The sequence below is a fragment of the Saccopteryx leptura genome, chromosome 1 (assembly GCF_036850995.1).
Source record: "Saccopteryx leptura isolate mSacLep1 chromosome 1, mSacLep1_pri_phased_curated, whole genome shotgun sequence".
NCBI lineage: Eukaryota > Metazoa > Chordata > Mammalia > Chiroptera > Emballonuridae > Saccopteryx > Saccopteryx leptura.
Window position 1 is genome coordinate 237010561 of NC_089503.1, and position 144179 is coordinate 237154739.

The 144179-nt window shown below is 41.8% G+C and overlaps 1 protein-coding gene, 3 long non-coding RNA genes and 1 other non-coding gene across 7 annotated transcripts; 4 read left to right on the forward strand and 1 right to left on the reverse strand.

Annotated features, from left to right (window-relative positions):
* Positions 1-24966: 24966 nt before the first annotated feature.
* Positions 24967-37277, reverse strand: HAND2 (heart and neural crest derivatives expressed 2). Of its 2 annotated transcripts, XM_066387905.1 has the most exons (3): positions 36635-37277; positions 35194-35320; positions 24967-24979 (listed from the first exon to the last, which is right to left on the reverse strand). In XM_066387905.1, exons 1-2 carry the CDS (start codon positions 37187-37189, stop codon positions 35222-35224), a joined length of 654 nt encoding a protein of 217 aa, XP_066244002.1. In that variant the 5' UTR covers positions 37190-37277; the 3' UTR covers positions 24967-24979; positions 35194-35221. The 2 variants fall into 2 exon arrangements, with proteins under 2 accessions (XP_066244002.1, XP_066244001.1); XM_066387904.1 differs by lacking the exon at positions 24967-24979 and having other exon boundaries at positions 33721-35320.
* On the forward strand, positions 26577-28861 carry LOC136407605 (uncharacterized). Its single transcript, XR_010751976.1, has 2 exons — positions 26577-27440; positions 27937-28861. It is a non-coding gene; the product is annotated as an uncharacterized lncRNA (long non-coding RNA).
* A 973-nt stretch (positions 37278-38250) lies between the features above and the next one.
* Positions 38251-45842, forward strand: LOC136389164 (uncharacterized). Of its 2 annotated transcripts, none has more exons than XR_010748278.1 (5): positions 38251-38409; positions 38805-38919; positions 44685-44844; positions 45169-45362; positions 45459-45841. It is a non-coding gene; the product is annotated as an uncharacterized lncRNA (long non-coding RNA). The 2 variants fall into 2 exon arrangements; XR_010748279.1 differs by lacking the exon at positions 38251-38409 and adding an exon at positions 38625-38703 and having other exon boundaries at positions 45459-45842.
* A 7192-nt stretch (positions 45843-53034) lies between these two features.
* LOC136389165 (uncharacterized) lies at positions 53035-99478 on the forward strand. The gene is made up of 4 exons (XR_010748280.1): positions 53035-53097; positions 98557-98653; positions 99181-99231; positions 99372-99478. It is a non-coding gene; the product is annotated as an uncharacterized lncRNA (long non-coding RNA).
* A 6358-nt stretch (positions 99479-105836) lies between these two features.
* On the forward strand, positions 105837-105943 carry LOC136390247 (U6 spliceosomal RNA). Its single transcript, XR_010748676.1, has one exon. It is a non-coding gene; the product is annotated as a U6 spliceosomal RNA (small nuclear RNA).
* The last annotated feature ends 38236 nt before the right edge of the window (positions 105944-144179 follow it).

Genomic DNA, 144179 nt, shown 5'->3' on the forward strand with positions numbered 1-144179 from the left:
AGAACCAGTATTCTCTCAAAATGGAGAGTCCCAAAACTGACCACTGAGAGCCAACCCATGATCGAAATACCCTCCTCCGGGTCTGATACCCTAGATTCTAGGGCCTAGAAGCCTGTCAGGGGATTGGCTTAGAGGGGAGCACAGGTTCATGAAGTTAAGATAATAGTAAAGCTAAGAACTCAAAAATGCTTTCATCTTGCCCTGCCAGTCACTTTCCTACTCTATACCTTTCTCAAGATTTTAGGAGCAATGGTTCTCAAGGTCTGGTCCCCAGCCAGCAGCATCTGCCTCACTTGGAAACCTGTTAAAAATGCAGATTCTCCAGCCCCATCCCAGGCCTGGTGAGTAACAAAGGAGGGGTGGAGGCCAGCAGTCTGTTTTATCAAGCCCTTCAGGTGATTCTGGTGCACCCTACCACTCCAGAACAACTTTGGCAGTGACTAGAAATTTCTGGAACAATAGAAAATAGGCAGTGACGCCCACTTGATTCCTGGGGGCAAAACAGAATAAGCCTCAGTGCAGCGCTCTAGTCAGGCTAAGATGGAGCCTGCAGCTAAGTCCATCTCCCCCAAGTCCAAATCTGTATTTTGTTTTCCTCTAGCTGACCTCATGATACAGGAAACCAAAGCCGTGTCAGGTGAAGAGAAGGAAGGCCACACCCAAGTTGGGTTTTGGCTCAGCTAACCAATCCTAATATCTGGGGTGAAAAAAAGAGAAGGTTGCATTCCTGGGGGCAGGCTCTAGCAGGTTCACTGACCAGGAAATAGAGAGCTATTGTCTTTTAACACAAAATGACCTGCCCTCTAGTAAATATGGCTTAATCAGTGTCCTGAAACTTGAACAATAAAAGTAAGTGGTATCTGCTTTCCTCCTCCTCCTCCTCCTCCTCCTCCTTCTCTTCCCCCTTCTCCTCTTCTTCTTCTTCTTCTTCTTCTTCTTCTTCTTCTTCTTCTTCTTCTTCTTCTTCTTCTTCTTCTTCAGAGAGAGAGAGAGAGAGAGGACAGACAGGAAGGAAGAGAGATGAGAAGGATCAACTCGTGGTTACAGCACTTTAGTTGTTGACTGCTTTCTCATACGTGCCTTGAATGGGAGGCTGCAGCTGAGCCAGTGACCTCTTGCTCAAACCAGTGACATTTGGCACAAGCCAGTGACCTTGGGCTTCAAGTCAGTGACCTTTGGGCTTAAGCCAGTGACCATGGGGTCATGTCTATGATCCACACTCAAACTGGTGAGCCCAAGCTCAAGCCAGAGACCTTAGGGTTTCAAACCTGGATCCTCAGTGTCCCAGATCGACAGTCTATCCATTGTGCCACTGCCTAGTCAGGCCAGACTCATTATCGGAATGAGGAAAAGTTAGCATAGTCTTGAACCATGGGAAGTAATTGAGGAGCTCAGTGATTGATGTTGGGGGTGAGGAATGCTTCTGTCTCTCCTCTACCACTCTAAGAGCAGATACTTGCCTGAACAGGTGGTGGTACACTGGATAGAGCATTGACCTGGGACACTGAGGACCCAGGTTTGAAACCCCAAGGTTGCTGGCTTGAGCAAGGGGTCACTGACTCAGCTGGAGCCCCTCCAGTCAAGGCACATATGAGAAAGCAATCAATGAACAACTAAAGTGCCTCAACCACGAGTTGATGTTTCTCATTTCTTTTATTTCCTGTCTTTCCCTCTCTATTTCTCTCTCACATTAAAAAAACAATGAGTCTGTTTCCAAAATTTCTGACTCCAATCAATCTCTCCCCACCCCTTATTCCCAGCTTGCTTAAGCAGGCTTCTGTGTTGGTCTTTGCTCTGGAGTTCTTATTCTCTTTCTCCTACTGCCTGCCACCAGTCTTCTCTGAGGCCTGGGCCTTTATGCCATTGTTTATTCCCAGTCCTCTCCCTGAAGCCTGACATAATCTCTTATCCTCTATGACAGGGGTCCCCAAACTACAGCCCGCGGGCCACATGCGGCCCCCTGAGGCCATTTATCCGGCCCCCACTGCACTTCTGGAAGGGGCACCTCTTTCATTGGTGGTCAGTGAGAGGAGCATAGTTCCCATTGAAATATTGGTCAGTTTGTTGATTTAAATTTACTTGTTCTTTATTTTAAATATTGTATTTGTTCCCGTTTTGTTTTTTTACTTTAAAATAAGATATGTGCAGTGTGCGTAGGAATTTGTTCATAGTTTTTTTTATAGTCCGGCCCTCCAACAGTCTGAGGGACAGTGAACTGGCCCCCTGTGTAAAAAGTTTGGGGACTCCTGCTCTATGACTTCCATACCAGGAAAGAACCCACTGTGTTGAGATTTTAACAACTGAATACCTGCTTCCGAATCTTATTTTCACTGAGGGTCATTTTCAATGTTGAATCTGCAATACTCATTGTAGCTCGGTGTAGTGTATCAGGGGTCAGCAGAGGCCTCAGCCTTGAACCCCAAACCCAAAAAGCCTAACTCCAACAGGAACTTTGTGAGAGAAACATGCATTTTCTCAAAACCACAACTTCTTTTTAATGTAATTCATGATAAGAAATACATTTTACACTGTGACCCAGTACATGCGTAATATGTATATAGGTATACATATGAAAAAAGATTTGTGAAATAATATACCTATTAACCTTCTGACATTTTCTGTTCTTTTCTGTTTCATTTTAAAAATGCTAGTGACATCCCACATTCTTGATTTCATGAGTTACTAATGGCTGATAACCTGCAATATGAAAAACTTTGCTCTGAATGCACCCTGTAATAAACACATTGCTGTCACCAAACAAACGAGAACATTAATAGCACACTGTCATTCATCATCACTAATGTTGATGAGTGTTCTATGCACTCATCTGTATGTTACTGTCATTTCAATTAAAATCTTCAAATTGCTGTAGGCTGTGACAGCAACTTCAATACCCCAGTGAATTCTTTTTTTAAAAAAAAGTTACTATTTTTAAATTCAACTTCAAGTTTGGTGATGATTTCCAACAGCAGCACATGTGGATGGCTGAATTTTCATGACCGTATTAGCAGTTATTTTCTCAGTTTCAACAAATACTTTTGTTCAATAAAGGTTGGTTTAAATCAAGTAAATCAATATAATCGATGTAAACTGCATAACGGAGTCTCTCCCTTCTCCATATGAAATAACAGTAGTTCAAAGACTGCTAACATTTCTGCGATAAAAAATGAGGTTTGAAAACTGGAACGTGTGCCTTCCTAATAGATTCAGACCGTCAGCTGTCATAGGAGGAGAGCCGTCATTTCAGAGCTGGGAGGATTCTGCCTCTTTATAACCGTGCACCTACTCTGTCACTTAGAATAGGTAGGCCACTACACATGGCACGCGGAGACCTGATCCAGTCCCTGTAGCTGTGCGCACACCCAGGCGTGCGCGTGCCCTCCCGGCCCTACACGTCATCTGCGGCACAGACACATGCAGGATGCTGGCAGATTGGAACCGGCCTTCACCTCTCCTCGCTCTCCTTCACCAAATCAAAACCCACCGTAAGCATCGCGAAGAGCCAGGAAACCTCATGGCTTTAATTATTTCAATTCCCTAAGCTCCATGTGGCACACAGGACACCTCATTTCCCTTTAGGCTGGCCGTCTTCCTGCCGGTGCTGTGGAAGAAGAAAGCTCAACTCCATTTCCAAAGGGCGGAGGGCGCCGAGGGAGCGCCAGCTAGGGGCAGTGCTAGGTCTTCCACCCTCCGCTGCTCCGCTCCGCCCTGCGTCCGTCCGCAGGGACCTGCTCCCGCTCCAGCAGGACAGGAGTGTTGGATCGACTTGGATTCTTAAAGAAGAACCAAAGGCTGGAAGTAGATGAGGTTGAAAAGGGGCCCCCGGTCTCCTTTTTTCACCGCGGACATCAGCCGGGAAGAAAAACCGGGTGTGCCTTCCACTTCAAAGTCCCCAGGACAGTTGGGCAGCCAGGCAGCTGGCAACAGTGTGCTGCCGGAGAAGAAGAGGCAATTACCCTCCCGAGAATCGAAAACACCAGGACCTTCCCTCTCTACTGATGTCAGAATAGCGGCTTCCCCATTTAAAGCAGGTCCGAAGTGCAGAAGTAACGGTGGCAACTCCTCAAAGCACTATAAATAAACACTGGTCAATTTACGCATTGATCAACTCTGGTTCCTTCGTATCAATCGCCTATTCTGCGCGAACTTCTTACACAGACCTGTGGGAAAAGAAAGAAAACAGGAGAAAAGGCAACCGAAGAATCTGACCTCCACTTCGTTGCAACATTGGAAAGGAAGCAGGTTGTGAAACGTATCCCCTATGCCTCGGTTTGTTCACTTGCACAATGGGGAAAATATCGCCTTCAATAGATGCTCCAGGTGACTGACATGAAAATAAAATTAAAGTGCTTTCAATGTTACCGGTTTACTAGGAAGACAGAGTAATAGTCGTAGCAAAAAAAAAAAAAAAAAAAAGTAACGGCCTATAATTACTTCCTCAGTGTTCTATAAATTTGTACTAAGTTTATATTTGTGTGTATGGAAGTAATGAATCCACAGAATGACTGTTAATTAGAGGACACTTCTACAAACTGTTTTAAGAACCTGGACAAGTTATCAAAAGTAATTATTTATCCACCTGTCTCAGCATGCCTTTTAAAGGCTGGCATCTAGAGCAAGTACCAGTATGTTTGAAAACTGCTTCTCCAGGTAACCATGCAGGTGCACAAGCAGACACATAGGTGCATAGAATACAAATACCTTAAGTGCATTATGAAAATATAAACATGCATGGGCAATGTGGGTTGCATTGATTATCATAATGACTCATGTACAGTGCTATGCAGTTTATGGAATACTTTTGCATTAACTTTTCACTTAATCTTCACAATATCTGGGCACTGTTACTCCCTATTTTATAGATTAAAAAAACTGAGACTCAAAAATAACTTTCCCAAAATCTTGATGATAGGAGGAAGCTGTAGAACCAAAGCCATCTATTCTAAATCTGGACCATTTTCATCTTCAGCAAGCATGTGAGGCACACCTACTGTGTGCCAGCAATCAAAATAGTGTGGCCACAATTATTAAAGACTTACTTCACTGCCATCAAGAACTCACACCTAGTGGAAAAGAGACAGAAATTACAATCCTGTAGGATATAAATTCTGCATCCATCTGGGGCTTAGTGAAGGCTTCCAATAAAAGGACCCAGTCAGGCTAAATCTTGCAGGACAAGTAGAATGAAGTCCAATGGAGATGGAGAGAAGTGGACACCAGGCAGAAAGAGCACATGCAAAGACATGAAGGCAAAAGAAACTAGGCTGTTCAACTTAGTTCAGCAGAGACAGGGCTTAGTGTGTGTGCAAGGAATGGCAAGAAGAGACTGCAGAGAGCATTATGCTCAGCATTTGGGTTTTCCTAGTCTATGGAAAGTAAATGAAAGATTTAAAATAGAGAAATGGCATGATCAAACTGCATGTATAAAGATCACTTTGGCTGCTCTGAAGACAAACTGGAGAATATCGCACTGGTGGTGGAAGAAATGATGGTATGTTGCAGGCCAAACTCAGTATCTGTCATGACTAATGCAGAAGATGGGGTGGGGAGAAGTGAGAGTGGGTTTAAAAGATATTTAGGAGGATCTGGTGACAGTTGCCAGGTTGACCTGAGTGCTTGATGGGTGGTGGTGTCATTCACAGAAACTAGGAGAACAGACCATAAGTGTGCAACAAGGACTTAAAAAAAACTCTGTTTTGAGCATGGTGAATTTTTAAAATCTTCTCGGGAAATGTCCTTCAGTAAGGAGTTGGATATTCAGATGTAGTGTTCCAAGAAACACTGAATTGTAAAGAAATATGTCATCGACATCAACTGAAACCACAGAATGGTTAATAACAATAATAATAAAAATAATTGTTAACATACATTGAGTACTCACTATATATCTGGCACTGTGCAAATCACTCTTAGGAGGTTATCTCAATCCTCACTACCTCAGGAGGTATTATGCTTAAGAATTGCTAGAGAAAAGGTTTTCATATAAGAAGAAAAAAGGTCCAAAACAGGATCCTGACAATTAAGAGGAATGGTAGGAGAGCTCTTTTGACTATATTGCACAGCTATAGTTGCAAAGAACAATTTACATACTCATCCAGCCTTAAACACAAAAGGTAATGTATACATCCAGTTGGTTGAATTCTCAGCTCCATTCTTACTCTATTCATTACTAGGAAGACATTCTAGAGGGGCTCTCTGGGCTGCTGGGCCCATTCCTACATGCCTAAGGTCCCTGCTGAAGGACACTCCCTCAGAGCTGGTGCTATGTGAGGTTTTTTTTAGCTTCCAAGTCATCAAGGTCCCCCAGCCTGAAGGTGACAGAGGAAAAAAACTGCTTCTGGGCAAAAGAGCTGCCTGTTCCACTACACACCCAGGGCAAACATATCATGATTGTTCTTCTGAAGCACTCTGGATTCCACCCAGACAGCGTCAGTCAGGCTAGTTGAGGTCAGCCAGGGCCAGGCAGGCGAGAGGCAGAAAATGCCATAGAGTTAATTCACAACATGGAACAGTGCCCCAGTCATTTTTTCCCATCAAAACGGTGTTTCCCCAAAGCAAGAACAGTTTTACTATCCTATTTTGAATGGTGGATAATTCCTTAGTTAACTCCTCCACCTGCCCCCAACAATGATAATTTGTGTGTTTGTTGTGTGAGGGGGAAAAGATCAGTTCAATATTATTCTGAACATCGACTTTACCTTTTTCATTAATTATTATCTTGCCTCTTTATTAAGTGTGACTAAGGATTTTTGTCTCTCTTACATTAAATTCAAGACTCTAAAAAACAAGTAAGACTTGCTGTTGTATTTCTCATTAGAAGAACCATCCCCTTGTCCCAGGGATCCTTGAGGGTCTCACACAGTAGAGCTGGTATGTTTACAAAAGCACCGCCAAAGTGAACTGGTACTGACTGTGTTTTGCTTTAAATACCTACTCCAAGTCAATTATATGCTGGCCCAGCTATTCCTGATATGAATGAGAAAGTAGGATAGTTGGTGTGGTAGAAAGAGATACTTTAAAGACTTAATCCATATTCGCCTAAACCTGTCACAGAGACTGGTAGGTCCCATCTTTGCAAGAACTTTCTCGGAGGAGAGTGGCATTTAGCAGGAAGCCCACTTGGGCTCTCCAGCTGTGTGAGTTGGGAAATCAGCTCTCCGGGTCGAGTGTGTTCATCGGTAGAACAAGGGGCTGAAGCACCTTTAAAACAGTTTACAAGGTTATCATTCTCTGAGCACTTAATACAAGAATAAGCAGAGTTCTAATGTTGGCTCTGCTGCTTCTCCATCTGGTATAAGTAAGGTGTTCATTGTATGTTAATATATATGATGGCATCAGAAAACAACAGCAATTAGATTTATGAATCAACAGATGACCTAGATTTACTTATATTATATTATATTTTAATATATTGTTCTAGATATGGGATAGTGATCTAGATAATAAATATATATAGGAGAGAAAGGGAGAGGGAGAGAGAAAGAGAAAGAGATCTTGACTGGTCAAGAGATGCAGTGGGTTGATGGCAAAGCCAGGTCTAAAATCCAGACTTTCTAACTACTTGTCAGGTAATTTGCCCAGTGGTATCTGTGTATAAATCATGTAAGTCACTAGAACACTGGAAAATTTGATAAGATTGGTGTTTAATCAGCTCCATATGTGTTGTGCTTTCTTCCCCAATCATCGATATGGCATTAGAAAAAGCTGCAGGTTCTGGAGACAGCATGAATCTTCTTTTAAATAGGAGCCCCAGGAATTTACCCTTGCCTTTAATACTAATCCAACATGTAAATTTACGGAAGGCGAACATCCTGAGATCATTTTTCAGAGGTGATGAAAGAAGCCCGTTTAATGGAAGAAACTAGAAGAAAGGAAATTATCCAGCTTGTCCTTCTACTGAGGGCACGGTGGGGTAGTGAGCCAAGCAGGCAGTAGGAATGGGAAAGAGGGCACTTCCCCAGCTTCATGGAGCTGTGTGCCCTGGACAAGTAACTTGACCGTTTTGGATCTTAGTTCATCAGCAGGTAAGTTCATAAGTTGAACTAGGTCACTTTAATGACTGAATATTCTGAAATTTCATCTTGAGGAATTTCTAAGGCAAATTGCCTGAACTTTTAGCCTACAGTCTGTCCCCTGTGTTTCTCTGTTGGGTAATTTTAAAAACTGGGACCATGATCTAGATCAGGGGTAGTCAACCTTTTTATACCTACCACCCACTTTTGTATCTCTGTTAGTAGTAGAATTTTCTAACCACCCACCGGTTCCACAGTAATGGTGATTTATAAAGTAGGGAAGTAACTTTACTTTATAAAATTTATAAAGCAGAGTTACAGCAAGTTAAAGCATATAATAATTACTTACCAAGTACTGTATGTCAGATTTTCACTAAGTTTGGCAGAATAAATCTTTATGAAACAACTTACTATAGTTAAATCTATCTTTTTATTTATACTTTGGTTGCTCCGCTACCACCCACCATGAAAGCTGGAACGCCCCCTAGTGGGCAGTAGGGACCAGGTTGACTACCACTGATCTAGATAATAATAATAATAATAATAATAATAATAATAATAATAAAATAGCAGTTAATAAGGAAGAGGAACTTTGCAACTGAATCTTGCTTAGACAGAAGTGAAAAGGTGTTTTGCAGGCTACTGCCTTCACTTAGTTTGTTCAATATTCATTCATTAAAGACTGAAGTGCCCCCTATACACTGAGCAATAAGCTAAAGCCTGGGGATACAGTCAGTATATCTTGACCACATGAAGCACTTAACAACAGAAAAATGCGCTTTTGCAGGTATAATGCCAAAAGCGAATCAGGGTCTCTGAATCTGATGCGCCTTGACTCTGCCACAGCTGGCTCTGGTGTCTGGGCAAGTCCGGCCTCAGGCCTGGCCCTGCGGCCTGCGCATCTTCCAAGTCCCTTCCCGGACTACATTCAGGTCCTGAAAGGCCTCACTGAGCGCCTCCGCCCAGCCGCCAACTGCCTCACGAAGCAGGACGCCCAAGGTAACCAGACCCTGGGCTCCCTCCCATTTGGGGAGAAAAAAGTGGAGGGGAGGGGGCAGGGATCGAAAATTTAAAAAAATTAAAAAAAAAAAAGGAGAAAAATACTGAGAAACATGTTTTGGCAGGCAAGACCTTCGGAGACTACCATATGTGCTCCATATTGCGCAGCCTCTGGTCTTTGATGTTCTTTCTGAAACTAAAGACATTATTCTTTCTCAAACTGGGCCTAAGTACTACAGACGTTAAAACAATGAGGCCAGAACGCGAGGACCAGGCTCTAAGTGTTTAATTCGTCCTTCGCCCAAGTGCACGCCGCTGGTTACCTCCCTGGAAGGCACCCTGGCCGCAGGGCTGCCAGCCCGCCCGGCCCCATCCCCCTTTGCAGGCCGGGTTTGTCTGGATCCTAGGACGCCTTTAGCGCCAAGTTCGGAAGTGCTTTCCCAAACGCCCTGCGGAAAAGGCCCCCAGATGTTTCCGGATCTGGAGCACTCTCACGACGGCGGGTCACGGATCCCGCCCGACGCCGCGAGCCCGGCTCCCCGGAGAGGAGAGCGGCGGGGTGCGCCAGGGCCTCCCGCATTCCCCGGGTTCGCGCCTGCCCAGCTTGCGGGGCAGAAGCCAGCACAGCGGGACACGAACGCGGGCGGAGGTGGTGCTTTTATTATGTGTGTAATTTTGAATCGCAACTGACGAGCCCTAGTACATTTACACTCTAATCCTGGGGGAGTTTATAAACTAGTCACTCCTGCGCCGAGTGTCAATTCTTCCATCTCTTTGCCTTCAAGTTGGGTTGACCCAACGGCCACCCGAGCGAGGAACCTCCACCCGCTCGGGGGCCAGCGAGGTCCTGGCCGGTGGCAAGGGAAGCACCTGAAGCGGGAAATTCCCCCCGCCCGGGCAGGAGGGTGGCGTGCACGCAGGACCGGCTCTCGCGCCACGCCAGGCTTCGCGAGCGGGGACCCCTCCAGACTGGGCGGAACGGGCACCCCCGGAAGAGCGCGTCCCCGCTCCCGCTGCTTCCGGGTCTCCGCAAGAGCTTCCGGGGTGCGCGCCACGCGGCTGTTCCGCGCCTGCTGATAGTGACAGCCGGCTGAGCGGAGGGTCGGTGCCGGAGGAGAACCGCGATGGCCGCGGCGGATAATAACGTCAGGGTGGGGGCACCAGGGCCCCTGGAGGGCACGGGCACGCCTGCTCTCTGCCGGCTCAGAGAAAGGGAGTACCTGCTGGAGCTCGGAACGGAGCGGGGTCCGCGAAGCGGCGGACAGGGCACTGGCGCTGCCCCGGCCTCCTGGCCCCACCCGCGGTCGCAGGTGCGCGGGCCCCGCCCAGCGGCTCCGTTACCCAGAATAAACCCACTGGGCACACGAGCTCCGGCCTTTCTGCCCTCCTGGAGCCCTCTAGTGAGAGCGGACTCAGACGAGTGGACTCGCCTCCCTCTGAACCTCGAGGCTCGGGGAAGGAGCCCTGTCAGGCCGAGGCCTCAGCGGCGCCTCGACTGCGCTAAGTGGGTCAGCTGGAGCGGCTCCTCGACGCCGCGGCGCGTGTTGTCCAGCAGGAGTCGGCACCGGGCTGAAAGTAGAAGCAGATTTTCCTGAAATAATCGCGCTGTGGGCCTGATGTTAACTGATTAGGCACAGAACGCACACCCGCCCGCTTTGCCGTACACCGCTCGCACACAAGTGCCCCCTTTCTTCCCGAGCGCCGTTCTCTCAACCAGGACCTGCTGTCTCAGCGCCAGCTGTGTGCTCGGAACTTCGGCGGGTCGTTTAGGTGTGGAAGGCCAGAGAACGAGGTCCCTGCCTGTGAACATGGGTCAGCCCTGGGAAAGAGTGCGTTAGTGGAAGAAAGGGAGGGCGCCCATTAAAATTATTTCCTGTGCTACATTTTTTTTTTCTTCAACGAATCAAAGGCACCCAGAGAAGAATATAATATTGTAGGCCTGGACTTGGGGGGCTCGGCTTCCTTTTTCTGACCCTTTCTCAACCTGGCTTCTCCCCTCAGGAGATTCCCCTTATGGAGGGTGGGTGGGGAAACAAGCAGCCCAGGTAAGTATGGGAGCCACATGGTTTCACGAATGGAAAAAAAGGAAATCATCTCCAAATGCAACCAGGCAGGTGGGGGTAGATCGAAGCTGAAAGGGAATAAGAAATCTATCAACCCCCAAGACTTCAGACTCCGTATGGATGGTGAGGTGTGAGAAACAGTCAACATTTGGAGTACTGGAGTCAGAAGATTTTTGGCAGCTGTTAAGATAACTTCCTGGTCTGCAATAAAGTTCACGTGACCAAGAGGATATTTCCGTAATTCCGTTGCCTAGCTACCTTCCTCTCCAAGTCTACAGGTTTAAGAGATTGTACTGGGTCCTAGTTGAATGGTGGTGCTGGCCTAATATGGACCCTGGAAAAAGTCCTGGCGACAGGGGATTGCTCACGTCGGAAAGAGGCGATCCTGATCTCACTGACTTGTCTCCCCAGCTCTCACCTGCAAGGTGACAGGTCCCCGTTTTCGGAATAGGGAATCCAGGACCCCCTCTTTCCAGCCAACAACCTGTCTGTCCCGGAGCCTCCGCAAACGGTCCTAACTAAACTTTTTTTCTCCCATCTATGCAAATCTCCAAGCGCCTTCCGAGGCCGGTTCCCTCCTACCAAAAAAAAAAAAGCCCTGCTTCTGGAACTCGATTTTCCATAATTAGGACCTAACACTATGGAATATGTGCAAGATGTTTACTTTTCTTTGTGGAAAAAAATTAAAAGGATCCTGTCTCATACTGCGGGGCTCTCTGGGAAGCATTGAAAAGGTGCCCAGTACCTGCTGACCTTGAACCCTTCTCCAGCTGGAAGAGGGTTAGAGATGGGTGGAGGAGCTCAGGCCCACATGGCTCTCTGAGGTCAAATCTCAGGGTTCGTTCTGGCCCAGGATATGGCAACAGTGCCGGTGTTGCCTCTCGGTCCCTGTGGCCAGCTGGTCCTGGCGTCCTTCCAACTCCCAGGCCCCCTAGTCACGCACGTGCGTACTGGCCCGCTCTGTAGATATGCAGGACAAGGTTGTGCTCCATTGTCATCACAGGTCCGAGATTTTTGCATCGGTTCCCACTTGCTTCGAGGGACCATCCTCTCTGGTGATTGAACCTGGGCTTCTCCAACGTGTAGCAGGAGGATAATAGAGTCCACTCAGGAGCAAACGCAAAAACAGGATCAGACCTGGACTACAGGGTTGGGCGATGTAAACGTGGGCAAGTTCGAAAACGTGCCTGTGACTTGAAATTTGGAGTGTGGCGGGTCACTGCGGGGAGGGAGGTGCTCAGCCAAGGACAGCACAGCTTGCCGAGGGAAGGGAAGATGGCAGGACCATTACATTTTCCGCATTTTTAGGAAGAAAATGCAGTGATTTTCCCGAAAATGAATATAAGCACTGAAATGAGGCTCACCAACGCTAGGAGCGGCTCTGTCAAACTCCTCCTTGGGCAAACATTCTCGTTTTGCAATCGCAAAAACAAATTCAGTGAAACAAAGATGCTGGCCATAGATCATAGAGTCAGTAAGTCCAGAAGCCAGGACCTAGGGTTGGCTCCTAAATGCAGTCAGCACTTGTCACTCAGTCTCTGACAAGCAGCTCAAGCGGGATCTTCATTACGAACCTAATTCTACAAGAGTTGCTGCTCGGTCCAAAATCCTGGAGGCTTTTGAAGGCGGTGTCATCTTTAGCAAAGGAGACACATACCCTAAACCTGCTGCTGGGGAGGAAGTGGAGTAGGAGGTTGTAAGTCTTCTTAAGTACGCCCAAAGTGTCTTCTATGCTACGCTGACCCTAAGCGTTGTATAATCTAATTATTCACCTAACTGCCTTCCAGCCCATCACAGCTACCGACCCCGGAGCTCAGAGTCCACCTGCAAGAGCCACTTCACCCGCGGAGTGGCTGCGGAGAAGCAGCTTGGGATGTTGTCAACCAGAGCGGTTCCCCAATTGCAGCCATCACGGAGCCCACGCTGCACTGGTTTTCTCATTTGGATCCATTTCTTTTGGTCTTGGATTAAGGAATCATTCTGGGCACTAATAACTGTAATAAGCTCACTCTGGCCCTAGTCGCCTGGGATGGCGAAGAGCCCAGAGGCTCCCCTGGGGCGGCCGGCAAGGCACGCCCCTTTGGTAGCCTGTGGCAAAGGGTCTCTACCTGTTTCCCTGCAACTCCCAGGGCTTTTCCCACCCCCATTACCTGTCCTCCCTTCCAGCTTTCCCTACCACCGCATGTGGGGAGCCCTCAGGAGACCAGATCCACTTTTTGCCAGTGCGCCCTTCCCAAGCAAAGAAACCCCCGAGATACTGAAAGAGGGGATGCACTCTAGAAACCACGTGGAGAAACCCAATGAAGTGGAGACAAACACGCTTTAGCTTCAGGTCTTGAAAACTCAGGCAGAAATACAAATGCCCTTAGAATTTTGTGCACATTTCCCTTTTCCTTTTCCTAGTTTCTGTGTTCCTTTTATTTTTTCCTTTTGAATTGCTTGATTTTTAGAGTTTTCAGACCACCAGTGTCCCTGATAAAAAAGGACATGGCACTGCCAAGTCATCACCATCTTGGTGAGAGTAAGACCAAGTATAATTCAAATTGGCAACCTAATTTCAGTGCCGTGGTCGCCTGGGTTTCTCTGGTGAGCCTCTTCCACTTGGTGTTCTTACACTGTGTGTGGTGCCCCCAGCCACAAGTAGCAGCAAAAAACAATGGCAAAGTAGGATAGAGAAGAAATACACAAATGCAGTGCTGCTTTCTTTACGTGGTTTTTGTCTGTCAATGTTGTCACCACTGAGTAAGGTAATAAATACCTATAAGAAAAAACTTGTGGAGGGCATAAAGGGCTTTCTAGTTGGCTTTTAGGAAATTACCATAGTCCCTTCCTCTCCCATGCAATGACTGTAAAATGAATTAATATACCCTGGGAAGGTTAAAAATCTGATTAAATGACCACTCATTTAGCTACCTCCAGGTTTGGAATAGTGCTCCAGGGGCAAATAGGGTCCAGAAGACTTAGATTAACCAGAGCTTCAGAAAATGCACCGGATGCCCCCAGAAACCCCCTCCATGACCGAAGAGAAGGAAAGTGCTCAACAGGGATGACTGTGGCTTCAGGGACTCTTTAATATAATTTGTCCTTGATGCTCACCTACAGCGAATACTCTGGGCAGCTGACTGCCCCGCAAAAGAAGGCTATGGAGGACCCACTCCCTAATTCTTCTTGTTCAGGCTGAACATCAGAATGAAGAAAAGGGGAAAGAGGAGAGTAGAAAAGGGGAAGGAGTACAACAGACAGGCTCTGGGCTGGGAGTGTACTTTTGTAGGAGAGAAAACAGAAAGAGTTTCCCCAAGCAACTCCCAAAGCACAATGGCCTTCCCTCAAGGATTGCACACTGCCCTTACTTGATTTCTGGCTTTGCCAGTCCTGTCTCACCTCTCCTACCTTCTGCAAATGTCAAGCAGTCACCAGACAGCCTCTCTGTAGATGAGAAGGAAGTTCATGATACCAAAAAGCAACTAGTGAGGGCCAGTAAGATGGATGTGACAGTAGCAATGTTTGCTGGGTGGAATTTCTAGGGTTTCATTCCAAAAGTGGACACAGGGATTTTCTGAGCCCCTCACTTCATCTTCCCCAGCTTAGGGGTGGGTGGCCCCTTTTGTTCAGGGGACAAACTCTGGCCTTGATGAGCAGAAAAATGCTGAGGTGGCTCTAGGAAGTTAGGAACCAAGTTAATCCCCATCTAGGCCTTCAGGCTTCTAAGCCCCAGGCTTGGAAGGGGGGATCTTTGGGCTCAATTTACATGTTAGTAGTATGAAGAGAAACTCAAATTCAGTGAATCTGAGCTTAAATCTTCTCAACCCTATTTTGTTGGGGGCAAGAAAAGTGACACTGAAGGATGCTTGTGTGATACTGCTCTGGGCTCCTCTGGTTAAGAGAGTCCTGGTAACTCTGACTTTCATGGAATTTTTGGAAGAATAAGTGTAAAGGCTTTAGAGCTTAAAATGGTGCCTAAGCTACAAGTTCTTGGGCCTAATTCCCACACCTAAATCACCTGCTAGGAGTATATGTTAGAGGCTCATGGAAGGCAGCTCATCTCCTTCAAGTTTACCAGGAGACCTGGCCCCAGCTGAAGGACCCCCTCAGTGTGCCATCAACTCTCTGAGTGGTTGCTAAAGCACAGAATGGTAGGAGGAGGCCTGCAGTTGGTATGCCCTTCTCTCTGCACCTCAGTTTCCTTTCAGGCACACAGGGTTTAGAAATACCCTCCTTACAGTTTGTGAAGATTAAACAATATGCAGCCTGTAAAATGCTTGACACTTAATAGGCTCTCATTAAAAGTTAGTTCCTTCCTCCATGTCCTGGAGGTAGGGGGCAGGGAGGTTTTATTACTCCTCTTTTCTTGATGAACTGAGGTGGGGTCTTGGGGGAGCTGCAGAAGACCACCCTTAACTTCCCCTGGCTTCTCAGATTGAAGCCCCAGGGCCGCCAGCCTCAGTTCTGCTAAGGTGGCTCATGGCTCTCTATCCCTGCAGTGTGGTCTAGGAGCCTGGGACCCTGTCTGGTATCAAGTGCACCAATCCCAGCCCAGTTCACCAATCCTGGACTCCGAGAATTCTGAGACTCCACTTGGCCTTAGGTCTTGCCTGCCATGGTGTGGGGAGTGAGTGATTTCACTGGGGAGCCAAAGAACAAGGGACTCTTGGTTCAGAGAGTGGTGGCTTCCCTGAGCCAGACTTGGCTCCTTTTTCTCTGCTCTGAAGCATTCATTATGCCTTCCTTGTTGCTGGGCTTTAACTCCCACCCACCCCTAGGTTTACAGAGCAACCTTGGATTCTTAGAACAGATGAATGTGGCCCAGAGGAAGTACAGGGCGGTGCGGGGGTGGCATTGTACTCTGCTGCCTCAGAACCTCTTAGTGCCCAAATGCTACCTGTTGGGCCTAGTGCTCCTGAAGGGAAGGTCAAAGGTGGTGCTAATTATGTAGGCCAGGCCCGACTTCTTGCTCAAGGCCTAGAGCAAGGCCTTGTTCTTTTAAAAATTGACAATCTAGCCTCACAGTTACTAAACATCAAACAGTCCCTAAGCCTTCTTTCCCCCTCATAACTAACCCCTCCACCCTCTTGAAGGGCCAGAGCTAAGACCTCCTCCTTATCTGAGCACACCCCCCTCCCCAGCAGCCACAACCTGTACCACCTTACTAGGGTCTGGAGGTGGGTCCCAGGGGAGAAGAGAAGGAAGCCAGCAACCCTGCAGGATAAGGAGCAGCCTCATTCCTATCACCAGGAAAAGGCAGATGATCTGGAGCAGTCACAAAAGGGCTGGCTTGGTGCATGGAAGTATTTAGCAGGTTCAATGCTATTATTGCCTAACAGGGTGTGAAAAGTAATACGAATGTGAAATACTGTGGGAAAATGGAGAGTTTCCAAAGCAGGCAGCGAGGCTTCTCTGATGCTTGGCCTGGAAGACCCAGAGTCCCTGCTGCCCACTGAGTGGAGCACCAGGAGGTACTGCTCCTGGCCTGGCACCATAGGAACCGTGGAGGGGAGGGAGGTCATTAGGGACCAGTAGGTGGGGGCGATGCGGGCAGAGATGACAAAAGGGGTAGGTGGGAATCAAGCTGGCAATGCAGAGAAACCTCGGTAATGTCCTATTGGCTCCTCCCCCCTGAGTACGGAGGTTGACACCAGGCAGCTTCGTAGAACTGCACCTCTTCCTCCCTCAAACGTACAGAGAAAGACTTAGAGGAAAAAAAAAATAGATAATATTATGTTAGATTGAAAACAAGACTTTACTAACTTTATGAAAAAAGCTATCAATACACTGGGTAAAGATGACAGGAGGAATGCGAACACTTTCTGCAGGAGATGGAACTGGAGGTGAGATGACAAGGTCCCAGTTAATGAAAATGTTGGATCGAGAACGCACAAACTCGACAACCATTCCCACGTCGCTCTGTGCAGAAAAGAAGCCCTCCTCTTGGTCTAACAATAATCCCCACCCCTGACACACAAAGGGATTCGACTTTTCCACCTCTGGGGTCTCAGCAATCCCTAGTTGCCAAACCACAGGCCGGCAACAGGGGGAGCCAGACCACCGGCAGCGCCCCCCGCGCTAGGTTGGTGCCCAGGGAACTGCTCCAAGGAGGGCAGAACCCTCTAGAAAGGCACTAGAAAAGGCTTGGAGCCGAGGTCTTCCGGGTATATCGTAGCACTACCCTTCAACCTCCATCCCACTCAGGCCAGAGCCGAGTTATGGATCTTCGCCAGCTCTTCCAGATGCGAATGAGCTTTGCGACCGCCAAGAGCCGACTGCGCACTCAGGGCCAGTCTGGTTGGAGCAGCACTCGTGGCCCAGGAGGCCGAGGTGCGAATGCCTAGCTTTGGGATAGGTGCCACTGTATTTGTGCAGAGTGGCGTCAGTTTGGAAACGCTTGTACCCACGCTCTCACATTTCTCTGCTTCTAGGGCCTCCCGCAGGGCGAGAGAGCTGGCCTCCCTCTTTAGAACATGCCACCACACCAGAGCAGCCGGCTAATGGTGCAGTGGGTTGCAGATAGTATCAGGTTTGCAAACAGACCCCGCAGCCTGTCACGTTTTCTGATTCACAAGTACTAAGGAGTATTCTAGAATGGTAACCTGTCACCCTGCCATATTGACACTTAATAGGCTTTCCCTGGTTTTCTCATGCTAATAACGCTCTAATGATAAACCAAAGCTCCAAGGCCTGCTTTTGCGACCCCGCAGTGACGACAGGGAAGGGGGAGAGGTGTGCCTGTGTATATGCCTGTGTGTGTGTGTGTGTTGTTGTTGTTGCTGCTGCTGCTGCGTGCGCAGGAGGGGCAGAGGCAAAGGCTACTGCCGCGAAAGGGTGGGGAAGGACGGGGACGTGGGGGCCCGTTCGCCAGGTTGAAACCCTCGCGAGTGTCCCGCTTCTGGCCCGGAGGCCTGAGCCTCGCGTGTGGCGCCCTCGCCCTCCCCCCCCCCCCCCCCCCCGGGAGCGCGAAGGACAGACAGCGCGGCGCGAGCTGGAGTGCGCGCACAGCCCCGCACTGCGCGGGTCCCGGGGCACCGCCGTCTCCGCGGCCGCTGTCGGTCCTCCCCGGGCTCCGCGCGCCTCAGGGCCTCGCCGCCTTCCCTGACCGCCTTCCCAGTGAGCTCACTTCCTCCCCGCGCTCTCCCGCGCGGCCGCAGGACCCCGCTCCTCCGCCCGCGAGGGACGCGGAGCGCGCAGGGCGCGGGGCCTTTCCCGCGCCCCTGGAGCCTGCTTTAGACGATGTCCGGGAGCTGAGGGAGATTCTGCTGAGGAGAAAGGGGAAGTCGAAACCTCTGGAAAGAGAGGAAATGGCTTCTTCATTTGTGGCCCAACTCAGGGCGTGCCCGGGAGGTTCGTCCCCGCGGCTCCCGCCGGCCCCTGGCGTCTTCCTCCTTTCTTTCTTCCCCCGCCCCTTGATCCCTCGTTTCTCCTTTAGTTTTCACATGTGTTTTAAAAATTCATATGTGGGCACGTTTAAAGTAATTTCGCATTTTAAAGTCGGCAGCAGCAGAGGGAGAATTACAAATAGGATTGGATTTAATTAGCTGGTAATGCTCCTCTCTTGCCCCCATAATTAAGCAGAGATTCTAGTGGCGCTTCAGGGCCCACAAGTGATTATTACAAGCATATTTTACATTTACATTAAAATTCTGTCCCCGGGGTGTAATCCCAGGTTTGGCTCCTTTTATTCGAATTTCGAACCTGAGCGCTGAGGCCTGAACACAGCTCCCCAGCTATGGTAGGAGGGCTCGTGGGGGCTGTTTAGTTTCCGTGGCTGGTTTTTAATTTTGTCTGATTCTACTTTTGAGGAGTAAGAAAAGACAGCTGATTGCTCCGAGGCTCCTTTGTATCAGGCGGGGGCACCTTCGGCTTCACACAGACCCACGTCCTCCTCCCCGATTTTTTTTAAAGCATAAATTTGTGCAAAATCTAGAGCCACGTTGGTGGTTCCCCACCAAACACAGAGACACACATCCAGGCCAAGTGGTATGTTCAGCCCCGATAGCGGATCAACTCAACTGGTTGCGTGTGGACTCTGTTTTCCCATAGAAATCCAGAAGTTGGGTTTGGTGACCTCGCAATCTCTCTCCTCTCGAGCTCTCTTCTTCCCCATTTCGTCTATCGCCTTGATCTACCCATCTCCCTCCGTCTGCGATTCCCGGTGAATCGCTGGTAGTCTCCTTGCCCGGCGCGGGGACGTTGCCCGCACAGTGAGCTCACCTTGGGATCCGCAGTGCTTGTCCCTCACCCCAACTCCACCGCCTGACAATTTCCAGGCTCTAACTAAAGCGCGTGTCCGTGCTGTCACCAGATTCTCTCGTGCTTTTGATGAGAGCTGTTTCCCTTTTGGAAACACATTTCCTCTCCCCAAGAGAGAAGAATCAATTCTCCTGGACTGGCTTAAAGACACAGCAAAGTTTCAGTGGTGTGAAAACATTAGCTTCTACTAGCGTTTTGGAGTCGGGTAAAGACTTGCAGGAAATGGAGATAGGCCTGCTCAGTTGACTGACTCTCAGACTGTCATTTCTGGGGCTACCTCTTCTCCCACTGGCCCTCCACATTATTTTTCCTTTAAAACTTTCACGCCACAACCTCCTCTTTATTTCTGCCCTTATCTTTCTTAAAGGATCCCTGGAAATAACTACCTGAGGAGAGGACCCCACCCCCAGTTTCATTAATTAGTGGCACATGCTGGCTAGGTACAAGGGGCCTGAGTCTTCTCGCTCTGTGAAGAAGTAGTTAGAACAGATAAACTCCCAAGACCTATTTCCACTCTTAAATTTAATACTTTCAGATAAATGTATATAATGTCAGTGCCAAGATGCAGATGAAAAGGACAGTTAAAACTTTTGATAGTGCCATCTTTGGCTGGTTCCTTCCAGAGCAAGCTTCACCTCTGAGCACAGAAAGAGTTCCTCAGGTTGGAGAGGACCAGGGTAGGCCTCCTGAACACAAGATGCCATCCAAGTCCACTTATGGTCACATGATTCATTAGGACCCTTAATCCTCCCCTGACCCTGCATTCAAGCACCACCAGTGAAACCCCATAAAAACCGCTAAGAGGCTGGACAGCACATGCATGCATTCATCAGAGGTATGTGGTCCTTTGGCTTCCAGTCTGAATGAACAGCTCCAGGGCTGCAGGAGATTTGGGGTCCTTTTCACCTACCAACTCTCTTTGGCTTTACCAGGGCATCAGTTGAACACAGTGGGTGATCTAAAAGCTAACCTTGCACCCCCCTTGGAGAGTGGCTTACTAAGGCTAAAGCCTGTCAGTAAGTCCTTAAGATGAACAGGCAGGAATCTGTTCAAAGGAGGAAATGGAATAAGCAGTGAGCATTGGTTGTTATTGTTGCACCCAGTATTATTATGAGAGAGGGGCTCAGAGATGTGTAAAGAGAAATGTTTGATATTAATAGAAGGCAGAAGGCATAAATACTTAGCAACCCAACCCTTTCCATGAACACACACACACACACACACACACACACACACACACACACACACTGTAATGGCTATGTTTATGGAGAAACTGAAAATGCTTCCAACCCATTTACAAGGATAAGGGAAGACATGCTGGGAAGAATGTGGGCTTGAGCCAATTTGGCAACCTCAATTTTGGCCAGGTACCAGGAAGTCACAGAACACCCCAGATAGCAGAACGGGCCCCATCCCTGGCAGGGAGCCCTGTGTATAGTGCTGTCCTACAAGTCATGTTCCCTTCTCCATTCACATCTGACCTGTAGATAGGGGATAGTCAGGGTCAGTCACTGTCAGACAGCGAGAACCCTTAGCCTCCCCTGGGGCTGTACTGCTGTAACTGAAGGTGCCACCTGCTCTGTATAGGGAGCAGCCAACTCTGGCTTTATCTGGTCTCTTGTTGAATTATAAAGAACAAAATGCCTGATGTCTGTCAAGTCTATGTACACTGCCTTAGTACACTGCAGAATTTATCTCAGTTGTTTTATAATACAAGCACATTTCCCAATGTCTCCCCCATCCTTTCATAACCCATACAAAATATCTGCAGGCTAGAACATGGCAACACCTCTGTTATAATAGGAGGAAATGTATTTGTTATTTATTTGGTACATAATAATTTAGTCCTTTTAAATATGAGGTGGGGGGACATACCAAAAAATAAGGAGACACATGTCTACAAACCTGGAATTTTATAATCTCCTTTCTGCTTGGTTTTCTTCCTTCCCTTCTTCTCTTGTTCCTTATTCTTTAAACTCGGCCACAGAGAAGACGTCAGTTTGAAGTCTTAGGGATCATTTGTTCTGCATGTGCCTCATCTTCTTTCCGGATATTTTTAATTACAATCAGAAGGCATCTCACACCCTGCCCAGATTGTATTTGGTGTGAGCCTCCTTAAGTACTTCAAAGGTTCCCCCCACTCCCACCCCCATCAGCAGAACAGATACAAAATGGAGTAACTTGCATCATTCTAGATTCATAGAGATTATATTCCTATGTGCTCTTCCATGCATTGGGAAGCTCTGGAAGGATGCGTAATAAATAACAACGGAGGAAGCAAATGGACAGAAACGGGGAGACTATTCACATGTACATTTTGTAATTTCTAAACCATGAGCATGTACTGCCTATTTATTAGAAATTAATCTAGTCAAGGTCTAGATGAGAGCTGGTAGATGCTAACTAGTTTAGATGTAATATCACATATTGAGGAGGAGGATCAGAGGATGTATACTGAGAATATGAAATTGAAAATATGTAATAAACTTTCTGTTTTATTCAATGGGTCATAAGTTGGAAATCTGACTTGAATAATATATTTTTATGCTAAAGTATAAAACTATCGGTGAGGCAAAATGCACACGACTCTCCTATTCCTAGGTAGGAGTATCTGTCAGTTTGAAGCCATCTGCTCCTTCAGTTAAGTCAAGACAGTGGGGACTGGATGAGCCCTCAGTCCTAAGGGGAAAAAATCTAAGCTGAAACACAACTGAAAAAGGATTGATGCTTCCCAATAGGTGTTTGAAGATGGACAATTTCTTGTACAAAGAGGACAAGACCCTTCCTTAGAAATGGCTGCCTCTCAGCCTACACGCCTCCGTGCAATCTTACCCCTGTCAAGGTGGGCTGATCACTCTGCCCCTTTCCCTAGGCCTTAACCACGTGCAAAAGTTCTCATTAAGCATGTTCTATCAGGAAAATTAATGTTTTAATGTTAAATTTTAAAAAAGGAGATAAAAAATTCCCTTAGTGATGTAAACTCAGAAACAAAGGGGATTAACTAAGCAGAGAGTTGAACAATAGAATCACTCCACCTCAAGTTATTAAATGGCCCCTGGATGCCAAAAAATACTTTAAATTAAAACTGCTGTGTTCCTTTAGCAATATGCAAATAAACAACTCCACCCCACCAGGGGACAGGGCTCTTCAGCTCACACTAGCATTTCTGTCCCCTGTAGCTTTTCCTGTTGCATAGTCCATGCTAGTAAACAACTTAATCCACTCTCGTGGCAAAGGTCAAACTGCAAAACGAAAGGAACCTTTACAACCTCTTGTTTAAAGGTGTGGTGCATAGAAAACCACATGGGAAATCATCTCTGTCTACCCAGTTGGGGTAATAAACAAGTCCTCCCCAGAAAAAAGATCAGATCGTCTTTACCCATGAAAGCAGGTGGTTAACTATGAGACTTCCAAGGAGGTACTCAGTTGTATTGGAAACTGGGAGAGATTTCAGAAGAAGGACCAGGAGAAAAAACAGGCCAATGTTTGTGAGATTTTAAAAAATGGATTTGGAAAAACAGTTGGGAAGGAAGGAAAAGGAAAGGAGTTGAAAAGCCCCTGGTTTCCCCAGATGTTTGCCGAAGTCCGAACATATGGTGCCAGGATTTTCCAAAAATGAGGAGAGATAGAGAGTAAAATTATGGCCTGACCTGTGGTGGCACATTAGATAAAGCGTCGACCTGAAACGCTGAGGTCCTCAGTTCGAAACCCTGGGCTTGCCTGGTCAAGGCACATATGAGAGTTGATGCTTCCAGCTCCTCCCCCGTTCTCTCTCTCTGTCTGTCTGTCTGTCTGTCTCCCTCTCTCTCTCTTCCTCTCTCCCCCGGCTTCTCTAAAATGAATAAGTAAATAAGAAAGTAATTTTTTCCCCCAAGCTATGCCTTCCCCCAAATAAAGATACATCTTTAGGCTGGTGATCATTTCTCCTTCCACAGGAAACGAGCGGAGGTCACTTAGAAACAATTGTCATCCTTTAGGAAAAATAACAGAGTGATTGTGGAAGTAACAAAAGGGGTCAAGGTGTTTGTGCTAAAAAACTTCAAGATCAGGCCTGGCCTGCAGTGGGAACATCCAAACGGGTTCTTCATATTTCACATTTTATAGACAGTCTTTTCCCTAAAGGATATATTTTCATTAGGTCATAAATGCACCAACAGATGAGAGAGAGGAAAAGAGAGGTGTGTGCGGGGTGTGTATGTGCGCGCGCGCGCACTCCCGATTTGGGGCGAGGGGAGCGTTAGGTAGGAGGGGCACGGGTACCAGGTTTCTAGGTCTGTGCCCCCCACGCCCGCGGGGAGAGGTCAGGGACCCGCGAGATGAGGCCGCGCTCCTCGAGGCTCGCTTTCTTCGGTCCTGCATTCCCTGTGGGTTGCCCTGAAGCTCCTAACTGCCCAGAGTCCAAGCATTTACTTGCCTTAAGGCCACAAGAAGAAGGGGAGTAGGGTAGGAGAAACCTGTTTTTCTCAAGAGAGCTTGCTAAAACTTGAACTCGGAAGGTTATTAGTTGGGGCCTCAGTGCCTGGGCCTCAGTAGGAGGAAAATGGGTTGCCTGGTGCCCTTTCCCGCTGGACCTCGATTCCCGGACTAGAGTTTACCCCCCAACACCCAACCAGTGCGACCTGGTTCCCTGAGAGGCGCCCCGTTCCACGCAGAAGACAGAGAATCGCCCTGTCACCGCTGGTCACCGTTAGTTTCTTTTAGCACATTTTTCAAAGTGAGTCGGAGTTATGCAACCAGCATCAATTAGCCGCCTGAAACGAGTCCCGGAGATTGTTTAAATCCACAGCACTGATTTCACACTTAGAAGCCGGTAGCAGTTTTGAAATTACTGTAAAACACCACCCGGATGATATATCGTCTGTCTAGGCCAGATTAACAAGACACGTGCGCATACTCTATGTTTAAATCACACCCTGAAATGCGGAGAAAATATTTCAATAGGGATCTCCACGCGACAGAGCAAAACTGGAGCAATAATTATTTCCCTCTCTTTGGATTTCCTGTTTCTACAGAAAGCATTGGTATCAAGGACGAATTAGGTAACGTGAGCTAAAAGGCAAGCAGGTCGCTGTCGTTTAAACCCAATCACAGTTCGTAGTTCAAGGAAAACTGCCTTTAATTGACACCGTGTATATTCCTCTGCTCCTCTCCGGCTGCCCAGGCAGGGACGCCCCCAGGAGTATTTATTTCCAGGGCTTTTGGAAACAAAACAACTAACCCGGTCTGCTGTGTAAGAGAGCGCTCCAAGATGGACTGCCGGAGAAAGGCTTTTTGACCCCTGTGGAAATTAGTCATATTGACAGACGCCGGGGGAAGGTAAATTACCCCGCGCGCTGACGTTACGCAGAAGCGCGCTGGCCTGCGCCTCCGCCGCGGCGCCGAGGGGCCGGGGCTCCTGGTTCGTTTCTCCTGACTCCTACACAGCCTCACTCTGCTTCTCTGTGGCCAGCGATTTCAACGGGAAGGCGACGGAGGGAGCGGTTAAAAAAGAAAAATAAAGGTGCTAGAGAGGAAAACGGCAGAGAAACCAAAATAGTGGGAAGGAAAGGGAAAAGCTGTGCGCCGTGGCGCGGGGCAGCTGGAGGACAGGGGAGAAAACGCCCCAAGTCCGGAGAGGAGGGAGAGAGGGAGGAGTGGGGAGCGAGAGGCCCGCGCGGCTCCCGGCTCCCGGGTCCGCCACTTGGGAGGTCCCGGCCCCAACCCAGGCCCGACCAAACGTCCCCCCGGGAGGCTCGCACTCGGGCGGGGTCACAATTACATCTCGGCTCCAGGCAAGGACTTAAAAACCAAGTGGCGGGGACTGCAGTCTGGAAGCAAGGCCCTGCGGTCATCAGAGGGGGTCGAGCCCGTGCACAGGAATCTTTTACAAGGCATGTGGGTACAAGGGGAAAAAAAATCAAAATAAGCCACTTTCATCCAGATTGGGCCGTGAAAAATAAAAGCTGCCTTTTAGAGGGGGCGAGCGGGAGTTTTGAAATTCAGTATGTGTTTTGCTTTTGTATAGTTTTGTGGTTTTACCTTATAACCTAAACCTAGGGGAAAATTGTCGGGGAAATAATAGCTAGGTTTTTTGTTTTTGTTTTTTTTTCCCGGAGAGGGCTGTCATAAGGGGCACACAGATTTGTTCCTAATCAGCTTGTGTTCTAGGCCTGCAAGGAACTACACACATCCATATAGAAAGACCATTATACAGACAAGGGGAAGATACTGGCGTGGCCGGATTATTGTCGACATAAAATAGGATCTAGTGGTCCCACCTCTTTTCTTTATAAAACTGAGACTCCACGGAGAGGGCAAAAGGGAAAGCGTCAAAAGTGTGGGATCTGATTTGACCAGAGATGGGACCACAAGGCTTCTCTAAGAGTAGCCGGCCTGGGCACAAAGGACGCGGGGTCAGGACACAAAGACAGGGAGAAACTCGCCCGGCGGCTGCAGCGTGGGCGTCCAGTTCAGTCTGGTCTCTGGCCCTTGTCTCCAAGGAAGGGACCAGATAGCCGGCCGGCCCACGAGGTGGAGCAGGAGGCGACCCCGTCCAGTGCGGAGTGGGCCGGGCCGGGCCGGGCCGGGGGAGGCGGCTAGGGCCTCCTGGACCTTGAGCCTCACAGCTGAGGCATTGTGGCTTCTCTTTCGGGTCCCTAGAGCCTTCACTGTAGCCGAAAGGAGGCTCTCCAGCTGCCCTGCCTTGCGGGGGTTGGGGGTGGTGGAAGTAGCGAGAGGCGGCTGCACGGATTGTTGGAAGAAAAAATTGCTTATCTTTACGTTAAAACAAAACAAAATGTATTCTCTTTCGCCCCCGCCCCCAGCCCGTGGGAACACGCTAAGTTCCACGGTTGAGAGGACCGCGGGGGTAGGGATGGGTGGGGTCTATCAGTCCGGGCAGAGCCGGGGCGCCGTGCACCCTCCTTCCCGTCTTCCGCCCGCGCCCTCCCGGCCCTGCTGCTCCCCGGAGCCGGCCTGGGCACCTCGGGAGGGAAGGAGGGGGGAAGGAGTCTTCGCGGCCTCTGAGGGGGCAGGGACACAGGACACTTCTTTATTTTTTAAAATAAAGGTTTAAAATAAGTATAAGAGTTTCTGCAAAGGAGTTTCCAACCCGGTGTACGCCCAGGAATGTGAAATTTGGGACCCAAACTGGCCAATGTTTATTGTGCAGAAAGCCGGGTTCTCACCTTGGAGATGCCCCGCTGCTCCTCCCTGCCTGGGCCGCAGCCAGAGCCTCCGCCCCCCCCCACCCCACCCCCACTGCCGTCCCGGGTCTGGCGGGGCTCCTGTGGCCGCAGCGACCCCACAGACAGCCCCCACCCCACCGCTGGGGCTCGGCGCAGCCCCCCGAAGTTGCCCCAGCTGGCGGAACAAGGAAGAGAAACGGGAGCCAGGCCCGGTACACTCAGCTTCTGCCTTGGATCGAATCCTCCCCGCACCCACGCCGCAGCGGCACCACCGCACCAGCTCTCCTTTCAGAAGGGTTCGGCCTTGCGGGCCACCCCAGCTTCCTGGGAGCTCCGAGGTGCCCCACGCCCCGGACGCCGCACCCCTACCCACCGGATTGTCCGCGGGCCCTCGGTGCAGTGCCGACGGCGGGGCGCGTTGGCCGGTGAGCAGGAACCGCCAGGCCCGCCAGGTCTGCTCTTTCAGCAGCCGGGGAGCCCTGCGGGTCGGAGATGCTCAGAGGAGGAGGAAGTGCAGAGGAAAAAAGAAGAGGAAGGGGGGAAAAAACTAACATACACACACGCACGCAAAACCAACTTTGGGGTTGGACCTTTTCAATTTCACACGAAGCGACCTGGAGTATCTGGAGAAGGTTTTTGAAGACGTTTAGGAGGGAGGGTGAGTTTTCTGCTGAGAAACTCAATCTGCCATACAGTAGCGGCCCCATCTGGGATCTGTCACTGCTGACAGCACCACAGGGCACAGCCGCGATCTTCTGCACAGCCTGCACTCCCTGAAATACCCTCCTTAATCAAAGGATGTCTGCGCGCCGAGCTCAGTGGAACGCGCCTGCGAATTCCAGCCCCGGCCCGCCCCCTCCCCACGGACACAGCCGCGGCCCCTGTCGTCTTCCCAGCACATTAATTAAAAGCGGAAAAGAGACTGAGGCTGATGTCATTGCTCTCAGAAGATCATAAACGTAAGAGTCATCCTGTGAGAATCCCTGAAAATGACTTTAATGAATAATTTCAGAGACAGTTATGGCTTTGGGTGATTACTGACTGAGAATATAAAAACCAGATTTGCAAAGCGAAGGCTATGGTCAGGCGGCCTGGCGGCCACTTTCCCATTAAAACCTCACCAGCTTTTCTTCAGCGCCAAGTTCTAGTTACAGACTTAGGTTGCATTTTCTTGTTTAAAACTAAAGAGCAACAAATACATGCCCGCCCCCTCGCGTTTTTGCCTGATCCTAAAGACAAAAATGTCAACCCATGGCAACAACAACCCGTGTTAAATAAAGGCAACCATGCCCTGGCCTCAGGGGCCACTGGCGTCCATCTTTTCACCCAGGGGTCTTTACTGCCATCTCAATTTAGAATGATGTCTTTTTTTTGGCATCTTCTCCGCAATGTACTTGATGATGGTTCAAATTTTCCTCTGCCCCTAAGTTCACTGTTTGTTCTAAATCCTTTCAGCTGGTGGAGCAGCAGACAAGCAGCAGCAAATGACCCCTACCGCTTACAAAAGAGTCTTCAGGTCTCCCTATCTCTTTAGTTCCTGTTCACCAGCGGATTGAAAGATGACTTGGTGCTGCAACAGAGTTCTTTGGAAACACTCCATCTGGCCACAGGGAAGCGTCAGGATGGTTCTAGTTGGTTCATAGTTAATTGTGTATTAAATATACCATTTGAGAAAGCTGGGTTGTTAGGTAAAAGGGGGGCTGGTGAGCCTTTATATTAATGGTATAGCTGCCTGCAAGCCTGTTTCCTTTGCTTGGAAATATAAAATGGGATTCTCTGGGCCTGAGACCCATGTTAACTCATCCCATCTAATTCAAGTAGAAGTGAATTTATGTTCCCCACAAGACATTATTAGGGGCAAAAGCAATGTGGGCTTTTTGTTGTTCGCTTTGTTTGTTTTTGAGTGGTCTGAATGATTCCGAAAACTGCCCATTTGAGCGGGCTACAATATTAAAGAAGATCCTGGAGAAGCCACTTGCCAGCACTGTGGGAAAATCCTTTGTGTAGCCATTGCCTACCCTTCCCCCCTCTAGAAACACAGATAGGTTTCTCCTCCTCCAATCAGTAAGGATTCAGCTGTCTACAAGCCTCACTCTATCCCTAGCCCTCAGAGACTCCCCTCAGTTCAGTATTTCCTTCACCTTCTGCTGGAGATAGGGGTGGGTGGAAGGGGGAACCCAGCTCTCTCAAATGTGACGTTCTCACTGACTTGGGAGGAAATGATTCTCTTCCGTTCCAGATTACATGAAGACACTGGAGCTTGGTGCACTGAGTGCCTTGAAGAATTGAGGAGGGTGAACATTTGGGGAGTTTTCTCAACTGGATTTCCTGTTTATTTTTGATAACCTTGGCCTCCCAAATAGATCTTCTTGTTACTGCACGCAAATAATGGGTTACGGTGTCTTTTCTTTCTAGCAAAATTCACTGTAGCCGCTGACACTGAGCTTAGTCTTTGCTGCCTTTGTGCAAACGAATAGTGTCTTCTAAATTTGCTTTGAGTCCTTGCACTGCCAATTGAGTTGAGATATAGGACTGATCCATATGGCCAGTTCTCTCTCTGTAGACTTGAAGTCATACAGGCCTTGCCCTCTCTCTATCCCATCCTTGATAAAGCCACCCAAAGCTGTTCAGCGTTCACACTGGGCGTTGAGAGAAAGCCAAGGTGAGAACCGGTTGCAGTGGGGTGTGGATAGTCTCAGGCTGTGGCTCCCAAGAGTTCTGGCGGAGCTTTTGAAAACTGCAGACTTTGGGTCTCCTCCCTGACCTGCTGCATCAGACTTTCTGGTGAAGGTGCGAGTAAAATAAAGACTGACTTTATTATTTTTTCAAGGTCTTTGGGGATTTCGGATACTAACTAGATGTGGGAAGTTCCAACATAAGGCTTCTGGAGTTGGATTCATCCCAGCGACCAGGACAGTGCTCCAGGGTGCCAGCGTCGGAGATCTGGGGTGTCATCCTCCCGTCCAGGAGTCATACAAATGTATCTAGTCGCCGCGCTGGGCTTTGAGACATAGTAGGGGCAAAACTGCCACCAGTCACCCTTGCCCTTGTGAGGTGTCAGTATTTGCGCCAAGGACACCTCTGGAAGGGGAAGAGGTGGAGATTCAGCAGAGGGTCCAGCGCCTCTGCTTCTTAGATCCTTCAGGTGTTAATAGCAGGTGCAAAGACCAGGGCTTGGAGAACCCCGTTCTGTAATCAGCCCTCCACCCTAGTAGCCAGAACCCCCCACTATTTTGGCCCCACGGGATGTAGGGGCCGAGCGGGCGCCAGTGCAGGGAGGGCAGCCCCAGGAACAGCCGGGATCTCCGGAGGAGCCGTCCCTGTCCCTGTCCCCGCGCCGGCCGCACGGGCACCGCAGCCATGGCCGCAGCTGTCAGTGTAGGAGAGCAGCACCGGGCGCGCGGAGAGCGGACGAGCGTCCGCGGGTCGGGACCGGATGTGGGAGGCTTTCCAGGCGGAATGCATCAGACCAGAGAGTTGGGGAACTCCAAGTGTGGAGAGGGACAGTAGAAGAGCTAGCCGGCTCCGCCTCACCTTAGACAAAGAAAATAAAAACGTCTTCTGGGCTGAAAACACACATTTAGGAAGTCCCTGTGCGCAGGCGAGCGGCGAGATGCAGCTGCCGGCCTGGCCCGGGAAGACTTGGCCGCGCGGCCGCCGATTACGCCCAGCTCGGCCGGGTGGCTCCGAGCCGTCTGCCCTGACGTCAGCGAGGCCCTGGGCCCCGCGCGGCGAGATAGGCAGCGCGGCCGGGCGCGGCGCTAATCACTGCCAGATGTCCCTAATAGCGGAGATAAAGACGGACGGGGCGGCCGGGAATAAATTTGTAATCAGGGCTCTACCATCTGATCATCAAAGAGGCCCGAATGCCGGGAGAATTTGAGAGTGTGTGTGTGTGTGTGTGTGTTGGGGGGGGGGGGTCGTGTTTAGGGGAGGGAGGGGCGCGCCCCTCGAAGGGAACCGACTTGGCCAGGCTGGAGCGAGAGAAGTGTAACTTCTGTGCGCGTGTGAGTCAGACACGCGGTGCACTTAACTCCCGTGAGCTCGCCGTGCCGCGGCCGCTGGGCTGTTGCTGGTCAGTTAGGCCCCGGCAGCCGCCGCTGGGAGAGGAGCGCGCGTTGTGCGGTGGCTGATGGTCCAGCCGAGCGCTCCGAGCTGTCTGGCCCGGAAATTTGGAATACGGTTTCTCTCCTGGAGTTTTCCCTGCCCGCTCCCCTTTATAAACTGTTGTTTGTCCCCATCTCCCCCAGTAGACCTAACCCTACAGGAAGGCTGAACTCGAGCCGTGGTCCTGGGCCCCAGCTTGCGGGTGGCTCCAGGGTCTTCCTCTCCGAGGGCTCCGTGGGCTCCGTCCGCCAGGCCAGAAGTCCTGCGAGTAGGGACGACTCGGTGGTCCCCTTCCTCGCGCTGGGATCTGGACCGCGAGACTTGGGTCCGGGGAGGGAATGGGTTTCCTCAGGCCAAAGGATCCAGAAAGGACGCAGTGCCCAGATTCAGCCCTCTAGGGTACACGCCACCGATCATTTCCTCTTGGCTTCTACCACTAGTCCCTTTTCCAAATCCAGGCACGTGGGTGGAGCTGGTGGGCAGGGAGAACTCACAGCAACCGTGGAAGAGAAAATCGCCAGCCACGTGCGTGGCGTTAGAGCGTTTCCTTAAAGCCACACCAGTCACTGAGAAGTTTCCCGCGCTTTGCAGACCCGCAGAGCAGTGCAGTGCAGTCCGGGCTAACGTGGTAGCCTTTGCCCAGTTTACTGTTCCCGGCACACACACCTCAAGCCCTCTCAAGTAGCAGGCCTTCTTCCTGATCTCCGTGGCTTTGCACTTGAACTCACTCTTACCCTCAGCACCCCTTCCTGCAAAATACACGTGCACACACTTACTCACTGGGAGTGCGAGCTCGTGTAAATCACGTGTCCTGCTACCTTAACAACTAGGTGAAGTACCAGCTCTGTGATCTTGGCAACCCCTGGGGGTAGCAACAGAGACAGAGATTGGGGGAGGGGAATCAAGCCACCCCCACCCCACGTCTCACATATTTAATTTCTAAGGCCTGGGAGGCTACCAGGGCCACTCCTGCACCTCTTCTTGTGGAGACGACCGGGCTGCCTGGCCCTGCCGCACCTGAGGAGGGCAGCCTAGACTCGGGAGGCCCACCCTTCTTAGGTGCCCGACCTATTGACTACTCCACAAACTACTGACTATTCCCCTGGGAGGCGGGAACTTCCCATCGAGATCCCAGAGAATCCCCTCCTCCCCAATTTAGAAGGCGAGAAGAACTCCAGGTGATCTTACTGTCATCTTCTGAGCGTCTTGACATGAAAAAACTCTTAAACCTGCCATCAGTGTCCGGGACTGGGCGCAGGGGTGTGCTTAGGGCCCACTCTGTTGAGTTTTCCGAATTATTTTCACACACACACACACACACACACACACACACACGCACACACACAGACACACACACACACTCAGACACACACAGACACACAGACACACACGCACACGCGCACACACACACGCACACACACAGACACACACACAGACACACACGCACACACACACACACACGCACGCACACGCACACGCACACGCACACACACACAGCAGCTGAACCCTCGCCCCGCTGGTGCTTCAAGGTTATCAGGCGCTCGGCCTGCGCGGCGGTCTGGGGCCGAACCCTGACAGCCAGATCTACCATCAATTTACCTTCCGCCGCCCCAGCTTCCCATTTAGCTTTTAACGTCAAATCCTGCATTTTTGTCGGCTCCGGCCTGTCTAGAGAGCTTGTGATTTCGCTGCAGGAGTGATTGCTTTTAACAAAATGGCAGCAACCACATTATCCGAGCAATTAAAACAGAGACCTTTTAGCCGTCCCGCAAGGCAGGGGCTTAAAAACTTTTTTTTTTTTTTTAAAGAAAAAGAAAGGGAGTTTAAAAAGGAGAGAAATGTGTAGAGGAGAAAAGCGTGGAAACACACAAGAAACGCCCGTCCAGCACACCGCTCCCTTTCCGGGGACTGAACGACGTGGGGCGGGGAGGCGGAGTGAGGACAATCTGGGCGTCCTGCCGGCGGAGTGTCGGCGGGTCGGGGTGTAGTCGGGTCACGAGGTTCGGGCCCCCGGGTTGTCGGTTCTGCTGAGTGTCTGGCTCTGGGTTCCCGGTGGGAGGACTGTCGCCGTGGTTGAGGTGGGTCTGGGCTGCTGGGCCCAGGAAGCCGCGGCCGCGGGAGAGGAGAGGAGGCGGCAGTGCCGGCCTGGGCCGGACAAAGGGGGCTGGTGTCTGGAGAGCGGGTCACAGCCTGTGCAGAGCCCGGGACGACGGTGCTGCCAGGGTCGCGACGGTGCTGCCAGGGTCGCGACGGTGCTGCCAGGGTCTTCCGGTTTCCCTCTTCTGGGGTTTAATAGACCAGAGAAAGTGTTAGACCAGCAGGAAGGCGTTGAGGCCCAGACGCGAAGCAGCCCAGCTCTCCAAGACGGGCGCAGGCACGCGTGCAGGACGCAGACGTCTCTTCTCCGGCTCCTGCTCTGAAAACCTCGCCGCCTCTCTGCCATTCACTCCTCTACTTCGGTAGACGTTTTCCATCGACCCCCAGGATCTTGTTGGCGTCTTTTCCCTGAACGGATTAAAGTAAAGACGCGAAAGGCGGCAGGAGGCAGGAGAGGGAGGGAACCACTCGGTCAAACGGACAGGGATCCCGAGAGGAACAGAAAATCAGGGCGCGCCTCCCCGCCCCCCTGCTATAAACAAAGGCAAGTGTCTGTAAACACAGCCCCGCGCCCACCGCGCCGGCCCAGCGCCGGCTGACCCGAGGGGAGAAAGTTCAGATCGCTTTGGCCGAGTTGTTGTAACCCCTCGCCCTCGCGTTGTCAGCTGCCCGCGGGAGGGACCCTCAGAGCCACTGGCTGCCCCCCCCCCCCGCACTCGCAGACTCGCCCGCGGCCGCGGGCTCTCGGGTGGGCGCCCACCGGGCGTGGGAACCGCTGGGTGTCGGGCAAGGTCTGTGCCCGCAGCCGAGGTGTGAGCATCACCCTGAGGGTGGGCTCCAAAGTGGAAAGCCCCTGGCAAGCCTCCCCAACTCCAGATTTATATACGTGGCGTTTCATGAAACAAACCGCTTTTTAATACGTTTCACCTTTCTTCCCTCCCTCCCCTCACCCCCGCGTCCCTCCCCTCCCCCTCCCGGGTCCGCCGAGGCCTTCACGGCGCAGCGGTCTCCCGGGTTCCCGGAGCCGAGACGCAGCCTCCGGCCGAGCGCACGGGCAGAGGAGGCCTCGGGGACGTCCTCCCGGGCCAGGCCGGGGCTCGGGGACACAGACCCCGGGCGGGAGAAGCCCTCGGAGGCTGGCAGCCGGGAAAGGACCTGCTTGCTCGGCTGGCCCGCGGCCGGGAAGACTTCAGACACCGCACAGTTAATGCTGAGCTCCCTGCAGCTCCTTGTAAATCCAGCCCCCGCCATCCACCCCCCTTTGGAATCCTTGGCCGTGTTCGAGGTTTCTTAGTTGACGTTACCTAAGTTCCTTGTTACCTAATCATAAATTTGTTTTGAAGGCCCTCCCCACAACTGCCCCCAACCCTCGTCCTGCTCAAATGAGAATCCCCCCCCCCCCACGGAGACCACGCAAAACCTCTTTCTCCCTTTCCCATTTTTTTCTTTCTTAGATGGAAATCCTACATTTTGAATAAAAGGCTCTGCGCCTACGATCCTCCTCAAACCTCCTCCACGGAAAATGCACTTTCCAGACAATAGCTCCTGGTTAATTAAGTTCAGGGAAACCAGGACACCTTTACACCCTCTGAAGGGACTTGAGGCCCTTCCTCAGCCCGCCCCGCGTTCTCCCGGGGTCTGGGGGAGGAGAGGGCCCAGACGCAGTTAGGATTGTCATCGAGGACCCTTCTCTCTAAGGAACCTCTATGCCCTGGGAGGCCCGGTGCTCACGTTAATGATTGGTTGAAACCACTGACTCTTTCAAATAAAGTTAGAGGCAATCATAATTTAGTTTACTTCTGAATCTTTTAAATATGAAAACAAATATAACAGTTTTGTTTTCAAAACTCCTTTGAGGTATCAACTATTAAAAGATTGGGGTTTCTTTGTAAAAAAAAAACACAGTGGTTTATTGAATACTTACAACGTTTACACCTTCAATATTAATTAAATTCCACTTAGTTTTAGAGGACGGAAGTGCACAGAACAAGTAGCTGTTGGAAACATCTTCCAATAGGGAACAACCACAGATGAAACGACAGCACTAGGTACCGACCTCAACGGAAATGTTAGCGGCCCCGTTTTCTGCTTTGAAATAAAGCTTTATAATCCCCAGGAATATTTATATCCAAAGGCCAAGTATTAAAGATACACTTCATATACACACTAATTTCCGCTGTCTTTTATCTGGAAGGGGTTGGGTAGGTGGGAAGGAGGCCACGCTGGTGTCTACACAGCCAGGAGGAGACATTCAGACACAGAGAATCTACGAGACGACGGGATCCCTTACCACGCGGGAGTGTCCTCTTCATATTAAAATATGGAATGCTTTTCTTCAAATATCCACTCTTTTTTGGAGGGGGAGGTGGGGAGCGGATGCCTCAAAGGGGGGCAAAGAGAGGGGAGGCAAATTGCACATAAATAAACCGGATGATTCCAAACGCAAGTAGTCCTCGGAGTGGAGCGCGGAGAGCTCGCCGCAGTCCTGGTCGGCGCGCGGCTCCGGGCCCCGCTCGCCGCGCCCGGCTCCGCCTCCTCACTGCTTGAGCTCCAGGGCCCAGACGTGCTGCGGCCAGCCCGTCCGGCCTTTGCTTTTCTTGTCGTTGCTGCTCACTGTGCTTTTCAAGATTTCGTTCTGGGCAGGGGGGAGGCGAGGGGAAGAAAAGTGGAGAGAAAAGTTCAGAGAGGAGACCTGGTTCCACGCACCCCCGCGCCCCCCGGGCTCGAGGAGGCTGAGACGGGGAGGAAGGGGCTGGGGACGGGTGGTTTCAAGTCCCAGCCCCTGCGGAGACCTACGGAGACTGGCGCTGCCCTCGCTACCGCCAGGCCTCCGGGCGCCTGTAACGCTACCGGATCCGCGAGTTTATAAACAACCACCCGTTTTCAAGTCGTTTATGGAGGAGCTGGGGGTCTTTAGCGGGGGTCGGCGGTAAATATAGTTCCTCTGTTTTCAATCGTAATCCCAGATCCGTGCTCTCAGGAAGATGGGGAGCAGTTCCCCGGCCCTGGCTGGGCCTGTGGGCCGGCGGTCTCGGCCCGCTCACACTGCCTCTCCAAGGCCTCGGAAACCCCTGGTTGTTCTAGAGGCCACTCATCTCTACAGCTAACGCGCCACAGGCCCCAAATGAAGAAACACTCGACAAAGGGGTTTACTTTCCAGGCCCCTTCTTGGCAACAGCCCTTCTCTGGACACTATCGCCCTAAAGGCACTTGGTAAGAACTTGAGAAAACTAATTTTCAGTTATAATTTTGTTACTGTTAACAACAATAACGATCATAGTAATATTAAATATTTGTCTCAAAATGTTTAAGCCAATTCAAATAGCACAAGAAATACCCATGTAATGTACTCACATCTGATAAATTACATTTTAACCTCATGCCAAAGAAAAACCGGAGCTGCATTTTGAAGTTAAAAGTACTTATTTTATGTTTACATCTTCTGGGCACAGTAAGAACAACCATAAAACTCTTGGAATCAATGGCAGCCTCGTTCTCAAGAGGTGGAAATGGAATCAGTGAAATAATCGGAATTGAGAATTTTTGGGCGACTTATTTTTGAAACATATGAAAGCATCGGATTGTAGACCAAATGAGGATTGTAAAGAACAAGGAACGAGGCGTCCGGGCCAGCGCGCTGATCCGAAGATGCATCGCGACCCTGAGTCTGCGAGGTCCGCCCTAAGTGCCGGGCGGAGCAGCGAGAACACGGGGAAGATCAGCAGCGCGAGGCACCCCTCGTAACCTCCTCCTCCTCCTGCCGACACCCTCCTCGATCTAATCTGCCTCTTCGGGAAACTAGTCCAACCACAACCTGGCGCAAACAACCTAGGCTCAGGGCGCAGCCAAAAAAAGCGGGATGCCATTGCTCAGACCCCTTGGGAAGAGACGGGGAGCCCCCGTCCCCTGAACCCCGCTTCCCCACCGCCCGCCGCCCCCTGGTACTAACCAGCTCCTTCTTCCTCTTCTCTTCTTTCACATCTGTCTTCTTGATCTCCGCCTTGAAGGCCTCCGCCTCCCCGTTCTGGTCGTCCTTGGCCAGCAGGTCCATGAGGTAGGCGATGTAGCTGGTGGCCAGGCGCAGCGTCTTGATCTTGGAGAGCTTGGTGTCGGCGGGCACGTTGGGGATGCACTCGCGCAGCTCCGCGAAGGCGCTGTTGATGCTCTGAGTCCTGCGCCGCTCCTTTCGGTTGGCGGTGCCGCGGCGCTTCACCGGGCGCGGCCCCCCCAGGCCCGGGGGCCCTGCGCCCGGCGGCACCCCCCCGTAATGGGAGTGGTCCAGGCCCGCGGCGCCGCTGGCATACTCGGGGCTGTAGGACAGGGCCATGCTGTAGTCGGGGGGCGACATCTCGGGGTGGCCGATGAGCCAGCCGTGGAAGTAGGGGTTCTCCTCGTGGCTGCAGCGGCTGGCGGCGGCGGCGGCAGCGGCGGCGGCGGCGGCGGCGAACGGATAGCCTTCATGGTGCACCACCGGGTGGTGGGGGAAGCCCCCCACCAGACTCATCTCGCCCTCCGCGCCCCTCCACGCGCCCCAGCGTGCGCGCAGCCCCGCCGCGCCCTCCGCCCGGGCCCCTGCTTCGGCGCTCGGCGGCCTCCCCCACCCCCCACCCCCCAGCCCCCGGGCGCCCGGGCCGGCCCGGCAGCCGCAGAGGGGGCTGCTGCAGCCCGGGCCCCGGGCCCCCGCCTGGCCGGCCGGGCCCGCCTCAGCAGCGCTGCGGCCGCCGGCTCCCCATGGGGCGCGGCGAGCTGGTCCCGGCACCGTGCGCCTTTGGCCGCCGCCGCCCGCCTTGCTCCACGGCCCGCGCGCCTGCTCCTGCTTCCCGGGCTGCTGCGGGGACGCCGGATCTTCTGGTGCTCATGCAAAAGCGCCCGGGCTCCCGCGAGGCTCCTTCGCGGGGTCGCCGGGCTCCACGCGCCGGCCGCGCTCCTGGCGCCGGAGTGAACTCGGAGTCCCGGGACGAGTCCGAGCCGCAGTTGGAGGAGCCGGCCCGGCTCTGCAGGGAGGCGGCGGGGTCGGCTGCTCACAGTGAGGCTACCTCCGTGCGACCCTCCCCTTCCCGCCCGCCCCTCCCCCCACCAGCCCTATCTGGGTTCTTGGGCGCTTATTGTTTTAATGAAAATTTTGGTGGTTGTTTTGTCCTTGAATGTGATTTTAGCTGCGAGTAACGTGTCCTCGCTCCTCTCCGGCTCCCTCGGAGGGTTTTCAGAGAGGTCTCAGTGCATCCATGTTCTCAGACCCTCTCCTTTCGGGGGAAGGATCTGGGCCCCGCGGTCGCCCGGGAACGCGAAGGCCTCCGGCTCGGGCTTTCGGAGGGCTCCGCGCGGCGGCGAGGGAGCTCCCGGGTGGCGGCGGCGGCGGCTCCGGGCTGGACGCCGTGAGAGGAGCAAGCGGACTTCCCCGGCAAGGTCTCCCTGTACAGCTACATCTTTAGGGCCGCTCGGGTTAATATATGTCGTCAGAGGCTCCTCACGCCAATCCCGGGACGGCGGGGGCGGCGCCTCGCGCTCTCCGCAATAAAACTTTTTGATGTTCTTCTTGCTAATTGCCGAGGTCCTCTCCCAGGATTGGCTGCCCCTTCATAACCATAAGATAATTAAAACGAGGGGGGGCAGGGTTAAAAAAACTTTTTTATCAGCCAGAGGTTAATGCAAGTGTTTAACAGATGCTTCATTATTAAAATATTTCCCCCCCCAAGTCTCAAATATTGAAGAATCTCAAACCAGGTACAGTATCTTTCCGGTATTTTTTTTTTTTTTCTGCTTAAAAAAAAAAAAGAAAAAGGAACGCAGATACTGTTTTTGGAGTGTTTGGTAGGTAACCGAGGCAGGAAACTCAGCAGGAAGACGGTGCCGTTGTGTGCGGGGCCGAGCGCAGAGGCGGCGTGGGCCGGGGCCGCACAAAGGGGCGCTGCGCCGGGGCGCGGGCGCGCGGGGAAGGCTGCTGCTCGGACCCGGGTGCGGACTGGAGACTCCGGCTCTTCACTTACCCGCCACCTTAATCCCGGCCCGGGCCGTTTGGTGTGGCCCCTGTTATTGTGGCTGCTTTTGGAGATCACAGTTGAGACCCCCGAGGAAATGGTCAAGCCGATTGTAAATCCTCTTATTTCCATATTCTTCAGGGACACCAGCCCCCGCGAAGACCTTGGGCGATTTCAAAGCGCAGGCACCTCGATTCCCCGAATTTGTGGTGTTGTGGCCGGTATCAGTGTTCCCCTGGTTTAACTAGTCTGTTTGGTAAGTAACTGAATATTTTTTACAGCGTGTTCAGAGCTTATTTTTCAGTTTTTATGAACAAACATATAAATATGTCTCTGCATTCCTGCCTCTCCCATAAAAGCGGGCATCTGTGGAAAGCAGGGTTAGTTATCGGAGGGGAACCATTAAACACCAGTTTAAGAGGCGGGCCAGGAGGGACGGCTCGTGCATGTTTAGACTGCTGGCCGTGGCGATCTTGAACGCATTATAACGGAAAATGGATCTCCACTTGTAAGTCACCGGCCGCAGGGCACGCGGGCCGCGGCGCCCTGGGGCCTGAGCTGCGGAGAAGGCTCGCAGGAGGCCAGCCGCGCGCTGACGGTGGGAAGGGACCGAGGCAGGGGTTGAAATGATCCCCCCAGGCTTGCTGTTACAGGAGGATTCCACTCTGGAATTCTTTGTGGAAAAGGGTGTCGACAGAAGCCCGCGGGCTGTAAATTAGAGGGAGGGGCCGAAGGGCAGAGTGAGCTGAGGCCGGTGCGGACCTGGGTGGCTTGGAGCACACTGCGGGGCCTGGCCGGGGTCGCCCGGGGAGACCGACGACTCCTTGGTCATCGTCCTTTGGAAGCAGGCAGAGTCAGGCCCGAGGCCGCAAAGCGGTGACGACAGTCCTCTCCCTGCCCGCTGGGTGCTTTTCGTGGGGTATGTAATTCGGGGATGGAAGGCAAGGTCAGGGTGAACGGAGGGCAGGGCTGGGGGCGTCCAATTCCGGTGCTGCCAGGGATTTGAGGCCGGCCGTCAGCCACTACCGCTGGGAGCGCTGGGCAGCAGCACTGAGAGGTAGTTTTTAGGTTTGCAGCAGCAGGGCATAGGAGAGGGAGAGGAAACCCGGAGAGGTACGCAGAAACGCGCAGGCTGGGAGTCCATACAAGGCCCATTCTGTACCCTGGGAAGAGGTCAGTTTCCTCGGATACCCTCAGCTGACCGTCTTCAGGCAGAGAACAGGGAGTGGAGAGTAGCTGAAGCCAGATTCGTTGGTAAGTGCCAGGGGCTTTTGCGCTCTGAACAAAACAGCCATCTAGAGCTTTGAACCTCCAACTCGGGTAGGTCTGCCGTTTTGAACACAGGCAGAATTTTTTTAAGACCTTGTTCTTCTAGGAAAGAATATAGTTAGTGTGGTTGGGGTTCTGTTTACATTTTCACCAGGAAGCAAACCCTGAATATATAAATACTGGTAGTTCAATCCCCTGACATTTGATACATTAAAAAAAAAGTTTGTTTATAAAAACACATCTAGGCCTTGAGAGCAGGTAGACAAAGTAAGATGGTTGCACACTGGCTGGGAACAGATAAAAATTCACGGAGAGTAGTTGGTAGTCTGTTTTCAGACTCAGGGAGTTTTGGGAACTGAACCGGAAGAAAAGGCCAGGGAGAGGGCTGAGCTGGAGACTGGGAGGCTGTGCCCACCACAGGCAAGGAGACTCATGGCAAAGGCTTCAGCAACTTGTCTTGCCTTTCTCATGATCTTTCAATTGAGTCAACGGCAACAGCGACGACAAAAAATATGAGCAAGTCTATTCCTGGTCCCAAACAGCATGGCAAGTGATAAAAGAGACACCGGGGACAGAAAAAAGTCATAAAAGATGCTAATCTGAGCATCAGTCCTCACTGACAGTGTCATTACCAGTTAATTAATGTGGTCCAAGGGTCCAGGGTTTCCTTTATCTCAAAAAGCCAAACCCAGAGGCTACAGCCTTAGAAAGGCAGCTTTGGAGGCTGGGGATATCTGGGGGAACTCTAATATCTTCAGCGGTAGTTACTGACTCAGAGGCCAGCCTAGCTGAACTCCACTCCGAATTCTCAACCAAATGTGGCCACTTTCCCCCCATCATGTTCTTCTAGGCACATTTTGCTCCAGGTCTAGAGGGATGCTGGGTTAGCTTGCTGGTTTGGAAAGCTGTGAGGCCAATGAGGCCAAAATGCCATCTCAAGGTTGCCCCCAATTTAGGTGGCCTGTGCTTTCTTGAGAGGGGGGAGTGATGAAAGTGATGGTAGTGGTGGTGAGGAGGAGGCAAGTAGAGGGGGAAAAAAGAGAAGCAGGGTGTAGTTCCAGGCTTAGATATCAGCCTAGTGTCCCCACCCCAGGGCTGTACTAGTGTGGCCTTTGGTGTCCTGCTTCCCAAAGAGCACATTTTCTGAGCACTCAGGGGGCCCTAGCTGCTGACATGATGCTGGCTGGGGGACAACCTTAGGGTGGGTGCCCACAGGGAGAATCCTGGAGTGGGCATTCTTCCCACCTCTCCTTCTCTGAGGCCAAACCTACCTGGGTAAAGCAGCTGCTCTTACCTGGGTCATACTGGAAACTGCTTCATAAGGGAGAATGTTTGTGGTTTAGTGTCCACAGTTTTTGTTGTAGCTGATGATGTACTCACTGTGCTGTGCATTACATCTACCTCCAACTAAACAGAGAATCGGGTTCAAACATTTATTTTGTACCCAGGTCTCTGTCTCTTTCCCTTCTCTTCTACCCCTCCCCCTGGAAAAGGCTCAAAGAGCAAGAGAGAGGTTGAGCACTCACTTGCAAACATTTTGGTTTTGTGAGATATTACTTTTAAAATCAATCTGGTTTAAACTAAATATATATATATATATTAAAAACTTCACACTGTTTTTTAGGGAAAATACAAATCTTTTTGAGATATTTATTATTTCAAAAGCAAGGGCAGTTTGTATCTTGTGTTTTGCTCATGCAACCTCAAAATAAGCCGGACCTGAAACGAACCAGGCCAAAGGGCCATAAATACACATTTTATGTTTATGGGAATTATGGCTCAATTCCCTTTGTCCTTTTCCAAGTCTTGTTTTACCTTATTTTCCCAACAAACATAGAAGTAACTGAACATTGCTGTATATATCTATAATAAGCTTATATAAAGTGAACCCCAGAAATGCTAAGAACCCCAGAAACCCACCAAACCCAAAACGTGGCAGAAGAAGCAACATGTTTTTGAAGATATATCCCCAGCCCCACCTGTTCCAAGGATAGTGCTTCCTGTGACACTGTGGTGCCTCTGTGTTCCTGTCTGGACTGGGCTGGGATTAGTCATTTTACATGCTAACCATTTAATTTCAGAACCTTTAGGAAATCTAGAACAAGGCATATTGCCTGAGGGGCTGCCAGGGTTTTTCTCTAGCTGGAGATTTGTAGGCCCTTTCTTCCTTGTTTTCCTTTTCAGAAATAGCTGCCTACAGACATGGCAAGTGACAGTGGCTCCAGAAATTAGGCGTTGCTCACAATACACATCTAAAAAGTGGAATCAAGTTTAATTGGACTTTTATGTCTGTTTCAGAAATGAAGGGCAGGAAAAGCTTCCTTTGGCTCTTATGAGGCTTTATTTCTTCTGAGCATATATATATTTATATTGATTTGGAGATGGGGCAGGGTATTTGATTTGTGAGCCCTCCTCTCACCTGGGGATGGGGGTGGGGAGGGGCTGATCCAGCTGCAATGAGAACTGTGGAGGAGCTGGTTGCTTATGAATTTCTTAACCCAGTTATAATTAAGAAACATTTAAATCAGTAGAGAAAATTGGGATTTGGCTAGTGCCTGTACGTCTTCCTTCCCTCATTTTGCATTTCTCTCTCATTCTCTCTTAGACCATTCACCTCGTCTCTCCTGTCTCTTTCCCTCCCTTCTAATTAGCCCTCTAGCAGTGTTTGGATTCACAAGGTTTTTGATGTCACTGAACCTAACACTGACAAAGAAGAATACGATACTGGGTTCATCTTAAAATTTCTAAGAAAAAAAATTAAAATTGAGATATAATTAACATATAACAGTGTGTAAGTTTAAGGACTACAGTATGTAGGAAACATCTTAATATTCAAGATTACTGGCATTGGGGATTTCTGTTTTCCTCAAATAATCAATGACTAGATCTCCATGTTAACTGAACTGGTCTGGAGGATTTTTATTGATGAGGGAGAACTAGATACTTTGCTGTGTATCCAAGTCTGTAAAGCTAAAATACTTATTTACACTAAAGGGAACAAAAATAATGTATACGAAAGGGTCTCACAAGATCAGTATAATGTATCCATAGGCAGCGTTATTAATATTATTATAGGGGTCCTAAGAGGTACTATAAATATGATCTTTGCTACTTTGTAGTAAAATATAGAGTTTAGAGCTAAAGCGGCACAAGAAAATACATCCCACAAGACTTATAGTAAACTACTTATCCACATTCTTATTTCCAGCAAATTATATGCACACTAGCAATATTTTCTTCCAAGCCGGGAGGAAATCATTCAACATTCAGATGAGAAACTCAGTGTAAATTTGCCTACATGCTCTGTGGAAACAACAAGTAATAGACTTTAACTAGTCTACAATCCAGTCTGGGGTTCAGGATAAAATACAAAAGCAAATGGTAATTTAAAGTGCAGGGCTTAGGACAAAGCATGTATGTGACTGAAGGGTTTGTTTGTGACTTCAGGGCCCAGCCTTTCCCGGTTCTAACTGCAGTGTTGCTCGCATTCCTGGAAGTCTTGTGCTGAAGCCTCCTTTGCAAATTCACATAGATAGATTTCTTTAGCCCTGGAAGTTTCTTCCAAACCTTTTCTACTGTCTTCTAGGGCCTTTGCTTCTAGACAAGGGACTTGAGCCAGAATGGTTAGGTTTCAGGTTAACAAAAAGAAACACTTTTATTGTCAATATTAATGGCAAACCTTGATTTTTACAAGGCTTGGGTTTAGCAGCATGAGCAGATCAAAAGCAGCTTGGCTTGGTTTCTCAATATTCTCTGGAGCTTAGACAATTAACTGCAATTTTGCTTCTAACGAAACAACACCCACAAAAGTTAGTTACAAAAATGTTAAAGTTGATCATTCAGCATAGATTTAAAAAAAATAATCTGTGTACAATGTATCAGGATCTAATAAACTTGTCCACTGAATGGGAGTTGAGTTTTGAAGGAAACCGCCTTAAGAAAATGTGTGAGCAGGGTGTCTTCATTTGCAATGTCGTGAGTCTGTTTCAGTGTGTGCATTCCACACTTTCTCGCCGGGCAAGGATCCGGCAGACTGAGGTCTCCCTGGTAATTTGGGTACACCGAGTCTCCAGTTAATGATAGATAATCAGCCTTTGGGTCATTCGGTCATTCTCTTATTACAAACCCCTCCTGCTCTCTCTGATCTCCTTTCAAACTAAATTTCACACAAATAAAGCAAGACAGGGACAAGTTCTTTAAAAAAAAGAGAGCGCGCGAGAGAAATATTAGAAACTCCTGATACAAAACTCTAAACAAGGAAAGGCAAACTAAAAGAGGATAGCAAAGAACATCTTATCAACGTGAACATGTTGTGTACAAAACATGAAAAGAAAAGGCTCTGGTTTCTGTTAAGGTGACAGAAAATTAAAATAAAAATAATTGCAGGCAGAAAAGTTATAAACAGAGAAGGCAGGATGCTTGCTGGAAATGCGCAGCACTGGGAGGCTAATTTGTTGTTACAGATTATATATCTGCCCCATGATTGGAGAGGCGCGACTTTGTTCCATTTTCCAGAAGAGAACGGTTTTCTTTTTAATACTTGTGTGAGTGCCCACTTAAGTTAACACAGGCCAAAACCTCGAGGAACAAAAAGTGGAATTATGTTCTGCTTGCAAAGCCTCCAACTTCAAACGGAGGAATTGGTTGCATACAAAAATAAAAAAATAAAATAAAAAGGCAGAATTCCATTCAGAACACATTTGGAGGCTTCACTAAATCGGTGTGACTGATGCTTTTTTGTTTTGCTGACAGAAGGCGAAGATCATTCTAGGGGAAGTCCAACTGAAACCAGGCCTCCCCTGCCTCCCCGGGGTCTTCCTTCTTCCAGTCTACATCTGCCTGTGACTCCAGAAAGACAAACTTCAGATTGGCCAGGCTACGTCTCTGACCAGATCCTTCTGGGAAGGCGCTGGTATGTGTGGCTCTAATAGGAGTTCTGGTGAGAGCGCCCCCATGTGTGCCACTTTCTTGTCCCTGCCCTTGATAGTCTCTCTTGGCCCAGGTCCAGGGATCTGAAAGGGTCAAAGTCGAGCCACCAGTGTTGTCTGCAAGCCCTAAGTTTTCAATTTGAAGGGAGACTGGAACTTTGGTTCAGGGATTGATCAACTCACAGTTCTCCAAATTAGAGGGGCAGGCGGGCGATGGCAGCAGGTGGCCAGCTGTGGTTTTGGCACCCCTTGACTTTCCAGCATAGCTAGCAAACAGCTCACCTCTCCCACTTCTGTGTTGCTTCTAGGCCCAGCTGAACTGCCGCCTCCTCCAGGAATGCTTTCCAGGTAGAGCTTCCCTTCTCTTTCCTCCACCAAATCAAATCTCTTCTGAGCTCCTCTCTGGCGTTCCTGCTCTGCTGTCTCTGGCAGGTCTTGGGGCACTTCCTGTGACTGTGGGATCGTGGAGAGGAGAGCCCAGTCAGTTCATTGAGCCCAGTAGGTAGGTGCTTAAACAACTTGTGTAAAAAGGGTCTTAGAACTATCAGGTGAATTCCGCTTATCCCATTTGCAATTGCATTGGTTTTTATTTTGAAAGCGGCTACAGCTAGCAGAGGAGTTGATTGTAGTCCATTAGGGACCTGACCTTCATCCTCAAGCCCTCGGGAGAACCAGGGAAGACATCTCATCAGTCGCACTGGCATCGGTCTGCGTCAGTCAGCTTTGGGTTCGAGAGTAGGAGAACCAGTCCCGCCTCGCCGGTTCCACCTCTTGACCTTCTGAGCTCTGGAGTCAGAGCCGGAACGGCGGACTCTGGGCTGCACACGGACGAACGCCTCCTTCTCTTTAAGCCTTAGTTTCCCCATCTGAGCAATGGGGGTAATGACACCGACCTCGAGGGTGTTTAGGGAAGATTAAATGAGATCTGGTTGCGCTCAATAAATATTTACGTATTTTCTCTTCCAACCTCTTCAGTTTCTTGCTCTCTCTCCCAGGCGCCAGAAGACCCCAGTCCGACAGCTCTGGGCCGGGTGGCGTCAGGGACCCCGCCGCGCCCCCGCGGGGGTCGCAAGGCCTCCGCCCTCGCAGGACAGTTAGCGCCCCGGAGTGGGAGGCGCGGCTGCAGCCTCCGCCCCCGACGGCCTGGCGATGGGGGAGGGGAGCGGCCGGAGCTGCCGCCTTAGACCAAGTACCTGCGTGGCTGCTGGGCCGCTCCCTCCCTCCTGGCTCAAAGCTCGTTTTGGTCCCACAGCCCTTTCGGTGACCACCCCCAAAAAGGCCCGTCTCCGCCGCTCGGGCCTGGGCGTCCCCGCTGCCGGGCTGGAGGAACCGCCGCCCCCATCTCCGGCGCTCCGAGGGCTTTTCGCCGGAGGCGGGCGGGAAGGGGTTAACCGCGCCCTCCCCCACCCCGCGCCCCCCGCGCGGGCGAAGGCCGCCGCCTCCCTCCCGAGGTCTCATTAGGGAAACCCTCACCGCTATTTTCAACATTTCCTCAATCAAGTGCCTTTAAATAGAGCTGCACAAACAAATTGGCGGCAAAAGCGTAGATCTTGTCACGATTGAGACCAATCCCAATATTTCAGCCTTGTTTGCTTTGCAATTACGGGTTGGCTTGTGGCAGCGGTGCCACCGGGGCAACTGTGCAGCCGCCCGCTTTCTCCTCGGCACCCTCGGCGGGCGGAGGGGGCACCCGCGGAACCACCGCGGGGGAGGGGGCGGCGCAGGGGGAGGGGGCGGCGCAGGGGGAGGGGCGCGAGGGCGCGGGCCCAGGGCGCACGGGGCGCCGTTCACGGAATCGGACTCTGCAGGTTCCCGACGGAGCCAGGGAAGTAAATACAGTATCAATAAAATGTGCAACACACACGTGGCAATCATGTAGTGTCCTTACCGGCCTACTTTCTCTCCTCTCCCCTCTCTTCCAGCCCCATGACATGTTTCCCCAGTATTTGTTAGCGGTTCCTGGATTTCCCCTTCTCCCTCGCTGTTAAACCGTTAACATGATTTGTTGTATTTTCCATAGCTGCTTATTCTTGTTTGACTTTTTGTACAAAGTCATTTTAAATCTGCGGCAGGAAGAACGAAGCTCCAAGCCGCCTGGACGGGCTCCCGCAGGCGCGTGGCTGCCCCCAGCCTCCGTGAGTCCCGTGGGGGTGGCTCTGGGTGCAGAGCAGCCGCTGGGTGCGTTCGGTCCCCGAGCAGGCCGGTCGAGTCGGTTTCAGCAGAACAGTAGTTAACTCCAAATCAGGCCCTAAGCCTTATATTTCACAGACAATTAAATCTTGGCAGCTGTTTAACAAAAATGTAATATTTACTCTGCTCTATCCTGAGGAGCACTTTTAAAGTAAAAAACAAATACTACATTTCAAAAAAGAAAATATGATAATAAATCTCTTTTTTATGGATTCTCTCTGCATAAGTGGAAACAACATGATTTAAATCCTCGACACTCCCCCTCCCCCCCCCCCCCCCTCCAGGCACAGCTGAAGTTATACAGATACTGTCTTTTAACACACATTCCCCCTGTCTGGGGTTGGTGGAAGGCACCCGCATTTGTTACATTCAATTTATTTAGTTTCCAAGATTTCACACCCCTCCCTGACCCATGGAGTCTAATGCAACAAGGATTATGAAATAATTAGGTCTGGGATGTGAAGTCGATTTTTACACGGATTCTAGAAGGATGAGCATGACTTGGGTAATTGTTTTATAATTTCATATTACTTTCTAAATGACTACCCATCTTCCTTTCATGTCTACGTCTGAAGGAGCTGGGACCGTTGAGGCAGAGAAATAGTTTTATGAGACTCTGAAGTGCATATTAAAATATGCTTGTCTATTATTTAAAAATGTATAACTATGGACCTTTATTTGTTTGCTAGTGGTCATAAAATAAATTCATAGCCATTCTTGCCAATTAGCAATCTCTTTTATGCCTCAAAAAATATTTAAATTGGACTGTATCTACTTGGACTGTATCTTCATTCTTCTGTGTTATTCTCCCATAGTAATATTTTGGTTCTCAGTTTAATTTAAAGCAAGCCTCAGAAATGATGGTTTCCTAAACTTGTGCAATAACAAAGCCACGGAGTAATATTTCAAGTCCAGAAGTCATGCCTACCCATGTATATCTCCCATGGAGTTTTTTTTTTTTTTTAGCTGATTACTTTAATATTTCAAGAAATAGGCAGCAGTAGCTAGAAAGGATACCATTTCCTAAAAATCCTCTCTTAACAACAAAAAAAAAATTGGTCTGGCATATTATTCAATGCACAAATTATAATATTGGTTTCATGTGTGTTAATCTGTTTAGTATTAAAACTGCTAGAGTGTCTTAACCACTGACATGTTTTACTACACTGCTTTCAAATGGGTGATCTCAGGTAATTATGAAGATTTTGATGTTAATCTCATGTTAAGTGAACAACTATGAAAATAACCTTAAAGCATTATTATTCTTATATAAATGTCAACAAACACATTGTAGAGGGAGCATGATTACTTTTTATCTGACATTATCCTATAAGAACATGGCTGCATTCATTTCTTTTAAAATCAGGGCAGTTTTCAATTGCTTTTTAACAGATATTTTTTCCAAAACAGCATTTGCAATGCCTACAAACCACAGAAACTTTGTACTGACAGATATGTACTTTCCCTACATTGTTGTTAATTAGCTTCTTTGCAAACTCACTAAATAGAATAAATACAAACATATCAAAATGTAGAGAATAATTATTAGGGTCTACATATTTATTAAGTTAAACCAATGTTATTAAAATTAAAAACATGTGCCTAGCATGTAAACGTTTCTTTAAGAATTCTTTTTTGGATGCACAGTTATTATTTTGAAAGCCAACTGAGATTTTCAAGTTCTGACTTTCCACTCTACACAGGCATTGCATTGTTTTAAACAGTAGCCCCTGGAACAGTACCACCCTTGGTATTTTAGACTTCCAAACAACAATTGAAATTGGATAAATGCTTTCAGCTGGGAGCACTTTCCTAATACCTTTGTAGGTAATAGGATTCCCTATTTGTGCTGGGCGACAAACAGACAGTGCACTGGACAGACTGCATACTCTTTAATTGCAGAATCTGGGAGAAAGGGGAGTTTTTCTATGAGATTGCTTGTGGTACATCTAAGAAAAATCCTGTTAAAATGCAAAATCAGAAAATAAAAGTGAGTGTCTTTTCTAACTACAGTTATGAAAAGATGGCTTAAAGAGGGATGTCAAATATAAGAAGGGAGGAATGCAGAAACAAAATCTGCAAAAGACAGTCTTTTTAGGGAGGGTCTGGCTCTTTGTCTATAAACAGGGGAGTGATGAGTTGGAGCCACATCAAGGACTAGATTGTTTTTTGTTTTCTTTAATTTAGTAATTTTATGGTCAATTTTTTCACTGAATGAAAAAGCCCAATCAAGAAAATATATGTAAATTCTTGTATGTGGGAAAATACTAGCTATCTTGATTTTTGATATTGGATTAAAATATAAGAACCCTTACTCCACCATACCATTGTTCTTTCTAAATAAAATAATGTTAAAATTAGTGTCAAAAACCTTGCATTTTTTCAAACTTGTGTTTAATTGGAATAATAGCCTTGGCTGGGTAGGTCAGTTGGTTAGAGCATCGTCCTGATACATAAAGGTTACCGGTTCGATCCCGTGTCAGGACACATACAGGAACAGATCAGTGTTTCTGTTTCTCTCTCTTTTTTCCCCCCTCTCTAAAATCAATAAATAAAATACCCCCCTTTGAACAATAAAGAATATCCATAGGATGACTTCTGTAAACTCCAATTAGCTGAGAAAAAAAGTGAAAAAACTTTTTTCAGGAAGAAACCAGGTAACTGGTTATGAATCTGGGATAAATAAAGCAAGAAATTGCCTCCTTACATTCAGTAATTCTTTCTGCTTTTCCACCATTGTTAAGTCTTTGCATCTTGTGCTGTTCAAGTAAAGATAGCATCAGCAATAAAATTACAGTAACTAAGTAAGTGGCTATTTTTGCTTTATTACAATATAATTGTTTTATTATAATATATACTATATATTGGCTGTTGAACACTTAGTTGTTTGATTACTGAATTTCTGTTTTCAGGTAGAGTGATATTTAATGAAGTGTTTCTAAATTTCAATCTGATAGTTGGTCAAAGATACAATAGTATCATGGTAACAAAGTGACATTTGAATCTGTGTGGTGTGAGCTGCACTTTGTAAATTACAGTGCTTTTAAAATATGACCTGGGTATTTGTAATGAGAACATCTGAGAAGAGCAACTCAAGCCTCCTCAGCCTACACAGGCAAGAACACCTAACCATGTAGGGAACATGCCCTAGAAGCATTTCTCTGTTGAAAATGCCATTTCTCCACCCCTCCCCCTAATACTTACCTAGTTGTATTTTACTAAAAGGTCCCAGAATTAAGAGTGGCTGCCACTCACTGGTCTTTTCTCTTGTTAAATATTATTAGATGATTGAAGAGTTCACTCAGCTGTCCCTGTGTTTTATGTTCTCATTGTTATGTGACAGTAACTAGATCATGAACTGAATTTTCCTCATTGCCTTGGATCCCAGGAGTTTTAACTTACAACCTCAGATCCATCAGAGTAAATAGTAAGCCATATACACTTTATTGCATTATTAATATGCCCTGCTTCATGTCAGTAAGCATTTGAAGCAGTTGTTTGAAGAATTAAGACAATTTTTCCAAGTTTGTTTGTAAAAATAACTTCTGTAAATGTAATTTTGTAATTTATTTTGATGTGTATTACAAGATCAATATGTATTCTGGTAAAAATCTTGATTCCAAGAAGAAGCAAAATCACATTTGGAATGTGACAAATTTTTAAAACTAATTTTGATTATGTTATAAATATATTTTAATGATACACATAAATGAAACTCTTATTATGCATGTAAAGCAGCATAACATGGTGATTAAGAGCAAAGTCATTGGAGTCAGAGGCACAGTTTTGAATCTTGGTTACAACACATACAGCATGTGGTCTTGGCAAAATTATTTAGCCATTCTCCACTTTATTTACCACATCTGTAAAAGGTGGATAATATTTTTAGACTTTGTCACAGTGTCATGATGAACATTTGGCGAGATGATTCACCCGAGTCTTTTTTTTAATTATTTTTTATTTTTACATAGTTTTTTTTTTAATTAGAAAAGATTAAACATTTTACAGAAATATGAAGTTATTAGTTGGCTGTGTGTTTCCTATTAGGTTATATTACTTCACTAGACTCTATGACACTAGTGAGATATGTTGAAACTAATACAAAAAGGAGGGAAAGACCAAGATATGGACATATCAGTAGAAATACAGAGGTACAGCAAAGAAAAAACACATTAAATGTATAAGTTATTTACAAGCAAATAAAACATATCCTTCTGACTATTGATAATTAGAACTCACTCTCGGATTAACTACACTGTTATTTCAATGTTTATAATGTATTATAATACTCATATATACTCAGGGAATAAAATTCAGGTAATAAAAGTCTAGGTAAAAATACTGCTCTCCATTTTTGTGTCATCATCTCCCTTGCTACCCTTCAAGCAGGAAACTTACACTATAAATTTTCTGAGTATTATATTATGCAAAATGTACTTAAAGTAGGAATTGGTAAAAAGCAACCTGTTCTGATGTCATTATGTTTAGTGTTTTTCGCCGTGGGTCACCAGTCAGCAAGAATTTTTTCCTTTTTGTTTCAGATTTTGGTGAGATTATCTTGTTTTATTTTTACTCACTGTATCTCTATTAACATCTGAACCTCAGGCGAAATTATTCTTAAATTGGCAATTGTACCTTGGCCGTGCAGAATTCTGACTCTCTGCTTTATAGCCCTTCATCAGTCTAAGAAAGATTGGCTAAACCAAGTCACCTCCTGTGGAAACGCAGATCACAGTTGCCGGATGTTCAAAGCCATAAGTTGGAACAGTTGAAGAACTCCAGAAATTTTGTCTTCACACAATTCACTTAAAATTGCTTGCTTCTTGAAAACACGTACAGGTTCTCCATTAACCGTTACAGGGAGTGTTCAGGTTACGACACATTTCTGTTCCTATGACAGTGACATAACCCAAGTTTTGATCTAAGTTGAAACACTAGACTAAGTCACTTACCTATCCTAACACAGTTAGTTGTAAAATCATAACCTAACACATAAAAACACAACTAGCCACAAAAAAAGGAAAAAGATATAAATATACTGTACTGTGCTCTGTACTACGTATTCTTCTGCGTGTGCAACCAAAATTGTTGCCCACGTAGTCTGTAAATATGACGCCAATGGTGTAAGCTGAAGCACTCATGTTTCATTTTTTTAAAGTTTTTGTGGGAGTGAGTGTCATAAACTTGAAACGTATATTGAGACTGTCGTAACCTGAGGATCCCGTTTGTGTATATATGTGGTGTATTCACAACAGATATTCTAGGGCATTCCTGTATTCTGAAAAATCATATCTGTAGTTCACATTGATTTTTGACTTAGAATGAACCTAAATATGAGAAGTTTCAACACAAGCACTCTAAAAATATTATAAGATTCCTTCTTAAAGGGTAGCAAGCTGACCAGGTGGTGGTGCAGTGGATAGCGTGTCAGACTGGGTTGCGCAGGACCCAGGTTCAAGACCCCGAGGTCGCCAGCTTGAGCACGGGCTCATCTGGTTTGAGCAAAGCTCACCAGCTTGGACCCAAGGTCACTGGCTTGAGCAAAGGGTTACTTGGTCTGCTGTAGCCCCATGGTCAAGGCACATATGAGAAAGCAATCAATGAATAACTAAGATGTCGCAACAAAAAACTGATGATTGATGCTTCTCATCTCTCCCTGTTCCTGTCTGTCTGTCCCTATCTATCCCTCTCTCTGACTCTCTCTCTCTGACTCTCTCTCTTTGTCTCTGTAATAAATAAATTAATAAATAAATAAATAAATAAATTTAAAAAAGGAAGATAGTGACAGAAAACTGTCACCCGAGTCTTTTAGGAGAGGGTCTGGCATAGAACAAGTGCTCAATAAACACTGGCTCTTTTCTTTGGCATGGCTCTGCAAGGTGAAGAGTGCACGCCAATGACCTTCCTGAGACCCACTATATAAGTGCGGGGATGTTGACAGCCCACGGACATGGATATCTGTATAGGGAGTCTGCATCGGCACCCAGCCATCAGGGTTGACAGGGTGAAGGCAATGGCTTCTGGCTGTCTTCAGAGGCTCTAGAAAGGTATGTGGAAATGGTCCTAGTGATAGCAACTGTCAGACTGCCTGAGCACATTCAGCTTCATGCCATCTTTTCCACGTGTGGTGTGGTTTGTTGGAGCCTGACCCAAAGGTCTAAACTGGGGGAAATAACAACTTAAAGAAATGAAATTTCCTGGGTCAATGGTGCCTAGAAGATATCTATCTATCTATCTATCTATCTATCTATCTATCTATCTATCATCTATCTATCTATCTATCTATCTATCTATCTATCTATCTATCTATCTATCTCTATATCTATATCATCTATATCTATTTCTTTTCTTGATACCAAGTGTCAGATGTGATTTATTCTTTCCAAGAGGGTGGCTTTTATGGCACAGCCACAACTCAGAGGTTCAGATTCTGATGCTGGAGCTCTCCACAATTAAGCAACTTCAAATATCATGAGCCTTTAATGAGGGGGGGAAAAACCCCATGTTTTAAATATCAGATTTTTTTTTGTTTAAACATTACCATGGAAAAGCTGTGCACTTTAAACAAATTACTCAATATCTCTGAACCTTACTTTCTTTAAATGTGAAATCTAGCCTTCCAAGTAAAGAACTAGATTAAAGGAGTAATGGGCATAAAGAGCATAAGATGAAATAAGTCCTTGATAAATGCTAGTTTCTTTCCTCCATGTCCCTCCACTTGATCCTTACATATTCTGCTGTACATGCATCCTCTTAATCCATCCCCAGTGCCACTTATAAGCTTTGTTTCTGTTCAGTTTTATAGCTCTGTCTCTCCTCAGTGCAGACAGGCAACTGAGGTCCTGTGAATAGGGTCTCTTCAGTTTATTTAAGTGCACACCCCAACAGTAAAACATTTTAAATGTATTGATTTATAAATTATGGATCTGCAGTACTTTACAGATATAGTATTTACATTATAAGCCCATGCAAAGCATAAACTTAAAAAGGGTAAGATGAAGAATTAAACTGTAGTTTTAAATATTTTAGGGTGAGATTCAGCAGAATCAACAATGGATGCAAATTCACATTTCAAGCACTCCTGGTCATTGAAAGATGCTTCAGTGGATTTACTGTTTGATTCATACTGTCAGTCAATGTTTCTGCCTTGACTGAGCAAGCCCAGGGTTTCAAATCAGTGACCTCAGCACCCCAGGTTGATGCTTTACCCACTGTGCCATCACAGGTCAGGCTCTGCCTTGTTTTGTGGCTGACTAAAGCTCTTAACTAGGAGGAGAAGCAGTTAAATTCTGCCATTTCTTGTTGATAGTTTATTCATGTAGCCTTTGAATTATCTTTAATCTAAAGTATTTTGTGGGAATTGTGTTAAGCCCCTTATCTGTTTGGTGAAGGTTACTTTAGTTAAAACTGAAACTGGAGAAACTATAACGCCTCTCAGTCCAAGTGAGCTTGTTCGGGGGCCCCTGGGGGTTTCAGCTGAGATCTCCCCGCCTCCCTAGGGACACCCTGTGTGTGCCAGGCAGCTGTTGACTAGGACCAAGTGAGGGTGTTGGTGAGCTCATTTCTGATTGTTTATTATAAAAACAAATATAAAGAGAATTTCTAATAGGGTCTTCTTGCACTCCATTTTCTAAAGTCCTAGTTGTGATTCCTGCCCTTTCTCTGCTGAGATGTTTTACAGCAGAATGAATGAGACTGTTAGGTGCACTGGACTCTATTTTCTACAGCTTGCCTTACTCTCTTTGCCACGTAGTTGAATAGCGCTTCACTGTTTACAAGTCACTTTCATATATTTCTTTCATTTGAAGTCATTATTTCTGTCAGGCTGGTAAAGCAGGTTTGAACCTGGTCATTCTAAAGATGCAAAAGATGAACCATCAGCTGCGTTGACTAGATGGGAGGAATAATTGCCCAAGTTCACATAGTTAATAGGTAGCAGGGTTGGGTTCACCTTGTTTTCTAAAAGCTCTATCATGCTGTTTCTCTTTCATCATTTTAACTCACTTTTTAAAAAAGTATTTTTTCAAAATTGATTTTAGAGAGAGAGCAAGGGAGAGAAAGAGAGTCAGAAACTTCAAGCTGTTCTGGTATGTGCCCTGACCAGGGATCGAACCAATGACTTCTGCATTTTGGGACATTCTATTTGTGTGTGTGTGTGTGTGTGTGTGTGTGTGTGTGTGTGTGTGTAACAGAGACAGAGAGAGTCAGAGTGAGGGACAGATAGGGACAGACAGACAGGAAGGGAGAGAGATGAGAAACATCAATTCTTTGTTGCGGCTCCTTAGTTGTTCATTGATTGCTTTCTCATATGTGCCTTGACTGGGAGGCTATAGCAGACCGAGTAACCCCTTGCTTGAGCCAGCGACCTTGTGCTTAAGCTGGTGAGCCTGTGCTCAAGCTGGCGACCTCGGGGTCTCGAACCTGGGTTCTCTGCATCGCAGTCTGACACTCTATCCACTGTGCCACCACCTGGTCAGGTGGGACAACATTCTAATCAACCAACCTATCCAGCCAGGGCTTAACTGACTTTTTAAACTATATTTATTTTTGTCTGAATTGAAGGGAAACAATTACATATGTAATGTAAAAATATACATATTTCAGGCCCTGGCCGGTTGGCTCAGCGGTAGAGCGTCAGCCTAGCGTGCGGAGGACCCGGGTTCGATTCCGGCCAGGGCACACAGGAGAAGCGCCCATTTGCTTCTCCACCCCTCCGCCGCGCTTTCCTCTCTGTCTCTCTCTTCCCCTCCCGCAGCCAAGGCTCCATTGGAGCAAAGATGGCCCGGGCGCTGGGGATGGCTCTGTGGCCTCTGCCTCAGGCGCTAGAGTGGCTCTGGTCGCAACATGGCGACCCCCAGGATGGGCAGAGCATCCCCCCTGGTGGGCGTGCCGGTGGATCCCGGTCGGGCGCATGCGGAAGTCTGTCTGTCTCTCCCTGTTTCCAGCTTCAGAAAAATGAAAAGAAAAAAATATATATACATATTTTAAAATAATGTTAATATAAAAAACATATTAAATTTGAAACCCTTGTTGCTGCTTTTTGTCCCAAACTGGATCTCTGGCTATGGATAAAAATCGACCATGGCAGCACCAAATGCAGTTGAAGACGTGGAGGAACTGGATCATTCATATTTTGCTGGTGGGAATGTCAAATGGTACAACCAATCTGTTTGACAGTTTCTTAAAGAAATAAATATGCAACTGCCTTATGACTTAGCAATTGTATTCCTGAGCATTTATTTAGATAAATGAAGACTTAAGTTCACATGTGTGTGAATGCTTTTTTTTTTTAATCCATTTTTAGAGAGGAGAGAGAGAGAGGTAGAGAGAGAGAGAGACAGAGAGAGAGAAGGGAGGAGGAGCTGGAAGCATCGACTCCCATATGTGCCTTGACCAGGCAAGCCCAGGGTTTTGAACCGGCGACCTCAGCGTTTCCAGGTCGACGCTTTATCCACTGCGCCACCACAGGTCAGGCCATGTGTGAATGCTTCTAGCAGCTTTATTCATAATAGCCCCTAACTGCAAACAGCTCAGATGTACTTCAATGAATAAACTGTTAGTCATGTTAACAGTTAAGCATGTACTGTCAATCAGAGTACATTCATGCCATGGAATACTACTCAGCAATAAAAAGAAATAAGTATTGATAAGCACAGCAACCTGAATAAGTCTGCATAGAACTATGCTGGGTGAAAAAGCCAACCCCAAAAGACTACATGTATTTACAATTCTTGAAATGACAACATTACAGAAATGGAGAAAAATTTCAGAGGTTACTAGAGGTTAAAGAGTGGTAGGGGTGGAAAGGGAGTGTGGCTATAAAAGGGCACCAAGAGGGATCCTGTGCTGACAGAAGTGTTCTGTATCTTCACCTGTATCAGTGTCAATATCCTGGTTGTCATATTGTACTATAATTTTGTAAGATGTTACTGTTAGGAGAAACTGGGTAAAGGGTGCATAAAAATCTCAGTTTCTTCCTCCCTTCCTCCCTTCCTCCCTCCCTCCCTCCCTCCCTTCCTTCCTTCCTTCCTTCCTTCCTTCCTTCCTTCCTTCCTCTCTCTCTTTCTCTCTCCCTCCCTCCTTTCTCTCTCTCCTTTTAAAAAAATGTATATTTTATTTATTTTAGAGAGAGAAAGGGGGAGAAAGAGAGACAGAGGCAGGATCATCAATCTCTTCCTGTAGGTGACCTGACCAGGGATTGAACCAACAACCTCTGTGCTTCGGGGCGATGCTCTAACCAACCAAGCCACCTGGCCAGGGCCTTCCTTCCTTTCTTTAGTAAGAGAGAGAGAGAGAAGGAGAGAGGGAGAAAAAGGAGAGAGACATACAGGGACAGGCAGACAGGAAGGGAGAGAGATGAGAAACATCAACTCATAGTTGCAGCACCTTAGATATTCGTTGATTGCTTTCTCATATGTGCTTTGACTGGAGGGTTCCCAGCCAAGCCAGTGACCCTTTGCTCAAGCCAGCGACCTTGGGGTCAAGCCAGCAACCATTGGGTCATGTCTATGATCCCACTGTCAAGCTGGCAACCCCACACTCAAGCTGGTAATCTTGGGGTTTCGAACCTGTGTTCTCAGCGTCCCAGGCTGATGCTCTATCCACTATGACATTGCCTGGTCAGGCAAAATCTCTGTTATTTCTTACAGTTGCATGAAAATCTACTTACCTCAATGGAAAAGCTTAATAAAAAAGTCACTGTCCTGCAGTGACCTCCAGAACTGACCAGAAAGTAGAGGCAGGATGGGATTGAGAAACGGAGTCATAAACTTAGAATGATTTTCAGCACATCATTCAAACTCTTCTGAATGTCTTCCTTCTGATTTTTATTATACACTGTAATGCATAGTTGCTGCAATTTTGGGAAATTAAAAAATTCCCTACATCTTTGTCATAGGACTTCGCCAGTTTGCAAACCACAAAGATTTTTAAAATTCATCAGCTGACTGCTTTACATGTCAGAAAATAAAACCGGCTTACATTGAATCTGATGTCGCAATCTGTTTTTCAAGGTCAAGCAGAGAAAAGTTTTTATTATCCTTCTCTTTTTTCCCCCTAATTTTTCTTCCCTTTTTCCTTATTCTTTTTGAACCCATCTATCCCCATATTGTACTGTTTAATCTAAAAAAAACAAACAAAAAACAAACCCACTAAGGGTGCATATTATAAACAGAATTACTAATGTCATTCTTCAAATGAGATATATAAAGTTATATTGATTCCCTACACAGGAGCACACTCTTGCAGCAAGCTTGGATAACAAGTATAATTAAACAAATCTATGATAATTTGCTGAGCAGAGAAAGTCACAGCAGTATTACAGAGAGCTGGTCTGGCTCTCCCAGGCCACCAGCGTGGTCACGGGGCCCTCTGCGAACACCTGACAACGCCGGAGAGTGATTTAGTCATTGCAGAGGGGCTGCCGTCATGACAAATAGGGGTTAAATTGTGAGAATTTTAGGACATATTTTGGGGAAGGATTAAATAAATCAGGGGACTTGCTGACAGCAAATAGTATCTTTGAGTGGCTGATTTGAAACACAGAATTGGAGAGCTGAGATGAATGCCAGGTGGTCGTTGGGAGCTGGAAAGAGTCCCAATGAGTTGGCTGACTTAAGTCTAGGCTTCGTTTCAGCATCATTAAATAATCTTTAAGTGATGACTTCTTAATTATCATCCTAAGAAAAGAGTATGCTAAATACAATGGTGGCCTTGAGATGTGTTAACCTAGGAAATACTCTTTATAGTTTATTAAATGATTTCCCTCATAGTTGGGTTAAAAGCCCTAAAACTGCTTCTTTGTCATCTTTGCAATCCTATCACTATTTGTGTTACTATAACACATCTTTTCCAAGGAACTTAAAAATGCATTAACTTCTTATATCAGAATGAAAAAGAATTTTTTATTCTAACAATGCATTTAAGCCCCTATTCTCTTAAAATAGTGGATAATAAATTTGATTCAAGGATGTTATTGTCGGACGTTAAAATGAAGCCTTTTAACTCAACTAGCTCTCTCACAGTGGAATGAGAGATGTCAGGACAGGCCATTGGTACCAGACAGCTTGAAAAAAATTTGTAGCACACGTGGGCGTTTCCAGCTGCTTACCAGAAGGACTTGCGATGGAGTGCAAAGGCTGTGAAACAGGTGAACATTGGGGAACAAAAATCCCCAGCCCCTTGTCTTTTAGGAGAATTTAGTATGACTGGTCTACCTCACTTTATAGTTTTTCCAGACCAAATAGACAAAGAAAAAACAGGAGCAGCAGCAACAACAAGACAATTAAAATCCCTAAGCTAACAACACTACAACAAAAATTTTAACGTGAATCAAAACAAAAATTGGGCTTTTATGAGGTTGACTTGAGGTCAGGAAAAGAATGATAAACTTTTGAGAGGAAGAAAGAAATCATCAAAGCAAGAGAAGCTCAAAGTGGAGTTTAATAGCAGCTATCATATTGCGCCTAAGCCTTGACCATTTCTGATGCAGCTGTTTCGCTTTAAGATGTTCCCATCCCTGTTCCCCTCACACAACCATCTGCAGTGACCGCAGGCACACAGCCAGGCACTCTGACCAGTCTAGAGGACTGTAAACCCCTCAGAGAGCTGCTGCAGGAGCAGTGTACATGGAAATAATGAAATCCAACCTAGCCTTTAGCTGAATCATGGTCTGAGGTTAAGCCTAGCGAACTATGAGCACTATTGGGAGTCTCCTTGTACCTGACAAATTCCACATATTTATTGAACATTTGTGCAAAATATGTACGTGTGGGAAAGTTATCTATTTTTTGTATTATTACTGAATGATTTTTATAGAAAGAAAGAGGAAGAGAGAGAGACAAACACAAACATTAATCTGTTTCTCTACCTATCCATGCACTCAATGGTTGATTCTTGTATGTGTCCTGACCAGGATTGAACCCACAACTTCAACCTGTGAGGACGACACTCTAACTGAGCTACCTGTCAGGGTGAAAAGTTATTTTTATGTTTAATATCAACAGACTTTGGGTAATACCTTGGACACAACTTACTTATTTATTTAAGACTTAAGGACAAGAGTGGAGATAAGCTTCTCACTCTGGAGAATAATTTTAAACCCTGCAAGAATTCATTGTATTGAGTGGTGCATGATTTATGATAAGGGTGAGCATTTTCACAAGAAGGTGAGCATTTTCATACCTCTAGGATGGTATGAAGTGCTAGAAGTTAGTCAAAGCCCAACTTCATCCTGCTCCAGGAATTAGAAGCAATAATAACAGTGGCACTTACTCTGTGCCAGACCCTGAGCTAAGTATGCTGCCCATATTAACTCATGTATTTTTCACCATTGCTAACATATAGTTATTATCCCCATTGTACAGACAAGAAACTGAAGCCCAAAGAAGTTACCAGCATCACACAGCTAGTGAGTAACAGAAATAAAACCCATGCAGATTGGCTCCTGCATGTCTTGTCTTATCCACTATCATTCATTCATTTGCCACATATTTATTGAACATCTAGTATACAACAGGCATTGGGCTTTATGTAGGCCATACTTTAGTGAATCTAGATATATGTGTCTGCATTCTTTGAGCTTAGGCCTATTGGGCTTAAAGGCCACTGACTTATTGTATGGAGAGCCTGATGCTGTGAGAGGGTGTTAATCTATGTTTGTATTGCATGTTAATTTTGTTATAAGCGTTTCAGTAAAAATAGGTAGCTTTACTCCTTCCCACACAGTCTTGGTTGTCTTCTTCCTTCTGCTCCATATCTGAGTGGGTAGAAAGTTTGACTCACTTATATGCGAACTCTCAATGTCAGGCTCCTTCACTGTACTCTTACATGGGTCTCAGGTCTCAGGTCACAGTCTGGGTGGGTAAGCTTCCTACCTGTATATGACTTTTCCAGTAACAATGGCAGTAGGGGTGGGAGTTGGGCCCAGGGTGATCTTCGAATGCATTGATGTTAACTCATTTTTACTTTGTTTTGATATACAACCATACAATTCTGGAATATGATTCTGGGTTCACCAACTCAAGGATGGCCTCCAGAGAGGAGTTAGGAGATAGCCCCAAAGGCTCTATTTTTCTATATAAAGGCAGGTTCTGCTAGTTCTTCTAAAGATATAGTCATGTCTATTATCTTTGATCTCTGCCTAACCAGTTCTGTCTGGATCTTTTGGAACCTTAAGGCTATTTCTCTTGGAATTCAAACTCAAAATGAAGTAAAATCAACTCATGAAGTAGATCTGAGCCTAGCTTTTTTTTTTTTAACTGAAATTAAAAAAATTTTTTTTACGTACAAAGAACTAACATTGTTTCTGTGACAAGATAGATGTCTTTTTTTTTTTTGACAGAGACAGAGAGAGAATCAGAAAGAGGGACAGATAAGGACAGACAAACAGGAAGGGAGAGAGATGAGAAGCATCAATTCTTCATTGCAGCATATTCGTTGTTCATTGATTGCTTTCTCATATGTGCCTTGGCTCCAGGGGCTATAGCAGAGCAAGTGACCCGTTGCTCAAGCCAGTGACCTTGGGCTCAAGCTAGTGACCTTGGGTCATGTGTATGCTCCCATGCTCAAGCCAGCAACCCCGCTCTCAAGCTGGTAAGCCCGTGCTCAAGCAGGATGAGCCCACATTCAAGCTGGCTCCTCCACGTGCCAGTGTGATGCTCTATCCACTGTGCCACTGCCTGGTCAGGCATGGTAGATGTCTTGATTGACTCATTCAAAGAAGTTCACTTAGTCCAACTTAAGGAAGCCTTCATGTACTGAAGAAAACTCAGGTGGCACATACTGATGTCATATTTCTAGATCATCCTGTGTGGGTTTGAGCAGATGTAGAAAGAATGAGAATCTTGGCAGAATTTTCTTGGTGGCTCCCATAGAGCTTCTGGTGACCGATCTTGCTCTCTTGGATGCAATGAGGCAAAAACTTGAGCCTAGTTGTGGTTTTTTTTTTTTATTCAGTGAGAGGAGGGGAGGCAGAGACAGACTCCTGCATGCACCCCAACTGGGATCCACCTGGCAAGCCCACTAGGGAGTGATGCTCTGCCCATCTGGAGCATTGCTCCATTGTTCAGCAACCAAGCTGTTCTTAGCGCCTGAGACAGAGGCCATGGAGCCATACTCAGTGCCTATGTCCAACTCACTCCAATCAAGCCATGGCTGCAGGAGGGGAAGAGAGAGAGAGAGAGAGAGAGAGAGAGAGAGAGAGAGAGAAGCGAGAGGGGGAAGAGTGGAAAGCAGATGGGTGCTTCACCTGTGTACCCTGACCAAGAATCGAACCCACACACTGGACTGCTGGTTTACCACTGAGCCAACCAACCAGGGCCTGAGCCTAGTTTTATCTTGAATTCCATCTGGGATCATCACCCTTTTCTAATTGTGGGTTGAGTTCCCAAGTTCAGATGATTCATTCATTTATTCTTTGATAAATGTTTATTAAATGCCTACTGCATGCAAGACTGAATAAAGCAAACTTGAGATCCTAGAGTTCATTGAGATCCTTAAAAATTGTAAAAACAAAAATGCTAACTTCAGATTCATGAGTTTTTAGAAAACAAGAAAACGAGTCACAGATTGTTCAAGACACAATGATTGATTCTGCTCAAGAGGAGAATATTGAATTTTAAAACATACTGCTATCTGTAAACACAGTTGATAATGAGACAACATAATTTTTATGAGTAAATATCTAACCATGAACACTGAGACCCTGCCTCTTTCGAATCTGTAAAATAAGTCAGAGTTTTATTCATACTAATAATGATGGGAGTGACATATGTGCATGGAGGGAGTCTGTGGTTGAAGGCCTAGCTGATTAGGAGTTGTGTTCTGTGGTTTTTGCCACTTGTGTGTGAATAAACCCTACAGAATAGAGTCTGTCCCCATGCATTTGGTTTATAGAAAACTAGTAACATGATATGGAATTAATGATCCAGTTTCTCAAAAGGGGAGACTATTGGCCTAACACCTTCCTAAGTTGTAGCTGTCAACATGTTTGGTTTGGTTCTAATGGGAACTAGGCTGGAGAAAGAAAAAGTTTTGTAGGAAAAGTTATGTGATATTAATAAGAACCACATTCTGTTTGATGTTCTCTCAAATTATATGTGCTTTATCTTACTAAAAATTGAACCATTCAAAAACAATAAATCTTTCCTTCCTATGGCTCACAAGTGATCAACATTTTGGATGATCAAAAAAATTTTGTCTTAAAGATATCCCCACTTTTAGCTCAGCTTTATTTGCTGGTGCTGATTTATAGCTGAAAGCATCACTTCATATTTTTTCCAAGCATCAAAGTCATAATGTATTTTACAAATACTCAGAAGTACTTAAAATCCATGAACCTCTGTATCCCTTTTTTTATTCTTCTATAAGAACATATTCAAATTGGTTAAACAGATGGCCATTTTTGGAAAAAAATGCTAAGAATATTCACCTTAAGATGGAGATCTCGTAGGTTAAATTTCATTCTGGAGTGCACTTTTACAACCAAGTAATTAACCTTTGAAAATAAGGGTATTTGAAGGAAACAAGGAAAATCTTAAGATGATCTCATTAACATTGGTATGGTAGGTTTGTCAGGAGCAGAGGTGCTTCAGAAGTTTAACAATTAAAGACTTTAACACTTTTTACAAATATAGTTGAATTTTTCAAGTTTCTCCTTTTTCTCTTATTATAATAACCTTAGGAAATAAGTGTTTCTTTATAACAATGGGAATTGACACAAAAATATTTGGTGGGAGAATGAAGGTGCTGACATTAGTTAGTCATTTTTTAGGTAGTTATATTTTTTGGGTACTTACCATGTGTGAGAGTCTTCAATGCTTGTGAAGGGATACAGCAAATTATAACAGAGAATCTTCCCTTTAAGCTTATCATTTAGTTAGTCTTAAAATAAATGGATTAATGAAAACTTAAAAGAAAAAATTATAGGAATAAGAGAAGGAGTGTTGAGGCAGTCCATGATTATTATATACTTGAGACGTTATGTTAATAACACTAAGTCAAAAGAATGAGAGACGATTATGGGGTGAACAAGAAAGAGTTCCTTTCCTTACAGCTTACAGTAAGCCTTGAGAGACAGACCAACTTTTGAAAGGCAGAATTTAGGTACATGAAGGCAGAAGAATATCCTAGAAGGGAGAAGAGTTTTGTTTTGGAGCCAGATAGATCTCAGTTCAAATCTTGATTCTATTGTCCTCTAGCTGTGCAATCTTGGGAGGCCACTCAACTTTCCTGAGCATCATGTAGAAAATGGGTATAATAGTGACTATGTTAGTATTTTTTGGATTAAGTGAGATGATATATATATAATGTGAAACATAATAATCACTCAATAAATTCTAATCCCCTTCGTTGGAGAGAACATCTTGAATGAGCATGTAAAAAGGAGAGTTGGCCATGTCTATGGGGTGATGAGAAGACTATTATGAGTCTTGATATGAAGGCTTCAGTAAGAGAGGTGGAGTGAGATAATATAGGAAGGTAAATTAGAATAGGAGTCAGTCATTCACTGTTTTCTCATTCAATAATTTACTGAGCTGCTTTTATGTGGGAAGCCCTCTGCTAGGCATAAGGATGCAAAAACAGAGACTGAGCCTTGAATTTCTGTTAGATGCCAAATAAGAAATTGGAACTTTATGCTGAGGGAAATTATATCTTTCAAGAGGAGAGGAGCTTGAAACTGGTATTTTTGGATGGTTAGCTGACATATATTTATCTTGATCTAAAATACAAAATCAGTTGTTTTTCCTAGTGCCTGTGATCTTTTGACCAGGGTTCTGTTGTAGCTCATCCCTATGATGGACAGTCTATTTGAATGAGTAAAGAGAAAGGGCTTATGGGTGGGACGTCATCTCATCCCTTGGCACTGAGACTACTCATATTGCACTTGTGGTTAAACTTCTCATCTAATCTGAAACTTTTTACACTTAATGAGTATTGCATTAGGCCTACTGTCATGGTAATCCTTAGAAGTTGGCACCAGAATAACTGTCTATTTAGGGCTAAGGAGAAACCTAAGAATCTAGACATTAGTGACTTTCTCTATGATTGAGTGTTCTATGAGTGAAAGTCCCCTTCTTGTTAGTAATCTCTGTAACCAAAGATCCTGTGACAAAACAAACAAATGAACAAACAAATAAAACCAAGACAAGATGGACACTCAACCAAAAGTTGTAGATTGACTGATATATATGTATTTTTTCTTCCATGAAGCTTTGCTTGAATAAACAGCTTCTATATCTCCTAGTTACAAATTCTTAGGTCTTACTCTCACCTCTTCTTCTATCAACTACTACTCTTATCTCTACTTTCTTTTTTAGCCCAAGGCTCAGTAGAATACAGATCAAATGAGGTGTGGAGTCTGCTGCTGGACTCTCCTAACACATTCTGGTTAACTGCTAATTTCAATGGCTCATTTCCTTATTTCAGGATTGGTACTATGTTGAAATTTGGTACCAAATTGAAATAAAATTTCTTTTAAGGTGATCATATTTGGTGCTCAGCTTGGAAAATGCCATTGGGGCATAGGATGCAAGATATGCAAAATATATAACTGATAGCACCCTCCTTTAATACTTAAGCATTGGCTTTATGCCTATTGTTATACATTATTTTATATCTGGGCTTTGACACCACACACAGACATCCATCTACATAGTGTTCAATCTATACCTTATTTTTGTGTGTGTGGCTGTTTAGCTCAGGTGGTCAGGGTATTGAGCTAATGAGAACAAGGTCACAGGTTCAATCTTTGTGTGGGCCAGCAAGGTTTGCTTTGTTCAGTGGTCACAGATCTGGTCCAGCCAGCTGTCTAGCATATGTCTGCCCCAGGTCATAAGAGGACATGGCAGAAGTGTGTAGATGGACAAGAGCAAATCCATCACCACCATTAGAGAAAGCCAAGCCAAGCACGTGTCCTACTAATGGGGGTCAATAATGTCTCATTTAAAGGAGGTTGACATTTTAATACCTTTTGCTGAGAGGGCCTTTTGAACACCAAATTTAAACATTGTTGTTTTTCTGGTGTGAATTCAATTCTAATAAATGCAAGGCTGTACAAGAGCTCAGATGATTACAGATTTCTAAATATAACTTAATTACTTAAACATTTGAAAAGTTGGTTTAGTATTAAAAAGGAAATTTCAGTATGGTTATTCAGTTACTTTCCCTTTTTCTTAAAATCTCTTTAGTGAAATAAGAAAATAATTAATTCTTCAGAGAGTGATTGATAATCATTACCTCCATTTAAGAAAAGCATTTTTATTAAACTTTCTGATAATTAGACCATTAAAACGTTAGCAAAAAACAGGTAAAATTAATCCTGTGTTATTCAACATTTTGGCCATTACCCAGCCCACACATCTCATCTTTCATTTCTAGACAAACAAGTTCCCCCAATTACTTTATTATTAAACATCATGTCTTGTTAGAGTTCAAACTGGGTTAAAAATCAACTCCATTCCAAAGTGTGCTGCTTTGGCTGTTTTCTTCAGTGGGATCTTTGGGAACCTTGAAAAGGCATTTGATACGGAAGAGGGGAGGGCAGAGCACAGGAGGGAAACTGGGCAGGAGAAGGATAGAGAATGATATATTGGGGATTCTTTTACAATCCACTTATGAAACAAACATTAGAACAATGGTAATGTTATATATATTAAAAAATAAAATATATTTAAAAATATAAAAAATACCTTTTGACTGGGTCATAGTGACAAGGTTAAAAAGAAAAAATATAAAATGATATGTTGCGACGTCATTCTCCCTCCTCTGTCTTTCATGTATTCAATTCTACCTCCTTTGCATGGCCATTTTTGTTAGTTTCTTATGTACTCATGGAATTTTTTATGCAAATACATCTTAACCCCTCCTCTCTTTTCATGCAAAAGTTAACCTATTATAAACATTTTTTTTTTAAGTTTATTGATTTCAGAGAGAGAGAAAGGGAGAGGGAGAGACAGGAACATTGATCTGTTCCTGCATGTTTCCTGATCTGGGAATTGAATCCTCAACCTCTGCATACTGGGACAACACTCTAACCAACTAAACCATCAGGGCTTTAAACATTGTTCTTAATCTTGCCTTTTTTTTCTAACATAACAATATGTTTGAGAGGTCTTCCCATCTATGCAGAGTAGCCTTATTTTCTTCCCATAATTGTGTACTATTCCACTGAATGGATGGGGTATAATTTATTTATCTGGCTACTTATTGATGCCTATTGATAGAGTTTCTATTATTTTCTATTCCAGACAACAAAATAATATATTATTTAGGAATGTATTACATGGAAAGCATTCTCATTAGTTTTTAAATATTTACATATCATTCCATTAAATGACTATATCACAATTTATTTATCTAGTCCCCTATTTGCTGATGTTGAGTTTCCATTGTTTTGTTTTTATAGACAATGCTATAATGAATAACCTTATATGTGTATTATAGATGTGCAAGTAAATATGTAGAATTAATACCAAAAGTCAGGTTTTAATGAAAATGGAAATTTTAATGAAGTAAAAGTCAGGAAAATTTATCATTACATTATATAATTAAATATTTTGTTAACCAAGTTTCTTTTTTGCTTTTGTTATTTTTTCTAGTCATAGAATATAAATTATTTTGTTTTGTTTTTTTACATTTGACATAATATGGACATTTGAAAGATATGGATTCTTAAGTTATAGCAAGAATAAAAATTTGAGAGAAATCTGACAAAGAAGAAGCTTTAGTGAAATGTGTTCTAGGCAGTGTCAGAGTCAAACAACAAACTTGACATCAAGAAAGCCTGAGTAGCTTGCTTAATAGTACAGGAGAAGTATGAGCCCTGTTTACATACACAAGAAGTATGAGCCCATGATAACTCCATGAGTGAAATGTTTAGCTATGGATAATACTTTTCAGTTATGTATAATTTTCAGATACTATTGGCTTTGAAAAAAGTAAGGCAAATCCTTCTGTCAATGAGTTAGAAATTTTATTATATTTTGTCCATTTCTAAATTCCCTTACAAGACTGTTAAAGGATGATCCATACTTTGTACTTCTTATATATTCCAGAGTGATATAAAAGTGCTACTGCAGTTCCAAAGAGGAAGACATTACTTTCTTTTTTAAAAAGATTTTATTTATTGATTTTTTAGAAAGAGAGAGAGAAAGAGAGATATGTAGAAAGGTGTGCAGGCGGGAGGAGCGGGAAGCATCAGCTCATAGTTGCTTTTGGTATGTACCTTGATTGGGCAAGCCCGGGATTCAAACCAGTGACCTCAGCATTCCAAGTCAAGGCTTTATTCACTGCACTACCACAGGTCAGGCAATGACATTACTTTCAATAGAAAAGAGATAGTGGCTTTGGTCCTGAAGTACGAGACAATTGGAGTAACAAAAACACAACACAATGGATTTTACTGATAGTTTATTCAAAGCCTAGATTGACTGAATCAATTGTCAGAAACTGATGGAATGTACTGCTGGCCCTGCCAGCTGCCCACTTGTCCCGTAGGGCTGGAGGTGACACCTCACACACTTGAGTGTTGTCCACGGGGGCTGGATAGGTTGTTGGACAGGGGATTTAGCACTTCTCCAAGGCATGCAAGAGGTAGGCTGCCTCAGCTGTTGCTCATGACCTAAAGGTTCCTTTTTTCCTGGTTAATTTCATCCCCTCATTTTTAGCATGTATTTCAGTGAGATTAGCTACCACCTTCTCAGGGAGCCCCAGCCCCAGCCACTTTGTGGCTTTAGCATATTTGATAAATACAAATATGGGGACGGTGGCAGTAAGGCAGTGTCGTACTGGACTGCCTAGTGCAACCTCTTTAAAATATCCATTCTGGCCCCTATTGCTAAGCCATCATGGCTGCATTTGGAACAGTTCTCCCGTTTTGTCACAGAACAACTGTGGGAAAGATTTTGATGAATTTGGACCTAAGATAGGGCACAGGAAGAAAGAAAAATCATTCTAAGTGAAAGAAACAGAATAAACAAAGGTGTGCACACAGGAAATGGCCAAATGTGAGGGGTGGGGAACAGAGCTCAGTACAGTTGAACTAAGGAATGGGAATGGGAATGCTGGATCTCAGGCTCTTGTTTTCAGTGTCCTGGTCTAATCATGACATGTCTATATATATATAAAAGCTTTTGTAAGTCATTATTATTTTAAAATGTACACTTTGCATTTATAATGTGTGAATTATGAATAGTAAAATTGGCGATGAAATGATAGTAATATATTTGACTAAAGGTCATTGGAGTTGTTGGTACACATTAAGACAACAATGATATTTAAGATAACTCTCTAGACCAGATTTGCCCAATGAAACTTTTGGTGGTAATAAAAATATTCCATATCTGTGCTTATACCATAGCCACTAGTCACATGGAGCTATTGAGCACTTGAAAGGGGCTAGTTCAAATGAGAAAATGAATTTTTATTGTGTTTAATTTTAATCAATTAAATTTGATTTTGAATGGCCGTATGTGAACTAGTGGTTCCTGTATTGGATAATGTATCCCTAAACAATTCTTGGGGTTTCTGAACATGTCGAATCATGGCGTTTAAGAGTTAGAATAAGACTTCAATGTTTACAGTCTGGCACTTTGATTTCACAAATGAGGCAACCGAAGCCCAGAAGGTGAACTGCCTTATCCAAGGGCACATGGTAGGGATGAGCAGGGTTAGAATCTGAACTTTTGATGCCATGACTCCCAATTTGGTGGACTTTTGACCCTACCATGCTGACTCTGCAGTTAGGACAACTGGGCTGAAGCCATACCCAGTTAAAGATGGTTGATTGGTAGGTTGAAAAACTGAAGTCAAGCTTAGTTCTTCACATCAATTAACCAAGGGATAAGTGCTGGGCATGGTGCCAGGCACGGAGATCAGGAGGTACGTGGGTGCGGGAGGGAGTTGCAAAATAACATAAAGAATCCACAGTCAATTTGGAAAAACAGAAAATTTATATATATAAAAACCTGTCATTAGTACAAGGTAGTCTGCATGGGCTAGTTGAGGAAAAGCCCAGACAGGGCTATGGAAATTTAGGGAGAGCACTCTGGGTGAGTGGTCAGGGAGACCTTCAGGGACAAGACTTGACCAATACTAAAGTCTCTAACATGAGAGAGAAAAGATGACATTAATGTCATTCAAACTTAGTGATTGAAGTGAAGTAAACTTCTGACCCATAGTTGATTTTGTGCTCTTGCATTCTGTATTAATTATACACCCTCATTTATCCCCACAACCAGCTATATCATTCCTTGAGTTTTAAAATGTGAAAGGAAAGTGGTTTGTTTCGGAATTATTTTCCTGTAGAGTGGTAATTATTTAGAATTAATTACTGTTAAAGCTGTGTGTTAGCTCACAGAAAGGTAAATAAAAGGCTGTGTATTTAAACCAGGAGAGAAAGTATTGGCAATGATTATCTTATAGGAAGAGCTGGGAAATCAAATCCTCACTTGGCTTAATAAAGTCTTAATTTAGTAATGCATGACAACATTTTCACATTTTCCTCCCCATGGGTAGGCAAACCAAACGGGACCCAAGTGCTCATAGAACATTTTGAAAAATCCATAGAGAGAAAGAGAAATGGAAAGTATTAGAGACATGATTATATTTGGAAAAGGAGACATAAATATAAGTGAAATAAGGAATGAAAAATCAACCATTACCTAAAATTGAAGACCACATTGCGGGTATTTCTTAATTTTTATTTTTATTTTTATTTTATAAAGGTAATATGTTTTCTTTCCAATTACTTGAAAGAGAGGAAGATTCTCATATGTGTCCTGACTGGGGCTTGAACCAGCAAACTTGGGGTCAGGCGGGTGACCCAGGATCAAACCAGCAACCTTGGCACTCCTGGAGGATGCTCCATTCATTGTGCCACTGGCCAGGGCAAAGTAACAGGTGTTTAATGTATTCAGCTAGGAAAGTAAAGAAAAGATTAAAAAGCAATGAAAAATTACTATTAATCTCACTCAGAAATAGCCACTCTGAATTTTTTCCCTCTTTGAAAACACCTAGTTTTAAGTGTTTAGTAGTTAACATTGTAGAGAACTTTACATCAATTTTTTACAGCCTTGATTGAATTTCAAATGGAGAAATTTTCTGAGCGAAGAACTTTTGCTAGGGCAGCCCATGTGAGATGGGAAAGCCATAGGGCATTTTTTCTGCTTCTGCAGATCTTTAAGGATATTAACAAATTATGTCTTGTAATCAGTTCTAATGACTTCCAAAAGTTTTCTTTGATGGTATGCTTTCGTAAGGGGTTAAAACAGTTTAGGACCTTACTCATTGACTAGTTGTTGATATGACTTATCCATTAATCTGCTCCAGGTGCTTCTTGTGTCACCAGAGGCTGCCAATTTAGAAAGCACTGAAGGTCATCAATTGTCTCCTTTGCTTATAGAGGTCCTCTTTCATCTGTGGGGCTTCTGGAGTGGACTTCAAGAGTCACCCTCTCCAAGGCAACAAATTTATGTGATTATGTTATATTTATTATATGGACTTTTTCTAGGCCATGTTAATGACTGAAAACTTCACCTGCTGTTTTTTTCAGTCCCAGATTTGGCAATTGGGTAAGTTTTCAGTGTTTTGTTCTTGCTGAAAATGATATATTAAAAAAATTGCTAAAATGTTTGATCTAATTTGGGTAATCTAAAGTGATATTTGGTACTTACTAATCTTGAACTTTATAAATCAGTTTCTCATCCTCAGAGGACTTTTTATTTTTAAAATGTTGTTTCCTGTACAATTATTGCCTCCTTTGATCTTACTCAACATTTGGTTTCTTAGATAAGGGAGACCAATAATTCCTCAGCTATAACTTCAGCAACATAGATAACTATCATGCATTGTGTGACATGCAATTCATTATTCAATTGTGAATAAGCACCATGGTCCTATATTAAAGGTTTTACAGCTCATCTCTTCTTGGCTCACTGAGTTAATATAACACTTATGAGTATTCTTATGTCTAGGAAAGATAAAACAACTTTTTATAAATAGCATATAATATTTAAATTAAAACATTTTAAAGCACCTTAGACAAAGAAAATGCCATAGTGAAGTAAATTTCCATATGTAATCTAGTTATTTTATTTTATTCTATTCTTTCCAACAGAGGGGCCTCCTTTCTTTGATGTGTCTAATAATTCTCATTATTGACTTCTGGGTAAACTAGATGAATCCGCAGAAGCAAGATTCAGTCTTCAGAAATCTCACGATCATCTATATCCTCCTTCTTTACCCATTTTCTAATGTACTGTTGAGTGATTTGCCTGGCATAAAGACCTCTTTGGAATGTAATAGACAAAAGTTTGGTTCAGGGTCTGATCACATACTTAAGGACAATCTTCTTACAGTTTTCAGTTCAACCAAATAAAGAGTTGGCAGTCTGGAGATGGCTGGAAGAGCTGTTTCCTAATTTTGAGTTTTTGGCAAGCTGGAATTCCACCTGCTAAAATTGAACAGTGTAGAGATTGTTATCCAGTGCGTATGTTTGCAACTTTCTGTTTGGTGCTCAATAAAGCAGACTGTATTACTGTGCTGGAAAAATTTAACTTGCTGTTCATTTGAGTATTAATCTATCAAAATATTTCCTGGACTTATTTTACAATATAACAAAAGAACTATTATTCATTTACCATCAGAAAGTTCTTTAGTTCATGTTGATATTTTTAATTCTTTAATTGAATGGTTTTACTTCCTAGCTTAATGTAGACATTATTTTCAGATTATTAGTGAACTTAAAAAAAAAGTTAATTTGAAAGTTGAATCGGATTTTTGTTACAAACTGAAAAGCCTTTGTGTAGCGCCCTGGATCCAGATTCTCCCTACCACCACTCCCCTTGTACCTCCTCTGCCCGCAAAGACTCCTCATCCTTAATCCCTACATCTCTTCAGCAAAGCAACTCCTCTATCAGATAGAATGTAGTCATTCTTCAAGACCCACTGCTTCCCAAACATTTTAGGAAGAATGTAGACGTTTAATGTGATAGGAGAGGAGAAAAAGAGATGAGAACGTAGAGTTTTCTGGCATAGATATCAGGATAAGAGTCTGGCCACATTACAATAAAAATTTGAACTCATGCTCCAAAAGACTTTTATATTATTTTTTCTGAAAAATCATTTTGAGATGATAATATATAGTAAGTTCTTTTCTAAAGTAGTAAGAAAATCCAGAAGAAGAACCTACTTTTTTTTTTTAAATTGTGTCCGGGGCTGTATTTTTCTCTTCTCTTTGTATACAAAGTTGTAGCACAGGGGTAGTCAACCTTTTTATACCTATGGTATAAAAGGTTCTGTACCACTTCTGTACCTCTGTTACTATTAAAATTTTCTAATGCCCACTGGTTCCACAGTAATGGTGATTTATAAAGTAAGGAAGTAACTTTACTTTATAAAATTTATAAAGCAGAGTTACAGCAAGTTAAAGCATATAATAATAATTACTTACCAAGTACTTTATGTCGGATTTTTGCTAAGTTTGACAGAATAAATCTTTATAAAACAACTTACTATAGTTAAATCTATCTTTTTATTTATACTTCGGTTGCTCCGCTACTGCCCACAATGAAAGCTGGAATGCCCACTAGTGGGCAGTAGGGACCAGGTTGACTACCACTGTTGTAGCAGAAGTTTAAAGTATGTTTAGACTTTGAAACAAATTTTTCAAGAATAGTGGACTTGATAAAAAACCTAAACTTAGACTAATTCCCACCTTAAAAACATAAAATATGAGCCATTTGAGTTGTTGTTCTTCCTTGCTCTTACTCAAATTTAACTTGTTGATATGTATGTGTGTGGGTTGTGAGTATGCATGAACTATTAAAAACAAAAGAGTTTAAGGGAAGGAATGACCATGGTGAAGAAGATCTTGTCTACACAAGCAAAATAGAGGGCCATTTAATAGTTATCAGGTGAATTTGGACTATACAGAATGACTGGATAGTTGATTTGGACACAAAATTTCAATATCTGTATCTCAGTAACAATTTTTAAAATATGATGGTAAATCTTTACTTCACCTATGTAGATCTAACTTAAAGTGTCATGACATGAGACACTACTATCAGTATTAGCAACCTGAATCTATCTTGGCAAGGTTTTGTCAGAATAAAATTCTATATGTAATGGCCTTTTTATTAAGTCCTTTCTTTGCAACTGCCCACATGAATTGTTTGCTTTGTTGAGTGGACAGTGTGGGGAAATGAAAAGAGTATTTTAGAATCAGAAGATCTCCATTCAGAGTCTTATAGCTGTAGGACTTTGAGAAAGTCATGTAGCTTCTCTGAGACACAACTGTTTCTTCTATAAAAGGTGTTAATAATACTGCCTCACCTATTGTGAGAGAAAAGAAATTCTAAATTCTGTAAAAGTGCCTAATAATGTTCCTAATACATACAGGTACTCTGGGCATTTTTATGTTCACAGCATATGAAAGATTGCTTATTACTGATTGAACATTTAGCAATAATTTTCAACGTGGCATCAATCTTATAGTATTTTCTGGTCATCTCAATAATAGTCAATCTAGTCCAACACAGGTATCTCTATTATCAGTTATTTGTGTCATCTTATCATACTCAAATGAGGAAGGAAGTAATACTTTTAAAACTTAAAAGTTTTAAGACTTTTAAAACTTTATGGCTGCCCTGATTGCTTTCTTTCTGGAGATATTTATATGTGTCTAATTCCTTGTCTGCTGGTGGTTATTTGCTCAAATATTTTTATTGAGGACCCCGTGGGACCTCATGCAGCCTTCCCGTACCACTGCACATCCACACACTTCTCAGAATAACTAGAAGCTCATTCATTTTCTAAAATTATAGTAACTCTCAAAGGGCTGGGAGATAGAAATGGCTGCTTCTCTCAGTCCACCTGGCCCCCATCATCTGCCATCCCCTCTGAGAGCCTGAAGAAGTCCACTGTATGGTTTCCATGACCTCCTCTGACATCTCCTGTATCCTCTTTGTAGTAGGAAAGTCTCCATCTTCTACTTGACAATCACCCCTGTGGTTTGTCCAAAGCTCTAAAGAAGAAAGAACTATGTCAAGGACAGACACTGTTCTCATTTGGAGGTTGCTCAAAGTATTGAGTGCTGTGCCCCTCCATGTTTGGGTGTCCATTGTGGAGGCTGAGGCCTCAAATTCTACAGCCTCTTGAGCTATAAAACCTCAGATCCATGGTGGGCAATACTTCAAGGGATAAAGCTTTATGGACTTGAGATCTTTTTGCTTTTTCCCTCTCTGCAGGCCACTCCATTTATATAATTGATAAGAGAGAGGTGCTTGGAAATAGGTAACTGGTCCATATTGTGAGACTTCTAGTCATAGCCTTGTTATTTAGAATAGGCATACTAATAATCCCTACCCCCATAGGTCTGTAAGCGTTAAGTGAGATGAGATGCTGTGGCTATTGCATGTGGCAGGTCTTCAAGTACATGTGTTTTACTGCTATTGACAACAAAGATAAGTTCTAATAAGGATTGGAGGAGCTTTAGGTTCTTTCTCCTAGTTGAGCAAAGAAGAGTGATGCTGATGGAAACTCGAGATGAGCTCTGCCATCTTGGTTCTGGTGCTCACTGCCTTCGGCATGGTAGGTCCTACCTACTACCCTTGTCCTGTGGGTTTAAGTCACTAGTGGTTCCAACATTTGCAGGGAGCTCTAGCCACGGGAAAGTGCCTGAGAAAGACAGGATTTTCTTCATTGGTTTCTCAATGAGCCATAACTCTTTCAGATTCACTGCTCACATATGGCCTCCAACCAGACCTGGCGGTTCACATCCATGATGTAGCCCGAGAAAGGTAGGGTCTGGAAAACTCATAAAAGCAGACTCAAGAGTAAAGGGAAATCAATCTTCTCTTGCTTTGGACCAAGTGGATGAGAATCATTCTCCCTGATTGTCCATAAATTGGAACAAGGCTTAGGACACTAATCCTACTGTAATACTATTTGAAGACGAACACTGACATTTGTGACATTTAAATAACAGCTCAGGTCTGCTATTAAACCAGGGCTTCCAACTGTTTAACCTCTGCCCTTATGTACTATTACCCTTGGTCTGGTGCATGCAAATGTATTTATTTATGCATTTCAGCTTTCTGGTTGTTTAGTTTTGCTAGATACATTGCTTCATGTGACCTGTATTGCACCAAACACAAAATTTATTTTAAAACTTTTAAATGTGATACATTCTAAGGCTCTCTCTCTTATTTAGATTGTTTTTATACAATTAAAGTTAAGTAAAAAGTTGAGGCAATTATCCAGAAACCTTCCCAAGGGAGGAGGAAAGTATATTTCTTAAACTAAAATTATCTAGAGAATTTGAAAGCTTTTATTCATTCAACAAAATTTCTTCAGTGCTTTTTATGTATTACATATAGTGTTAGATTCAAAATAAGGAAGATGGGACCCTGTCCTTAAAGAACTATGTGATTTTATAGCCTTTCTCACATAGTTCTGCATTTCTTTTTTGAAGATTTTATTTATTGATTTGATAGAGAGAAGCGAGGAGTGCAGGAAGCATCAACTCATAGTAGTTGCTTCTCACATGTACTTTAACCCAGCAAGCCTAGGGCTTTGAACCAGGAATCTTAGCATTCCAGGTTGATTTTTCATCCACTGTGCCACCACAGGTCAGGCTAGTTTTTCACCTGTATTTTTAAAATTTATTTATTGATCTTATAGAGATAGAGGAAGGGAGAGAGAGAGAGAGAGACAGAAACATTGATCTGCTCCTGTATGTGTCCTGACCAGGGATCGAATCTGAAACCTTTGTGTATTAAGATGATGCTCAAATCACTGAGCTATCTGGCCAGGGAACTGCACCTTAATTTATGTGCACCTGACTTTAGTCTTTGCTTCATTGTGTGGGTAAAATTTTTACTGGTTTTAAAAGAGCTAATTCTCATTTAGTTAAAGTGATGTTAAATAATGAATTAGAGACAAAGAGATAGGGATTTTTCTACTCAGATATGATATTTTTAAAAAGACAGCATTGGTGTTAAAGTCAGAAATAACATTCTCTTCATCTCTCAGATATTTCCCTAAATAGGAGAAAACACTTTCTGGGATATTTGTTATGATCACATACCATATCTTGAGCATCAACAAATCTGCTCCACATCTGATACAGAATCAAGTAGGGTCTCTTTAGTATTAGGGTATTATTTCAAGGCCTGAGAGTCTAGTTTGGCTTTATATTAATTTTTTTTTTTTTTGTATTTTTTCTGAAGCTGGAAACGGGGAAAGACAGTCAGACAGACTCCCGCATGCGCCTGACCGGGATCCACCCGGAACGCCCACCAGGGGGCGACGCTCTGCCCACCAGGGGGCGATGCTCTGCCCCTCCGGGGCGTCGCTCCGTTGCTACCAGAGCCAGTCCAGCGCCTGGGGCAGAGGCCAAGGAGCCATCCCCAGCTCCCGGGCCATCTCTGCTCCAATGGAGCCTTGGCTGCGGGAGGGGAAGAGAGAGACAGAGAGGAAGGAGAGGGGGAGGGGTGGAGAAGCAGATGGGCGCCTCTCCTGTGTGCCCTGGCCGGGAATCGAACCCGGGACTTCTGCACGCCAGGCCGATGCTCTACCACTGAGCCAACTGGCCAGGGCCGGCTTTATATTAATTTAGTCACAGCTTGGTTGGTACCTGATAGACCTAAATTGGGTTTTGTCAATAAATAGATGTGTGAAATTCAGCAAGATGCTTAACTTCATAAACCTTGATTTCCTCATTTATAAAATAGGTGAATAGTCCTTACCTTGTGCATTGTTGGGAGGATCAGAGGAAATAATTCTGGGAAGATACCAGCACAGAGCCTGGCACACCTCAGTGTCTGTTCTTGTCCTCATGCTTTAAAAAGCCCTGCCCCTGTTCTGGCCTTTTCCCAGTTTTGCTGCTTGTCATAGAACAAGCCTTTCCCTTCTAGGCCAGTGGTTCTAAACTGGAAGTGATTTTGTCCCCAAGGAAGTGTTTTGCAATATCAGGAGACTGTTTTGGTTGTTACAACTTTGAGAGAGGGGCAACGCTGCTTGCATTTAGTAGGCAGAGTCTAGTAATGCTGCTAAACATTTTACACTATGCAGGAAAACCTCCTTTTCCCCCCATGACAAAGACTTACCCAGTCCAAAGTGTCAGTTGTGCCAAGGTTGTGAAACTCTTCTCTGGAAAGATCTCTAGGTTCCATTAGACACCTCAGTGCCTTCCAAGAATAGCTCTTATTGGTTTAGTCTGGATTAAGTTGGTTTCTATTCTGTGTAACCTCAAGGATCTTGACTAAGTCGCCATCTTTCAATCCCTTTTTCAGTAACTTTGCTCAAGTCTCAGTACCTTAGTTGTCTCAAGTCTGGCCTTATTCTCGAGTGCCCTGACTGGCAGTGCAGTGATAGAACCCACTGCTGATGTGACACTTTGCCTGTCAGCAGGACCCTTCCCTTATCGCTTCCTGGGGGGGATCAACTCCCAAGAGCCGTCCAATGTCAGTGGTGGACCCTATCTCCTTTTAGTTGCAAGAAATAGGACGGTCAGGCCATGTCCTCCTTGTGATGTGCTCTATTCTCTAGCCATGTAGAGTTTAAAGCTGTGTCTACAAGCTTCCAAACATCTAGGTAAGATTCCTTGAATAAATAGATAATTACATTTGGGAAACTTATGTATATTAGACAATAAAACAAATCTTCACCTGGACATGTGCAGTTATTAGATGTAAGCTTGAATACATATCATTGCAGAACACTGGTAGGAGAATACACAAATGAATTTCAAGCTGCTACCTCCGAGGGCATGAGTGGAATTGTGGATTAGAGTATGTCTGCATGGGTGTGAGTGGGTGTGGCATGTGAGTGAATGTGTGAACTTACTGTTTTCCAAGAATTTTTAAATATTTTTTTATTTTTATTTTTTTTCTGAGACAGAGAAAGAGTCAGAGAGAGGGATAGACTGGGACAGACAGACAGGAACAGAGAGATGAGGAGCATCAATCATTAGTTTTTTGTTGTGCGTTGTGACACCTTAGTTGTTCATTGATTGCTTTTTCATATGTGCCTTGACCATGGAGCTACAGCAGACCGAGTAACCCCTTGCTCAAGCCAGTGACCCTGGGTCCAAGCTGATAAGCTTTGCTCAAACCAGATGAGCCCGCGCTCAAGCTGGCAACCTCGGGGTCTCGACCCTGGGTCCTCTGCATCCCAGTCTGACGCTCAATCCACTGTGCCACCACCTGGTCAGACTGTTTTCCAAGAATTTTATACATGTTTTCTCATTCAATCTTCACTATAACCACATGAGCAATACATGAGTAGATATTATTATTTTCATTTTTACATATAAGAAAACTAAAACTCCTGTTAATGGTGAAGGTGATGTTTGAATTCAGGTCCCTCTGATTCCAAAGGTAAGAGGGAGGTAGTAAGGAACTCAAGTTGGACCTGACCAGGTGGTGGTGCAGTGGATAGAGCATCGAACTGGGATGCAGAGACCCAGGTTTGAAACCCTGAGGTCGCTGGCTTGAGCACAGGCTCATCTGGCTTGATTGTTGGGTTGCTGGCTTGAGCGTGGGATCATAGACATGACCCCATGGTCACTGGCTTGAGCCCAAAGATCACTGGCTTGAGCCCAAGGTCGCTGGCTTGATCAAGGGGTCACTTGCTCTGCTGTAGTCCCCCAGTCAAGTCATGTATGAGAAAGCGATCAATAAACAACTAAGGTGCCGCAACAAAGAATTAATGCTTTTCATTTCTCTCCTTTCCTGTCTGTCTCAAGTTGGTAGATACAGAAACCTGTGATTCTTTTATAGAAGAGAAATGTTGGGAATGACTATTTTTTTTAAAAAAAAATCACTGTGTCATGCAAAAACATAGCTTCTAAGAAATCACTTAGAAATTCTGTTCTGTTTGTTACTTAACAACTGAGGCTTAGAGGCTTATCTAACGAGACACTTCCTGTTTCCTCTTTCTGCTTATCTGAGGATTTAAGCCAGCTTCTGCAAGAGCTTGTTGATTCATTAATGCAGTCTTGCTTTAAAAAAAAATTTTTTTTAACGGTCAAGACGTCAAAATGACTTTTAGGTGTAGTGTCGCTAGAAATATTAATTGACTGGATTGCTCACTCTCCCTTCTGTCCTTGTGGATATTCTTTTAGTTTCTTCTTTGTAATTTGTCTATCTTCTCATTTTTATCCAGATATTCAATCAATGTGAACTAATTTATTTGGATAAGTTTGTCTGAAGTTTTCTCACACATAGACTTAGGATGGTTGTCTGGCTAATCTGATCATCTATGCTAATAGTATTGTTAAGATTACTTAAAAAAGGCAATCAAATTCTAAAAATTAATACCTTGACTTCTTAAACATTTTATTTTTAATTTTCCAGGCTTAGCCTGGTGTAAAGCCAGTTGCCGTGGCCACCATCATAGCCTCCTGGCCCATGCAGGTTTGCATTGGATTTGGACAGATGGTTATGAAACAACAGAGCCAAGAACTGGTGGGCCATCATCTTTAATCCTAGCTTGCACCCGGTGGGCAAGTAAAACACACATTGGGCTCCAAAACCCACTCATTCAGTGCTCACAAAGCTACTGACTTATCCGAGTTTCCTAGAATCAAAGGTTTCTAGCTCACCGGACTTATTCACCTCTGTTCCCCATCTCCTTCCTTCTCCCTGCACAAACTGGTTTCTCACTCAGCACTCCTCCATCTTGGCTGCTTCTCCTGGCCTCCTCCACATGGCTTTTCTCTGATCTCCTATCTAACGCTAATCTCAGGAACTGAGAGAGCAAGCTTCTGACCTGCCCCACTTTATAGTGTAGAAACCAGAACTTTTAATCCAATATACAAACAAGGAAATCTCTGATACAAAGTCACTTATCTGAGGCATAATGGGATTCCTCATGAGAATGCACCACCCCACATCAAAAAGGGTGGGAAAGGCTTAGTCCTAAAACCAAGCCCAGGCTACAAGGATCCTGCCTGCCCATAGCCAGCCCCCAACACACAATCACGCCCATCCCAAGAAATCACCTGGGCAATGGGCTTCCACATGGGCAGTGCCATCTTTAACATCTGCCCAACACCTGGGCATAATTTCAAATTCAAGAACTGATAATAATTATAGATTGATGTGTAAAAAAGATGTTTAGAGTAGGTTTGTCATGACACATGACACAGAAAATGCTATGCCAATAGTTTTATGGCTTAATTTATTCTTTTTTTAAAAGTTTAGTTTATTCTTAAAGTTTGTAGTCTAACAGGCATATCCAGAATTATGTCAAATCGGGCAGTCTTACCATGCATGTTAAATAATTAGATATTTTTTCTCCGAAATTACTTTGCCACGTGTTTTAATAAATAACTAGCAACATTTAAAGTCTTATAAATTCTATGTTATAGGAGGAAAGGAAAGGATTCATTATAAACCTATGTTCACAGCAGAAAAAATGATGAATCTTTTCATCACTCAGCAGCATGAGGATGCTCCAAATATATGGTATTTTTCCCCATTGGAGTTATTTATTGGCCAGAGGGGAGGGTCGACAGAATTTCTTTTGAAGTTAAGCATCTTGCTTGGATGAGCAGATATGTTGCATCAAAATCAAAGTAATAAAAAGACAAAATGCTTTATTAAATCTTCTTTATCACTATATTGTGCTCCAATAGGATGATCTAATTAAAGACACAGTTGAGCCTCTTTTCATCTGAAGAGAAGTTCAGAGGTTTTTGTTATTAAAAGGTTTGTGCAGAAACAAGTACACTGTTGTCTTGCTTCCAGGTTTCTCCAAGGTACCTCCTTCCTGTTTGCTCTAATTGTTATGGATGTCTTGGCTGCCACTTCATTCCTTGATAGTAATTAGTCCTTTTCATCTTCAAAGTACCTGGAAGGCACTAACATGATTAATATTCATAATACCATTCTGAGGTAGGCACTGGACGTGCTATATTCTTTTGGCAGATATGGAAGCAAAATAAAAGAATTTTCTTTAATTTTCAGATAAAGTGGTATTTGAATAGCAATGATGAACACTTTGCTTGCTGGCCTGACCCTCTAAATTTTTATTTTTTTACATTTGTTTATTGATTTTAGAGAGAAAGGGAAAAAGAGAGACAGAAACCCTGATCTCTTTCTGTATGTGCCCCGACCAGGGATTGAACCCACAACCTTTGCGTATTGGGATGACACTTGAACCAACCAAGCTATCTGGCCAAAGCCATGAGCTTCCCAATTTTTAACCCTGTTCCTTACCTCTATGCCTTTCTCTGTACATCCCTGTCAGATGCTGACAATTCATTCCACATGACATGAGACTTCTTCAAGTAACCAAATTAGTCACCATCACCATCATTAGAACAATGTATACAAACTAGAGAAAACTGAATTAGTGATTGTCCTTCAGTTAGGATCTTTCTAGGGCCTCTTGATTTAACCAAGTACTGAATCATGTTTAATAGAATTCCTGAATAATATCATTCTTGCACAGAACTTCCTTCAGCTTGGACTAAGTTAGGGATCAAAAAATATCTTCATGGGCCAGCCAAATTGTTTTACTTTTTTTTTTAATTAGTAATTTTTTGTGATGAGGTTTGTGCTCCTTAGATCATCATAGACCTCTCTACTCTGTTCTGCTTTACACGGAGTTGATTCTGTGTAATGTGTGTTACCTGCCTAACTGCTGAAGGCATTTGAGTTTACTTACTAAATAGAGAAGGGAAGGATTATCTTATTTTCCCAAACCAAGGCAAATTTGGCAAATTGGCAAAATTGGTAAATTGTTGCGTTTCTTTGACATCATGTCACTCTTGCCAAAAAATGATCTTTCCCTTTTCGCTGTCATATTCTTTTATTTTAAATTTCATTTAGCATTCTCAGAGGAAAGTAATCTAATAAAGGACTCCACACTGAACTGTAAATGACTGACATCGGCTTGATACTTTATCCCTAGCTCTAATAGAAATATAAAAGAGAACAGTAACCATGTCTTCATCTCTGGTGTATGCCAGCCAGAGAACTTTTTTTGTGGGGGGAGGGTCACATAATGTCATGATTAGACTCTCTCAAGTCATATAACATAGTTGTGTTATTAGTTTTTACGTTGTGTGCTTATTATAAGGTATTTTTCCCCACCGAGAAGGAAGGAAGGGGCCGGAGCCACGAAGTGTGGAATAACAAAAGTTATTTTGTTATTTATTGAGTGCAGAGTGCGCATCCTGCCCTGTGGAGGTTCCCTGGCCCCGAGAAAAGATGGAGGCCAGGGAAGTCGCAAGGGGTGACCCATGTGGGAGATATTTAAAGGGTCCCTAGGGTGGTCAAGCTAATATGACGTGGTGAAATCTCACTGGCTGGCAGACGGTCACTTTTTTCCAAAGGGTTCCTGTGAAGTTTCTTTTGGCATGCTTGGTTGTGGGCGGTCCCAGCCAAAGTTCGTGGGTCTGGCCTTTCCCCATTATCCACCGACCTTACAATCTGACATTCTGTGTTAAATAGAATAGGGGCACCATTTATTCATCTGGCTACTTCCTGCTGATTAGGGGCATCGTGGGGAGAAGGAGATTGGCCAGTGGTGGTTTTGAGGGGTGTCAGGAGGAACATCTGTGTGGCCGTGAGTTGAGAAACTTCGCGGATGCGGTCCTGTAAGGATTTTTTTAAAAAGAGGACTAATAGGGGATTTGTAGGGTCCAGCCTTTTGGTGAGCTGGAGATGGATGGAGTCCAGTGGTTCCGACTGCCAGTGGTCCTGTAAGGAGGCAAGCTTGAAGATCAGAATGTAAGGTTGGTGGATAATGGGGAAAGGCCAGACCCTCGAACTTTGGCTGGGACCGCCCACAACCAAGCATGCCAAAAGAAACTTCGCAGGAACCCTTTGGAAAAAAGTGACCGTCTGCCAGCCAGTGAGATTTCACCACGTTATATTAGCTCGACCACCCTAGGGACCCTTTAAATATCTCCCACACGGGTCACCCCTTGCGACTTCCCTGGCCTCCATCTTTCCTCGGGGCCAGGGAACCTCGCTGGGCGGGATGCATGCTCTGTACTCAATAAAGCCTTTTTTTTTTTTTTTTTTTTTTTTTTGTATTTTTCTGAAGCTGGAAACGGGGAGAGACAGTCAGACAGACTCCCGCATGCGCCCGACCAGGATCCACCTGGCACGTCCACCAGGGGCAAGGCTCTGCCCACCAGGGGGTGATGCTCTGCCCCTCCGGGGGCGTCGCTCTGTTGCATCCAGAGCCACTCTAGCACCTGGGGCAGAGGCCAAGGAGCCATCCCCAGCGGCCGGGCCATCTTTGCTCCAATGGAGCCTTGGCTGCAGGAGGGGAAGAGAGAGACAGAGAGGAAGGAGAGGGGGAGGGGTGGAGAAGCAGATGGGCACTTCTCCTGTGTCCCCTGGCCAGGAATCGAACCCGGGACTTCTGCACACCAGGCCGATGCTCTACCACTGAGCCAACCGGCCAGGGCCAATAAAGCCTTTTGTTATTCCACACTTCGTGGCTCCGGCCCCTTCCTTCCTTCTCGGTGGGGAAAAATACCTTACACTTATAAAGTGAGTTCTATCCCAAGGCTTGTTTTCCCTAAATTGAGATTTCTATGTCACAATCTAGAAAACTGCAAGAAATCAACAAGCAAATGTTAAAAAGTAAGCTAATAATATTATGTATTATTTAAGCTTCTCTCTATTAAAGAGAAATTGGAAAGAGGATCTTCTAAGGTAGCAACACAAAGAAAGCTAGGCAGACTGTCTTAATGTTTTTATTTCCATTGTGAATTGAATGCTGACCCACCCGGCCCTGGGAGATTCAGACCCAGAGAGAGTGGAGATTTCCAGCCAAGATGAATGATCGTGGAACGGAGGAGCTAGTCAGATAACAGCAACTATGAGTGAGAAACGTGAAACATTCCAGTTGTGATTTATGCCAGAATGGACCTGCAGGCCTGAGAGGTGAAGGTGTAGAACACAGCCTCCTCATCTCTCCATGCCCTCCACAGCTTTACGTTCCACATTAACTTGACCTTTATTGAGTTAATGCAACCTAAGTCCTCAAAGGCCCAGGCAGCATAAAAGGAATTCACTTTTCGGGACACCAGTATCTCAGTTAATTCCTTTGGCCTTCCATTTTTAATTTTTATAGGTTTTCAGCTTTAGTTTAACAATAATTTGTGATCAAGGTTAAATTAAAGTTTATTTTATTTTTGGTGACATTTTCACAACAAATTTGAACTTAGGTCTCTTTTTGGAGAAATATTTACAAAGAAATAACATCAAATTGCACGGTATAAATGCCATGCCATTCAACTATGTAAATAGCAGTCGAGATGTTTAATTGAAAATAAAACACTGGTAAAATGTAAACATTTTTGTTCCAGTTGCTCTGAGTGTAGGCTTCAATGGCACAAATGAACGCAGTAACTGATGGTGGAAGTTAGAGTTTGTAACAGGGTCCAATAACTCTAGTGTGTCTGGAAATCTTTTTAGAAATTGCTGTATTCTTCAGTGCTGTTGGGTCCACTCCTCAAAATACATTCACCTGTTGTCATAAAGGTTGGCTGATTGATACTCCATCCACTGGCACTTTAATGTGCAATTCAATGTGCCATCAGGGATTTGATTTATTTACTCATTAGGCTCTTCTGTGTCTGTGTATTAGATATTGCTCCAGATTGTTTTATTAAAGTACACTTGGCCCTTCCAAACATCAAATTATGAGTGTTTTGGCCCTGGCCGGTTGGCTCAGTGGTAGAGCATCGGCCTGGTGTGCAGAAGTCCCGGGTTCGATTCCCAGCCAGGGCACACAGGAGAAGCGCCCATCTGCTTCTCCACCCCTCCCCCTCTCCTTCCTCTCTGTCTCTCTCTTCCCCTCCCGCAGTGAGGCTCCATTGGAGCAAAGATGGCCCGGCCGCTGGGGATGGCTCCTTGGCCTCTGCCCCAGGCGCTAGAGTGGCTCTGGTCGCAACAGAGCGACGCCCTGGAGGGGCAGAGCATCACCCCCTGGTGGACGTGCCAGGTGGATCCCGGTCGGGTGCATGCGGGAGTCTGTCTGACTGTCTCTCCCTGTTTCCAGCTTCAGAAAAATACAAAAAAAAAAAAAAATTATGAGTGTTTTAAATTGGCTTATCTATTTATGGAGCTGTAACTCTGTGTTGTGTGGATCAACCTTTATACCCCAAACAAAACCTTTACAGGTCATGTCTTGACAAGAGTAATATTGGGGGAAACATACATATATGGTTATGGTAAAAGAAATGTACAAGTAAGTACTTTAGAGTGAGTTGTCTAAATATATTTACTTTTTGGAGAGGGGTTCTCTATTCCAGATTTATGAGCTTTAATATGAAGATAAAATTGTAATACCTTTTAATCTAAAATTGGAGAGAAGTGGAGGACTATTTCAATGATCTCAACTGATGGCATATTTTATCTTTAAATTACATTAATGAAAGGACTTCCATTGCCTTCTTGAAAATCTGTATTCAGAAAGGAATTATAATTTAACTATTAAGAGCATAGACTCCAGAGCCAGACCTATTGGATTAGCTATGAATCCTAATTGTTCTACTCCTTATTGTCTCATCTATAAAGTAGGTGTAAATGTAGTACCTGGTTCTTTGGGCTGTTGTAAGAATTAAATAAAAGGATATATATTATATAAAGTAATTAGAATAATGTCTGGCACAGTTAGTATGATATAAGTGTAGTTATTATTTATTTAATTAGTAAATATTTACCAAGACCTTTTATTATTTAGCATTTATTAACATGCACCAACTTTCCACATTACTATTATCTTTCAAAGGGAACGACTGTTTTTATTTTACTTATTTTATTTTTTTATTTTCAATTTTACTGAGGTATTATGCTTGACAAATAAAAATTGTAGATATTTAGGTTGTATAACATGATTTTTTAAAAAGGTGCACAACAACATGATGATTTAATATGAATATAAATTGTGAAATGATGACCATAATCAAGTTAATAGACACATCCATTACCTCACATCATTATATTTTTTGGGTGCAAATATCGAAGACCTACTTTCTTAACAAATTTCAAATATACAACACAGTATTATTTACTATAAGCACCATGCTATACATTAAATCCCCAGAACTTTTTATCTTATGACTAAAAATTTGTACCCTTTGACCAACAGCTTCCCAGTTCTTCAACCTCCCAAGGAAACAATTCTTTAAGAAAATAAACCTAATTACAAATTCTCCCTGCTTCATTCCCCGCAGTGAGTGTCAGTTTTTGAAGAGTTAAAAATATGATGAAAATGTGCTCAGCTCTGGCAAAATTCTTAGTATGAACATTTCTTTTTTAATTTAAAAGGTAGCATCTGAACTTTAGTAAACAAATAGACAATAAACTATTTTTTCACATCTTAAAAAATTGAGCTTTATTTTATTCAAATGGTAAAAATATCACAGAAAGTAAAATTTCATTTTTTTTTTTAAATTAAGTGAGAGCATGGGAGGCAGACAGACAGCTCTCACATCCCCCCCCCCTCCCCCCGCCCACCACCACCTGGGGAATCTATCCAGCAAGCCCCCTATGGAGTGATGCTCTGCCCATCTGGGGCATTTTTTTTTTTTGTTAGTTTGCAACTGAGCTATTTTTAGTATCTGAGACAGTGGCCACAGAGCCATCCTTAGCACCAGGGCCAACTCATTCCAGCCAATTGAGCCATAGATGTAGAAGGGGAAGAGAGAGGGAGAGAGAGAGAGGGAGAGAGGAGGGGGATGAGTGGAGAAACTGATGGCCACTTCTCCTGTGTGCCCTGACTGAAAATGGAACCCAGGACAGCTACATGCCAGGCTGAAGCTCTGACATTGAACCTACAAGCCAGGGACTAAAATTCACTTTTGGATTGCTTTTTATTTTTATTTTTTGCCATTATTTTATGAAACATTCGTGTGCAAATAATCTTTCATATTTCATATATCTACAAAAGAAATTAAACTATGAGCTGACAAGAATCATCTAAAGTAAAGAATGAGAAAGATCTGAGTCAGTCTCACCAAACATTGCAATACAATTTGGAAATACTCTGTATAGTTGAGAAAGTGGCTGATTCTTGTTTTTTTAGCAAAATGTCAGAGATCTCAGAATCGATTATTTTGCTCTCTGTTACAGTCAGTCAGGGCTTGCTCTATAATCAAAGTCAGGCAAAACCCCGGAACCATTTATGATCGTACTTGCTGCGGCAGAGACATGGGCGTGGGGCATGTCTATCTGGTTTCCCACCCAACGCATGAAATAACTGAAGCTCAAAGTGGACTTCAAGTTATTTTCCCAAATTCAAAGGCTTTTTTAAAAACAAAGGAAACCAGCATACTTATAGTAAGCCTTTGTCACTCATGTGTGTGTTTCCACTATCCAACTTCCCTTTTATTAGTCTCTGGTCCCCTTTTGGGGAAGCCTCCCTGTGTGGAGTCTAGGGAGCGGCACAACGAGCTAAAGGGGCCACTCTCCCTCTTTACCCCAGGGAAGTCATGTGATTTAGACTTGGGCAATCAGACATTGTCTTTTGGGACTTTGAAACTTGAGCAACTGGGTAATTGGGCAAGGGAGGGGTGAAAGACCTGTTCCCCTGGCAACAGAGGCAGTGGATCTGGAGCACCATGTTCAGCCTGCCCGCTGCTCTGGTTCTGGTGTCCAGTTCTGCTGAACCCCTGGGTTTCTGGCCAATTTCCCATCCTGGTCCTCCAGCCTCCCACCAATATCATAAGCCTCCATATACTTCTATTAGATCCCCTTCCCCCATTTTATTCTTCTGATAATCAAAGTAGGTTTTGATTTCTTACAGAAAGAACTTTCACTGATGCAACAATTTCCAAAGCCTGAGTGGAAATCAATGCTGACATCTAACACTGAATTATCAGTGTACCCAATGGTAACCAGTCTGAGGGTGACTTACCTTTAAATAACGTTTCATTTTAAGCTGTGAGTCACGGTGAAACTGTGTCAGTTATATGCTTCTGTAGGATTGCACCACTAATAGTTTGCCAATGTATTTGGTTTGGCAGTCAGCTCTCATCAGCCAGTGATGGCATACATTATAACTTGGTCCCATATTTCAGTGTGTTTACTGTGATTTCGGGATTAAACTTTTGACATTTTTGGAATGAGCTGCACTAATGTCTTGGGGAAGTATGGGAAGGTAGATCAACAGACATGTAATTGCTTTCAATACTATGCTTTCCCAAAGCTAAATGCCTGTAGTAGTGTTATTAGCTGAGATACCATAGATAGTTTTACATGTCAGGAACAATTAACACATGTCCTGCGGGTCTGATTACCAGCGTTAAGGAAGTTCTGCTCTGCATAAACCCCAAAGCAAAGCCTTCAGGAAAGTTAAAGGTCCCTGTTCTACCATTAAAATGGGAAAGTAATGTGCCTTTTTTTTTTTGATTGACTATAAACTTTGACTTGTGGAACTTTGTTCTTAAAGGTGAAAATAAACATGAGTAGGAGACAAATTCTTTTCCTTAAAAATTCTTAAACCTTTAGTTGAAACCATTTATCAGAAAATTTCTTAATATAAAATGAAATCAATATTGCCTGATGGTGATTGTAGGAAAAACAACAAATTAAAAAGCCAAAGTGAACATTTTCCTTAAAATACAGCATGAAAGAAATTTTATATGTTTAGGCTACTGCCCAGAAGAGTGATAAATTTGATATTTGATATGTGAAATTGTTGTAAGAATAGCAAAAGGAGTTGGATTTATAAACGATTTTAGGAGTAATTAAATGATTGAAAGTAAATTTATGAGACATCCTGATTATTACATGTCATAGATGCTTTAAATACAAAGTAATTAGGTGAGATTCACATGTGCCCTGTAAATTAAAGGTTTACTAGTAATGACCAGTAATATGCATATTCTCAATTATATGTGAACAGAGACTTGGTAGAGTTGCATCATAAACCTGGTCTTCTGCTCCTAGTTTCTTCACTACCCAAGTCACCAACTTGCCCCAAATGTAATGTGGAGAACATGGACTCAGAGAGTTCAAGCTTCTTATCAGCTCTAAAATTCTATGGTCCTAAAACTATGTTTATTTTTTTGTTGTTTGTTTTTTTTCTCTCAGGATGAGGGAGAAAAGAAATAGAAATAAGTATAATCCAAAATGTCTGGCCTCTGGGTGAATTTTTTCATACCTTTTCAGTCCAAAAAAGAGAGTTGGGACAGGCATTGTTTCACTAGCGGCACTCCCCCAAGACAATGAACGAGTGTCTTCACACCACAGGGAAACCTGGCGACATAATGGGAAGGGTTGGACTCGAGAAGTGGTTTCTGCAGTTCACAAACTGCTCTGTGGCTTTGGACAAATGACATAGCCTCTGTAGCCTTCTTATCTTCAAAAGAGTGGCTAAGGCCAGCCTTCAATATCCTTTCTAGCTCTCCTATTTTATTCAAAGAAGCAACATTTTGGGTATCCAGTAGTGATCCGATTTGTGTACTAATCAGAGGTTTTCTTTAGTGTGCCTGAAGTATTATCATTCGAAGATGCAAAGTAGAGATAGCTCCAAAAATGGAGACTAGTATTACCATTTTCAATTACAGCAGGTGAATTTGGGACTTTTCCCTTGAATAAAGGGAATTAAAGAGCTAAGCACATGGTCCGGAAAACTGTAAACTTGTGGGAAGATAGAGAGATTAGACATTTTTTTTTTTTTATCAAAGGCAAGAGAGTTGTAAGAGGAAAGTGCAAAAAATAAAAGAGAGAAAGAGATAGCACAAGGGAAGAAATGGGGGAGGAAGAAGGAAATAGAGTAAGGGCAGCCTCTCTTGGGCCCACGGGTCTTTGAAGTGACGCCAGACCACAGCAAAGGATTGTGGGATAGGAGGTCAAGAGAAAAAGTAGATGGAGACCTTTTGTTCAGAGGTTAATAGTTGTGTGTCAGAAGTGCTTCATCAGAGTAAATGCCCTGTGCTTTTTTAGATACTTTTCAGAGGAGTAAACCAATTCTGTGGAAGTTTCCCAAGGTCCTCATGAAAGAAGAATCCTATGGTTTAAAACCTAAAAAAAAGATATCCTGCAACTAGAGGCTCTTGTTTTTAATTAGAAATTAACAACAAACTACCGAAACGATCCAGTGTTTCATATTCAAAACAAACCAGTTTTATTTTTATTTGGGGATCGCAGGGGCGGGTGAGTAAAGCAGCTGATAGTGATCGCGAGAGCCTTTTCATTACTCCCCGAGATCTGCGCTGTTTCTCCAAGTTCAGTGCTGTGGAACTTTGTAAATTATGAATGAGAGAGGGATCTTTGCTCTTCGTAGGCATTCCGATTCCTAAGCTATTGCAGCCAAAGGTCAAAACCGAGGTAACTTCTCGTTTGCTTTTTAGCAAAACCTACTTTCTTATTCAGATAGCTGAAAAGATGATGGTGTTAGCAAAGGTTTCTATGGATGCATTAGGAAAGTTTACTGGATGTAGGAGACGTTAGTACAAATGGTATTTCCTTCAATGGGTTAGCTGAAGTGCTTCAAATCAGTTAATTCTAGGAAAATGTATAGTTTTTTATATATAAATATATATACTTTGCATATATGTGTATCTTTTTTTAAAAAAAAAAGAAAGCCAAACATTTTTCTTTATGTTTGCCAGGTTTCTTTGTGTGCAAGTGACGTGGTCAAGTGATGTGCTCTCCTCAAATTGCAGTCGTGCAGCCTCTCAGATGATTAAGACGGCTCACAGGGAACCTCCACCTCGGACTGTGTAACTTACCAGTTTTTTAAAAGCAAAGCTGATAAAATTTATAAATTTATCACATCTCTAGCAGTTGACACTCATCCAGTTCGTTTATAAAACTCTTTGGGTCTGTACTTTGGTGAAGCCAGGCCACTGATGGCAAATCGCATGCAGAACGATCAAATCACAACTAACCTTTAAGTGTTTCCTTGAAGTTTAAGACCAGAGGATCGGAATAAAAAGTAGCAGGACCCTTGCTCTGATCTTTTTCTGACATTTCCCAAATCCACAAGGCAGAGGGCATGGTGCAGGCTGGAGAGTAAACTGTTCCATACTCCTGGCCTCACGGAGGAGCACAGGCACGCTGGTTTTTGCAGGCACAGAAAGGAATAAACACACACATTAAGCAACTAATATTTGATTTGACTGTTGGTTTATTTTTAATAAGCTTATCAAAAACACTGATTTTCAAAGAAGACTTAAGAGCACAGATGTCATAAATGATCGTATAACTGCAAAATGCTGCGATGCAAATTTTTCTGTTTGATTTTTTAAAATTCTCTTATTTTTCAGTTGCTATAAAACACTTTATTTAGCACCATCACAGGATTATGAAAACTGTCTAATCTGTGAAAAAGGATTATTTTTCCTCCTTTTTTCATTGTTGGTCAAAATTTCAGATAGAATGCAATATTTTATATATTTATGATGACAAGCAAACTGCATGTTTCTTATAGGATAGTTAGTTGTCTTTGTATAACCAAATATTGTTCTCCAAAAAGCAGGTCAAGTAACGCTAGACTTCATAATAGCTGTGGGTACCTTAAGCATGTCTCAAATCAATAATGACAGAGGTAGCCTGATAGCAATTTATGAACCACAGTTCCCTGGGGAAACATATTTCAAACCATAACTTCATCTAAACTGTTTATCGGCTAAGCTTGCTCAAATGTATGAAGTGTCAAAAAGTTTCTTTGACATTAGGCTTGTTATTGTCCTTTGATTTATGTACCCAAGCAAAACGTAGTAAATAAAAAGATTGTTTGGTGGTTTGGTATTTTAAGGAAATGATTAGAAACATTTGCCAATGCTATTCATTTTATATGTTTTTTTCCTTTCCAAAAAAAAAAAAAATGTTCCCGTCCTGTGAATGACTTCACAGTAAAGGAACATTAAATGATAATTATAGTAAGTAGAAATGCCAATGAGTTTGCTATGAAATAGTCAGAAAACTCTGAATGAAATGTGTAATGTTTGTATAAACCATTTGCCCCTTGCCTCGAATTTTCATGCCCCGCAGTTAACAAAATGTCCCCTTTACAATCTGAGGCACCTTTATGGTGCTAAATCTGACTTATTAAAAACATGGTCATCATATCTTAGTTTTCATGGAAATGTCCACATGGAAACTACAAAGAATTATTCTCTTGAAAAGCATTCTAAAATAACATTCTTAGGACCCTGACAGATGGCTCAGTGGTAGAGCAACTGCCTGGTGTGTAAAAGTCCTGGGTTCAATTCCCAGTCAGGGAACACAGGAGAAGCAACCAACTGCTTCTCCACCCTTCACCCTTCACCCTTCTCTCTTTCTCTCTCTGTCTTCCCCGAATGGTTTGAGCAATTTGCCCCGGGCACTGAGGATGGCTCCCAGGCCTCACCTCAGGTGCTGAAATAGCTCTATTCAGATCAACCGAGCAGAGGCCCAGATGGGCAGAGCATTGCCCCCTAGTGGGCTTGATAGGTGGATCCGAGTGGGGGCGCATGTGGGAGTTTGTCTCTCTGCCTCACTGCTTCCCAGCATCTCACTTAGTAAAAATTAAAAAAAAAAAAAGATTCTTGGGCATACACAAATTTATTTGGTTAGGAATAAAAATACTAGTTTTCTTTTCGGTTTTTGATGGAGTGTTACTGAGGTATAAAATGTTCCAAAAGGCAAACTATAAGACAAATCCTTTCAATCATATTTCCTTGAAATGTTTTAGTTCAGAATTTTACATTTTATTTTAATTTAAGCCTTTCCATTTTTATAATTACTTGATCAGTTTTTTTATATTAGGCAATTCTATAAGCAGAATATACATAAAAAAAATCCTAAATATAAGATTATAAAAGTTGGCCAAATATTCTGAAAGATTGCATTATAAGTTTTTAAAAGATTAATTCAAAAATTGGTAGAAATGGAATTAACTCACAATTTGAAGGGAAACAAGGAACCTAATAGAGATGGATACATTTTAATGCAAGGGTTGCTTAAATGAGAACTATTTCTGTTTCCAACATATCTTTTTCTGAGTGGTTAACTACTAAGTTGATGGACATAAAAAACCCACAGACACAGAAGGACAAATGAGTACACAGATAGCTTATACCAGCATTGTTAACTTGTTAGAGAATCTGTTTCCTTGAAAACAGGATATGGTGAATCTGTGTATATTTAATGGAAAGTGGTCACATTTACTGGAGAATTAGGAGACAACACTCCCTAATGGAGTCAGTAATTCTGATCTGCTATCCTTCAAAGAAAGACTGTTTCCTAGGCTGGCCAATATTTCTATGGAGCAACCTATGCTTATTGATAAGTTATCGAATTCCTCTCCGGAATCAGCTGGTCAGGAAGGATACAGAAGGGAGGGAGGGGAAGGGAGAGGGAATTGTGATAGTGGTTTTGTCTGATGGCCAAGGTAGGGAGGGGCTGGAGAATTGAGAAAGGAAGAATAAGAGAGGTAAAAGATAGGAAAGCGGGGGCAGGAAGAAGGGAAAGAAATCAAACAGAAACTAAGCAAAACAAAGCAGGGAGATGCTAGCTAGATAGAAGAAGCGTCTCATTCCAGACCTCCAGGCCTTTAGAATCAGGATTTTAAACCTGCATTTCATGGGCTTCCCCAAGTCTCCAAACCCACTAAAACTGTATGCATATTATTTGAGTATGTTTATATGCGTTATTTTTTATTTTTGTGACAGAGAGAGAGAGGGACAGATAGGGACAAACAGGAAGGGAGAGAGATGAGAAGCATCAATTTTTTGTTGCAGCACCTTAGTTGTTCATTGATTGCTTTCCCATATGTGCTTTGACTCAGGTGCTACAGCTGACTGAGTGATCCCTTGCTCGAGCCAGCAACCCTGGGCTCAAGCTGGCGAGCTTTGCTCAAACCAATGAGCTCGCGCCCAAGCTGGCGACCTCAGGGTCTCGAACCCGGGTCCTCGGCATCCCAGTCTGACACTCTGTCCACTGCGCCACCGCCTGGTCAGGCTATATGCGTTATTTTTTTGAAGGGAGGAAGTGCTTTTTACTTTGATCCAATTCTACAGGGGGTTTCAAGACTCACTAAAACTTAAGAACTACTACTTTAGTGGGATCTTACACACATAGCAAAGACATTGGTCTTTTAAGGAATCTTTGAATGCTTGGGATTGACTATAAATAGTCAAAGAATATTACTTTCTAGTATTAAAAGTGATGTAGTCTGAGACTATTTATTCTTTCAGGCCTTTAGAATACTAGCCATTTAAACAAACATCACTGATTAACTATTTGCATTGAACTAAGTCAACATTCTTCATATTGGGTATCTTGGGAGAGTGGAGAAACAGTGTGGTACCAGAAAAGGGTTCTAATTTGGATCCTGATATTTCTGGGGCACAGAAACTATCTGGAATGCTAACTAACAGTGTGAAACTGAACAGGTAACACCTCCTTCTTCATTCGGTATCTTCCCCAACACATGAAGAAGATGATGATGACTTTAATAGGGCTCTTGTAGGGATGAACAGAAAGGCTACCGGGCTTACATTTATTGGGTGCTTCAATATCTTCTATGCACTAAGATAAGCATTTTGTATGTATGCTTTATGCAATTTAATCTTTCCAAACATTTTATGAAATTGTTACTATGTTTGTTTTCATTTTACAGATGGGAAAGTTGAGGCGTAGAAATCAAGAAATTTGCCCCAGGACATGAAAGTAATAAATAGTGGAGCTCTTATGTGAAAACAAGCCATTAGACTGAAGCGATGCACCTGGTGGGCAGCTGCTTAGTTGCTTGCTGCTAACAGTGGAAGAGCAGTACTCTCCTTCTGGGGAGTGGGTACCACTCAAACTGAGGCTGCTCCTGTTTCTCAAATATGTATTATCTTATTTCCCTTCGTGTTGACCTTTGTACTATTTTGTTCCTACTTGCTATTTTCTTCTTCCTTCCCAGATGATTTCCTTTGTTCTTCTGGTTCTGTAATTATTGGGAAGAAAAGATGACAAGATCCCGATTTGAATTTCAGAAGAAAATGAATTTTCCAACACCTATACACAGTTGTTTCCTAGAAGCTTCTGGACAGATTGCATCTCCCCAGATACCTGGTTGTCTAACAGAATGAGAGCTCATGTGTAGAAAGTGCTACCCCCACCAACACTACATACCACCAAAAAAAAAAAAAAAAAAAAAAAAAAAAAAATCCCTGGAGATGTAACACCTTTCTCGTTTTTAGCTAAGCAACTGCACATGGACAGTTAGATAATGTAAGTAGGTGTTAGACTGTATTATTTGATACTTTACTTCAAAGAAAATTCAGAACTTTATCTCTTTTGGGATGTTTTCTTTTTCTTGAGGGATCTGGGTATTCGTTGATGTGTTTAGTGCAAGTAAATCCTAGAATAGTACACATATAAAAATGTAAGTTCTTTCTTTGGATAAATTAGCTTTCTTTTTTGTTCTTTCTTAGTGATATAAATGAACAAGATGGCCAGCGTTGGTCTGAAGAGAATCTTATTATACAGGTTTTCGGGAGATTTAAAAAGATATGTGCCTGTTGAACTAGAGCCTTTTTTTTCCCCTCTAGGAGAAAAATGGTTTTCAGGGAGAGCAAGGACACATATGGAAGGCCTTAGCTTATCTTTAGTGCTTTATACATCCTTTTTGGACTCCACAGAAAGGCCACTGAATGGGATTAAGCCCTAGAGATAGCATGTCAGTCATCATGAAAGATGAGTAAGAGCATCCTTTAGATTTTCCTTTTGGGTTATATGTAAAGAAACAATTTACCAGCATTGATGAGTGTGATTAAAAATGAGATAGCATATAGTCCCCTCCCCCCATTGATGTACTTAAAAACAGAACAGCTATCTTCTCCCTTGAAGATTTAAAGGAAGCTCTGGGGAGGAAAAGGTGGTTTGGCAGATATCTTAAAGGAACCTTCTGTTTCTATACTTATTCTTAATTCCTCACCTCTCTGTATTGCCCTGGTTCAGTCAGTGATCTGAATAATTTTATTTTAACTAAAACTCAGATCAAGGTGCCAGCCATATTTATTAAAAAAAAGTCAAATAAATCCTTGTTTTCACTACGTGTTTTAATGGATGAATTAAGAGTGTGGTGCTTACCGGTGTGGGGAGGGGAAGGAAGGGAATAGAGAGAGAGAAGGGGCACAAAGAAAACCAGATAGAAGATGATGGAAGACTATATGACTTTGGGTGAGGGGTATGCAACATAATCAAATGTCAAAACAACCTGGAGATGTTTTCTCTGAACATATGTACCCTGACTGATTAATGTCACCCCATTAAAATTAATAAAAAAAATAAATAAATGGATGAATTATTTCTGCTCCATACCCTTACAACCTTATTACCTAATAGGCAACTTTGGGATTTTAAAATAAAGGCCCTTTGCTTATTTCTTTGTCCAAATGCAACTCTCTTCATTTCCAAGCATCACCTTTTAAGTCCAAGTAAATAATTGTTCTTTCCTATCTTCCCAAGATTTTTGGTCTTCAATTTAGAAAATAAATGATTTTTTTTTTTTTTTTTTTTTTTTTTTAGAAAAGGAGTCTCAACATCACTTTACTTATCAATGAGCTACTTGTCAGAAGCAGTTGTTTTTAGTAGGTACACTAGGTCTTTCCAGTTTGAAAGGCTATATGAATAATTTTTCTCTGAGGCTCTGGAAAAGCTAGGAGTGAGGCTTTCTGCCTGACCTGTTACTCCCTCAACACCTTCTCTCGTTCTCCTCCCTCCTTAGAAGCAGCGTGCAGCAATGGGCTACACAACTGGTTTTCACTGGTGCCTGGTGGAACCTTAATTCCTTCCTGTCAGCACCTCTCTGGGTCACTCTCATAGTGAGGATAAGGACTGGATAAGCAGTTGAACTTCTGGGTAGTTTTCCAAATGAAATTCAACCTCTAGACCTTTTGGGGTTTACCCAGTCTTCCTCGCTACCCTCAGATGAGTTTGGAATGAATTTTTACTTAATGGATTCTATTTGTGGGCGGGAGAGGTAATGATGGCATTGCTCAGTCTTGAGCATACCTTCAAATAAGGGAAAAGAGCAGAGCAGGAATGTGAAGATTGATGTGACTCCAAGGAAGGTGTTCCTGAGGACGTGCGGGAAGATTCTGAGGCTGTTGAATGGAGATACTGTATCTCACGTGACAGAAGTCACCTCCTACCATTAAGCTTGTCTTTGAGTGATGATATAAAAAATAATGGGGCTGCCGAAGAAATATGAAAGGCATGGCTTTGCAATGTAGGGAAATGAGTATGAAACATTCAGGATGAATTACTGCGAACTGATTAGCTGGGAGAAAGGCAGGGAAACATTCAACAAGAAATTTGGAGCAATAGCACCTTGACCAAGTAGGACTATGCCTCGTGCTGGTTTGTTGCAAGGAATTTTCTTTGGGGAAAATCTTACTTCATTATATGGCTTGTAATTGTGGCTCTGGACTACACATAATATAAAAATGGAGAGAAAACTACTTTAAAATTAAGATATCTTAAAATTCCCATGTTAGCACAACTACTTTATATTGAAATAAATGATTTTATTTTTATTTTTTCCAGCTTACTGTTTTTATACCAGGGCCAGCACCATGGTGAAGCCAGTATGGAGCCTGTGGCATGGTTCTACCTCATACCATATGCTTTATTTAATAAACAGGTAGGCCCCGATATGTGTGCAAACATACTGTACCTCTATGTATTTATTATGTAATGTTGTAAATAATGAAGAGAACACATTAAAATTGGGCAGTAATATTCCTTTGGACTAAGTTTATTCTTTGAGGATGAAACTTGTTGCCCATAACAGAAAAATGTTTTCCCCCACCTCTCCTTTAACAACAAACAATTATGTAGAAACAGACCTCATTTAATCATTGAAGTTACCAAGGTGTATAAAATAAAATCTTAGCGTCAAGAAGGTTATGGCCTCATCCAGAATACAGGACAGAGAAGAGGGTATGAGATCTTGTTATGTGTGGCAACATAAGCTAAGTGCCAAATGTGTGATACTGATGAGTGGAGCTCTAGGAAGAACAGGTGGTTTTAAGGGCAAACGGTGGAGTTTGATCCACAGCCTGAACAGAGGGAAGATCTATGAGTAGGGTAGGGGGGTGTATTATTCAGGCAGTGGGGTAGATTTTGTTTTTCTTTGCAGTTATTAACCCCTTTTCTACTCTCTGATAGGATTATATGCTCTTGCTAGTTGCCGCGTGATTTGTAATGCCTACTTGCAAAGTAAGTTTATTTTCTTGGCTCATCAATGTTGGGCTTGCACATGTTACTTGTTTGGCCAATGAAATAGTCATTCCTGACACATGCCACATCAGAGCAGAAGATTTAAAGGTCACTGTGTACTTCGCTTCTGTTCCCACCAGAACTGCAGCAGATCCCAGATGGCAGCTGTTTCTTGGGCGTGGGTTCCAGAATGATGCAACCCACAGAGTGGAGCAGGGCCCTGGAGCAGGGCCGAAGCTCATTAAAAGTCCATATGTAATGTAAATGAGAAATAAATATTTGTTGTTGTAATTCGTTGAGATTTGGGTTCTTTTGTGTTTTGTTTTGATTGCCACTCAGTGTAGCTCAGTAAGGGAAGGGAACACGACCTGAGAAATGTGTGGAGACAAAGAACTACCTGTGTAGGGTCAGTAAAAAATTGGCTTTTTAAAAAAATTAATTTTAATGGGGTGATATTGATAAATCAGGGTACATATGTTCAGAGAAAACATCTCTAGGTTATTTTGACATTTGATTATGCTACATTCTCATCACCCAAAGTCCAATTGTCTTCCGTCACCTTCTAACTGGTTTTCTTTGTGCCCCTCCCCTCCCCCAGTCCCCTCCCTCTCTCCCCCCTTAACCCCCACACTCTTGTCCATGTCTCTGAGTCTCATTTTTATGACTTTGATCTCCTCAAGGGATTTGTATAGGAGTAAAATAATAATACAGAAAGACATTGGGCCGTGTTATGGAGGCCATGGATAGCAGGAGAAGCACACTGACCACTGAAGATTCTTAGAGCAAGAGCAAAGGCACAAAGGGAGAATTGTAGGGACATTTGTCCAACAACAGTGTTAAGATGAAGTAGAAATGGAGAAGAAACCAGTTAGATGCAGCATGTTCTTTTATTTTTTTCCCCTTAAAATCACTTAATTTAGAGCCTTTATTTTACAAATACAGCCCAGAAAGATAAAGTAAGTTACTAAGCCACTTTGTACCAACATAGAAGTGGAGGCTTTTGATAGTTATTTTTATGTCTCACTGATTAAAACATACCTTACCACCTCCCGTAGCTCATGACCAGATATATTATAATCAGAGAATAAACAAATATGCACACACACATATATGTATATATATAAAATTTTAACAAAAATCTGTTTGAATGTCATCCTGTTTAGATACTACTTAAATTTTTTTTATTAAATTCATTGGGATGACATTGGTTAATAAAATTATATAGGTTTCACATGTTCAGTTCTGTAATAGACAATCTGTATATTGCATTGTGTGTTCACCGCCCAAGGTCAAGCCTCCTTCTGTTGCCATTTATCCCCGCCTTTACCCTCTTCTACCAGAAGCAGTATGTTCTTAAGTATGCATTTTAAAATGTTTCTGAAGAAAAATGATTATTTTGTTGTAAGAGGATGGAATTCATTATTTCCACAGATAAAAATGCAAAGGAAATTTAATGGGCAAACAAGGTAAAAAAAAAAAAAAAAGAAGGTAACACAAATGCTTTCTTAGGCCAGCGAAACGGAACAACTTGCATGATCCTTTTCAAGCTGGCACCTCATAAAACTACACTAACCACTGGAGGCTGAAGCCTTCAAGGCCTTCACAATTCAAGGTTGTTCTTCTCCTTGTACATCTGTTCCAACTGACATGCGATCTTTCTTTTGTCTGCAAATTCATTGCTAATGCTCAGCTCATTGTAGTACGGATCCTGTGAAACCATGAACTGGAAGAGAAGCGTTCAACCACAGCAAGCGCGTAGGCTTGTCTTTATCATACTTAAGCAGGTCAATTTTTAAAAACGTATTTGACGAACTACCTTGCAGTTTTCTAGAAGATGTGTCATTTGACACAGAAGCATGCAAACAACAACACAGAGCCCAGAAGGTCATCTAAATATTACAATCCTCACCTGCGTCCAGTGATTTTGTTCCCTTTCTAATTCCTCACTAGAGTTTTCTTTATTTCAGTGAGATATTTTTTACTCACCCTGATCATAGCATTTACAGTAAATCTCATAACACCCACGTGTTGCTGTCATTCTGGATGTCTCCTGCTTTGTAAATGACACGCTTTAATGAATTGGGAGTATCTGTGCATATGGCATTTACCTAAAAAGGGGAAATCATTTTAAACAGCGACAGTGACAGAAATTCCATTTAGTTTACTCTGGAGGAAATGAGAAACTTGAATTGTAGGTGTGGAGTCATACAATCTTTCAGACTGATAAAAGCAGGGTTTGGGGGATGGTTGAAACCGTATGGAATTGCTTCAACCAAAATTATTTTTGTGGGCACATATCCGAACTCACGATTATGTTTTGATAAGAAAAATCCCTTTCTCCACAAGTTGTCAGGTCCCACTCATTGGCCCCTCACCCCCAATTCTGGAACCTCTGTCAGGCTGTTATGTGGCTCTCAGTTCTGGGTGATATGTTTTCAATTTGAGTCAACTCGATGAGAGAAAAATTACTAAAAAGTGGGAATGAGCTGCGAGGTGAATAGGGTTTTCCTATCAAAGTGGAGGTATTTTAAAAAGCATTTATTATTTCAAACTAAAACATTTATAGAAAGCCATGAGTGTGAAGTGTATGGTTACCAGTTGTGGCTTGCCGTATTGAAAAATTCAAGTTCATAGGAAATATTTACTGAGGCTCTGGCTAGCAAGTAGTTTGTACATAGGGATAATTTTGCCCAGAAAACATATCAGTTTAAAACAATAATTTACTAACATTTAGTGACATAGTAGTAACAGGCAATTAGGGTTCATAAATGTTGCTATGATTGAGACATCATTTGGGGTCTTCAATGAAAACAATTCTGTTATTAACAGAACAGAACTTAAATGCCATATGTCTATGTCTTACTCATGATATGACTGTCAGAAGTGAGAAAATCACCCCTCCATTTTCAATATTTTATAGGCTGTGATATAATATGGCTATTTTTTTCTGGGTTGAAAATGATGAATATCGTTTTTGTCACATTTGTTTTACAGTAAAGAAGTATTTAGCTTACAAGTGAAAAACGTCTGGCTTTGACTGTGGATTAAAGAAATGTTGTATAGCTAAGTTTACTTTCTTAAGAAAGGTCAATTTTGTGTGGCATTCTCTGAAAATTTGTTTGGAATGTCTAAAATTCTCTTGTCATGTGAATTCTGGAGATCTGAAGGAAATATATTTAATCATCTTGGGTGAGAACATTCTTTATTGTATGAGTTCTTTCTAAGCTTACAGGGCTTTTTCTCACTCAATTATATGTCATGGAGTTCATTTTACAACAATACATATGGTGTATTTTTGAAAAAGAAAAGCAGGCTGAAAATATTATTTATAGTGTATGAATTATGTGTGTGCATGTGTGTAAAAAGAAAGATGTTTTCATGGTTGTTAATAGTTAACTCTGGGTGGTGGGTTTTGGGTTATTATTGTCTTTGTATAGTTGTTTAGAGCTCTTGATATTCTTTTGTTATTACAAAATGTGCCACTCATTTGAAATAGTACATATGTACAGTTTAGAGAATAATAATATAATAAATACCCACTCTCTAGCTAAAAAAATAGAACATTATTTTATTGTAGAAGCCAAGCCTTCCTTCTGCCCCTGCCTCTTTCATGGATGCAATTACTTGCCTGAATTTTGTGCTAACCATTTATTTGCTCTTTTATATGGCTTAGCTACCTATGAATGTATCCATAAGCCATATATGGTTTTATTTTGATTGTTCTGAACTTGAAGGAAATGGAATTATGCTGGATATATTCTTCTGTGACTTTGCTCACTATGTTTTTGAGATTCCTCCATGTTGATGTGTACAATTAATTTTTTTCTTTGTGAATGGATAATATCCTTTCAGCACAAAAAAATCAATGAAGTTATAGTTATTTTGATCAAAGATTTAAATGTTAGACTTGAAACTATAAAAATCCTAGAAGAAAACATAAGCAGTAAAATCTCAGACATTTCTCATAGCAATATTTTTTTCTGCTATATCGTCTTGAGTAAGGGAAACAAAAGAAAAATAAACAAATGAAATTACATCAAACTAAAAAGTTTTGCACAATAAAAGAAACCAACAAACTGAAAAGTCAACCTACTAAATGAGAGAACATATTCACCAATGATATATCCGATAAGGGATCAGTATCCAAAATTTAAGAATTTACAAAACAACACCAAAAGAACAAATAATGCAATTAAAAAGTGGGATAATGACTGGAATAGATACTTCTAAAAAGAGGACATATAGAAGGTGAACAGATATAAGAAAAGATGCTCAACATTACTTATTCACTTATCAGAAAGATGCACATTAAAACCACAATGAGATATCACTTCACACCGGTCAGAATGGCTATCATCAATAAATCAATGAACAACAAGTGTTGGTGAGGATGTGGAGGAAAGGGTACCCTTGTGTATAATGTTGGTGGGAATGCAGATTTGTGCAGCCACTATGGAAAGCAATATGGAGTTACCTCAAAAAAATAAAAATGGAACTGCCTATGACCCAGCAATTCCACTTCTGGGACTATATTCAAAGAAACCCAAAACACTAATTCAAAAGAATATGTGCACCCTTATGTTCTTCACAACATTATTTACAATAGCCAAGATTTGGAAGCAGCTGAAATGTTCATCAGTAGATGAGCAGATAGAAAAGCTGTGGTAATTTACTCATGGAATACTACTCAGCTGTAAGAAAAGAAGGAAATCTTACCTTTGAAATGGCATGATATACATGGAGAGTATTATGGTAAGTGAAATAAGCCAATCAGAGAAAGATAAGTATCATATGATTTCACATGTATGTAGAATCTAATGAACAAAATAAATAAACAAAATAGAAAGAGACTTATAGATCTATTGTACAGACAGAGAGCTGTCAGAAAGGAAGGAGGTTGGGGGCTGGGTAAAAAAGGTGAAAGGATTAAACAAAGAGAAAACCTTATAGATACAGTATGGTGATTACCAAGGGAAAGGGAACAGGAGAATTAGAAGAGGGTAAAGGGGGATAAATAGTGAGGGAAGGAGACTTGACTTTGGGTAGTGAATGCACATAAAATAAACAGATGATGTATTATAGAATTGTGCACTTGAAACCTATATAATTTCACCCCAATAAATTCAATAAAAATTTTTTTAAAAAGAAAAGGAAAACCTCATCTTTACTTTTAAAAATACATATGCTGAAGGAGTGCTGAGATAACCATGCTTTTGTGAATTAAAAATTTTTTCAGTTCTTATATGTTCACATGTGGATGGTGTTGACAGCTGCCTACAGCATGTGATTTTAGGGATCAGCGGCCGTACACCATAACAGAGAAATACCTCCCTTTCCTGTCTCTGCCAAGCAGCCTCTGTGTCTGAAATTTAATCATTAGCTAGTCTTGCCTTATGACTTTAGGAACTATCTCTCAAAAGGAAAGCTGTGTCATTTACCATTTAATATGAATTAGTTTTGCCAGTGATCAGCTTTAGTACTTGGAAAGCAATGAGCATTTCTCCAGGGGCAGAGAAAAGGGACAATTCTAGACCTTGAGAAGTTCAAGAACAGGTGTCAGTGGGATGATTAAATGAAGGTCTTCCGGCATCCCAAAGGCAACTGAGGACAGAGTAAGGAGGCCATACCAGGTGTGTGAGAGAAGTAGAAAGGAGGTGGGAAGGCAAATTGTCTTCGCTTAATGTAATGTTGCCCTTAAGTAGTGATGAGCACTTTATTATTTTATTTTTTTTATTTTTTACAGAGACAGAGAGTGAGTCAGAGAGAGGGATAGACAGGGACAGACAGACAGGAACGGAGAGAGATGAGAAGCATCAATCATTAGTTTTTCGCTGCGCATTGCAACACCTTAGTTGTTCATTGATTGCTTTCTCACATGTGCCTTGACCGTGGGCCTTCAGCAGACTGAGCAACCCCTTGCTGGAGCCAGCGACCTTGGGTCCAAACTGGTGAGCCTCGCTCAAACCAGATGAGCCCGCACTGAAGCTGGCGACCTCGGGGTCTCGAACCTGGGTCCTTCCGCATCCCAGTCCGACGCTCTATCCACTGCGCCACCACCAGGTCAGGCTATGAGCACTTTTTGAGTACCTAGTATATAGGTTTTATCCCAGGCATTCTCATTTCAAAGTCTAAGACCCACTCTCTGTTTTTAAAGAGCTCCCAGTCTAATGGAAAAATCAGACATATTAACAACCTTTGTACAGTGTCCCAGGAGGTAGAGTGCAGAAGAAAGAGTGAGTGACTGCCTGGGGGTCTTCAACCGTTGGCTGTGCTGCACTGATACTTACAGGAGGATGAGTCTGGTGAACTAGGAGGCCATTCTTACTCAAGAGAAGGATGTTTACAGAGGCAAGGGAGCACAATGCCAGGGAACTGCTACTACACATGGCTGGAGTAGATCCTACACCACTAAAGTGATGGTTCTAAAGTCTGACCATGTCATCCACCTATTTAAAACTATTCTATGCTTTTCTGGAGCTAAATCCTGCATGGCACATAGTGTCGTGTGCCTTGGCCTCAGTTCACCTCTCCTACCATGCTTTTCACATCATTTTCCTTAAGTGACTCTCTGAATCACACTTTCCTCATTTACAAAAATAGAATTTGTGATCCATTCAGCAGCACATATACTGAAATTGGAATGATGTATAGAAGATTAGCATGGTCCCTGCACAAGGATGACACACAAATTCTTGAAACATTTTATATATTTATTAACAAGTACAAATTGGCAGTTACAAAACAGTCATGGGGATGTTAAGTACAGCATAGGGAATATAGTCAATAATATTGTGATAACTACACACAGTGCCAGGTGGGTATGTGAAATATTGGGGAGGACACTTTGTAAAGCATATGATTGTCTAACCACTATGCTGAGCAACTAAAACCAATACAAACTATCTTGAAAGTAAACTGGAATTAAAAAAAATGTTAAAAACAAAAATAGAGAACTATATCAGGTTACCTAAACTTAATTCCCTGCATCCTTCATAGATAGCTTAATGACAATTACCAAAGCTTGCTATCTGGTGAATGAATATTTCATTTCAGAAAGGGAACATTTCTCTTCATTACTCCAGTTGAGTTATAGAGTTTCAGAAACATTCAGGTTCTGGTGAATGTGAATGACCTTTCCACAAAGGCCCAAATGTAGAAGTCTATGAGAGTACCCATTAATCACTTATTGTATCTTTGAGTACCTACTGAGAGCAAGATACTATATGACTGTTAAGTCATGTTATGAAGCTAGAGGAAAATAATTTAGCTTTGCTTATACAGTACACCATAGTATATACTTTCATTTATGTTTATCTTAAATTGTATGACTATCGTGTTTCAGAGCCGCCTATTTAGAGGCCACATATGAAGTACAGTTTTATTCTACTTTGCTGTTTTTTCTTCTGTTTCGATAAAGCACAAACATAGTACAAGAATCTTATTAAAGCAAATTAATATATCAGTTTTTAAAAATGTTAAATTTGGGAACCAGCATTTATAAAACGGAAACCATCAAATTGTAAGAAACAAATAGATCTGTTATCTGGAAATAAATAGAACTTGCTGAGCAGCTCAATTAAATTTGATTTACCAAATAATATTGGCACCTATATCAGTCATTGAAGAGGACACCAGGCTTTCAATGAAACAACCCTCTGCTCTTGGCAGCCTTAAATATAGCATGACTCCGTGTACTCTACTGAAGAATCAGAGAATGGAGAATTTCCCATCTTTCTCATTACCCTAAACTTGCAAAAACAACCATCTTATAATTTGAATCTGCTACATAAGAAATCCATACAAAGCTCATCAGCCCTGTTATTAATCCAGACCAATCAGTGAAGTAATGTAGTGTTGAACATGGGCAGATTGAACTACACATGTTAGTCTGTACTTCATTATAGAAACAGGTAGTGAATGTAAATGAACCTTTTGCTCTGCCACATTTTTCTTTTGTACAGGCTTGATGATATCAATCCAGAATTTCTGCTGCCCCTGAGGAAATTCCTATGAGATTTTGCACATGGTCCTCAGACCCCATTGTCTTTGCCATCCCTAAAGCCTCTTGGACCCCTCACCAAGAAAGACTGCTAAATCAATCCTAGATTTGACAGATCCTGACAATTTATCCAATCCTGAAGTCTGGTTCTTACCCTCTGCAGTGTACCACTACAGCTAGTGCTAGACTTACAACCATGATTGGTTCCAACAGACTGGTCGTAACACAATTTGGTCATAAGTTGAGTAGGCTATATGTACAGTACTGTGAAATGATGTTATAAAAATCTTTAAATCAAAGACAAAGACAATTTCCTCTTGGTAGACATCTTGGGAGGGGTTTGATGAAAAATATCCAAGACACAAAACACAAATTGCAGTACCAAGTCTGGGATAACAGTTGAAATGGTGCACGTGGAGATGGTAGTGCTACCGGGAGCTGGTCCGCACTGTCATATGCCCAGCTGGGCAACGCTTGTGCTGCCAGACGTGGAGCAATCGTGGCTAGCGATTGTGGTCGCAAAGTTGAATGCTCGTAAGTTGCATAGGTCGTAAGTCGATCAATACCTGTACTTTAGATATGTGTAATCTTAGCTTATCCATTATGGGAAAATATTTAACTTAGGCCTCTCTTTTCATCTGTTTTTATGTCTTGATACTGGTGAAAAACAGTGTTCTTTCCTATTTGCTATGATGTCCTGAATGCTTCTACCCTACATGCCTTATATTTGCATCATTAATTGCCTTTTAGAGAAGATCCTTATAAGTAAAATTAAAAATTGTGTTTTTTTCAAAGCATTACAGTCATCCTTCTCTTATTTATCCCTTTCTTCAGTATTTACATATGATGCTGTAAATTTCACACATCATCCATATCTCAAAGGTGCTTCCCATTTGAAAAAGAAACACACAGAAATTTCAATGTTGTTCTGGACAGCTGTAGTATGTTGAGATGACTTTGGTCTGGAAGGTATTCATTCTACTGGACACTTCTGGAAACAAATATTTTAGCGTGATTTATGGTGTTGAAATAATTACTGTTATTTTATAGATTCCACATACTTCTATTGGAAGAACATTTGGAAAACATCTTCTGATTGTCCAAGCACCAGTCCCTGTCCTGAGTGATTTCAATTTAATTAAACCAGGTGGCACTCTGTGTCAACAAATTTTAGATAATGCTTGTAAATGGACTTAGAGGTGAAAAGTACAATTTAGCAGGACATATTACTAATATGATGCCATCTGCCCAGATATGACAAGTAATCTACAAGTACATTCTTTGTACAGTTTCATGTAGAGCCCATCATTAGGGTATCTAGAATCTGAATGGCACCCTTTCTCTCTATTATCATGTGAAACACTGGGACTTTGGGGGAAAGAAACTGTTGTTTCATACTGACTTTCTTTCTCCCTATATCAGTTATTAGATTATTCTGTTGAATGAACTGGAAATTGTTATACAACATCTAGAGACTGAAGAAGAGTGTGGTCACATTGCCTGCTCAATGCACATCTGACTAGAATATCCACTTCTGTTTTTAGAAAGATGTGAAGGAAAGGAGGTGAAATTTGGTATGCAATTAATATTTAGATTTAGCAAAGCTTACTTATTTCATGAATTGATGAACTATTATTGACTAAATAATAGTCTATTTCATTCTAGAATAGATTTGATGAGATACACGTAAGATTCAAACATACTTTAAAATAAGATGAAAAGTATGCATGAATAGAAAGTCAAGATTAGAGGAGATATAATATAAAGGCAAAAGCTGGAGAGAATTACAACAGAACCATTCAGACCAATGTGACACAAGCCAAGTTCAGTTTGGTTCTGAACCTCCTGTGAAGAATGGCAAGTGAAACAAACATAATTGGTAAGTCTAAATTTAATTCACTGAAAAGAAACTATACACTAGAAGTCACAGTGGGTCAGGCACAGAGCGTTTGTAAGTCCATCTTGATTCCTTTCTGCTACAGATAACAGCAAATGTATTATTCTATTACCTTAAATGGCACCTGGGAAAAAATTCCTCTCACAATGTAGTAAATTTAAATTACTCCAGAGAAAGACATTATTTCTGCCTTAAGTTATACAGACAACCTTAAAAAGATAGTTTGGGACAGTGGCAGTTAGTGTCTCTGCTTACAAGCAAAGCGGAAATGTGACAGACCCATGGAGAATTGTTTCCCAACAATATCCCCACTTTTTTATGTCTATTTAAATACTATCTACCCCTGAAAATAAAAAATTTAAGCACTATCTTCTTTCAACCTCGTGGGTACCAATATTTTAGAAAAATCTGATCTCTTTCTGAATTTTCATTATAATTAGAGCCTCTACCAAGATTTTATTTATATCTTTTAATATATACTTCCCTGTTTTTCATAGTTCCATATGAGTCAGTATTTTATTCTTATAAAGAGTCTAAGGTCTTTGAGGACAGAAACTACTTTTGAAGTTCATTTTGTATCCATGATAATATTCAATATTGTAGATGGTATAAGAGAATATATATAAGAGGATGAGAACAGGTCACAGTTGAAAAGGTGGTCTGTGGTAACAAAATGATAAATAATTGACCATGATTACCAATTTGTCTTTCTATAATGACTGGAGAAACAAAATTCCTGTTAATAGGAGCCTGACAGTTTTTATAATTTTATAGCTGTAACATACCACGATTCTACAACCACATCTTGGCTTGACTTTACTTAAGTTTGTTTAATCTTGGTCTGTAAGTGACTTGTGTTGGTTTATCTTTGATTAGATGTAGGGGATGGAAGGGACACTTATGAGACAAGGCTGGCTCGGTTTTCATCTATTGTGAAGCTTTTGGGTAAATAGGACAAAACAATGTGCAGAGGACAAATGGCAGCAAGGTGGAAGACAAAATTCCAAGATAGCATACTCCATGTAGATAATTAGTCAATCAAGCAAGTTTATATTTATTGAAAATTATCTAGTGATCTGCTCTGTGCAAGTCTTTTCTTTCTGGCTTCTCATACAGAAGCAGAGAATGAGATTAGCAGGTGCAGAAAAAAAATAATTTGGCAACCTAAGTTAATATTTTCCTTTTGTCTGCATATCTCTAAAAAAAATACAAGATATGTTTTAAAATGGAAATAGAAGGCTCCCCTACTGAACAATACATAATAGATGAGCATGAGAGCCTAGTGGAAAACATAGGTTTTGGAGCTGGGTTAAAATCTGGATGACTCTTCTTGTTCACTAAGTGAGGCAGTCAAAATTATGAGTTTGCTGAGTATGTTATACATGTGGAAAAGAAAGCACCCTTCTAGGGATATTTGAGAATTAAATGAGATAATACATGCCAAGCATTCAGTGCAGGGTCTGGCACATAGAACTGGGCCTAAATATGGTAGTTTCCATTATTATTAAACTATTCACTCATAAAGATGATTCAAGGCTGAAAAACTGGGGAGGTGATTGAAGAAGAATGAAAAGATGAACAATAGCACAGAGGATTTTTGGGGGGCAGTGAAATTGTTCTGTATGGCACTATAATGGGGGGTCTATGCAATTATACATTTACCCAAATCTAAAGAATATACACCACCAGGAGTGAACTGTAATGTAAGCTATGGAGTTTGGGTGATTATGATGTCAATGTAGGGTCATTAATTACAACTATTGTAGCACTCTGGCGGGCCATGCTAATAATGGGGGAGGGCATGCATGTGTGAGGGCCAGGGGTATATGGGAAATCTCTGTACCTTCCATTTAGTTTTTCCTGCGAACCTAAAACTGCTCTGAAAAAGAAGGTTTATGTGTATTTAAAAAAGAAAATATCTCTTAAAGGTCTTCCCAAACAGGAAATAACCCAAGGGATCTGAGCAGGTTTTAACTATAAGCCAGGGCACCCACCGGGTCCCAGAAATAGAGGGAGAAAAGATGACTGCTCCCCAGTGGTTTGTCTTGATTAGTGATGGATTAAATAAAGAATTTAATTTTCAGGGCTATGGAAAAAAAATTAAAAAATATTTGTAAACTTTTTAATATTTGTAAAATTTCCATGCCAGGAATAGATGGCTTACATAATTACCTGTGATATTCTCTGGAAGTTTTGCCTGAGTTTCAAGTTGTCCTATTTTTTGCTTGCTTTTTATGTATTTCCATTATAAAGTATAAAATAAAAATTATAATATAGGAAGTAATAGTTTTTTTTTTTTTGTCAAATTAAAATAAGGTAATTGGTTGGTTTCCAAGATAGTCTGAAGGGGGTAAGTTACATTTATGTGGTCTAAATCCACTGGTTAAATGCACAGGGATTAACATCTGTTAAAAGAATTGTGCTTGGCACACAGGTGTTTCAATATTTGCATTTAGTATGTGTTTCAGAAACAGCCTCTGAAAAAAACATTTATGTCACAATCTGGTGGTTTTATTGTCTAAATCTGTCAGGACAGTCATTTTGTTACTCAGACTTTGTGACCATCTTGCAAGCCGTAAACTCTTTAATGAAGTGAGTATATTGAGAAAGATGACAGATTTTCAAACTTCAGGGAAAGAGTATTATATGAGAAGAATCAACTTTTCCCCTCGAGACTGTGCCTAATATGTGAACAGCAAAAACAATTACATTGGTGATTTCAGGAAGTTCAATAAATTCCATTGCACAGCTACACTTCTGAAATATTACATCACTCAGCAAAAGCTTAGGCTCATATATTAGCTGAAATGAACTAATCATGAATTAATTACCATCAATTCGGTTTTGTGAATGGAGTGCAGAGGTAGGGCTCTGGTTTCAGTGTGGTCAGAGCCTTGCAGTCTAGCTGTGCCTGCAGTTTGTCTGTCTCATTGTGCCCAGATGTGGAGATGTGGAGGGCACTTCGGATCTACTTATTCTTGTCCTTGAGATCACCTCCCCTTGTGTTGATTGACTTAACCATTCCGTAATCGACATTGTTAAAAAATACGTTCTGGTTGTTTCTTTCTTTTTTGTAGGTAAAGCTTGGGGAAAGAAATGTAACATTTCTCCAGGGAATTTTGGCTTGAAATTAGGAAGAAAGCAGAGGACTCAATTGGTTTCACAAACTGCTTGATTATACCTCAAGAAAATGAAAACTGGGTAAAAGCAGCATTGTAAGTGATTTCAGCTTTATAAAAATGACACCTGTGGCTAGGATAGCAAATGATGGCTCTCTTTGGCTCAATTACTTTTTAAGTTTCTGAAATGTCCTTAGGAGACATGACTATCCAGCTAAAAATAGTATTATTTGTCTAAATAGCAGTTAGCTTTTAATGTTTACACCTGCCACCTGGCTTGTTCTCATACAATTACTTTGCTTTTTAACTTCTAGATAGATCCTAGGTCATGGTTACTTCAGGCCACTTTGGAAATTGACCCAAGAAATGTTGGTTGCTACAGATTCCAGATATCTTGTTGCTTCAGGGCGTCTCTGAGCTACAGGGTAGGGTGGAGATGTGGTTGTGGGATTATATCAATATATAAAGTTGTGTCTGATGGGCTCTGGAAGAGTCTTGCACTTCTCCTGGGCTAGAACAGCTGTCTACTGTGTTGACTTCACTGAACATTTCCAATGGCTATAGCTAGTCCCCTAGACTCTGGTGGTCTGTACCCCTGAGTTTAGCACTAGTGAAGACTGAAGGTTCCTTAGCAACAGAGGCTACAGAAGTCCATAGTGCTGATGAGGATTCCTGGGGTCTTTCTGTTCTCTTTTGCCTCCTTGGGGGAACCTCTCTGAGGAGACCCCTCCTGGTTCAGAGCTGCCCTGGGCTGGGAGGTGGGGTGGCATGGGTAAAATGCTTTCGTATGATTTTCTAAGCAGATGTCTGAGGTTTCTGAGTTCCACTGGATTCCTGCTGCTTCTTTATTGTGGTCCAGATCCGACCCAGAGCTATTTTTCTCAAGTGTTAAATGTTTATTTGTTGTTTTTGTTGTTTGTGGAGGGGACAAGTATTGGGCCCTTCTACTTAACCATCATGCTTACAACAGTTTTTTTGGATAGATAGATAGAAACATCGATTTGTTATTCCACTTATCAATGCACTCATTGGTTGGTTCTTATATGTGCCCTGACCAGGGAGCCAAAGGCAACCTTGGCATATTGAGAGGATGCTCTTACTAAGCTACCTATCCAGGGCCTACATGGTGCTTTTTAAACTCAGCAACATATTGTGGAAATCCTTCTACAATATCATATTAAGATCTGACTCATTCTTTTCAGTGGCAGCATTAATCTTTTTTTTTTGAGAGAGAGAGAGAGGAAGAAAGAGGAGAGAGAAGAGGGAAGCATTAACTCATAGTTGTTGCTCCTGTATGTGCCTTGACCAGGCAAAGCCAGGGTTTTGAACTGGTGACCTCAGCATTCCAGGTTGACACTTGCTCCACTGTACCACCACAGGTCAGGCTGACAGCATTAATCTTCTATTTATTTATTTATTTATCTATTTATTTATTTATTTATTTATATTTTTCTGAACTGAGAAGCAAGAAGGCAGAGAGACAAACTCCCACATGCACCTACCGGGATCCACCCAGCAAGCCTGCTGGGGGGAGATGCTCTGCCCATCTGGGGCATTGCTCCATTGCAACCAGAGCCATTCTAGTGTCTGAGGCGGAGGCCATGGAGCCATTTGCAGTGCCTCAGCCAACTTGCTTTAATGGAGCTGTGGCTGCAGGAGAGAAAGAGAGATAGAGAGAAAGGAGAGGAGGGAGAGTGAAGAAACAGGCACTTCTCCTGTGTGCCTTGGCTGGAATCAATCCCGGGACTTTCACACGCTGGGCTGACACTCTACCACTAAGCCAACTGGCCAGAGCGCTGGCAGCATCAATTTTAATATGACATAATTATTTATTAGTTCTCCATTGATGGGTAGTTAGATGTTTCTTATTTTTTGCTATCACAAAGACTCAGTGAATAATCATGTACTGTATGGATTATTTTGTATTATGCAAACACATATTTTTTTTTTTCTTTTCCAAGTAAGAGGAGGGGAGATAGACTCCCACATGTGCACAACTGAGATCCACCCAGCGACCTCCATTTGGGGCTGATGCTCTAGCCATCTGGGGCCATGCTTACAACCAAGGAATTAATGCTTGAGGTGGAGGCGGAGGCTCCACGGAACCATCCTCAGCACCCAAGGTCAATGAGCTGGGACCAATCTAGCCATGGCTGCAGGAGGAGAAGAGAGAGAGAGAGAGAGAGAGAGAGAGAGAGAGAGAGAGAGAGGAACTGGAAGGGGGAGAGATGGAGAGGCAGATGTTTGCTTCTCCTGTGTGCCCAGACCAGAAATTGAACCTGGGACATCCACATGCTGGACCGATGCTCTACTACTGAGGCAACTGGCCAGGCTGAAAACACATATGTACAATAGAATAAATTTCTAGATGTGAAATTGTTAGATCAAAAGGCATGCACATCTTATATTTTATATAATATTGCCAAATTACCTTGCACGGAAGTTATATCGCAGAGCTTGCTCCCATCAGCAATGTGTTTCACATACCTTCACTAGCAGAATATATGAAACTTCAAAACATTTTGTCAACAAGTAAAAAAGAAAGTTTTATAAAAGTTTAAAGGAGTTTTAATTTGCACTTCTTATACTGTATTATGAAGGCAAATATTTTTTAATATGCTTAAAAACATTTCTATTTACTGTTTTATGACCTCCCTGGTTTTATTTGCCCGTTTTCATGTTGGGCTTCTGATATTATTTTATTGACTGACAGGAGCTGTTAGTATATTAATAAATTATCCCTTTGTGCTGTGAAAATATTTTATTTCAATTTGATTTTGTCTTTTTTAACAGCTTTCTCTGATGATTACAATTTTTTTTTACATAGTCAAATGATGTCACTTTTTTCTTGTACAGCTTTAGCGGTTTGTGTGGTAGAACTGCCACACTGCACGATTATTGTAAACATTCTAATTTTGCTAGTATTTTTATGGCTTCTAATATATATTTTTTTGGTGGTAATTTCTGAACGATTTTTTGCAGAGATAGTGATTTTTCTGAAAATAGAGGCAGTCTATTTTTTTTTTTTCAGTTTGGATGCCTTTTATTTATTTTACTTGCCTTATTGAACTCGTTTAAAATTCTAGCCCAGTGCTGAATAGATATTGTAGGAGGGGACATCATTGCCTTTTCCTTGGTCTTAGGGGAAAAGCTTTTAATCTTTCTCATTAAATATGATACTAGCTGTAAGTTTTCTGCAGATGCCCTCTATCAAGTTGAGGAAGTTCCTTTTATGTCCTGCTTTGCTAAGAGTTTTTCTACATTTGTTCAGATGATTATATGATATTTACTTTTTAGTCTGTTAATGTGGTGGTGAATTAAATTGATTGATATTTGAATGTTTAACCAACTTTGTTTTTCTCAAATGAACCCTATTTGGCCATGTTGTATTATCTCTTTATATATCATTGGATTTGATATACTAAAATATTTTTTAAAAGATTTTATTTATCGATTCTAAAAGAGAGAGAGAGAGAGAGAGAGAGAGAGAGAGAAAGAAAGCTGGAAGTAGGTGGGTGGGGAGCATTTCAGGTCAACGCCTTATCCACCGTGCCACCATAGGTCAGGCAAGATTTGCTAAAATTTTGTTTCAAATTTTTGCATTTATATACATTATAGAATATTGGTTTATGGTTTTCTTTTCTTATAATATCTGTCTTCATATCAGAGAACTTCTGCGCTCATGGAAAGAGCTGGAAAGTCTTTTTTTCCTTTTCAATTTTCTAGAACAGTTTGTGTAGAACTGACACCATTTCCTTCTTAAATGTTTGGTTGAATTCTCCAGTGAAGCCATCTGGGCCCAATAAATAATGCAATGTCAATAGTCTTCATGGGATGGACCTATAAGGAAGTGATGTAAGCATATAGACAGTTGAGAATATGACAATATCACTACTCCTTATTTTAAGGGTAAAGTGACCGGGATGAAAACTAGACCAATGAAAGGAAGAAGGGCAGGGACTCCAAAGGCGTAACTACTATTTCATCTACTATTTCTGGTGCATCCTAGATAATTAGTCATTTTTACTACATTATATAATAATATCTTGCCCTTGAATAGCAAATTTTAATGTAATTCACATTATCTCTATATTAAAGATGAGGAAAATAGATGAATGCAATTTCTTTAATTCCGTTATTTACTTTTTGGGAAATTAATAGTACTCTACTCTTAGTCTAAAAGAATGTAGGAACTTGTGAGAGACAGTCAAAGGGTTGTATCTCTAATATGACTAAATCAGAGAGCTGATGGAGGGAGCTCCCCTGTTGTTCAAAGTGGTGCTGTTCTACCCCTGCACTTTCATGCTTTACGCACTGGCATGCTTCTGCTGAGGTTCTTTCACATTTATTTTATAATATATACTCTTGTTTCTTTCAGGGCTCTAAATGTTGCTGCATTTTTGGTGGCATTTTGAGGGTCAGGGTCCCCCTCTTGCTGGTCTCAATGTTTAGAGCATCAAAGCAGTGACTGACAAAAATCATGCCTTACCTAATTGCATGAATTCTAGTTTTCTTAGATCCAGTTTAGTTAAGCTGTTAAGAAGAAACAGTTCTTTCACACATTTATTTCTGAGAAAATGCCACTAACAAAAACACAGTAGAGTCATAGTTCTACAAGCTCTCCAATAATTTGTTATTGTGTGATCTACCGCATGCTGTTTTTTCAGATTTACACCTTTGGTGGTAACTTGCTCACTGAAGACCTTAGGAAGGAGGGAGGGAAGGAGAGAGGAGGAATAAGGGAAAGAGGAGGAGAGACTTTATTTTTAGCTTGACTTAGAAGAAACAAATGTGAACGTTCATGACATTCATGTCTGGGTGATGAGGCCTGTCATGCTGCTAAGTTGTTCAGAATTTCAGTGACCTTTCTTTTAAATTTTAACCTACCGATTAAATGTACTTAAGAAGAATTCCAGAAAAAAGTTATTTCCAATGAGTTTTTTTGTTGTGGTGGTGGTGATGAGGGATGTGTGTTATTGATCTTATAATAGAAATAATGACTTCAACCCAGGTTTTCTAAGAAAATTAATGACTGCCCCAGGTTAATGGCCTTCAGCCAATCTCCCAGTCAGCCATTAATCCCCAGGAAATGCCCTAGGCCTTGATCATTATTGTGTAAATAATACAAAAGTGGGTATAGTTCTCTTGTCAGATGGAAAACATACATTGCCCTTGTTCTCTCTGGGACTCCCTTTATGACAATAAGAATAACTTATTAGGGGGGAAAAGCAACAATTTTGCTACCAAGGCAAATAAATAGTCTTTTTTAAACAAAATTATTAAACAAATTATTAAACAAACTTGAACTCTGTATGTTTGAGTAAGAAATAATGGAAGACTCTAAGCTCAGAATTCTTGGACAGCTGTACTTAAGAGCTATGAGTGACATAAAATGTAGAGCCAAATATTGAATTGAGAGTCCTGCAATTACTGTCATATTAGATATTTCAAGTTAAAATCAGGGTTAAATAAACACATAATTGACTACTTTAACAGTTGCAAACAAAAGATGGCAGAAATTGACTTTTAAAATTAAGACCTTCTATTCTAATAAAAATAGCTTAAGTAGCTACATTTTAAAAGTCTTCAAATAAATATTATGATGTATAGGGGATATTTTTCTTATCTTAAAATATCAAAGGATTTTTATAGTTCTTTTTGTGGCTTATTTTGCATTCCAGGATCTTCAAAAAGCCAAATAGTAAAATAAAAAACATGTGCAGGAAATTAGTACAGCAGTTGCCCTTGACTGCTAAAGTGGATGCTACCGAGGTGAAAGGACCTTCAAGGGGGTTTTCCTACTTGGAACAGACATGTGCATGCATCACGTTGCCCCACGTCTCAAATTCAGGTGTAGAACTTTACACTACGTAGGTTCTCACTAAACATTTTTATAGTGAATAAATATACACTTTAAATATCTTATATGTTTGTCAGTTATACTTCATAAAGCTGAAAAAAAAATCCTCCTCCTTGCTCTGAGAGTTTTCTGTATATTGAATAGATTAATTCTTTCTCTTTGATATATGTTGCAAGTATTTTCTGCTGGATTGGCATTTTTCTTTCTCATAGTTTTTCTTTTTCCAAATGATTATCCATTTGTCATAAATACTATTTATTCAAAAATCCATCTTATTCTCACAGATGTGAGATGCTATCTCAATTATAGTCTAAATTTCCATATCTAATTAGGTTATTATTTTCTTTACTTTTTTTTTTGTATTGGTTGGGTTATTTATTTATATGTCATGTTTTGATACATAAAACAGCTAATCACTTCTTTCTTGGTCCTTTTTTATAAGGGTAAGTTTATCAGTTAATTTTGCTTGTAGTTAGCATACATACATAGCGTATGGCCAGCGGCCACGGCTGTCGTGCCCATGCAGGTGCAGATTCTCATTGATTTCAGACAGACAGTAAAGAAACAGTGGAGCCAAAAAATGGTGGGCCATTCCTTTATTTAAAGCCTCACACCGGCCGACAAGCAAACAGGCAGGGAAAACACTTTCCTTTTATTCAGAGCTTCCAAAGCCCTGACACATTATCTGGTTCCACAACCCAGAGAATCTTTTCCAGTTCCTTGTGGAATCAAAGAACCCCACAAGCCTCAGTAGAGCTCCCAAAGCCCCTCAGCTCTGGTTCTGCATCTGCACACCTTCTCTTTCTCTGCCAACATGGCTTATTTCTGCCTCTTCTCCTTCTGCTCTCTCTTTTCAAAACTTTCCAGTGTGAAAACCTCTCCTCCAGCAAACATTAGCAAAACAATGCCCTTCCCAAGCAGGAAGGTAATTTGCAATTTCATAGACCATATATATTTGGCACTGCCCAGCCCCCAATGCAAACTAAAAGTGAGCAAACATAAAAATCATATTTAACAAACTTATTTGGCCAACACAGGTTTTAAAGCCAACTTGTCCAACCTTGGAAAAAAATCTTATACATATTTTTTGGAAAATCACATTATATGTATTTATATTAACTAAGTAGATATTTGACAACATTGTTGTTTGTTTTATATTTTTTATTGAGTCATCTTAGTGAAGAGCTATGGCTATCTTTCTTTTTGTTCAATTTCATTTTGGTCTTTCAGGATTTTTGTTATGTTACTCATCTGGTTTTGTATATTATTGTTAATTTATAAAATACTAACTTATTTTTTTATTATATCTTCTGACTAGTTACTTGTATATTTATGGCTATAGATTTTTGTATAATTTTGCATCTTGCTAACTTAATTATTTTATTTATGATAGTTTTATCATTGATCTGGATATTCCTAGTAAAGTGTTATACCATGTACAGATAGAGATAATTTTACTTCTTTTCCAATTCTGTTATCTCCAGTTATTTTCTCTTGTTTCATTGTGTTAACTAGTAAGTCCAATTCTGTGTTGAGTATATAGAATAGCAGGCATCCTTACCTTGATTTGGATCTTAATGGAAATGCTTCTAGTGTTTACTGGTAAGTATTCAATAATATGCTGGCTTTGGAATTGAGATAAATATATTTTATCAATCTAAAAAAATCTATAGTTTTCTAATGTTAATAATCATATAATTTTTTCATATCTTTTAGAACAGTAGTTATACTAATGGATTTCTTAATATTGAATCACTCTTGAATTCATGTAATAAAACATACTGGTCATGATATTTTAACTTTAAATGCACTATTGAATTCTATTTCCAAGTATTTTATTTAAGATTTTTTGCCTCAATAATCCAAAGTGAGATTGGTCTGTGTTTTCCTCTACTATAATATTTTATCAGGTTTATGTATCAATACTATATTTTCATTGTATAAAATATTTGGAAATTTGTTGTCTATGCTTGGAAAAATTTAAGTAGCATTATATTATCTCATTTTGAAGGTTTGTTTCAATTCCCCTGTGAAACCAACTACACATGGTAATTTTTGAGGGCTAACTTTTCATTTCTTCTATAAAAATTGATGCAAGATTAAAAAAAAATCTGTGTTTGGGTCTGTGATAGAGTAATGGGCACTAAAGATGTTCATGCCCTTGGATGGACCTGGAGATTATTATGCTAATTGAAGTAAGCAAGTCAAAGAAGAACAAATACCATATGATCTCACTTCTATGTGGAATCTAATGAACACAATAAACTGATGAACAAAGTAGGAACAGAGACATGATCACAAGGAACAGATGGACAGCTGTCAGGGGTGGGCGGTAAGAGGACTAGATGAAAGAAGGTGAAGGGATTAGCCAAAAAAACCATATATATATATAATATATATATTATATATATATATATATAATATATATATATAGATATAGGCAACATGGTGGCATAGAGGGAGGGTTGGGGGTTGGGGGAAGTGGGCAATGAGGAAAATAATGGAGATGGAAAGAGACTCTGTTTGGGGTGGAGGGTGAACGATGTGGTGTACAAATGGTGTTATATTGAATGGTACACTTGAAACTTGTATGGTTTTGCAAACTAATGTCATCTCAATAAAGTCAATTAAAAAATAAAAAGAAAAGATATCCATGCCCTAATCCCCAGTACAGGTGAATGTTACATTACATAGGAAAAAGGATTCTGCAGTTGTGATTGACCTTGAGATAGGGAGAATATCCTCGACAGTTTCATCCTTTGAAAACTTAAAAGTGAATCACTCTTTCCTGCTGAGTCAGAGGGATGCAACGTGGGAGAGATTTTTACCTGCACCCACAGTTGCAGGCTTTCAAGATGAAGTAAGGGACCATGAGCCAATGAATACAGTTGACTTCTGAAAGCAAAGAATGGCTCTCAGCGGATAATCAGTAAGAAAACAGGAACCTTGGTCATACGGTCTCAGGAAATGAATTCTGTCAACACATGACTGAGTAGGAAACAAGTTCTTCTCTAGAACCTCCAGAAAAGGAAGCAGCCTGGTGACAACTTGATTTTAGTTTAGTGAGACTTGCATTGGATTTCTGACCTACAGACTATAAAATGGTACATTTATGTTGTTTTAAGCTACTAAGTTTATGGGTACTTTTTCTGGTAGTTATAGAAAACTAGTATTTATCTGGACAAAGAGAGTCAAATATAAAAAATGTATTTAGTAGGAAATTCATTATTTAACTAGGTTTTCAAATTTACTTTCAAGGAATTATGCAATATGGATTTTTTTCATTTTCAAAGTTTTAGCTATTGATTTCCCCTTTGCCATTTATTATTATGTGCACTTGTAATTCCTTTTTTCCTCAATTAAGTTAGCTAAGTTTTTGTTTATGATCATATGAAACAACAGTCTTGGATGAGAAGGCAAAAGGCCATATTTTTATCTGATTTTTGCCTGTCACCATTTATCTCAGGGATGTTTCTGAGAAGACTGGGCCAGTCTTACCTCTGGCTAAGTCTGCCTAAAAGAAATATTTTATAATTTTCTTGTACTAATTTCTCTTTCAGGAATGGAAACCTTGGCGAGGAAAAACCAGCTCTCACCAATATTATGATTCCCTTCTTCCTGCCCGCCTCCCCATGTAGTGTCATCCATAGAGTCTATCGGCATGTGATTGTAATAGAAGGTATTATGATCTGTAGTTTACCAAATAGTACATACAGTTGACCAAACAATGCACCATCATGTCACAAGGATCACCAACTTTCCAGGTGGCAGTATATTGTTTTCTTGCAGGTCACCATGTGACCACTAAATTAATATTTCACATTTTAAATTTTGTGATGATAGCTCACTTTCTAGGTACCACACTCTGTATTTGTAGAGTCTATTATTTGTTAACAATATAAAGAATAAAATAATGGTGACTTAAAATAATTAAAAGTGCATATGTTAATCCAGGTAGAAGCCATACAAGGTTATCATACAGTAATTCTGTTGCCGTTTCTTGCTGTGTGACAGCTGTGCTAGTTTGCTCTGGTCTGCGTGGTTGCGTATGGCTTTCTCTACTGCTTCTATGTTCCAGGCCCCGGCACAAATGACCTCTGCTTACATGTAGTTTGGCAGAATTTGGGCACATCCCTACATTCCTACCTATAAGAGAGAACAGGTAGTGTAGCGTTTATTCTCAGTGTACATTTGTCCAGACAAAGCACAGAGATAATCTAATAAAAGCAGGCAAGGAGAATGGATAGTGAAGCCAACTGCTAGCATATGCCATATCCTTTTTTCTAATGATGTTTTTTCCTTTAAAAATAAGGATCTTTCTTGGCATTTCAAGGCTTAAAAATTTCCCTCATAGCAAGTATTTATAAAGAGAAAAACGTAAGCTAGTATTTCTACAGTTTTTAGTTTTTTTTTCCTCTGATGAAAATAGACCTTTCATCATATATTTTATATATAATAATGATCATTGTTTAAAAAACAGTCAACAAGAAAGCAATAAAATATTATCTGAAATTTCTGCACATTTAAAAAAAGTACCATCAACATTTTTTAAAATTGAGGTTATGTTGGTTATAACACTACATAAGTTTTAGTGTGCAGCATTATGGTTCGGTATCTGTATACCATACATGGGTATGCATCTGTATTCTTTACTATTCCAGTTCTGGGCAATTATCTGAAGAATACCATTAACATTTGATGTCTATAGTTTCATGTAATTAAAAAAAAACATACCCAAAAATTTTATCAGAGGGTGATCATATAATAATATAATAACTGCTTTAACTGGATAAACCTTTTTTTTTTTTTCCTGAAGCTGGAAACGGGGAGAGACAGTCAGACAGACTCCCGCGTGTGCCCGACCGGGATCCACCTGGCACGCCCACCAGGGGCGATGCTCTGCCCACCAGGGGGCGATGCTCTGCCCACCAGGGGGCGGTGCTCTGCTGCGACCAGAGCCAAGGAGCCATCCCCAGCGCCCGGGCCATCTTTGCTCCAATGGAGCCTTGGCTGTGGGAGGGGAAGAAGAGAGAGACAGAGAGGAAGGGGGGGGGGGTGGAGAAGCAAATGGGCGCTTCTCCTATGTGCCCTGGCCGGGAATCGAACCCTGGTCCCCCACACGCCAGGCCGACGCTCTACCGCTGAGCCAACCGGCCAGGGCCTGGATAAAACTTTTATAAAATGCAATTTTCTTTTTGTTCATTGTCTGTTTTCCTGCCAACTGAATAACCTTAGGTATAATTGTTACCAATTGTTATGTATCTCAGCTTACTTTAATTTTTGGTCATATAGTTATATTCATATATTTACATATATTCATAAACATTAATAGTTGTATATGTATTAAAATATTTTGGTATTACCTGGTTTAGAAAAATCAGATAATATACTATATATTTCTCTGTCTCTTACATTTATTAATGGTATATTGTGGAAATCTTTTGAATCATTGTTTACAGATTGACAGAGTTCTTTATAATTACTAGTAAGCTTTTACTCGTAAGTAAGTTTATTACTAGGTATCTTATTCAAAAGTAAACATATGTTTATTTTTGAAATGTTTAAAAACACTTATGTTACTTTTAATCTTAAAATTTTTGGAAGTCAAGATAGAAAAGGGTTGATCTCAAACTTTTCCAGGTCTATCTGGGTCTATAGGATACACACGAGTGTACATTTTAGGCTGTGATTCTAGTCCTTTGAGTTTGAAATGGGTGAACCTACTTAAACATTAAGAGAAATAATTTTGTCATAATTTAGATGAGTGGTAATCTCAATATAAAAGACATAACTGTTGATTAAGTTAAGCATTGAAATCATTGATTATGTTAACATAATTGATTGTATTAACATTAAAACCACTCTTCTCCAGTGTGAAAGTATTGGGTTAGGTGCTTAGCGAGTTGGGTCATTTGATCATTAACTTATTTATTATATATTTGTTTCCTCTATTTAAAATCTGAATTCTTACCATTTCTTTTATGCCATAATGTTAGTCCCAAAATATTATAGCTTGATTAACTTATGGCAGTTCCCACTTTTAAAATCTATTCAAATATCCCACTTACATTTTTACATAGGCACTACATGTTTATTTGTGGTCAAAATTGGAAGCATTTTTCTAATATAAAAAAAGAAACAAACATATTTTACATTGCTGTTAGAAATTCAAAGTACATGATTACTGTAGCTATATGTAAATGATATACATGTTATGGATGCCAAAATCAAATACATGTATTTGGTTGTAGTAGATAATTTTCCCCTAGTGGTATCATGTTTCCCTTAAATCTTTAGGAGTCTGTAGGCTGCTATATAAAATTCTGAGTGCTAGGTGAATTTTTTAAATACAAAGATACACAAAATTGTAGCTACTTGTTTCTATGTGACAGGGACAGAAACTGTGAAATAGATTTGGTTGTTCTTGTGGCATTTTAAACAAGCAAAAAGTTAAACGGTCTATAAAGAAACTGTATTTATAAGTTTTATTATTAAATCTGCCACTGCTTTGCTGACTAATAAACTGGAAATTGTGTGCTTTTATAGGTTTGTAAAAAGGCAAGCTATAGTTTCATGAAAAATATCTTAAACCGATTGAATACAGGTGGCTACTTGTTTAGACTTTGAAGATGTAAAGGCTTAGTATAGATGTCTGAAAAAGGTAATATGGCACAATAAAAAAAAATCTTCCTTTCTTTGCTCATCAATCCTTTGGGTATTCCATGTCAAATAAATGCTACAACAATTTATAGTAAAAGTACACAGTGGAAGTGCCAACGTTAACACTCCTTAGGACTGGCTACCTGCCAGATTTTTCACACCAATATTTAATGTGAACTAAAATGTCTTTTTCATTGGAAGTGTGAAAAGGAGCTTGCTTTCCTATATTTGGCAACGTGCTCATGTGAAGTATAGCGTCAAATGCCCGTGATGTTCTCTTTATTTCAACCATGATAAATTGTGTTCATTTGTTTAAGTGCATGTGGCAGCTTTAGTGTTCCAACTATAAATTTTAGTTAACGTCTATTGACATGCTGTATTAAACTTAAGAAAAACAAATTACACTTCACCCGTTTTAATTGACTAAATGTGTCAAAAACACAGTGAGTATAACACAAAAGGTCAGAGCCTTAGTCTACACTGTAATGGGTGTCATGGCAGGGATCCAACTTTTCTTGTACATTTCATTTTTCATGAAGTTTTAGGACAAGGCATACGTTTAACATTCACTTCCACTTCTCATTTGTACTTCAAAGTTTATCATAGGCTGTGTGACTACCAAGAACACGTTTCTCCCGTGCTATTTAAAGTTCCCTTCGCAGTGACATGTGTGCCCAGAGAATACTGATGCTCTCTTGTAAACAAGGCCTTGAGAATGAACTTTGGCATTCTGAAGAACAAACTTCTGACCTAGAGATCACTGTAATCCTCCCTGGAAAGAGCTGGTATACATATATTGTCCTTGCTTCCATGACTGAACAAGCAATCATGCAGTTAGGTGCCCGATTAAACTTGGCACAGTGGATTCCCATGGGATCTGATTAAAGTGACCAGTCTTAATACTTTTGCTCTCTGTTCAATGTTTTATATAAATCTTTATTCCTTCAGTAACTTATTAGCTTGATGCCTGATGGTTAAATACTATTAATTACGCTCCCTTTCACTTGCTGCTGCCCCCCCCCCCCCCAATTACCTCTTGGTGTGGCATCTTTTTTTCTCCTCTCTCAAAATGAGCTCCTTTCCCAAGGTTCAAACATTAGTTTCCAGTGTGCATTTATGGGAAAAAGTCCAAATGGGGCAGGTGTTTGCAAAAATGTTAGGATTTGTATTGGAGAAAACAGGGATTCTAAATCTTCAAGTTTATTCCATTTTTATCACTGCTTGTAAAAATCTCATTCCCTAGCATGTACTTTACCAACAAGAAACCGCAACTTTTATGTCAACAATAATGGGAAACTCTCAATATCTGCTCTGCTCTGATCAATTTAGAGGAGGAAAGAATCACACTCATCCTTACCCAGAGACTGTCTGATGGAGCCTTATCAAAGGTTTTGATTGTACTTAAAGAAAAAAGGAAACCATCCCACTCTCCCCAACCCCCCACCCCAGGGGATCTCGATTATCATGAAGATTCCCTGAGAGGGAGTCTGATTCTAAATTATGGGTTGGTAAGCTTTCTGTAAAGGGCCAGACAGGAAAACTTATAAGCCTTAAAGACCAGATGTTCTCTGTCACGGCTGCTCAACTCTGCCATTGACAGCATAACCATTGACATTATGTAAACAAATGAGTGTGCTTTTGTTTCAATAAATATTTATGGACAATGAAATTTGAATATTATATAAATTTCACATGTCATGAAATAGTCTTCTTCTAATTTTTCCCAACCATTTAAAAACGTAAACAGCATTCTTTGCTTGGGGATCGTACAAAAATAGTTGGCAGGCTGGATAGAGTCGGAGGTCCCTAGTATACCAACCTCTCCTCCAAACTAATATAATTTCGAAAAGGACCAAGAAATTTAGAACAGGGAGGTGTTTTTTAAAATAATGTCCAGTTTCTTTTTATGTGCAAAATTCTCTTACATCCCAGGGGAGTTTTAGATGATACATATATTGGCATTTGAGTTTAATCTTACGAGAATTTGGCATAGCAAACATTGCCGATGCCCTGCTTGTATCTGCTTTGAACTCACCATCCCCACCCCATCCACTCTCTTGCTTTGTGCAGCACGCATGTGGGGCTCTGTGCACAGTTTTCTCTCATTTGGCCCATGAGTAGGGCATGCTGGAGGTGCTGAGGCATGAAGGTCCTGTGGCGGCAGTAGCTCTTGGTCAGGGACTAATAGAATTGGAGGGTAGTTATTTCCAGCAGATCAGGATAGCTTTGAGCCATATTTAATGTTGTTTCCCTAGGTTCCTCAATGGGATGGGAGCTCCAGCTGCTAACAGCTGTAACCTGCTCAGTCACATACCCTCTATGGGCTCACTTCTTTTTCTGTTTCACTTCCCACTTCTCTTCTGGAGCTTCTCAGGATTACTTCCCACACAAAGCACAGGTTTGCTAGATTTTCAAGATATTGCATATCCTGAAATTCAAAAACAGCCTTTTGTAAATAATAAAGGCCACTATCCTAAGTTGTAACAAGGACAAATTAAATTCATTTAATTTAGAACTTGAACCTGCATTGAGTTGATATGGCCACTTTGGTTCATCAGTTGATCAAGATGATTCAGAAAAGAAAAATTCAATTAAAAATCTTCTCATGACTATAAAGAGCTGGCTATGTACTATATGAAATCTTCATTTAAATCCTTCCTGTCTCCTTTTGTTCTTTGGCAGAGTTTGCCACCTGTCCTTTGAGTATGGTGGGGATTTTCTCTTCGTCTTTGGCCTTCAGCCATGGGGCAGACCATCACAGCTATGGTCATCTGCATGTCTGCTAACAGAGGAGCATTCCAAGAATTGGTGTGACACCTCTACCCATGTCATACTGATTATTGTGACTCGTACAGTATGGCACATGACACAAGAAAACAGGACAAAGGGGACATTGTACATCCTCCACCTCTTCCCACAATACATCCTGTAAACATATCAAAGGCTGCCTGTGTGACAGCTCACCCTGTATATTCCATGGTGAAGTGTAGAATTGGGAAGAATTAAAATGATATGGTCTTTTTGAAATCCAAATCTTTGCTAAATCTCACCCTGTATCTAGTCCACTGTAGATTTCCTTACTGACACCCGAACTCTGGCCTATATACGGATTTGTCTTCCAACACATCTATGTTTTATGGTATTAGAAAAAGTTATTCCAAAAACAATTCCTTTATTTTAATTAAAACTCTTAAAAAATAGTTAAAAGTTGTTCCCTGATAATACCCCATCTCTGTTCCTTTCATGAGCGAGAAACAAAGGTCTGCTTTACTAACACTCCTCCTGCTAGCTTAAGTTTTTGAAAGTATAACCCCTTCATGATTTGCAGTGTATTTGGGGAAAGAATAGGGATACTCGAAGCTTTTCTAGGGTAAATATTTTTTGAGGAAAGAGACACGAAGTAGATAAACACAAAAAAGAGACACTAGGATTCTTATTATAGCAGCAAAGGATGGTGTTGGTAAAAACATTCTGAGCATATTAAATACAGAATTGATAAGATGGGAGGAAGAGCTATGCTTACCTAAAACTAGACAAATTGAAATAAATGCAAATTTCTATATTAACCAAAAGTTTGTATTTTTAATAAAAGGCCTTACTATCACTTCCAATTGAATGTCAGATTTTAAAGAATGTATGTTTTAATAAATGATTAGTGACATATCAACTTCCAATCCCTATGAATATTAAATTGATATTTACTTAAATCAAGAGTATCTTAGCTTGGCACAGAGGATGATGTGTCAAGGCGAGCATAAGGAACCAGAGGTAGACCAGGAATTACAATTTTATAGGCCATGCTTTAGAATGAGATAGATGCATTCATTTAATTTAGAACTTGAATTTGAACCTGGATTGAGTTGATATGGCCACTTTGGTTCATCAGTTGATCAAGATGATTCAGAAAAGAAAAAATCAATTAAAAATCTTCTCATGACTATAAAGAGCTGGCTATGTATTATATGAAATCTTCTCACTTAACATTGTTACAAATATAAATTTGAATGTATCAATGAATTTTTATTAATTAATTTTATATATATGCTTAGTGTTGGGTACTAAAGGTACCACAGTTAAGCAGCCTGTAGTTTAGTGACTTTATGATCAGCACCAAAAATAGTACAGGAAAATTCATCAGTGCCTTATGCTCTTTCATTGATTCTGGTCTTCCACTATAATATGTAAAACCTATGGGTGGTCTTAGCTTCGCTTAGCGGTAGATTCATATTAACTTCAACTATTCATTCATTCACTCACTCACTTACTCAATATATTTTTATCACTACTATATGCTGGACACTATACTAAGTGTTTCAGAGATCTTTGTGGGACTTACCACCTGGTTTTTAAGTATAAGACTCAAAACCATAAAACTCAGAAAAAAACACAGGCAGTAAAATCTTGGATATCTCTCTTAGCAATATTTTCTCTGACAAATCTCCTCAGGCAGGGCAAAGAAAAGAAAAAATAAACAAATGAGCCTACATCAAACTAAAATGTTTTTGCACAGTAAAGGGAACCACCAACAAAACAAAAAGACAACCTATTGAATGGGAGAAGATATTCTTTTATGATACAGCTGATAAGGGGATAATCACTAAAATTTATAAAGATTCATACTATTCAACACCCAAAAAATCCAATCAAAGAATAAACAGAAAATTTCCTTCTCCAAGGAGGACATATAGATGGCCAATAGATATATGAAAATATGCTCAATGTCACTAATCGTCAGACAAATGCAAATTAAAACCACAATGAGATATCACCTCACACTATCAGAATGACGATTCTCAATAAATCAATAAATAGTGAGTGCTGACCAGTATATGGAGAAAAGGGAACCCTTGTGCATTGTTAGTGGGAATGAAGATTAGTGCAGCCACTGTGGAAAACTATGGAGTTACCTCAAGTAATTAAAAATAAAACCATCTTGTGTCCCAGTGATTCCATTTCTGGATATTTATCCTAAGAAACCAAAACACTAAGTCAAAAGGATATATGCACTCCTTTGTTCATTGAAGCATTATTTATAATAGTCAAGATATGGAAATAATCCAAGCTCCTGTTAATAGAAGAGTGGATAAAAACAAAGTGGTGTGTGTGTGTGTGTGTGTGTGTGTGTGTGTGTATATATATATATATATATATATATATATATATATATATTATTTGTCCATATAAAAGAATGAAATTTTGCCATTTGCAACAACATGATTGGACCTAGATGATATTATGCTAAGTGAAATAAATCAATCAGAAAAAGATAAATACCATATGATTTAATTTATATGTAGAATCTGAGAACAAAATAAACAAAATCAAAACAAACTCATAGCCACAGAGAACAGACTGACAGTTGCCAGATAGGAGGGAATTTGGGGGACTGAATGAAAAGGTAAAGGGATTGAAAAGGACGGATTGATAGTTACAAAATTGTCACAGGATGTAAAGTACAGCATAGGGAATATAGTCAAGAATATTTTAATAACTATGTGTGGTGCCAGGTGGGTACTAGAAATATCAGGGGGAACACTTTAGAAAGTATATGAATGTCTAAGCACTCTGTTTGAACCTGAAACTAATATGAACTAATATTGAAAATAAACTGTAATTGAAAAATAAAAAATAAAACAAACCAACATTGAGATTTAGAAATACATTAGTAATCCTTCAGATCCAGAATTCATTAAGATTGAAATTATGCCATTATAGAATTTCAAAATGACCCATGCATGAAAGTTAAATTATGGCAGATTGCAGCCCTACTGACAATGTAACACTTCTGTCATATGAAGACAGCAGATAATTTGAATACAGGCATCTTCTATATTATGTTTAAAGATTTAGTTGCCAAATGTTGGTCATTTTAATAATCTTTCAAGATAAAGTTTTTTAACCTTTCGAGTAGATGTCCAGCACCCCAAGATCACGGCCCATGTCACTCCATCATTCCTTGGGATTCTCAGCCGCACTTCATCATACATCACCACCTTTGAGCTTGCTCTGGGCACCCCCCTCACACTTCATCACTTCTTGCATTCTTTGTGAGTGCTCCACTCTGTTACAGAATTTGTCTCCATTATCCACTATTCATTAGTTCCAGACCAAATGTAAATTAATCAGACTTCATTGGTATACAGATTAGTTCTATTTCATTTCTCAAAGCAGAAACTATTCAGTTGTACATTATAAAAAAGGAATAATTTTTTTAATAATAAAATGTGGTCAAGCAGGTATTCTACACTATTATATAGTTTCTAGGCCTTATTCCTCTCTATATTGATTCTATAAACCCCAGCAGGCAACATATTACTAGGTGTCTTTGTTATATTAAACCGAAAGTAATAAAGATACTTGCTGAGTGCCCTGTTGAAGTGTCAGCATTATGAGTTGGTCGTGTTGCTTATGGTGATGTTAACCTGAGCTGGTTGTTACTTTGATTACATTTCAGAGAAGTGACTGTCATTTGTCTGGGTCACTTCCTTTGCCTTAAACAGCTAAATAATTTCCTTCATTCTGATTGACCAATCCAGACTGAATGTGAAGTAAACTGGATCATTTGAAAGAAAATTTTTATACAAAATCAAGAGTACTGTGGTTATATGTTTTACTATTGGTTTAAGTAGATTTTCCTGAGTGAACTATTCCTTCAAGTTTTCTAATGCAAAATTACTAACAATATATTTTATTATATAATAGAATTGGTCATAGCAAATGTAATACTTTAATTAATAAATGTAATTTTATTAATTACATTAATATTTTAATGTAAATGTAATATGTAACCTTTTCCGTTCAGATTCTCATATAGTTTATGTATAATTTCCCACTCTTTGCTAATAAAATGATCTCAAATTACCCAAATAGATTTTCTATTACTCGGTGTCTTAGTCTGCTTGGTTTGCTGTAACAAAATACCAATGACTTAAGTGTCTCTCAAAGGCCCCACCTCTTAATGTCATCAGTGATGGAGTCTAAGATTTCAATGTATAAACTTTGGGCAGGCACAAACATTCGGACCATACCATCATGTCCATTAGAATCAAAGGTTGTACATTTGGAAGTTCACCCCCCCCCCCCCCGCAAGTTTACTGCTATCCTTTTTGCTTGCCTTTGAGTTTCAGTGTACAGTAGTTTGGTAGAGCCAAGGGCAGGCCAACCAGCAATTTCAAGATATAATGTAAAAGGATCATGGTTTCTGATGATCTAATTTTTATAATTCTAGAAGTTGCATTCATGGATATATGGTATGTCTCATTGATGTGACTAGCTCATTATTTAATTAGTCTTCGTGAATATTGAACTTATACTATTAAAGCAGGAAAACATGCCTCTATTAGGTATTTTAATTATTATTTAAAAAGGTATTTATTATTTTGAACAATATTTCAGCTTACAAAATCAAACTGTTGCAAATTTTGGCTTACTAATTTTACCAAGGCCTCATTATTGCTCGGGTACTAAATCACAATATTAGTCACATATGTTATGGCTAAGCAGGCAGGTGTGTGTGGTAATTTTTAATTTTGTTTAATTTTGCTCTTTCATTTGTGGGATTTAAGACTTTGTTTATTCAGAGGAGGAATAGAAAATCCTGCCTTTTGGAGTGCTCCATAAAAATTTACAGAGACAATGCTTTTTACTTTCATCAAAACAATGTATTTTATTTATTTTAATGACTGCTTGCAGTTGTAACCAGTTTGCACTTAGAGACACTTTGGGAGTTATTGGGTTTTTTATTTTATTTTATTTATTTATTTATTTTACAGAGACAGAGAGAGAGATAGATAGGGTAGATAGGGACAGACAGACAGGAATGGAGAGAGATGAGAAGCATCAAACCTTAGTTTTTCGTTGCAACACCTTAGTTCATTGATTGCTTTCTCATAGGTGCCTTGACCGTGGGCCTTCAGCAGACCGAGTAACCCCTTGCTCCAGCCAGCGACCTTGGGTCCAAGCTGGTGAGCTTTTGCTCAAACCAGATGAGCCCACGCTCAAGCTGGTGACCTCGGGGTCTCGAACCTGGATCCTCCGCATCCCAGTCCAATGCTCTATCCACTGTGCCACTGCCTGGTCAGGCTGCGAGTTGATGGTTTTTAACTTAAGGTTGTATGCAGGTCAAAATATAAATGGATTGTTAGTCTTGACTGACTTTAAAAACTGGACTTCTCAATTTAATTTCAGAAATCCAAGAAAACAAATGTTAAAGTTTGTAGGATAAGAAAATATGATGTTATATCACCAAGTATATACACAAACATTCTTAGATTTATGTGATGATACTCAGAATTAGAACTGTGTGAAATTTTCAAACTGGGACAGGCAATGTAGTATTGATATTTATAAGTAAATGACAAAGGAGCACAGCAGAGGACTTTTCTGTAATCTCTGACTGCATGCAGACCGAAAGCCACTTTATGATTGGATTCAGATGAAAGGGGAGATGACTTGAATGATTAACTTTAAAAGGCCCACAGTTAGTCTACAAAAAAAAGCTCACTGTGTTCCAAGAAGCGCCCAAAATACCATTTATACTTACAGGGGGTCCTGGATTACAACACAGTTCTGTTCGTATGAAAGTGACGTAACCTGAATTTTGATGTAAATCAAAACACACCCTAGCCAGCCTAACACAAATGGAACATTTGCGCTTTTAACAGTTCAAAATAGTGTAGGTAAGTGTACTGGGGAATGCCAACTCCTGCACTCATACTCTACGTTATTGCATATTCTTCCACCGTGCACAACCAAACTAGTTTACCCAAGTAGTCCATAAGTACGATGCTAGCACCTTAAACTGAAACACTGATGTCTCAATTTTTTAAAGTTTTTATGGGAGTGAGTGTCATAAATTCAAACGTCATGTGTCAAGACTGTTGTAACCCAAGGATGCCCTGTATCATTTGTTCAGCAAACATTTGAGTCCCTTCAGTGTATATTCATAGTTGATGGAGATATAGAGATAAATAAGACACTATTTCTGCTCAGTGATGGGACTATATGGAAATAATAAAACTATGAACAGTATAAATAATAAGTTACCATTTATTGAACACCTAAAGTATTCACACTACTTAAGTGCAGTTGTTCTGATCCCAAGGTCACCATTTCGAAAATGGAAGGTGGATGAGACTGGAGGCAAAAACCACTGCAGAAGTTAAAGGGGGAGACAATGAATTCCTGACCTAAGAGATGGCAATGGGAATGGAAAGGAAGTGAATGAGTTTGAGATCCAGTCAAGAGGGAGTGAGTGCAAGGATAAGTCAAGAACAACATCCAACATTTTTGGGAAGTCAATTAGAAGATGGTGCCATTTTTGTGAAAAGTTACCACTTATTGCCCACTCCTTAAATGCAGTTATCCCTAACACAATGATTCTGCAAACTATTATTTTCTCTGGTTTGTAACAAAGAAACAGCTCCAAAGCAGTCAATTAACTTGTCTGAGTCACCAGAGAGCACATAGAGAATTTAGAATTGAAACTTATTCTGATCCCAAGGTCACCATTTTGAAAATACATGGGTCAAATCATATAGGTCATTTAGGAAATTCCAAGTACTTTAGATTTTGTTTTGAAGACTTTTGAAAGCTTCTGATTTTAAACAACATATGGCACGTCAGGGTTTGGGTTTTGGTGAGAAACTTTTGACAATGGTTTGGAAAATGTCATGGAAGGGGGATGAGACTGGAGGCAAAAACCACTGCAGAAGTTAAAGTGGGAGACGAAGAAGTCCTGACCTAAGAGATGGCAATGGGAATGGAAAGGGAGTGAATGAATTTAAGATACAGTCAAGAGGGAGTAGGTGCAAGGTTAAGTCAAGAGCAACATCCAATGTTCTTGAGAAGCCAATTAGAAGATGGTGCCATATTATGAACAGGAAATACAGAAAGAGAAGAGATAATAAGATTTGTTATTATAAATTGTACAAACTCTTTAGAAAAATTAGAGCAGTACAAGAAGGCAAAAAATAAAATTAAATCTCACCAATAATCTTAGAACTTAGAAATATTTATTATTAACTTTTGGTACACTTAATTCTAAACATATTTCTATAGGAAAATATAAACAGAAAGATAGATACATTATAGGATTTAATTGACTTTAGATGAATGATTCTTTCCTATAAAGGATATTAGTTCTTAAAAGCTTCCTAAAAAGTTAAGACTTATCTATTAATAATGATTCTGCTTTTATAACTACACATTTCATCTCTCAACAGTATCTTATGGCAGTGATCCCCAACACCCGGGCCACGGACTGGTACCAGTCCGTGGGCCATTTGGTACCAGTTCACAGAGAAAGAATATATAACTTACATTATTTTCATTTTATTTATATTTAAGTCTGAACAATGTTTTATTTTTTTATTTATTTTATTATTTTTTCTTTTTCTGAAGCTGGAAACCGGGAGAGACAGTCAGACTCCCGCATGTGCCCGACCAGGATCCACCCGGCACGCCCACCAGGGGGCGACGCTCTGCCCACCAGGGGGTGATGCTCTGCCCCTCCGGGGCGTCGCTCTGTTGCGACCAGAGCCACTCTAGCACCTGGGGCAGAGGCCAAGGAGCCATCCCCAGCGCCCGGGCCATCTTTGCTCCAATGGAGCCTTGCTGCGGGAGAAAAGAGAGAGACAGAGAGGAAAGAGGGGGGGAGGGGGGGAGGGGTGGAAAAGCAGATGGGCGCTTCTCCTGTGTGCCCTGGCTGGGAATCGAACCCGGGACTTCTGCATGCCAGACCGACACTCTACCACTGAGCCAACCGGCCAGGGCCCGATGTTTTATTTTTAAAAAATGACCATATTCCCTCTGTTACATCCATCTAAGACTCACTCTTGACGCTTGCCTCAGTCACGTGATACATTTATCCGTCTCACCCTAAAGGCTGGTCCGTGAAAATATTTTCTGACATTAAACCGGTCCATGGCCCAAAAAAGGTTGGGGACCACTGTCTTATGAATTTAAGTTTAGTTTTCAACAAGCTGAATTTGAAGCACTTATGGGACATCTCTATGGAATTGTGCTTTAGTTAGATGCCTTTGTGGTAGTGGATCCACAGTGAGATCAGGGCTAGAGATGTCTATTCAGGGATGCTATTGTGCAGGTGGAAGCTGAAACCCTAAAGAGATAACAGTGGGTTAGCATATAGAATGCTTGAGGCCTGAGGATAGATAGAGCCTTTGAGGGTACTCAAACATTTGAAAAGTGGGAGAAATAAGTGATGACTTCCAAAATGTATTTATTTAAGGAAAAGAAAAACAAAGAGATATGTTGTTGTAAAAGAAAGAAAAGAGTTTGAAAAAATTGTCACAGTGTCAAATATTATAGAACAATCAAATTAAGGCAGGGTGGTCCTGGCTGGTTGGCTCAGTGGATAGAACATTAACCCAGAGTGTGGATGTCTAGTGTTTGATTTGCAGTCAGGACATACAGGAAAAGCGACCATCTGCTTCTCTTCCCCCCTCTCTTTTCCTTCTCTCCCTCTTCTTCTCTCACAGCCAGTGGCTTGATTGGTTCGGACGTTGGCCCCAGGCATTGAGGATAGCTCAGTTGATTTGAGCATGGGTCACAGATGGGGGTTGCCAGGTATATCCCTGTCAGGGTTCATGCAGGCGTCTGTCTCTCTATCTCCCCTCTTCTCACTTAAAAAAAAAGTTAAGATAGGGTGAGTAATTATCCATTGGTTATAACAATTTTTGGAACAGCATGGACAGCAATTTGGTCTCTTCAAGAACAGTTTTATAGAGTGGTGGAGAAAGAAACTAAATTACAGTGAGCAAAGAAGTGGGAAGCAAAGATCATTCTTAAGAAACTTGGTAGTGAAGGTTAGGGAAAGAGAGATTTGGCAAGAGACACACAGGATTTAGAGAAGGCTTGTTTTTCGCACGGGAAAAGCTTAACTGTATTATATACAGTGGGTAAAATCCAAAACAGTAAAAGATGAAGTAAAGGGAAAAGCAGGGCTGATTGGCATAGCAGGGACCAGAACAAGTCAAAGATGCGGATTGCATGACTAGCTTTGGGCAGGAGACGTGATATATCATTCTCCATGATAAAGCATTTGTAGGTATGTAGATATACTTACATAGTAAAACAGGGCTTTAAGAAAGTTCTCCCTAAATGATTTGTATTTTCCATGTTAAGAAGACAGTACAATAGTCTGTTGCAAATAAGAGTTTTGAAAAAAGAGTTGGAGAAAGAATAAATGTAAATAATAAATAGTGAAGTTATTTGTGGTAATGAGAAAAGGTGCAGACTAGAGAAATATTATATATAGGACTGTTGATTGGTTCCAGATATTTGATCAGAGTTGGAAACTATATTTCTTCCTGGTGCCAGATTTTATAACTGTGTAATTTGCTCCACAGAACTTAAATGTAGAAGTGGGGTATATCAATGGTTAGATTGATCTGTGAAAAGTTAATCACAAATAGTGATTCTGATTTTATAATTACACATTGAATCTTTAAAGAATATCTTATAGGTTCAAGTTCAGTTTTCAATGTGCTGAATTTGAAGCACTTATGCAGTGGAAGGGAGATTGACAAGGTCAAGGTCAACAGTTGTTAACAAGAGAATATTTAACGGAACACACCATGAGACAGTCCAGTTATGAGAGGGAAAAGGAGGAAGGAAAGGCAGGTTCTTTGTGGTTGACTATAGATATCAATGCAAGTAAGAGAGTGAGGAATCCATATAGAGGAAAAGCTGTGACTGGGATGTGATGTTTTTGATTTAAGAGATGGAATACTTTCCATTGAAAGGAGACGTTTGAAACAGCCAAAAGCAATTTGCATATTTTTTCATGAGCGGAACACAGTAACAGGGAATTTCATTGTTGTGGACTGAAGAACAAAAACACACCAGCTGTGGTAGGCAGAACTATATGTCTGCATAGTGAAGAAACATCTTTCTTCCAGGCTTTCCAGTCTATAGATAAGAGTCCTTCTAAAGTTAGAAAGATTGAGTTCCGTGTGGGGTGATGGTGATGGCATGAATGCCCATTATCCCAAATCTACTGCAGCTAATCTTAAATTCATTTTTTCCTAATAATGTATGTCAACTGTAATTGAAAAATAAAAATGATTAAAAATAAATAAAGGGAAGGGATTACTGAAAAGTGTGAACATTAGAAGGGGAATCACTGAGGGTCATCTTAGGGTCTATCACTACATATGCTTAAGTAGAGAGTGCTTTGGAGCAGGAACCAAAGAATTCTAGTCATTCAGATATATTTTGTTAAAATTTCTTTCCAAAGATCATGTGTGATTATAATTAACTGCAAGTTGCTTTTCTGCTAAAATTTTAAAACCAAGTGATGTTTTGCATGGTGCTATTGTGAAAAAATGACTAATTTTAGTATCTTATTAGAGATCTTTACATTTTTAATCTTGTCATATGTTCCCCTGAACTGAAATTCATTTTAAATTTCAAACTAAAGTGATGATGTGGAATGGTTGTTTTAGCATCTTGTCCTTCATTATTATGCTGTTATACAACTTAGTACATTATATGATAAGCACGGTACTCTCTGTCCCATTAGACTGATTTCATCTCTGGCATGGACTGCATCTTATTATTGTATGCCTAGTGTTTAGCAGTGTCAGTAATGTTTATTTCCTCATGTGGACAGAGTCACGAAGGCTTCATAAAATTAGTATATTTTGAGCAACTGACTCCATTTTTTATCTCTGTTCTCCATATTTGACTTACTCTCCAAAGACAAACATGGTACACAGTAGATGCACAATAAATACAGTATTTGTCATCAATGGATTATAAAATAGCATTCATTCTTGATTGTAGACTTTTGGGCCTTACTTTGTTGTTATTTATGTAAACATTCATTTTTAGAACTATATTTACACAGATTTGTTGACTTTTCTTAGTTCTGACAAAGTTTTTATTTCTTGAAAATATATCTTTGAAATGCTGTTTATGCACCTTGTTTAAGGTACTTATTACATAATTGTGAGGATGATAGGATGATTTCAATAATCCTGGAATATCTCTGTACATTGTATGAATCTTACTAGAGATCTCAGATGCTTTCAGACAAATAGATGTTTACTGAGGACTCTTCTGAAAATGTTGTACCCAATTTTTTAAGCCCAAGTCTACTTAATAAAAGTGCAAGATTGAGCCCCTAGCTTATTTTTCTCATCTTTTTTTTTCTTCTTTGACTGGCTTTCTATCAGACAAAATCATTGGATAATTACTTAAACAGCTCAAGTATGCTTTGGGGAAATCAACAAGTCTGGGGAATCATTTTCCTGATGTAAGATGGAAAAAATTTTGCCATTTAAAAATGGTGAAAAAGTCATTTTAATTACAGGAACATTTGTGTACTGAAAACATGAATGACTAGTTTTTTTCAGGTGTACAACAAATGTCAGAATGTTTTTGAATAGTTGGTTGGAACCTTTGCCATAGTCTTCAAGATTCTCTTTTCCATTTTTATTTTTAAGGGGTACTAATCTTGTCTTTGACCAAAGTGGCTGGCTTTCTCTCTTTCTCTATCTCCCTCCAACCCTCCCTTCCTTCCTTTCTTTCCTTCTAGTTTCAGGTGTACATTTTAATTCAAATTTGTATACACCTCAAACAGATTGCCCTCAAAAGTCTAGTTAGTATCACCATACAATTTCACCTCTTTATTTTAATGTCTATTGAGAGCTCATTATATATTTAATCTATCATCCACAGAAATTTGAGGTATATATTCAATAGTTCCTAGATGTCCCTAATGAGTAGTCATAAAATTCCACTTAACACATAAAGGAACCATGAGGATATAAACATTAATTAAATTGTGAACCCAAGCGAAGGGATATATATATATATATTCCTGAGAAAGAAAGAGAAAGAGAGAGAGAGACAGACAGGAAGGGAGAGAGATAAGTAGCATCAACTTGTGGTTGCATCACATTAGTTGTACATTGATTGCTGCTCATATGTTCCTTGACTTGTGGGCTCAAGCCCAGCAGTGATCCCTTGCTCAAGCCAGTGACTTTGGGCTTAAGCCAGCAATCTTTGGGCTCAAGCAAGTAACTATGAAGATCATGTCGATGATCCCATGATCAAGTGGTGACCCTGCACTCAAGCCAGCGACCTCATGGTATCTAATTTGAAACTTTAGCATTCTACGTTGATGCTCAAGTATTTCTATATTGAATGACCATTACAAATAGCCACATATTAATAAGAGTTGCTGAAATCCTTATTTTGGCTACATATTTAAAAATCAGAGTAAGGGAAGACTCATGCTTAGTGATGAGACAATACCATGTGTAACAAATCAAGACAAATTGTTTCTTTGAAATGAGGGTCAAAACGTAATTGTTAGTATTTTGAAGGTTTCATCAAATGCAGTTTAGATAATTTTAAACTTATAAGTAGTATACAGAAGGAATAGTCTCATGGAAAAGAAATATAAACCTAGAGCACTTTAATTAGTTGTTTTCACCATTGACTCAAGAATCAATATTTACATGGTGGCATGTATTTTATAAAATGTCACAATATAAAACATGTGTCAATTGAAATGTTCTCAATTTCTGAAGCAACTGAATGCTTCCTTTTTCAAAGTTAAAGGCTTTTCAAGAGAGATTAAAATAAGTATGCAGTCCCAACCAGATGTTACTGTAATCCTTCTGAAAGTCTAGTCAGTAACATTTTTTTTTCCACTCTTGATTGCTTGTCTTGTTGACAACATTTTCCAAATCCTTCTTGGAACAAACATAGTAAAGGGGGAAGCATAAAACCTGTTGTTTTCAACTATTCCTTTAGACAATTTGCTTTCCCTTTTTCAGAGTTGATTCACACACATTTTCCTAATGTGTTAGAAAAACTGGACTCACCTTATGGCTCTGTTTTTACCTCTGAGTGAATTATTTTTTGGTCAGTTTCCTTATGTCTGCTCCTGGATCCTAACTTAAATCAAAAGCAAGTTTTGAATTTACTTTTGATGTTGCTGGCCACAAGTTTCTAATAACCCACTATTTTCTAACCCTCCTCTTTTTCCTACACACAAGACACCCATTGATAAAATTCATAAGCCATGTTTTCTTGTCCTCTCTCATTCTATTATAATGCATTTTTGTACCATTTAAAAAATTATCTTTGTTTGCTACTTTTCTTTTAATTATAACTCAAAATTATATTTCTTAATGGAGATAGGCTACAGAGCCAGAAACCAGTGCAGTATGATGTCTACATACAAAGTTCGTAAAGTAAGCTGTTGAATTGAAGAGATTTGTCATTTGTCATCTACCTTGTTGTTAGGTGATGTAGAGAATGATGAAGAAAACTAGTTGCTCAATTTGCTGAGCAGGCAGTTAATTAAGTGAGAATATTTCATCCTCATTACAGTCCTATTATTAAGGGCACCCTTATTTTTTCTTATACCATAGAAACTAAGGTGTAGAAAGGTTAAACAACTTTCTCAGATCACACAGGAACCACCAGAGCAGAGACTTGAACTCAGGTCTGTGCCATTTTGAGGACTGTTTTTACTCTTAACTATCATACTACACATATCAACTCAACCACCTGTTTAGAAATATTTACAATAGATAATACAAACATTTTTCTTATAGGAACAACCCAAAGCTCAGCTACTACAAATGTTGGGTCTGTAGCCCTGCCTTGTTGAATACTGTACAGTGATGCCCAAAATGCCTCTGTTGTGTCCAGAGGAAAGTACGGCCTCCCAGGACTGGTGGTAAATGCTGGAAAACCAATTCATATTAAAAAGACTCACAAGAGATTGATTTATAAAATGGAAATTTAAATTATTTCTTTAAAGAGAAATATATGTCTATAGGATTCGAGTATTGATTATTTGGGGAGAGTTTTTCCTTTAGCGAAGTAGGTTCTTTTAAGAGATTCATTATTATATTGGAGATTTCCTGTAATTAGATAAAAAATATTCATATGGAATTTTTAAAAGCCACTATAGCTTAATGATTGTTATAGGTTGAATTGTTTCTCCCCAAAATGCATAGGGCTTTAGCCCTAACCCACAGTATATCAGCATGTGACTGTATTTGGAAATAGGATCTTTAAAGAGGTAATTAAAGTAAAATAAGGTCATATGGATGAGCACTAATCCAGTACGACTTGTGTCCTTATAAGAAGAGGAGATTAAGACACAGACCTGGGTTCACACAGAAGAAGGACCACATGAGGACACAGTGAGAAGGTGGCCATGTGCAAACTGAGGAGGAGCCTCAGAAGAAGAAAACCTGTGCACACACTGATGTCGGGCCTCCAGCCTCCAGACTGTGAGGAACCACTCAGTTTGTTATGACAGTTCTAGCAAACTAATACAACAATTAAAAACATTTTATTGTAGAATTATTTTCCTTTCACTAAACAGTATTGGTTATGAAAAGTCAGCGTTTATCCTCTGTAAAGAATCCTGAAGATATTCTGAATGACTTTTAACCTATTTCCTAGATAATGTACTTATCTGTCTTTTACATTTTCTTCACTAATAAATTATATTACTTTTTATTACCTTAATTAGATCTGGTAAAATGCTAGACCAACACTAAACAATTAAAATACAATGTGAACCATTACAATTCATGTTATTAAAGCTTCTAGTAGTCACATTAGACAATGAAAAAGAAATACAGGTGAGTTTAGTTTTAATAATATGTAAATATATATTATGCCATATATATTGTATATTACATATCCAAAGTAAAATATTTTTAACATGTAGTCAATATAAAATTATTAATTAGAAAATTTCCATATTAAGTCTTCAAACTCTAATGTTTATTTTACTCTTAAAGCAGATCTCATTTTGGACCAGCCATATTTTAAATGCTCAATGGCTGGTGACTGGTGGATGGGACAGCTCCTAACCTATTGTAGATAATTTACTTGCTTATTTATTTATTTGAGCATGGGCTTTGAGACAGACCAGGACTTATGTCTGTCTTCTCCCTCTTACATGCTCTCAGCAAGTGTTTTAACTACTCTGAGCCTAGTTCTAGTCCTTTGTCTATAAAGTAGAAATAAATAATGCCTATTTTTATGTTTGTGCATACATAAAAATTAGAGACTCTCTATCGCTATGAATCTCTGTCATTTCTTCTCTATCTTCTCTATCTATCTATCATCTATCTCTGAAATGGAAGCATAGTGGTATTGTGGCTATACAGTAAATACTATTTTTTATAATGAATGGATTAAATTTTATGAGATTTCTAGTCATAAGTCTTCCATTAATGCACATCTCATTATCAGTTATTAATAGAAAAGTAGTTTGCTGTTCTACCGTACATCATTATTTTATTATTATTGTTTTATTCAGACAATTAATTTTAACAAGGTGATTTTGTCAACTAGAGCACATAAATTTAGAGAAAACATCTCCAGATCACTTTGACATTTGATTATGTTGTATGCCCATCACCCAAAGTCAAATCGTCCTCCCTCACCCTTCATTTGGTTTTTTTATGCCCCTCCCTTCCCACCACCACTCCCTTCCTTCAATTCCCCTCCCCCCGGTAACCACTGAACTCTTATCTATGTCCATGAGTCTCAATTTTGTGTCCCATCTATGTATGGAATCATACAGTTCTTAGTTTTTTCTGATTTACTTATTTCACTCATTATAATGTTAATCAAGGTCCATCCATGTTGTCGTAAATGATCCTATGTCATCATTTCTTATGGCTGAGTAGTATTCCATAATATATGTACCACATCTTCTTTATCCAATCTTCTATTGAAGAGCTTTTTGGTTGTTTCCATGTCTTGGCCACTGTGAACAATGCTGCAATGATCATGGGGCTGCATGTGTCTTTAAGTATCAATGATTTTGAGTTTTGGGGGTATATACTCAGTAGAGGGATTGCTGGGTTATATGCTGGGTGCGGTGGCACGCACCTGTAGTCCCAGGTACTTGGGAGGTTGAGGCAGGAGGATCGCTTAAGCCCAGGAGTTCTGGGCTGTAGTGTACTATGCCGATTGGTGTCTGCACTAAGTTTGGCATCAATATGGTGACCTCCTGGGAGCGGGGGACCACCAGGTTGCCTAAGGAGGGATGAACCGGCCCAGGTTGGAAATGAAGCAGGTAAAAAAAACTCCCGTGCTGATCAGTAGTAAATGCTATTTGTTATTAGTATCCTGTTTTGTGCTTTTAAATATTTTTAAATTGAATTTATTGGGGTGACATTAGATAATAAAATTATATATGTTTTAGGTGTACAATTCTATAATACATCATTTGTATATTGCATTGTGAATTCACCAGCCCAAGTCAAGTCTCCTTCTATGTCCATTTGTTGTAGAGCTTTTGAAAGAAATCTTTCTTCATCATTACTGTATTTGTATGTCTTTTTAAAGTGGCACTTCTGCAGATGGATGAGGTTACCTATAGTGTGTTGATTATTTAAA

Bases quoted from the DNA above. Each gene is read 5' to 3' on its own strand.
- HAND2 (XM_066387905.1), bottom strand. From the start codon at position 37,189: ATGAGTCTGGTGGGGGGCTTCCCCCACCACCCGGTGGTGCACCATGAA. The intron at 35,321-36,634 runs GTTAGTACCAGG...CCCCCTGCCCAG, and splicing joins AGAAGAGGAAGAAGGAGCTG to AACGAAATCTTGAAAAGCAC.